This window comes from Haliotis asinina, chromosome 10 (assembly GCF_037392515.1).
Source record: "Haliotis asinina isolate JCU_RB_2024 chromosome 10, JCU_Hal_asi_v2, whole genome shotgun sequence".
Taxonomy (NCBI): Eukaryota; Metazoa; Mollusca; class Gastropoda; order Lepetellida; family Haliotidae; genus Haliotis; species Haliotis asinina.
The window spans coordinates 48,601,753-48,733,087 of NC_090289.1; the positions used below are offsets into that span (position 1 = coordinate 48,601,753).

Consider the following 131,335-nt stretch of genomic DNA (forward strand, 5'->3'; position numbering starts at 1 on the left):
AAATCAGGATGTGTTTAGTGATGAAAACTGTGACATTCACCAGCACACACTCACCTTCATCTGGGAGTAGATCTTCCTCACCATGGACAAGTTCAGTGAGTTAAGGGCTTTAGGCCGATTTAAAATAACCACACGTTTATCTCCAACACTCTCAAATAGCACCTCATCAGTAGCACTTGAAAACATTTTCTGTAAGAAAATAGCATTATATTTACTTTGTCCTTCATTGCTTCAAATTCCTTTTCTTTTGTGATACATGTTTGTTCTGTGTCTGAAAAAGGATATTCTTGTACATATACTAGCATATAAATTATAACTGGCAGTTCAGTCAAAAATAACACTGAACACTTACAGTAAATAACGCTACTTCATTGTGAGTAATTAAGTGTGAAAAACGTATTGTTATTATAATCATAAGAATGACCTCATATCATGAACAAAGCATTCCTCTTTTGTGTGTCGATCACATAAATTTTATGTCTCAACAACAAAACTTCATTCTAAATCATATTTTTATTTGACACAATAACACATTGTATATGGAATGTTTACCTTCTGAGTCAAATACAGATTCTAGTACTTTTTGTTGGGTTAACATTCAAATCCACACTCTCAAAAGTTCTACACCTATTCTCCAGAACAAACAGTCAGCCATCTAACCTGAAACACACTCACCTCCATAATCTCTCATATTTATGGGTGAGACTGCATACATAGTTTATCAATTACCAGTGGTGGCTGTCTGTGGAACCAACTCCAAACAGAAGGAAAATGCCTGAGATATCGTTATCAAAAATATTCATCAAATACTTACCACGTGATTTAATATCACACGTAGTCGCCGTACAGATCTGAAAAAGTGAAAGACATGATCAAGATATTCAGGATTTCACACAAGAAATCACATACAACGTATACAATCTTAACAGTGTATCGTTGCAGTGTGACTGAGTGTGTTTCTTGTAGTATTTATGTGTGTACATGCACACGTGTCTGAGCATGTTGTGCACCAGATGCATAATGGTTCACAGTGACTTCGAATATTATGCCCTCATATATGAAAGCAAGTAACTGATACAATAAACAATAATCCACACTTTGTGATTATGCTGACACGGGATTACGCCAAGTCTCCTGGCATGACCATCGCTACGGAACAAAGTAAAATTTGGAACACCTATCATCCATTACCTCCAGCAGTGTTTGTCTACTAAGGACGTGTCAGTATTGTGTGCTTTACTGTTTGACTGTCAAGGTGAAGAAGGAACAGTTAACACTGAAACACTTACCCTCTGAACATGACTGGTGTTTCTGAAACACATAAAATCACAGAATAATCAGCCTTTAACCAAGACTATTGACAGAGTTATACAGCACTACATCTCAATATATGGCTTACTGTGTAACATCGCTTCACAACCCTAATATTACAATACATCGTATGTCATAAAATGGGAGAAAATACACGTCAATAATTATGGAACCTGTTCAACGTTTTTAATGATTTCATTGGACATGTATTTCCCTTTAGGGAAACAGTGTCATTACGACTATAGGTTTCTGCCTTACAGAATCAGATCTTTGATCAATATATTTTATGAGCAAGTGGTTCAAGGTTACTTCAGTCAAAGGTCACTTTCGAATATTGTGTAGTATTTTAGTGTGACATTTTATGACAATATCGCCATAATTTGTCTTTTTGCGTCCTTCAACCTTCAAATGCAAGTTTGATCGGCATCTATTTATAATATTATTACTATTTATAATCGGGAAACAGAATACAAAATATATTGCAGAATTCGTGAAAATTTTATATCGATATGATCAAGTCTACTAATACTGTTTGCGTTCGTCGGTCACGAAAACAGGTGACATTATTCACGAGTTGAATGCGTGTTCATCATCTGAGTTACTCTCACCACTTTTTCTTCAAATGAAATCCTGTGGGCCTGAAAAATACGACCAGCTAATGTTGGAATATTATAGCTATATAGTACACGAATCATCTGCGAATACTTGACTGGCAGTTGCACATCTTCATGCAGGCACTGAGACAGGCAAATTCACTAACAGACCGTGTACCTGGAATATAGTTAAAATGCTGTTGTCTACAGCTAATGACAACACCATATTTCCTAGCAATGAAAGTGATTTAACATTTCCAAGAACATATTTAGCATCAAAGCCCTTCTAATTAAACGGTAGCATACAATTTACATCAAAAGTCTACCAGTATGACCCGCGCCGGCAAAGAGAACTCTTCTCTGCTGGAGGACAGTATACTACAAAGACTCGGTTATCCATACCCTTTCACAACTGGTTATCAAAACCTTCTTCTCCCATCAGCTGAATGTTTTGATGTGTGCGTTTTTAAAGAATGAAAAACGTTACTAAAAGCATATACACCCGGCAGACTATTTCTACATCAGTACATGCATTTTACTTCTATTGCCAGTTTACAATAAATCATTTGTGAACACATAGGCCTCCAAATGAATTGAAGCGGACCTAATATCATATCGCCCTACGGTTACTGTAAGTATTGTATATCCGACACAGACTAATACTTTAATTTGTCTTGGTCTGTTTTGCACAGACAGTAACAGCGTAAGACAGAGCACATGCTCCAAGCATAATGTACATCGCCTGATATGATACAGTAAATCTCTTTTCATATACATGAAGGGTGAGTATGGTGTTGTTCCGCTTTTACAGAAGATCCAACTTTTCATTTCTGAAAGTATGTTAATCGGTTTCTCCCAGACACCGTTCTGGGATTCTCAGACAAGCAACGGCATCTTTGTAATTGTGTTCTTTTCGTAAAATTTAACGTTGCAAAGTAATAATGTCTATTTATAAGATTATGTACAGTGTTATTTTTCAATGTAGCAATGCAATGTAGCAATATAATTGTGAAAATATTACTAAACCCTGTAATGCACGTGCATTGCATTAGTACCTACTAATGCACACTTATATTATTGTCTAGTCCATAAATTTAATAGATGGTTGATAGAACGTATTGTCACTGTAGTTTCATGGACTTGTCACGAGTCCCTAATCATTCATAACTTACTGTGACTTTCTCTAAAATCCCACAGCGACATATGAATATTAAATAGCATATTACTAACTTATAGCTGAATAATATATACACATTTTTATGTTCGCGTGTGCGTATGTATGTGAATGCTGAATAGTGATGTGCAACGTTGTCATTTAACTGGGAAAGTAAGCTATTTAAAATTCTCACGTTGAGTTATGTAAGAGTCGTCTTACGATATATGGATAACAAATAGTGTATTATTAAGTTACAATAGAATAATATGCAATATTTATATTTTCTAGTTGATGTGTTTTGTGTGAGTGCTTTGTGTGAATGAGTTCCGACTGGCGTGTGAGAACCAGTGAGTGTGCGCATGCGTGCGTGCGTGTGTGTGTGAGTGTGTGCGTTTGATATTAAGTGAACATGTCACACTTGTGCACCGAAGACCTCATATCCTTTTCTGAAGTTCATGATTTTTTTCAGAAGGGCAAACTAGTCACTTGATTGACACAGAAAGAGTAATGCAAGAGTCGCCTGGAAGTCCGAAGACCATTCCACAGCCATCAGAGTTGACCTGATTCATCTGATTCGAGCCCGAACTTCATCTGTGAACAAGATATGCGTCAGTCTAGACTTCTGGGTCTCTAGAACTGCCATACGGATATTGATTTAGTGATCTCATAGTCTTCGAAAAGCGTCAAACATCAAGTACTCTTGCAAAGACTCACCTGCCTGAACTTAACGGGGCTTGCTAGAAAACCTTCCACGTCTGGATTTGTCTATAAGATTAAGATTGACCCATACGTCACCATGGGAATTTGACAAGATAAATAACTTCGGATCTTTAACAGCCTACATTCCTTTCTGTTAACCAATATCCCATCAAGTACAACCTCACCAAATCTTCGAGGTAAAACTTATTTTGCTCTTCCTTTGACTCTTACCGGAAGGAAACGTTGGTTGAGCTAGATAACAACGTCCACAGAAGAAGTAAAGCTTGAAAGGTTTCGCAGAGGCATGTTGATAACATATTCAAATTCTATGCATAAGATGCAAAACTATTGTCGATGATAAACCCATGTCTGAATTTCTACTTATTTGTTTAGATGAACAGTCGACATGCTCCAGTGCGCTTGAAGATCCGGGTTAGAATTAAACTTCAGTAACCCTTGCTTGTCATAAGTGTCGACTAACGGGAGGTCAGGCTCGCTAACACATCTTGACACATCTTATCGCATACCATTTGTGCAGAATGCTCATTGTGTTGATCACGCGTTTGTCTGGTCCAGACTCGATTATTTACAGAACGCCCCCATGTGGTTGGAATATTGCGGAGTGCGACGTTAAACAACAAAGAAACGAACACGCTCTTTAATTTCTGTTACGGGTGCCATTTGTAGTCCAGGATACGCTGACCTATAGGCGAACACCTGTTTGGGATTCATGCATGTAACTTCAAGATTCACGCAGCTTCCATGAGCACGGGAAAGGCTTTGTCACTCTTATGAAGTTTATCTTTATGTCATTTAGCAACACAACATAGATTCTTTGAAAACAATCTAAAGGTAAGACACTGAATTTATAAATACGAAGAATCAGAAATTGTTCAAATACCTGTTAGTTATTACAATCACTTCCTGTAATTGGATCTCCGACTTGACACATCTTGACTAGCATTTCGTCCTTGGGATAAAGTTGCCTCGTGAAAATGTGTATGTACCTATCTTCCAATAAGATACATAAAAATCAAATGCTGGACCCCCGAGGCAATATTGACTTTCGCAAATAGTGGAGTCTTTAGTTGGACTCCTTTCATACTATATGCGGGCTTTGGGAGAGACACAGAGCGGGGGTGGGGAGTGGGTGGGGGTTGTAGGGGGAGTGTAAGAGAGGGAGACACAGAGAGAGAGAGAGAGAGAGAGAGAGAGAGAGAGAGAGGCGGAGTGGAAGAGACAGAAGTGTTCCAGTTGATTATTAAAAGTACAGTCATTGCGTTGTTTATTTCTGTTCATTAATACAGTTACCCGACCTAAATAGGGTGGTAGGAAGGGCGTGATACTGATGTTGATAATGTGTGATAATGTATACGCGTACCAGTCTCGCGACAACAATCTGCAGACATGTTCAATTTGGATCTTAGATAGCAAGATATAAAGTCAGTTGAACGATGTAAACCAATCATCAAAAGACATCTAACAAGAAGTTGAACTTCGTAATACATTATTCTGATAACACACCCCTCCCAGCTCCTTCTTGGGATGTGATCCTCGACAGCTCCTTACAGCGGAGTTAAACAATACGGCGTTATCGCTACTTTATCTGCGGTGTCGAAACGGACTTTGAGAACTTCTGAACCCTGCTTGAGAGTTGAGCGACACTTACACGAAAGCCTAAGAACCGTCATTGTACACTGCCTTCCTCTTCGGGCGCTCTCCTGGATCAGTACTCAAACAGAAGAAATGTGCAATACTTTTACATTATTTTGTTTATTGTGCATCTCATCGATTCATATAGGTAAGTATATTTACAAACGTTTATTGCCTATCTCAAGATAATATCATGTGTATGAGGTCGAGACCTGGGATATCCACCCCCTACTTCAGCACAGTAGGCACAGATAACCGCCCCCATCGATCATGCACGTGAATTTGTCTACTAATGTATTTCATTTAATTTATTTTAAAATTATTTACTTAGTTACCATGGTCGTTGATTTAATCTTTGATATTTGTCGGTGTGTTTGCTTTTAAAATCTGGTAAAATCTGTATACTACAGTGTATAAATGTAAAAAATACGCTCTCTTGAAAGTTAAAATGTTTATCTTAAAAGGGAGTTTGCGATCGTTATTGAAGCTGAGATTAACGGTATTTACTGCGGCACTGTTGACCTCGACAACGCATTTGAACGAACCCAACCATAGCAATCGCAAAGAAACACTAGGAAAGTAAAATGATACGTGATTTTTCCTCTTTATTTAAGCAAAATCAAAACAGCTCTACTGAAAGTAATTCAGACACTTTTATAAAATACCACAAAAAGTGATTAATAAATTTCCTATCATTGGTGTTTCTAATGTGTCGGTAGCAGGGGCGGGCACAGCTTTTTGGGAAAAGGGGTGTGCACAGTTCATTTTCACCCGTTTTCACGAGAGTAGGACAAAACAAGAGGTATAGGCGCTGCACCTCTCACCCTCACCCCCCAGTACCCCACCCCTTCCCCCTCAGATCCGCCTATGGGCAGTAATGAGATTAGTATAGGAAACTTCTTGATCTTAAGATGTCATTCCCCAAAGATATTTATTCTGCGGACTTTCTAATTTTAAAACGTCAAAACTAGTGGATAATCAGTCTTATTTATCTGTTGAAACGGATTCGACCGTGCGTGAAAGACAAAACATCGGCGAAAGTAATACGAATGGATTATGGAAAATCCCCGGATTTTCCCGAACAGTGTGTGCATGTGTCTTCCTATCCAAAAACATAACATTCGCTTCATTACGGACGGTGGTGAACCAGACTGAGTAAAGCGTTCCCTCGTCATGGAGGCTCCTGGTTCGATTCTCTACGTGGGTAAATGTAGAAAGTCCATGTGTCCCCTACTGCTGGGATTTTGCTAAAAGCGTCATAAAACTATATTCACTCATTCGTATCATCATTTGGAAACATGCGTTATAATTTAAGTGTTATCAAACATATTAGGACGTCAGTGTTTAATTTCAAGGAATAAGTGACAGGTGGTTTCATCACGACTATTACTATGGCTGGAGAATATATAACTGTATATTTATAAATACAGAATGTCACCGGCAAGCCTGACCATTAGGTCACGTCAGTTGAAAGACCACTTACATTTCTTGTAACGTGAGAAGCTGCCACTTAATAGCTGCCACTGCCAACTATTTAAGTAGGGTCCATACACATTTCGTCAAGTCAGTTGCCATTGTTTAGCTGCATGATCAACAATGCGTAATGGTAACCTTGTAGCCATTTTAGAAGTGACAAAATAATTATTTAAAGAACATCATCTTAAAATAGTCTGTAGGTATTTAAAAACACTTTGTTGAGTGTGGTGTTGGAGTGACAAGTTACATTTTCTGGTCTAAATATGTGTTGTGACACTTAGCATTAACTGCAAACTGGCGTCGGGGAATGATATGCTCTTAACGTACCACTATGACGCCCAGCATCCCATTTATATATTAAAAGCTCTCACACAACTTATGAATACGTCATTAGACATGCACAACACACGCACGTCAAAAAACAGCTACTGATCCGCACTAAACATTGATCACATCCCGAGTGAGTACTTTCTTACGGCGCTTTTAGCTAAAAATCCAACGATACAACGGCGAGGGACACCAGAAGCAAGAATTACGCATTGTACCCACGTGGAATATTTTGCAAAATCTACTTTGAACAATTGACAAATATAGGTGGCGACATTTCCGTTTAGAATAGCATCACACATACCCAAAACACAACGTACACAATACACATCATGTAACATACAAGTAACAACCCTGTCTAAACCTTCAGAGATGAAACACAAGTGGAAATCTGTTTAATATTTTCTATATTTCAAATCTCTTCTGTTGCTTTATAAACAGCTAAATTTGTTTTTAATCCCACTTCTTTCAGTATTTTGTTACACAGTGATGTTGTTAATCACTTCTCCAAAGTACACTGTACTATAGTGCCACGGTTTAAAGGCATGCTCATTCCTGGTAACGGTGAATGTAGGGCATTCTATACATAGAACATCCGTCAGTCGGCGGAAGTGCTGGTACGTGAGGTTCCCTGGAAGGCCTGTTGCCTGGTGATCACTACTGGACGCTGTCATACTTCCGGGGATTCAGAGTGCATGCAACATGGCACTACATTCCGAGTGTCACTCTAAAATCAGTTACACGGTCAGTGAATTACCCTTTTGCTCAATCAAAGTTAGGCAAAATGTTCGTAGTTTCGTACTGACTGTAGTTTCGTACACGGTCCGTTGGAAACAATAGGGCCATACGTATGCATTGAGAGCAAAGCAAGTGTATTTAATAACGGAACTTTATAAAGTCAGGAATACGATATGAAGAGTCACAGTAGTGTGAGGCCTGAGACCTGTTACAGTGAGCATTGTTACATGCATTTGTTCCTGGAGATTAACAGAGTGGTAAACCTTAGGCTCCTCATCGGTCACATCGAAGACATGTGTTCTATTCCCCACAAGGGTACAATGTGCGAAACCTGTTTCTTGTGTCCCCCGCCCTTACATTCCTTGAACATTGTTAAAGGCGGTATAAAACATAGGCTTGCAATACGACAGGCATCTTACAACTATCGAGATTTGTGTATTTTCAACGAAATGGATATTGCCGTTTTTATATTGCCAACAACCTTGATGGCGTTATTATCTAAAACCATGAACGTCACTGATCTATCACCGTAACCTAATCTATTGGCGCCAAGACACACGCATTCATGGACCGAGATGTCACTATGACATAACATACATACAATGCATGAATATACACCGGGTCAAGGGCGAGATCCCACACGGAGGAAGAACTTCGCCACGTGTGGGATAAACGAATTGTCGCTAGCTAGTGGTCATGTGACTGTCAAGGTTAAGGTGTTGATAGCTTACCGTCATCATATGACATTGGTTATCAATGACTCTCACGATAGCCAAAGTAATAAAATCATTTTTTTATCAATGACTGAGTGAGGGTTTTCTTTATCAGTTTTTTATCAGTGACTGGGTGAGTATGATTTTATGTCGCTTTTCGTAATATTCCAGCAACGTGTCGGTGGAGAAACCATTATTTTTTAATGAATTGGTTCACACAAGACATGTACATGTGTTTATAGATAACACTTATGGACCTTTTACACACTTATAACGCCCACATCAGTTTTTATTTTGGACCAAAGAAAATCCAATTTTTACGTCAGCTCACTCAATGTGTCACTAGCTCACTCGTGAATGCAATTCGGAGTGTGAATGGAATTCAGGTCCTCAAGTTGCCAGCTTCAATTCATGTCCAACATATACAAATGTGTCCTACTTAAATCGTTCATGTTTCATTACTCTGCCCATTGCCATGCCTACAAGTGAATTGTTCCTTCTGTTGAAGGCGACCTTAATTAACAACCTCGTTATTCCGTGTTCGGCGTATGCACGTAATACAGGACATCCGCCGCTCACAGCATATGGCCACTCTGTTCAACGATATGGTTATTGAGCATGGTGGCGTTCGACAAACATCTAATTAGGAAACAACTAACACAGTAAAATCCTTTGACACTTTGCATTCGACTTTGATGTCAAAGTCAGTCATGTGACTGTTCCCTTCACAGCCACCTTCTTGTAAACAGTATTGTTTATATAATCTAAAAAATAGACTGGCAGTTTTTTTTATCCAATATAACTGCCAGGAAAAGACGTGCACACGCCCATAGCTGACTGCAATAAACCCGAAATGGCTATCGTGATGGTGATGTAATAGACAGGGGGATCGCCGCTGTGTCTTTGACCTAATATTAAACGCGTGAAGATCGATGTTAGAATGGATTTTCAGCACCCCATGCTTGTCGTAAGAGATCGGGATCCGGTGGTCAGGTTTGCTGATTTGGTTTACACATGCCATCGTATCCCAAATGCTCATGCTGTTGATCCCTGAATTGTCTGGTCCCGACACAATTAGTCACTGTTTGACGCGTTCCGTGACTGTTTTCACCCAGTATGGTATTGAAGACGTGTATCATTGCTTGGTCAAATGTAAGGTCAATGTGTTCTTTAGCCGAGCAAATTTTACATCACTGGTACCTCTTTTATCCTTTACAATGAGACGATTACTGCTGGGAGTGTCAATATAATGTTCAAGAGACAAGTACGTATCCTCAGTACACAAGATTTGCCAATGCATATCCACGACATGTAGATATTTTTATACTTTAAGGATGTGCTAACACCAATTGTCCTCAAATTGAGTGAGCCTATTCTGTTCCACGGGTCTTAGTTCATTACAACACTAGTGGTTGGGGACCGGAAAGACTAAGCTGTCAGCATCATATTCCAGGAATATCACTATTGAAATGGCTTTACGCATTTTGGAATCGAACACGGGTCTTTCGGCGTGACACGCAAACGCTTTAATCTCTAGGCTTCCCCTCCGCCCCAGTTAAGTTAGTGCCTTGAAGTCTATGACAGAAATAACAGTAAGTCTATACCCATTTGATCATGTCTGATTATTTTTAAAACAATATTTCAAAGTTCTGTTCACCATGATAATTCGACATTTACATTGGGCCAAAAGCAGCTGTGTCCTTCGTGCAATACAGGCTAGACCACGTGGCATCTGCCGGACGGGAAGATCTAAACGTCAGACTGAGAAAATAAGACAGAGTCTAGCTTTGTGCGTGCAACCTTATCGTCTTAAGTTTACTTATCTCGGAACACATTCAAATCTGAAAACACAGAGAGGTGAATGAAACGCTCGATGATCTGTTATGCCACAAGTTCGTTAATATGGCATCAGTGTTATCGGGATGTTGTCTTAGTTTTGTTCGAAATCATGGGAGTACTAGAATTACAATACATGCGAGTCATTTTAGTTTCTATTCTGTGTCCCATGCATTGCTGTTAATTGTAGTAAACATGACTGATGTTTCGCCCTTGCTCTATTGACCGTTTTCTGCATCCTCCCTTTTTTCGACTTTCTCTAATCTCATTGGCTGCTTTCTGGAATACCGTTTCAGTGTTTGTATTCTGAGTAAATTTCATTGGTGGCTTTCTGTAACACGGACGTTAGCCACTGGCCGCTTCATTCAGGAACCATAATTTAATCAGTACACTTGATCCAGTTTTCATTAATTTGTTTAACATTCAGTGTTCCAGGTCATGCGTGAGCACATTTCGTTTTATTCCAGCAGTTCATTGAGTTCTGCTTTTGTGTTCTCTTTGGAGGCGTTTGATTTGACCCCTAGAGGTTCAGAATATGTTGACATCATCGGGATTCAAGACTGCAGTTGATCTACCCAAGTCTGGTTAAAATTCTAATTGCTTTAAAGTGAAACGTTATATTTCTGCATTGATTACGATATATTTTTGTGACTTGCTGTTTTCTAAAATATTGGTTCATATATCGGAAATTACTGTAATAAAGAAGTTGTATATCCATAGGAACTTCCCTGGATGTCATAAAAGAATGTCAATTATAAATTAATCGTTTACAGTTGATAAACATGATAATATAATCCTTGCAAGCCGATTCAAATTGCAATTCTTGGTGACATCTAATACCCAATATCAACATATCCTTAAAGCTGTTTTGTACCAGTCTCGTCTCCCAGAGAGACATACATTTTATTTCAAAAGTCACTACCCACATGTTCTAAAGGTTAGGATTACGCAGCAATTTAAATCTAATTGTTTACCCTCGCTCCCAGTAATATTCTAGCTATATGACGGCGGTCTGTAAATATGGGAATATAACGGTCACGTGATTGACACCATGAGCATCGACCATCGGAGTGTCTGCATCCTCACTTGAAACTATCCACATGAATTGTGTGCCTTTAGATGTGTGTGGAAATTAAATACTTGGAGTTATTCGAGGTTCGACAGATCCGTGACAAGAATACGCAAGGACAATCCTTTAGTTTTGACTCAACCATATGCTCGGTAAAACGGTATTTGATCTAAGTCGAGATCCTCCAGGTAAATGCTTTATGAGGTTGTGGGACTGTTTTTGCTGGCTTCGTTTGGTTAGGATTGTTTCTTCCTCTAGTCACTTGTGTTCTGTAAATCATGCAGGCCTTATAGAAAAGAAAGCTATATGGTTTGTCAATGTACTACTGACGACGTTGATTCTGTGAAATATGGCTGAGTAATCATATACATAATCGTTATGTGGTGTGGAGAAAATGGAGCAGAGAAATAGAGAGAGAGAGATGGATAGAGAGAGGTAGGTAAAGCTTCTATCATAGTATCCTTACAAATGAATGTTTTGTATGATGACAAAATACCAACCCTTACCTACTTAAGGCAACCCATATTTCTAATTTACGTTAAAGGATAAATTGTCCACAGAATGTAACTGTTATAGGAACTGATAAGACAATGGTTAGTATTTGGATCTTAAAATGTCATTCATTCATTCATTCACACAAGTTCGGCTGGGTTGCACTATCAGCATGTGTTGATAGTACGGCAAAATAAACCATGGTTACAGCTGATTATCAATGTGAAACATTGGGCTGAGGAGATTAGAGTGTTGAGGTTGGACAATCACGTTAAGGTCCTAGCCAGAAGTACACTCGAGGTTTCAGAGAAAAGTGGGGTTCAGCGAGTGTGTTCTATATTGCGGACTATCCTACTGTTAACACTCATCTTACCCGACTGTGCTATATACTTGTAAACACGGGAACCAGGCGGTGACAGCACCTGTTATCAACATATTCAGATAGTTTACCTTATAGTGTACCTGTTTGTTCTTTAACGCCAAACCCAGTAATGATCTTACTTTGCCACGGTTGTCTGTAATATACACAGAGAAAAAAGTTAAGCACCCCCCTAATTAAATAGTTATGACCATGCATTGAATAGCCCAAATAAACATGACATTTGTTGACACCAATCAACATTAGGTTTGCAATATATGGTCAGTGTTTTCGTGAAACCAGAGCGCCAGAACACAACAAACAATGCACGTACAACAAACTACCCATGCTTTTTCCGAAATGCAGTATGTTCGTGAAGGCGAAATTCACTATTTAATGGGCTTTTTCCAGACGGTTTGTCATTACCATAAACAATGGCACGTAGGAGGTTGTCTGAAGGCCAAAGATGGCAGATTATTGGTCTTCATGCTGCAGGAATGTCCTTTAAGGCGATTGGAAGACAAACAGGGTACCATTACACTGTGATCAGCAGACTCATTAGAAAGCATGCCCAGACTAATCAAGTTAAGGATCGTCAACGTTCGGGACGACCCACTGTGACGTCACATCGTGAAAACAGAGCACTGATACGGCTGGCGAGACGTTTGCCCTTTGCGACCAGTACAGTCCTGAAACGTCTTTGGCTTCCAAATCGCCAATTGAGCTCTAAGACTGTTAAGAACCGTTTGAGGGCTGCTGGATTGGCTTCGAGGAGGGTAATTAGACGTCCTCTGTTGACCAATGACCACAAACGACGGCGACTGATGTGGTGTCGAGCGAGGGAGAACTGGAACTTGAGGTCTTGGAGAAGGATCCATTGGTCTGATGAAAGTCGTTTCATGCTGCATCCCAAAGACGGTCGAATGCGGGTCTGGAGGCGTGGAAATACAGTCTATGCTCCTAGCAACATCCTACCAAATGTTCCTTTTGGGGAGGCTCTGTGATGGTTTGGGGATGCTTTTCACATGATTGCAAGTTGGACCTGCTGACTATACGGGGCAATTTGACAGGTGCGCGATACATCCAGGAAGTGCTGCAGCCACATGTCGTTCCTCATTTTGACAATCATACTCTTGCTTCCCGACCTGTATTTATGGACGACAACGCCAGACCCCATCGTTCCATCGCAGTGAACCATTTTATCCAACAGAATGCTGTGGATAGGTGTGACTGGCCCGCTATGAGTCCTGATCTCAACCCTATAGAGCACATTGGTCGTCATGTGCAAGCAAGAGAACCTCCGCCACAGAACTTGAATGAATTGGCGGCAGCACTGCATGAGGAATGGCAGAGAATACCCATGATTCAATTTCAGCGTCTTGTTAGGGGTATGCGACGAAGGGTTGGCGCTGTGATCCAGGCAATTGGAGGAAGTACCCGTTACTGACTGTAAATTGTTTTGGACACATTTTGTGAGCTCATGGACAAATGCCAACTTTTGCTTAACTTTTTTCTCTGTGTATAACTTGAGTCTGGACCAGAACACCCAGTGGATGATGTTACATGGTGACATGTAATGGCCGCCCTGATCGATAGATCCATTAAGTAGCCTTTAAACGACCATTAACACATGGGTGGGGTCTCTCTCTCTCTCTCTCTCTCTCTCTCTCTCTCTCTCTCTCTCTGGAGTGTGTGGATGGTGGTGGTGGTTGAGGGGTTGGTGGGTTGTGTGTATGTAATGTGTGAGTGTGTGTTACCTTTGAGCAGAAAAAAACTCTGGTTTCAAACTCAATGTTTCCTCCATGTAAATATTTGTTAAATGTTCTGAAATAAATCGTGTCGTCTTATTCAAGTCACATATGTTAATATCATGGTCACGTGTTTCTATATCATGCTTTGTTGACAGTGTCCGGTCAAGTGTTTCTATTGTTGACAGTGTCCGGTCACGTGTTTCTATATCATGCTTTGTTGACAGTGTCCGGTCACGTGTTTCTATATCATGCTTTGTTGACAGTGTCCGGTCACGTGTTTCTATATCATGCTTTGTTGACAGTGTCCGGTCACGTGTTTCTATATCATGCTTTGTTGACAGTGTCCGGTCACGTGTTTCTATATCATGCTTTGTTGACAGTGTCCGGTCACGTGTTTCTATATCATGCTTTGTTGACAGTGGTTAGTCAAGTATGTCAATAATTATCATACCCTGTTGACAGTTTCCGACAAAATGTGTCCATTTCCTACTTTGCTGACAGTGTGCAGTCACATGTGCCCATGTGATACCACGATGACATAACCCTGTCAAGTATGTCCACAACAAATTGTTTTGACATAGCCCAGTCAAATAAGTCCATATCAAGCCTTTTTGTCAGTGTCCATAGAATACATTGATGGCAGTGCCCGGTCCAGTGTGTCCATATCCTACTTTGTTGACAGTGTCCGTCTATCTTCTTGATAGTGTCCGGTCATGTATCTCAATATCATATGTTGACGGTGCCCTGTCCTGTCACATATGTCAATATCATGCTCTGTGACAGTGCCCACTCAAGTATGTCCATATCACATCTTGTTGACATAGTCCTGTCACTTACGTCAACATGATGTTCTATGACAGTGCCCACTGAAGTATGTCCATATCTTTTTTGCATAGCCCTGTCACTTATGTCAATATCATGCTCTATGACAATGCCCACTCAAGTATGTCCGTATCATATCTTGTTGACATAGTCCTGTCACTTATGATGTCAATATTATGTTCTGTGACAGTGACCAGTCAGGTATGCCCATATGGATGGATTGACCGCCCCCGAGGAGACAGCTGCTACAAGATCGTCATCAACAACATTAGGCACACATTTACAGGTGCCCGGAGTCGATGTCTGGCGCTACAGTCCAACATGTATAAACTGGACAATGTGCAAGAACGAGTGAGTCTTTACTGGGCATTGATATATGGATGGCGAGTTGTAGTCACCTAGCATTGTCATGTTAATCGGCATTATGTTCGTGGCGTTATATTTCATTGTAACTTTTGAAGAAAACGCGAGGACAAACCTACATCATTACCTCGGAAACAAGACAATGCCACTGAAAACCTTGAAAATGTGAAATATTAGCATAATTGCAAATTGATCGTTTGGTTAAAAAATCAATCTTGAACATATAATTTGTAAGGTTGCCCCACTGTCGTAATAGACAGCTCTGTTGCTGGCTACCCAAAGCTATCATGTGTTTGCTCAATACCTTAACGGTGTTTAAAGAGATTATCATGGTTGTTTTTGTCAGGACTGGTTAATGAAGACACTGCGAAATGCAACGACTGTATTTCCGGATGCGACTGACTGGTGGAGCGGGGTGTATAACAGGGGAGACGGAAAGGGGTGGTTGTGGGCGGCTGACGACACCCCCATAGACAAGTCACTCATGTGAGTCTAATATCTAACAGTGTGGGGCATGTTTTGCGTTATTGAACAGTGTTGATGGCCGAGTTGACCTAGGAATGATTGACTGTAGATTTTGACAGATGGACTGAGTCATATACATATTACTGGTCTTATATTAAAGTGAAGTTGGAGGATATACTATGGGCTGTTCAACATATACTTTTCGCACGTTGGTTTGACACCCTGCCTCAACATACTTAACATTATAATAATACAGATCCCGATGAAAACAGGTCTCCAGTCTTTTAAGGCTTGTTACAGTAGCAGCACGATGTGGCGTCGCTCACGTTATTAATCACTGGTTTGTCTGGCCCTGTATCGAGTGTTAATAGAATACATTGTACATGACGCAGCTGGTGTAAAAGTGCATATACTCGCTTAAGTCGATGCGATTGTTGTGCAGATTCCACGCAAGTGTTAATAATAACACTGTACTTTGTACTTTCAGACAATGGCAGGGAGGGACCGTTCCACCAAACGACGGCAGCAAACATTGCGCCACCCTAAACAGCCAGGGCTACAACTCCTCCAGCTGCTCGTCCTGGCTTCGAATAATTTGTGAGCGACAGAAGAGTGAGTATAGCCTGCATGAGTATAAGAATACGATCTAGTGACGTCTCAACGTGGAGACTCGGGAAAATGATGTAGTGTTGGAATGTAACGGTAGGCGTTCTACGGAGCCTCAGAAGATAAGGATCATACTCTGCACCTTTACTAAACAGGCTGACATTCGTCACCTCAAAATACATGTCACTCTCACTATAATGACCTAACAACGTCTGTATGGTATTGGGTGTATGGATTGCCATCATTTAGGTGCAGGTAGGTGACATCAATTTGTTGTTTCAGGCCATCCTTTGATGTGTAACTCAGGTGAAGGTTGTTGAGACACCGACTTGCTTAACGCCATCCCTTTGTGTGCACCTCAGATGAAGGTGGTTGATATCAATTTGTTGTTTCAGGCTATCCCTTGGAGTTTCATTCAGATGAAGGTAGTTGACATCATTTGTTGTTGCAGGCCACCCCTTGGTGTGCAACTCAGACGATGGTTGTTGAGACACCAACTTGTTGTAGCAGGCCATCCCTTGGTGCGTAACTCAGACGATGGTTGTTGAGCCATGAACTTGCTGTTGCAGGCCATCCTTTGTTGTGTAACTCAGACGATGGTTGTTGAGACACCAACTTGTTGTTGCAGGCCATCCTTTGGTGTGTAACTCAGATGATGGTTGGGAGTACAACAACGGCAGCTGCTATAAACTCTTTACGGAGAAGAGGAGTTGGAATGATGCAAGGTAAGATGCCATGGTATGAGGACAAATGGAGGGCTTAATGTCAGTAAGGAATCAACTATCACGAACATAGCAGTAATTGAGAACGTTCGGTTAAACATTGTTGCAGTGTTATACAATTCAAACAAAGTAGGGGATATTCCGTTTTGCTAGCATACCCGCAGCCAATACCAAATGGATATGAGAAAAATTCATATATATCCAAACAGCTTAAACATTTCCACAGAAATGGAATAAAGTGTCACATTTCCCGTATTTTCTCTTTATCGAGTGTTTTCGCCTTGACTTAATCATTTGTGTTTTAATCAACCTTGTAAAGCCAACATCCTCTACCTTTTAATGGTAATATTGCGATATAATACGGCATGCAGGCGAAATGAGGTGCACGCTCAACAGCAGACCATTATCATGACGTTGGTCTGTAAGTCATCTAGGCCCCAACACATCAGGTTGAGGAACTGTCTGCCATGAACCACCCATGCCCTTTATATGACGTCAAATGGAGAAATGTGTGATTAATCGAAATGTGATTTCCGTGTCAGAATGATGAACCTGACTAACTTGATCGGGTTTAAAAACATCTCATCTCATTTGTATAGGTCGATGTCAACAATTGGACTGCTTAGTCCAGGCTAGAATGCGGCGTGAAACAACCAAATAAAGACGATACCTATAATTGCTTCCGGTTTAACCCGTGACACGTTCATACTGTATTGATTTGAAAGGGAGATAATCCTTTATGTCGTTGATGATGATGTCGTAAAATTTATGGGACGTCTGATCGCTTTGCAAACATGCAAAATATGAAGTATTTGTATGTGGCTTCATTGGAACAATTTATTGAGTCGTACTTTATGCTTAAGAATTATGGTCTTGGATGGTCTGTGATCTTGAACTTCAAACCAGGACATTGTTTTAAATATTAATCATATCATTTTGTGGCGTGTTTGCAGTACCCACTGCCACTCATACAGCGCCCGACTGAGCAAGATTGAAGGGGATAACTCTCAGGGCTTTCTGTTAGACATGGCCAAAGAGCAAGGGATGGATTTGTGGATAGGCTTGAAATCAACCCAGAAACAGGTGCGTACAATCCGGGTGGAGGGATAACACAGTGGTTAAATCAATAGCTCTTCACGCCGTAGACCCAGGTCCGAGTTCCCACATTGATACAAGGTATTTCTCGTGTTTCTGTCCGTCATATTGAAAGAATATTCTATAAAGCAGCGTAAGACTATACTTGGTGTTTGAAATCGATGCATCTCTACAAGGAGGCGGTGGTGGCGGAAGTCACAATTCCGAAGATGGGTACAATATCTTGAGACTCGTGAAAATGTTGGAAAGCAGTTGCTTAAAAATACTCACCCATTCACTCGTTATATTCATTAGACATAATCCTAGATTGTGCGTATGAAAATATTTCGACACGTATTTTCCTTGATGGGTAGGGTAGTCAATTTGCCAATGATACTTAATCAATCGAATATGGGGTTATGCATTTAACTGCGGTGAAATATCCTACATGTAACTATACTTTGCTTCTTTCCATTTACAGAATAGAGTCAAGTGGAACTGGGATGGAGGGTCCCCTCTGGCCTCCTCCCTTTCATACTGGGCAAAAGATAACCCTGGGACAATAGCAAAGTGAGTACTTGTTTTGTTTCCAAGGTTATTGAACAGGACAGACTTTAAAGGCTTTGTTCTCTTCGTGGATCATTCCTGATGGCAAGGCTCCAGTAGGTAGCTGTAATTCCCTGACGTCGTGGATCATTCCTGATGGCAAGGCCCCAGTAGGTAGCTGTAATTCCTTGACGCCGTGGATCATTCCTGATGGCAAGGTTCCAGTAGGTAGCTGTAATTCCTTGACGCCGTGGATCATTCCTGATGGCAAGGCTCCAGTAGGTAGCTGTAATTCCCTGACGTCATGGATCATTCCTGATGGCAAGGCTCCAGTAGGTAGCTGTAATTCCCTGACGTCGTGGATCATTCCTGATGGCAAGGCTCCAGTAGGTAGCTGTAATTCCCTGACGCCGTGAATCATTCCTGATGGCAAGGCTCCAGTAGGTAGCTGTAATTCCCTGATGCCGTGAATTATTCCTGATGGCAAGGCTCCAGTAGGTAGCTGTAATTCCTTGACGCCGTGAATCATTCTTGATGGCAAGGTTCCAGTAGGTAGCTGTAATTCCTTGACGTCGTGGATCATTCTTGATGGCAAGGCTCCAGTAGGTAGCTGTAATTCCCTGACGCCGTGAATCATTCCTGATGGCAAGGCTCCAGTAGGTAGCTGTAATTCCCTGACGCCGTGAATCATTCCTGATGGCAAGGCTCCAGTAGGTAGCTGTAATTCCTTGACGCCGTGAATCATTCTTGATGGCAAGGTTCCAGTAGGTAGCTGTAATTCCTTGACGCCGTGAATCATTCTTGATGGCAAGGTTCCAGTAGGTAGCTGTAATTCCTTGACGCCGTGAATCATTCCTGATGGCAAGGCTCCAGTAGGTAGCTGTAATTCCCTGACGTCATGGATCATTCCTGATGGCAAGGCTCCAGTAGGTAGCTGTAATTCCCTGACGTCGTGGATCATTCCTGATGGCAAGGCTCCAGTAGGTAGCTGTAATTCCTTGACGCCGTGGATCATTCCTGATGGCAAGGCTCCAGTAGGTAGCTGTAATTCCCTGACGTCATGGATCATTCCTGATGGCAAGGCTCCAGTAGGTAGCTGTAATTCCCTGACGTCGTGGATCATTCCTGATGGCAAGGCTCCAGTAGGTAGCTGTAATTCCCTGACGTCATGGATCATTCCTGATTGCAAGGCTCCAGTAGGTAGCTGTAATTCCTTGACGCCGTGAATCATTCCTGATGGCAAGGCTCCAGTAGGTAGCTGTAATTCCTTGACGCCGTGGATCATTCCTGATGGCAAGGCTCCAGTAGGTAGCTGTAATTCCTTGACGCCGTGGATCATTCCTGATGGCAAGGCTCCAGTAGGTAGCTGTAATTCCCTGACGTCATGAATCATTCCTGATGGCAAGGCTCCAGTAGGTAGCTGTAATTCCTTGACGCCGTGAATCATTCCTGATGGCAAGGCTCCAGTAGGTAGCTGTAATTCCCTGACGTCATGGATCATTCCTGATTGCAAGGCTCCAGTAGGTAGCTGTAATTCCTTGACGCCGTGAATCATTCCTGATTGCAAGGCTCCAGTAGGTAGCTGTAATTCCCTGACGTCATGGATCATTCCTGATTGCAAGGCTCCAGTAGGTAGCTGTAATTCCTTGACGTCATGGATCATTCCTGATGGCAAGGCTCCAGTAGGTAGCTGTAATTCCTTGACGCCGTGAATCATTCCTGATGGCAAGGCTCCAGTAGGTAGCTGTAATTCCCTGACGTCATGGATCATTCCTGATTGCAAGGCTCCAGTAGGTAGCTGTAATTCCTTGACGCCGTGAATCATTCCTGATTGCAAGGCTCCAGTAGGTAGCTGTAATTCCCTGACGTCGTGGATCATTCCTGATGGCAAGGCTCCAGTAGGTAGCTGTAATTCCTTGACGTCGTGGATCATTCCTGATGGCAAGGCTCCAGTAGGTAGCTGTAATTCCTTGACGCCGTGGATCATTCCTGATTGCAAGGCTCCAGTAGGTAGCTGTAATTCCTTGACGCCGTGAATCATTCCTGATGGCAAGGCTCCAGTAGGTAGCTGTAATTCCCTGACGTCGTGGATCATTCCTGATGGCAAGGCTCCAGTAGGTAGCTGTAATTCCTTGACGTCGTGGATCATTCCTGATGGCAAGGCTCCAGTAGGTAGCTGTAATTCCTTGACGCCGTGGATCATTCCTGATGGCAAGGCTCCAGTAGGTAGCTGTAATTCCTTGACGCCGTGGATCATTCCTGATGGCAAGGCTCCAGTAGGTAGCTGTAATTCCTTGACGCCGTTTGTCGAACTGCATACTCTCTGTAACCAGCTTGCTTACATTCATTGCCAGTAGGGGCGGTGGGGTAGCTAGCCAAGTGGTTAAAGCGTTTGTTCTTCATGCCGAAGGCCCGGGTTTGATTCCCCAAGAGTGTGAAGCCCATTTCTGATGTCCTCCACCATGATATTGCTGAAATGTTGCTAAAAGCGGCGTATAATCCAGCTTACGCAACCCATTGCCACTTCATTAGATTACAGTAGACAAACAGCAATTCGCTATGTAAGCTATATTACACAAACACGGACATCCTAAATAATATTTATATTGCATTCATAAGACCACATCTTGAATATGCCTGTGAATTGTGGGATGGTTGTTCAATAGATTTAACCGATAAAATTGTAAAAGTTCACTTCAGGATATTTACTGGTTTACCAAAATATGCTAGTAGAGATAACCCTAATTCATAAAACAGGTTGGCAATTGTATAAAGAGAGCAAACAATGCCGTAAACTGTCTTTATGCTATAATATCTACTACAAAAATTCTCCACCCTACATTTGTGATCTTATGCCTCACTCTGTAGAATATTCGACAAATTATAATCTTGGAAAACTTCGTGGTCGTTTCCTGCCCTATTCCCGCACACGTTTCTACGATCAATAATTTTCCCATCATCTTCACAACTTTGTTATAATCTCCCCTTATATGTTAGAGAATCAGATTCTCTTGAAAGTTAATATAAGCACGCCTACGTCAAAAGCACCGGGTAATTCATTTGGTAATAGAAAAATCAATGTAATTCACACCCAGTTAAGGTATTCAAATAGTAGAATGATTAAAAGGTGGCCTACATAGGATGCGTCTTACTGAGAACCCAGAATGTAGTTGTAAGTTTACCTGCGAAAATTCTCATCATTATGTTATGGAATGTTCTTTGTATTCCAAAATCAGACGGGAAATATTTCAAAATATTAGCAAACTCCGTATCATTAAAGCACCAATAAACCAAATCAAATAAATCAAATGGCAGTGCAGATCTTACGGACAGTGACAATATTCAGATTTTTAAAGAAGTTACAAAATACATATCAATCTCCAAAAGGTTCAGTAACTGAATATAATGTAATTTATCTAAATAATTCTAACATTCAATGTATTTCTTTAATTTTAATGTCCTATTCTCCTTTTATGTATATCTTTCTATCCCTGTCCCCGAAACTATAGTTTGTTTCACACTGCATGCGAGCACTGTAAATAGGAGAGGGTTTCACTAAGTTGGAATAACTTGTACCCAATCCATTCTCATGAATAGATATGTTTAAAGCAAACTTAAACCCACGCACACATGCCTTTACACACACATACACACGCACGCACACCTACAACTAACAGCAATGTTTTGTTTCACAGGAATGACCGAAATTCTACCTGTGTGGTGCTGGACAACGCGAGGCGGAGAAAGCTGTCGTGGGTGGCCATTAACTGTGACCAATTAAATAGCTATGCTTGTCAGAAGCCCCAAGGTATATACATAGACAGTACAGATGACTATTGTGGTATGTGTGACTGTATGTATTACAAGTGTAAGTCAATACAGATGGTTGTAGTATATGTATTGCAGGTGTGAGTCGGTAGAGGTGGCTGCTGTAGTATGTGTGACTCTATGTATTACACATGTGAGTCAGTGCAGATGGCTACTGTGGGTTATGTGTTTGCATGTATTACATGTTTGTGTCAGTGCATGTGGAGACATATATTATATATGACTGTATATACTTCAGGTGTATGTCAGGACGGATGGCTACAACATCAAGACTATTGTTTTGCCTTCAACCCCCTATACAGTTTGACCTGGGCAAACGCTAAGAAATTCTGCAGTGATCAGGGGGCTTCTCTCCTCAGTCTCAAGAGGTTAGTGAGTCAGGAAAACAATCATTGTTTTTCAGCCGTTTAGAAATAACTCCGCGAAGAGGAGTATCAGGTGACAATCAACCCATTTATGCAAAACTTAAACTGAAGTGGGTGAGGAACCTTTGCCATCACCAACTTAGAAAGTCAGTGACATTCTTTTCACGACTAAAATATATAAACATATTTTTATGGGGCATGATGTTGTAAACCCTGAGGTAAAGAAAGCGTCTTTACATCTTTGTCCAACCCCACATGGTCAGGTCAATTATCTGTCTGCAATGCTTCCTGAGACCGAGTCAGTAATCGTTACAAGCCATTCAATGTTTCATTTTGAAATGTGTTATCAAAACGTTCCCTATCGACTCACAGTACAATAGGTGAGGTTGGTTACCCTAATGGTTAAGGCGCACGCTCGTCACCCCGAAGACCCGGGTTCGATTCCCGAAATGGGTACAATGACCGAAACCCATTTCCGGATTCCCTCGCCGTAATATTGCTGGGATGTTGCTGTTTAAAAGCGGCGAAAAACCATTCTCACTTACTCACTCACAGTACAATATATTCAGAAACGTGAACAATTACACTTTTTTTGTAAAATCTAGCTATATTTCAATGACTTTCGATAATATTTCTTTATGATGTGTTTTGCGGTATTTTATTTAATATCCTTGTCAAGAATAGTACCACGCAGTCGGCATCTGAGATTATTTATTTGACAAACAGAAATACTAGTGCTTACCTGAGAAGCATTCTCTCTCTAAGGTAGCAATTACTTCCCGTGTCAGTAATACGCATGTACCTTGAACTGCCAGTGTTAAACAAAATGACCGGATAATCTTGATATGTTTGGATGGGATTTTATATCTCCAAATCATTGGGCACTTGTCGGTGCTGTTATCACGTCAGTGTTGAAACTGAGAGGATGAAAGTGCTTAACAGTTCGCTATGTTGTACGTTTCAGCTCTTCTTACCAAACCTTTATACAGCTGTACCTCAAAGAACAAGTCGTCTCTGGAATCAACAGTATCTGGATCGGCGCAAGCGGTAGGACGAACAATTAGCACTAAAATGTGTTCCTGCTCGCAGCTGGATAAATACACAAAAACTGCAAAATAGTAAGAGCGTATGATATATAACGTATGTAAGCAATTATCACTTTGTTTATGTAATCGCATTCTGATTATACAGTGTTGGAACATATATTTGCAAAGCCTGTTACCGTGTTCTTAAAAGTGAAACCTTGTTTTCGTGAGAATGTCAACGTGTTCGTATGGTCGACGGGAATTACCTGAGAAATATACACGCAATACTTGACAAAGACGAAGGTACAGTTGGGTTCAAAAGTCTTTAGTTGTTTACACAAGACATGGCAACCAAGTATACATAAATAAGGTGAGAGAGTTCCAGCTCAACCCCAGGGCCTTTCCTGCGAGCGGCATAATCTTGCTCGCGGTCGTACATATACAAGCAGTCGGAATACCGGACTCGCCCATTTCAATACAGATGTGAGCACATCTATATATACATCTTTTAACAAGAATGGACAGGCAAAGACTCAGCAATGGACAGATAGAGAAACAATAGCACTTCCTTGTACAGTTAATGTGATGACAGACACAGCCAAGGAGGACCAATACAGGCCATAAATTTCAGTAACTAATGAAGTGACAAAGAGGAACAGGGTCGCTGACAAGACAATGGAGAATGGTAGTGATAAAGATTAAGAATGCAAATCAAATGAGTGTCTCATATGACTTGGCTACGTAGCTTTCGGTTTTTAGAAATATTTGGACAATGGCCTTCCTGAATGATACGTATTAGCAGTAATGAGATGGACGACAGGGTGATGTTTTGTCGGATGAAAGGGGTTTTGTGTTCTATGACAAGGTTATTTTGGTCTGTTTAATGATACGATGAGAATGTGTTTGATGAGAATTATGTTCCTAAATTACCGGTTCCTGTAATATTTGCCGATTAATTTTATGTCGTTGCATAAATAGGTACAAATTGTCTGTCGGTGCGTACATTTTGAAAATGCCATTCTGGAACAAAGCATCCGGTAGGAATGTTTGGGTTTCAGTCACTGTATGTAGTGTTTGATATAACAATGTCATGTAGAGGTTTTTTCAGCATCCCGCGATTCTTACAGATAACGGTAAACCCGGGGCATTCCAGTGGGTCGACGGGACGAGTATTGAGGTATATACCCACTGGGCTCCTGGGAACCCCGTCAACAAGGCAGGCACCCAGGACTGTGGCTACATCAACACAAGTACGACACATTGTTTCGCTTTCCAAATCCACTCTTTTACTAGAAAACTAGGTCTGAGTGAGTGAGTTACGCCCCTTTTAGCAATATTTCAGCAATATCACGGCGGAGGACACCAGAAAATGGGCTTCACACATTGTACTAGGTCTGAACCTCAAAAAGGACATAAATGGTACAAGAAGAAAACGTCAATGGCATATGTGTCAGAGAAACAACCAGATATACACAAAGTCTAATGTCGTCAAGCTAGTATATTTGTGTAATGACATATGTAGAGAATATGACAGTGGAATCAGGCGGATCCTGTCTCTCTTGGTCTCTTTTTTCGTTGTGCTATCCCCCTTTTTAGGCATTGATATATTTTTGGTAAGTTTTTTGACATCCATATTCGACGCGTGGCTTGTGAATAATGGGCGCCAACAGCATGCAGGAGAGGCAGCATGCGTGGCAAAAACTATTTGCTGACATTCAGTACTTTTCATTGCTAACACGTTTCAGTTCTTTATGTGTTTTTTTGGTTCAAGGGGACACAACTGGTGCATGGCAATCCTCGAGCGACTGCACACAGCTCAAGTCGTTCGTGTGTATGATTGCAGTGGACAAGCCCGTGTTGCAAATCACTACTCCCATTCGTAAGTATGAATTAGAATGTATCCAGTTTAAAGGGTTCGAAACTTCAGTAATAATGAATACGCCTATAACGAACTTTCGTATACAACGAACTGAGTGGTTTTATTCCGGCGACATGCTGTATGATATAGTCGAAATGCATAATGAAATACGGTTACGAACCGTTCATAATGTATGGCTAGAGGGGATAATGTGAATGACAACCCTGAAATTAATGTACAAAGTAAGTGACCACCCTCAACTCCCCAGTTGTCATGTACACAATCAATGAATCCCCTTCAGGACCATGTGTACAAAATTGATGACAGCCCCAACCTCCCCAGAACAAAATGAGTGACCACCTCTTAAAATCATTACTACCTAAATCATCACCTAGCCATAAATTGAAGGGTTCCTTATTACAACAAAAATCAGTTGTCAATCTGATTTCATTATACCCGAAGTCTCCTGCACTTGGTGGATTGTCGCCATAGTGAAGGAATACAGTCTTGGCCTAACGAACTAAACTTCTTCTGCTGATGATCACTGGATGGTCTGGTCTAGACTCGATTATTTACAGACCAACGCCATATTACTGAGTGCGGCGTAAAACTAAGCTTACCCCAGTTTTAATAAAACAGGCGTTGATTTGCAAGTTAAGATTCCGTGAGAGAGTTTGGTATCCAACTTGTAATCCCTTGGTAAGTAGTATGAAATTAATATTTGGGTGTATTTCCTAAAGGGCGTTTTGTGTAAAATTCGACTCTGCAGAAACCTTGAACCTCTAAATGATTGATGCCTTTCTGAAAACAACAGTAGCCATAGCGTATAGCCATAAATAAATCCACACTATCTAAAAGATCAGGCAAACACAGAAAAAAGAAAACAGATATTCTTCCTGCATGTTAAAACAATAGCTGTATTAATACCAGTTACTTTTGATTTTTCATAATCTATTCTATTCTCTGTCCAGCTACATTTGTTTGTGAAGACGGCTGGCGTGAATACGGCGGTAGCTGCTTTTACTTCAACAACAGCGATTCGACGTGGGTAGAGGCGAAGGACACGTGTGCTTCCCAGGCGGCGCACCTTGTGGTTATCCCCGACGGTGGAACTGATGCCTTTCTAAGTGGTCAGTTTAATATAGTGGCCTTGTGAACAGTAGCACTGTTCAGTAGCACAATAACAACGTGTCAAGTTGGAACCGAACGACAACCATGAAAGTGTTTTATATTACTGTACGCTACGTGTGTGTGTGTGTGTGTGTGTGTGTGTGTGTGTGTGTGTGTGTGTGTGTGTGTGTGTGTGTGTGTGTGTGTGTGTGTGTGTGTGTGTGTGTGTGTGTGTGTGTGTGTGTGTGTGTGTGTGTGGAATGGGGGAAAGCGGAGGGTGGGGGTGGGGGGCAGGTGAGGCGGGGGTGGGTGGGTTATGTGGTGAGGAGGATACTAAGACTAATATGAAAGAGTTAGTTTTTGTGTAAGATCTGTATGACTTTCTGGAACGTTTCCTTGCCATGTTCCAAGGTCACGTCTCCGGTGCGGACTACTGGATTGGTCTCCATGACAGAACCAAAGAAGGTGGCTGGGCGTGGGTTGATGATAAAACATCAGTGAGTACCAACAGTTTGTTACAGCGTTCTGTAAAGGCATTTGAAGTGGGCAGAATACATGATACGGCTTTGTGGACAACAACGTCTTTATAGTCTTCATACGACGTGTCTTGCTCCTTCGCATGGATGTATCCTCACCCGAACGTTGAAAGAGTCTTGAAACGTTGTATAAGTAATATATAGAAGTTTTTATCCCTAAAACGTTTCATGTATTCCTATTGCCCCTAACTCAACATTTAATGGGAAGATTAGATCTCAGTCTTGAATGATCGACACGTGTTGCGAGGCGGCTGTTTAATTCTTTTATGCAGCAAAAATACATATGCATGTAGGACAAAACACATGGAGTTTAGTTTTAAACATGAGATTCCTTACGCTTCAGTTCACCTACACACATTGGAACAAGAATGAACCTAACAACCTTGGCAACGAGAATTGTGTAGCTATTCTTGGTAATTGGGCGGACGAACAGAACGGCAAGTGGAATGACTATTCCTGTAGCAAGAGGTACAGCTTCATCTGCCAGAAAGCTGCTTGTAAGTACTAACCACTCCCATCTCTTCCTAACTGCAAGTGAAAGAATTGTCAGAACTTTCCGTTGCTAGGTTACATTTGCGCCAACCATTCTCAGTTCAGGATAATAAATGATCCTACTGGAAACAAATAAGCTTTTGTGAAGGTTGAATCTCAGTCTGCAGTTTGGTGTGAAGAAAATATAATGCATGCTCTTAGCATGATCCAAGTGCAAATAGTACTTCATTTCATACATGGTACCTGCATCCATCCATTCATCCAATCATCCAATCATCCATAATACTTACTTTTAAATTCTGTTCATATAAGTGACGTGATGTGAATATGGAGTCACATCTGCAATGGTGACGAAAGCTTGTTTTCTAATTTCAGCCAGCACTGGTGAGGTTGTCATGCTTAGTCTTGTTATTATAGCGAAGCTGGGTAATGATCTGTGCATGTAGACTCTCTTCAGTGTAATAGAGAAGACATTCTGACTCTCCACAGTATTCTCGCCATCCTGGCACCTTCGGATCTTCCTCAGTTCAGAGGTTGAAAACCTCCGTGTCCTCCGTTTGTTCTGGAAATGGCATGTCCTATAACACTGAACAAAAGAGCATTCATTTCAAACCACCCCGCAACTCCCAAACAAGTCTTGTCAAACAGATTAAGTAATATTCGGTGACAAAATCAGTATGCAAAACCATCAAATGCAAATCGAAATCCAAACGCAAGTATCATTTGTTACATTGAAAGGATATGATAATAATTATTTTTGGAGAATTTATAACTAAAACGTCATTGTGTAAACGGAAACTTTGGGATGAGCGTTATTCTATATTCCTAATTATCAAGTTGAAATGTTGATCTTTTGGCTCTTTGTTTTGAAAAATTCTATTTCTATTTTGTCTCTGTTTCTGACTATCAAAAGTGCTTCTTGTCTAAAATTGTTTATGATCTACCATTACAAAGTGTGTTACATTACCATACTTTAAGTATTCATAGTACTTTCACTCATGACGGCCAAGAGTATGTATACAGAGTTGCACTGTTAATTCAATGTCCATCTACGTTATAAATGGTGAGTATAGTCTAGTGTCTACAGCAACGTATGGTTATCCCAAGGAACTGCATATCTGATAATGTGGTCAAGTTGTGTGCCTGAAAAGTAATACTAATGTGTGTCTCCCCTTGGTGGAGACTGTTGCTCTTATTATCACTCACTGGATTGTCTGGTTCACACTATGTTTACAGACTACCTCATAGAGCTAGAATAATACTGGATGCGGATTTTAACGACAAATGTGTTCACTGAAAGCTGAATGTTGGTAACTTCTCCCGTTCGTATACCTGAAGTCAAATGTATTTGAAGGTATCTCTGAGCAACTTGGTATTAGGGAAATAGTTTTAAACGTATTCATGACATTTACTTACAGTAAATGATCCCAATCGGTCCACTCCGGCACCAACGCCTAAACGTGAGTATGGTGAAATGTTGATTGTAAAAATACATTTCCAAAAGAACATATTTTTAATATATTTGATATAATTACAGTAATTCCTTTATGTAATGAAATGTGGATTGTCTTCAACCATTGATTTGAGAAGTGTGTGCCAAAACGGTAGTAATCTAACTGTCGACTCTCTTTGAGGAAATATAAGCATGTGGGTATTGGAGATTGGGAAGGTATCCGAGATTAGTACACCAGTGATTAGATTGTCTGGTCCCGATTAAGAAAATCAGTGGTTGCATTGCCTGGTCCCGATTTAGATCAGACACTGGATTGTATCCTTACAGGATCAGTCTTTTACAGACCGTGTACAGCTAAGATTGACAGTACTGCGAATGTTTCTTAAAACTGAACCAAAAAAGTATTATGACATAACTATTCGTTATGGTAATAAATATCGATATCTCTTTAGAATAAAATACATCTTTCATCAAGCAAGAGTGCACGTGATGGTTTTCAACAGTGACAATTTTATTTTTAGCGGTATTCAGCAAGAAGTGCGGTGCATACTGGGAAGAGTCCTCTGTCTCTGACTACTGTTATCAGTTCAACACCGAGCTGTTGTCGTGGATGGATGCCAGAGATATGTGCATGCATCGTGGTGGTCAATTAGCAAGCATCACCAGCATCACGGAACAGTTCTACATAGCAGGTGATCATAGGGAGTAGCCGAGTTATTGAAGTGTTCGCTTGACCTGAGACCCAAGGTCCGTGTTCGAGTCCTCAAATGTGTATAATATGCACAGCTATCATCAATGTTTTCGTTAGAAATATGGCGTCGTTCATTGTCAAGCAATAGCTCTAATAACACGAAGTGGTCACTTATATCGGTACTTGAAGAGTTTTACAACCCGCGTTTATTCCCCGAATGTGTCTAACTCTTTATCAGTCTTTCCCTTAATATCTGACAATTGCTAGCTAGAAAATTTCCCACTAAGGTATTGATTCCATATTCGTTATTTCTCACCCCCGCTTAAATGAAAACACGATAAATGACCGAAATGTCGCACTTATATTTTTGTTTCTCTTTGGCGACATTGTGATTATGTCCCTTCTAGGTTTCCACACATCGCAACAAGGCTTTACATTAACTGTATGTTTTATGCACGTCTGTATTTATGGGAAATGAAAGTTTCAACATATTGTAAAATCTCACAAACCCACGCCGTTGTCATCTCTAATCCCTTTCACCCCCTTTCGGTAATCTTGCTGTTCACCATTTAAGCTTCTTTATTTGGTATGTACTCCCCCCTTTTACATAGCCCCTTGTAGTGATATCAAATACACAATAACAGTGTCACTGTTGACAGGCACCAATACACACAGTGGTCTTGATGACAGTCATTGTGAATCATGCTTACTGAAATTGGACGAATTTCAGGTCGCATCAAAAGCATGTCTATAATAGGACTATGGCTCGGCGCTAATGACCGTGACAGCGAGGGAGGATGGAAGTGGGATGATGATGCCCCCTTTGCTTACATGAACTGGGTGCCAGGTTAGTTCTCCGTTGTTTAGTCATTGATAACAGCTGAAGGGATCACTTCAATAGTTGGACATGGAATAAAAAGTTCAAATTCTTTCATTTTGTTTTGGGTGGTGGTGGGGGTGGTAGGATTGTGGGGTTGGGGCAACTTGGTTTTGGGGCTAAACTTTGTTTTCTACAAATTCATCGTCCCTAATTTCTGTTTTTATGTATAGAAAGCAATCAAATTAATAAAAATGACTTTGTAAGGATAATTCTACACTTACAAATTTATTGTTCAAAGCTGTCTTTAAATATATACGATTTTATTATGAGGTAGGTATATGAAGACTGCTTAACAACGGCACAAGAATGTTATCGAAACGTGGAACTAACGAAATGAAGATGTCGTTATCATAAAGGTTGTCTATATTGTACATTCCAACTTCAAAAATGATACCAAAGGAAGATTTTATTTATAAACATCATTCAAATTGTCCTTCTGACTTACTAACAATTAGGACAAAACACCAGCATGAGTGGTAAAACAGGCCACTTAACTAAGGAATTCACCTTTTCCGAAATACATTATATAAGGTTGGGATGGAATATGTTTCCAAACGTCGGTAACTGAAGGATTATGTCCCACGTGGAACTATTACACTGGTACCTTACAGACCTACCTCCACGGCTAATAGTTTACTGATACTACACAACATTACCAAAACGTTTACAAAGACATATATAGTGGAGACGTATGTGGGTCTTTTGCCCTCTTTGTAAACTGATCAAAGGCAATAGGGTTTGAGATTTACTTTTTATAGGCGAACCTAATGATTACGGCAACAGCGAGGACTGTGGATTCGTGGTTGTGTCCAATGCCAGATGGAACGACCTTAACTGCCAGAGAAGAAATGGATACATTTGTAAGAAGTTAGGTAAGTACTTCCCAGTGATGATCAGAGTGAGTGAGTGAGTTTAGTTTTACGCCGCATTCAGCAGTAGTCCAGCTGGCGGCGATCAGTAAATAATCGAGCCTGGACCAGAGAATCCAGTGATCAACAGCATGAAAATCGATCTGCGCGACTAGGAACCGATGACATGTGCCAACCAAGTCGGTGAGACCAATCACCCGATCCCGTTAGTCACCTCTTACGCCTTTTACAGGAAGCATGGACTGCTGAAGACCTATTCTACCCCGAACCTTCAGAACACCTATGGCATGACAATAGCTCGTCACGCCGAAGATCTCGGCTTGATTTCCCACATAAAGCATGAAGCCCATTTTTGTGCTTCCCGCTGTGATATTGCTGTAACATTGATAAAAGTGGTTCAAAGCTCATTATGTCACACCTGCGACACCTGCGACTTAAAGTTGTTTATTAACATGCTAACATCCGTAAAGAACAGTGACACTGTTTTTTATGTTGCATTTGTGTTTCAGGAAATGTTCAGGCCACAACTGCGCAGCCCACAACCTCGCCCATGACTCTGCCAGGTAGCGATCAATGGAAAATCGGTTCCAAGTTGTTGTTGCTGTTGTTGTTGTTGTTATGAAAAAAAACCTGAGTTTCTTCCTGATTCTTCATCGTTGTGCTTCGGCATCCCAGGAATACTGCTCCTTTGAACACCACAGATACAGCACAACTCGTTCCTTTATAAAATTTCAAAGAGCACCATACGACTCAAAGGGATTGTCTATAATTGTTGCAACATGCATGACCTCAGAAAAGCTATTCATTTCTGTATGCTTTACGTACTACAACAGAAACTCTCGAAGTCTGTAGAAAGGGTTTTGTTGCTTCATCAGCCATTACTCGTTTAAGCACCCTTCCTCATATAAAGATGCCCTGAATGTTGCAATTCTAGTTGTCTCTCCTCCGTAGCTGGCAAGTATTATGGGTGTCAGCCGGGATGGAAGCCCTACCTCAACTCCTGCTACCTCGTGGTCAAGACGGAAGTGACGTGGCAGGCAGCACGGACAGCCTGTCGAGCAGCTGGAGGAGACTTGACCAGTGTAGCAAGTAAAATAGAAAACCAGTTCATCAACAGCCAGATTCAGAAAGGTATCGCTACTGTACCCACAAAGCATGCTGTCCCTTCCTGCTCATGACTCGCGTCAATACTGCATCCATTTACTTTCTCAACGACTTCCAACGATCTCTAATGCAACAATAACATAACAAAGACCATCTTCAGTAGCATGTTTGTGTTGCTATTAGTAACCAGCAGATAATGTTAATAAATTCAAGGACATCAGTAAGAGTTAAATCATGATGGATGTTAGCAAGTTATTTCTGTAATGTGCAGCCAACATGTAATGATCAACGCGTCTTTTTGAAGTAATCGCATGTGCATAAGATTTAAGATTGTACTTAGGTTTTGTCGGCACCAGTATTGAGTGTTCCCATATAGCCAGTCAGCTACATTCCCCGTTACCCCTTCCCTCCATCCACCGCTGCTTCGGCCATACAATCCTAGAACCCTTCTCCAAGAATGTACAGCATGACTGAATATTACATTCTAAGTAAGTATTATTCTGCATGTGTGTGCAAACATGTCTTGCAGCCCTCGTCAAACGTATATGCGCATGGTTACTTGTGAATATCCGAGAGATATGAAATATTGAAGCCATGTTGTCCCCCCAGAACAATGCGTGAATGCGTATTCCAACAACACCAAGTGCGAGGTATGGGCTGAGAGTGGGGAGTGTCAGAAAAATCCAATATGGATGGCGGCCAACTGCAAAGACGCATGCGCACTGTGTGAGTTTGTGTGCGCTGATCGACACACTCTTGCTGAGTGCGCAGCATGGGCGGACATGGGCGAGTGCAAGAAGAACCCTGACTGGATGCACGTGCACTGCGCATTGTCATGTGGCCGCTGTGACCTGGGTGAGTGGCGGAAGTCGTCTTCGCGAAGTGCATGCTGGGTGTTGGCCATTCAAAAGTAAGAATATTTAGGTAATGCGTTCCCCATACATACGACTACAGATATATGGATTGATATTAACATTATTGAATTTAAACCCATACATAGTATGTGTACCTTCCCTCCTTGCTTTAAGTCCGCTTGTATCACACTTACCTCCCTTTGTACATAAATGTCCTCACGTGTCACAGCGTTGTCTCCCCTTAGCGAAAACAGTGTTCATGGCGTAAAACGCGTCGAATGTAGTAGTGTATGTTCTTCGTATCTCTAGAGGCTGCGTTAGGACAAAGGTGCCACAGGTACGTGTCGTACACGGCTGTAATACATGCTCCGTCTTAAATACGTTCATGACTATGTCTGATTCAAAGCAGGTGTAATTCACGATGGAGATTATAGGCCAGGAGGGTTTTGTTCCAGGTTTCAATGACGGAGTATGGATTGGTTTCAACGCCCTGAAGAACGTAAACTCTTTTGTGTGGACCAACGGTGACCCTAACCAATACACCAACTGGGCCAGGAATGAACCAAACAATTACCAGGGACATCAAGAGAACTGTGTCCTCATGTACAGTAATGTGAGTGTTTCAAGGGGCAAACAACTCTTCATGAATAGTTCTTTTCTCTGGCAGCTGACTTACAGCTTCGACGGCTGAGCGGTGTGTTGGCCAATAAATTGTTTTGCAGTATATTGCGATTCAGGTACCTGTATTGGAAAATTACATGTTTGACCGTAGGGTACACTAACTGTACATGTCGATCCTATATAAAAGTCCCTAAACATACGTATACGTGCCATGGTTCTGATAATTGCAACTTCAAAATTAGGTTGTATAGTCATGGGTTCTATTTTTTTCTATTTATTGCAATACAGTATGCAGTTTTGTCATTGAATAATGAAAGATAACATCTGTTGTGAATAAATGTCTGTGTAGATGTTAATTTAAACCATAAAGATAATCACAAAAAAATCATATATTTAGTTTACCCAATATACAGGTTCTCAGAAAAAAAATATTGCAATACGTATCGTTTGAAAAACGTATCGTGACATAACGGTATATGGTAGTACCGTTGAGTCCTACTGACAGTAAATATTCGATACCAGTACTTAGATACCGAAAAATATTTCCAATGAGCCATTTCATGTAGAAACAAAGCAGTCAGTGAATTGGGTATACGGAGCCTTGCAAGTCTACTGACAGAAGTAAAATATTCAAACAAATATCCAGTTGCTGAGCAATCTTAACTTAAGGAAACAGCCCAGAGACATCCTTCAGTTTGTAACGCTGCAGTAACAGGGCATAGAAATTAGTAATAGGTTTGCACTGGGTGTATTGAGTGTATTTATTTCCAGGCCTGTATTATAAACTAGCACAAACTGTTTTGCTATTTGTCTTGTGTTCAACTTAGTAATTATTTAGTTTATGTACCATATCGGCACCATGACTTGATCGCTTTAATTTGTTGTATGCTTTGATATATGGCGTTGACACAGGACGGCGATGTCACGCATGCGCTGTCAATATTTTAACACTTTTACTTCAGTTGTCAAATAAGAAAATGATCTCTTGGTTGTATACAGGGTGCACAATGGAACGACGATGCCTGTGACTCGAACCACGGTTATGTGTGTAAGGCACCAAAACAGGTGACGGCCGTCACCCAGCAGTCGCCATTTACTGTGGGCTGTACCAATGTCAAGGTTAGCGTCACTTCGATCATAAAATTATGTTATTTTTGGGTGATTACCTTCTAGCCCGGGACCCATTCCCGATGATAGTAAGTAAAAAGAACCTACAATTGACACCAGTTAAACATTTCCTAAATCTACAAATTACGACGCTTTCAGAACAGCGAGGGATATCAGCACTATTGCTACCAGTTCAACAACGTACCGTTAGCGTGGCAAGCAGCAGAGGACACATGCAAAACACGTGGAGGTCATCTAGCTACAATCAACTCCTAGTGAGTTCCTTTACATCACCAGCACGTAAACGTACAGTTCAAAATGTTCAAAGATTGTCCTCTTCAACGGCTTTTGGTACGCAATAGTGCTTCTCGCATCAGAAAAAATCATGACACGAGTTTCCCTTAAGATTTATGTTTGTAGCTCAGGGTATTTTGACATAAGGGACTCTGAGCCTTCTGAATGATGAGTTGGTTGGAATGAGTTGGTCATGTTCTTCACAATCCAAGCTTTCCGTCCTCTGCAACAGCCTCTAAATGCATTACGTTTGAAGACAAGTGGCTGGCATTGTTCCACAGGACAATATCTTGTTGTAGTTGTCTTCGGTCACAACTCCAAATGTAAACAATTCAACAAGGTGATATGTCTTGGTCTGGTCTAATATCAAGAAGCAGCTATCTCCTATGTTGTGTATAGCCTACAAAGCTCGTGTTCTATGTAGATATATCAACAATATTGTTTTTTCTAATGTGAAACATGCATTATGTTCTAATAACGTATGCCACCTGGTTCTCTGTTTTCATACCAAACATCCATTCTTTATGTCGTACTTAAGCTAAATTATTGGGGATATAGTCAATACAGAGAACAAGTGTCTGATTCTGAGTGAGTGAGTGAGTGGGTGAGTGAGTGAGTGAGTGATTCTGTACTCAGCAATATTCCAACTGTATGACAGTGGTCTGTACGTAATCGAGTCTTTGCCGGACAGTCCCGCAATTGTGGTTTTAGTTCAGTGAGCTGGAAATACAAACCTGATTAATAAATAATGAACATTGATGGGGCACTGAAAGTCAGTGATGACCCCCCCCCCCCCCCCCCCCCCCCAACCAACAACAATTAGCATGCCCAACTGTGATAGTAACACCTTCATCAATGAGTCTGCATAAGACACGTGTACAACATGACATGGAGATTCTGATTTGTTCAGTGACGTCCAGTCATTCATTGCATCCTTGCTGACTACCCGGGATGACGTGTACTGGATCGGCCTCACCGACGTCCCCCAGCCTGGCAACTACAGCTGGACGACTGGGGACAAACTGCTATACACGCCCTGGGACAAGAGTCATAACGGTGGGTTATGCTGGTGTTAATCCTTGGTCAGGTGTCTCGTTGTTTATCATGCAATCAGCGTTATTCCAGGGTTGTGAATGTTTCGTATGTGGACCAGATCGATATTGTTAGATGTGACCCACGCAGTATGAAGAAGACAGAATAGTAGGAAGACATTGAACCAATTACATATATATCTCACTGGCACAAGACACACCATTGAGTGATAGCACAGCCAAACTTCAATCTTTCGAAGTCGGTTGAGACGAATTCTCTGCTGTGTCGAACTCATAATCGATCTAGGCCGATTTTCTTATATTTATAATTAGTATTACACTGTAGTCTCGAACTTGATGTGTCGAATTGGAGGTTGTGTGGAACTCATTTCTCAGTCCCTGCCTATTTCCTCATACTTAAAATTAGTTTTACTTTGGTGTCTCAAACTACAACTGTTATGCATCATTTGTATCAAGAGTCACTCACATAGTTGTTACTTATCATGTAAATATTTGTACATTTAAAATAAGATTATATACATAAGAACAATTACCGAGTCAAATTCCATTACGAAATATGAATATGACGCTGGTTAAACACACAAAGTCAAGTTCGATATGTGGGAATCTCTAAATTAGCTGAGTGCAATAATGTTTAAACAGGTTCTGAAAGATCAACATGTGTGGCCATGAGGACCACTCAGCCAACTGGCCTATGGCAGAATTTTAAGTGCGACATGATTAAACCCTACATCTGCCAAATCCCACGCCAAGGGTTCACACCACCGCCGACAACCCTCGCTCCCACGACCTCTGTCCCGCTCCCGTGCGCCTCGGGGTGGAGTGGGTATCAGGCCTACTGCTACAAGGTAATTGATTTGACCCGGGTCTCCCACCCGGACACTCATAGGTAGAAGAATGATTTATTATTACCCATACGGACTGGGATACATAGGTGATTGTTTTTGTGATATTGGCATATGTGCTTTTCAATGATTCTCAACGTTGATTGGTACGCTTAGCAGAGAAGAAACATGATTGCTTGACGGTACTTCTTTTCATGATCCAAGGTCACTAACAAATGTTACCGTTTCATAAATTTTATGAGACATTCTACCTAATAAGTAGCAGTCGTTTTAAAAATGAATAACCCTGAAAAAAACGTTACATTGTCTATAAACAAGCCTGACCGCCATTAGGCTAATCCCGGTCTAGGTTGATTAAATACGATGAATGATAACAATTTTACAGGCATTGGATTCCTACAGATGGGTGGCTGGCCCTCTGCAACGGTTCAGTGTAACTGAGATGTAATATCCACAGATTAAAGAACGCATTCACCAGGGCAACAAAGCGGGACAGGGATATACATTCGGTTTATCTCTCTCCATCAGAATGATTAACTGCAACTGCAATTAGTACAGAGATTACGTTTTCAGGCGATTAAGTGGCAAGCGGATGACCTAAATGACAAATACGTTGATCCAATATGTTATGTTTTTATTCCTTTGTTCTTTGAAACATGTCTCTTTAGTTAGGACAATAACTGATGACATTTTGAATTTAATATGAAGTGATGAATGGTTAAGTATATATACTTGTGGAAGGTTGAAAAAACGCCCTAATGAATATTTCTAACGTTTTAGGTATCTTAACGTTTCACTTTTATCCTTAACATCACTTGGTGATGCATTTGATATCGTATAATTTCGAAGTTTATGTATTTGTTCTTTCACGGCAACACACTCAATGAAGCTTTGATGTTTCCATATGCAGTTATGAGTATAATTATGTTTCGCTTACAACGGCGGTTATTAGTGGTTACAAGTAGAGCGTGAGATGATCCCCTTGTTAGTCCTGCCTCTATACTGTCACCCTGTCTGTGATGGCCAAACCTAACTGTTATTCCTGTTCCAGGCGTTCAGGATGGGCTCGGCTCAGAGGAAGACGTGGTCGGAGGCGTTGGTGTACTGCCAGGGTCTGGGTGGGAGTCTCGTCAGCATCCACAGCAAGGACGAGGAGAACTTCCTCCTGACAAATCTCCTCAGGTACAGCACAGACTGTCATTACCCACCACCACAGCGGTATAAAAGCATACACATACCTCAACATATCTGCTACACTTGGTGATTTCTGTGCCTGGTACAAATGGTTAATGGTGCGTGCTGTTGATAATGTAAACCTATAAAATACCCTTTAAGCATGTTTGTTTGATGCTTCTCGTGAGCTAGCGCACGGTTGTGTGGCTATATACGACGGATCCCACGATAAGCCTACTTAGCTCGCTTGTATTGGTAAGAATACGAGTAGGCTTCCCTCTCCCTTTCCCCACGGTCCCTCAGAACCTACGAACAAGAAAAACGAGAACATTTAGAAGCAGTTCCTATTGAAGAAAGGCTGGCTCATTCCATAACTGAAAGAATTCTGTAGAAGGAGCTCGGCCATCAAAAACATAATTATTCCTTGAGCTGAATAAAGAACTTCATTGCTACAACTGATCACCTCTGAAAAAGGTATGAATGAACACCCCGACGTCCTCTCAACTGTGATAAAGACCTTGAAGTTGACTGAGCCTATTTTAAATTCTTCTCAAAGACGGAAGTCATGAATTTGGTAAAGTAGATTATTGGAATCTGGAACATTAGGGGAATTATTCTAAACTAGCCATTCGAAAATATATGTTTGTGGTAGTATGCATACGATTTCAAATCCTCTCTAAGAAACGATTGTGACACCAAGGTCATAACAAGTGTTTACTCATTTTTTACAGATGGTACTACAACGCCAACTTTTGGGTGGGTCTTAGTGACAGATCCAAGGAAAACAGTAAGTAGAGGTCAATCATGAATATCATAATGATATTCTCTTGACAACTACAGCCAGAGATGGTGTTTGTTTTGTTTATTCATGCAAAAGTCAAGATAACTGCAATCATTTCAAAAGCCAAGACAACACACTGCCAATCTCAAACGACGTTTTGAGAGTCCCATTTTGCGGTTACACGGTATTCCAACGTACACCAGTGCAGCACATCCTCTTCTTGGGATCTGTGATGTATTCAACCTGTGTCATCGACATGGCACTGCCATCGAGGCTGCAGGACATGTTGAAGGAGAATATCGGACCAAAACTCGTTGACTCGTTGAAGATTGAGACTGGACCAGCAAGGCTTGTATTTGTCCCTGTATTTTTACAATTATATGGAAGATAACGTAACGTTAAAAAACAGGCGTTAATTGTGGTTCAGGTTTGGTTCAAAGACGAAACGCTATTTCCCTCAAGCGCCGAGATGAAAGACAGCATGTCACTTGAAGTCGAACTGAAAGATTCGTGGGAAGTAGCGTAGTGGCATAGGAGCCACGTCATCCAGACAGTGATCTGTCTTGGTGGTGGTTCAGGGGAATCTGGCTGCACATTGGTACATCAGCGTAATTCTTACACCTCACCTTCTTTCGAAAATCAACTCACCGGAAGCACTGTTTCAATATGACAAATTTACACAACACTACGGATTTTCTTCAAAATTCAACAGTAATTCTTTTGCCGTGGTCTTCAAGACTCCCAGCTCGACAGAACATCTGCAGGAGGAGAACGTGCCAACGGACCAAACAATCTAGGAGTAGTCCACATGGCCTAGTCAGTGGACGTGTTCAACCTCAGTCTAAAATAACATTAAATGAAATATGAGCATAATAAAAAAAGCCATTTGATATAATGCTGTACAATTTCGATGCCTACAGTGGTAAAATGCTTGCACCCCTCTTCAAGTATCCACCTGTGCTTTTGCTGGATTATTGCTGTATACAGCATAAACATTATTCATTTGTCATGTCGTGCGTACAATGACATTCTGACGTACTGCAAATTGCAGGCTTTGTATGGACTGACGGCACCCCCTTTGACTACGCGAATTGGTACCTCGGCGAACCCAACAACTCCGGCGACAACGAGGACTGTGTGGAGTTCAATCAGGTCACCAAGCAGTGGAACGACAACAGCTGCTTTGTTGCCAAAGACTTCATCTGTGAGATCCCTCGTGGTACCACCGTCCCGACAACGACAATACAGACGACCACGCCAATGGGTATCGTACTAGTCATTTCTGATTGTATTCACTTGTCAACTGACCTGCAAAAGAATGTACACGCTCATGTTTGATAGTGACTGAAATAATACTGATAAAAATAAGGAGTAGTTATGAAGTTTTCTACGTTTTTCGCTAAAAGATTAAAGGCTAAAACTTTATCAGGCGACAAAGTACACTTTTTGTCAGACTTCCAACTGTATTAACCTCAACAGTGACTGCGCCATTCTCCTCTGCCCCTCGTTATCGGACATACCGTATGGCCCTTGGTATCGGACGTCACGATGCATGTCTGGGTTTTTCTGTTGTTTTTTATTTTCTCTGTGCATTAGATTTACCGTCGGTAAGTGTTGAATTTGGCATATTAGAAAGGAAATGCAGTTCACTCTAACCATGTAAAGTGTAACAAAGTACTCAGCCGTCTTTGTACTTTATTATAGTTCAGTGAGTGAGTGAGTTTAGTTTTATGCCCCATTCAGCAATATTCCAGCTATATGACGGCGGTCAGTAAATAGTCCAGTCTGGACCAAACAATCCAGTGACCAACAACATGAGCATCGATCTGCGCAATTGGGAATCGATGACAACTGTCAACCAAATCAGCGAGCCTGACCACCCGATCCCGTTAGTCGCCTCTTACGGCAAGCATAGTCGCCTTTTATGGCAAGCATGAGTTGCTGAAGGCCTATTTTACCCCGTCACCTTCACGGGTCTACTATAGTTCAGGGCAAAGGTGTACATAATCACAGTCACTATAAATGGGTGTATGTTGAATTTCTTCGATAAGGTGGCCCACCCCTGCACCAGTATTAGCACAGGTGTCTGGAAGCACTGTTATCCGGATTTGTGTACATCCAACCTCAGGATACAGTGTGACACATGATATAAGATGCTTATATTCGTGCCCCCTTAGTTGCATGTGCGGGTCCCGACAGCGGCTGGGAATACCACAACGGCAGCTGCTACTTCGTCTCACCTGCGTGGGGCGCAGACGCTAAAAAGACGTGGTATGAAGCCCGCAGATACTGCAACAGTAAGGGTGGGGACCTCGCCAGCATCCACGACATAGACGTCAACAACTTCCTTACCTCGCTGGTACGTTTATTTGGTGGTGTTGTCTCATGATGCATTTCACTGTAGAACTGGCGGCGTCAATGTCGACCATAACAGAACGCCGGGAGTGGAAAATGAAGAAAGCAAGTTACTGTTGTTTCAACGACTCACGTGTTTCTGTTGTTTCCAGATAACAAAGCGGTCGAACGGGATATACTGGATTGGCCTGAATCAGCTGGGAGGAGACAACTATGCGTATGTTCTGTAGCTCACCTCCCTCAGTTACTCGTCCCATGAATAAGTGACAAACTGTGACAATCTCAGAGGCTCTTTCGAAGAGTGGGACGTTTTCTGTTTATTGTGTTCTGAGTCAGTTGTCGGAAGCAGTGACTCCGTTTGTACTTCTCTGTCTTACTTGTTTGGGATCAGTAAATCTTTTCATTCTCTTTTTAACTTGTTTGAAACTTTTGTTTTCATTCTTGCTCTATCAGATATTTTGAGGCAGTAGATCTGTTTATTTCTTGCTTTACCAGATGTTCGGAATGATTCGTTCAGTATATTCCTCGCTTTGCCAGCTGTACAGGAAAAGTTAGTTTGTTTGACCCCTGTCTTGTTACCTGGTTGGCATGATTATTTCCTTGTGTTACTAGCTGGACGGATGGATCACCGTCGGACTTTGTGAAATGGAAGCCAGGCGAGCCGAATGATGCGTTTGGTGGTCAGCTGTGCGTGGACATATACGGAGGGACCACCGCAGGACCAGGTAAGGGGGTGTGGAATGAGTGCATTGTGTTTTACCCCATTGTCGAAGCTGCGTGTACATGAATGAAAAACCAGGTCGACTAATTGCTGGTAAATTGTCCACACAGTGTAGTTTCGAAAACGGCAAGGTTATACATTGCGAATTGTTCCTACCATGTTTCACAAAGTAATGGACACGTACGTTGAGATGTATTACAATATATGCATATTCACCATGTTAAAGTCAATTTGTGAAATGATTAAGAGGATCAACCATTTCGCCATTTGGCGTCATTTTGTGTAACAAAAATCAATATACCTCAGTCGTTTCCTGCAACTTCATTTCATCTATATGTGAAGTGGTCTGTAAGGTGAGGCTGCTCTAGACATGCAAATGTCAAACCAAGCAGGAGTAAATGCATCAACGCTAAACTGTAGTGCAATAGTTGCTGCCATGATAGTTAGTGACAATACGTGATGTTGAAATTGTGATCCACTCTTGTAGATTAACTTATTAATTGCAATTTCTTGAAATGACTGAAGTATATTGATTGTTACATGAAATGACGCGAAATGGCCGACCCCTCTAAGTCATTTCTCAAAATGACTGAATTGTTTAGTCAGTTCACGAAATGACTGATTTCACAATCTGTCGGTAGCATATTATACTAGTACTTGCAACAACACTATACGTACACATCTACACTATCTGCATGCATCTACATGTACTTTAACAAAATCTACATATGCATAGACGATGCCCACATGTACTTTCACTATATGTACACTTACGTACACTGTGTCCACATCTAATTATATAATTACACAATAGTCCCAAGTGATTTGACAGTCTCCATGGCGTAGTGGAATGAGCTTCTGGGTTGGTTGGAAAGTGAGTAATTCGATACAGACACAGAATATATTAAATGGGTCTGATTTGTTTTGGAGTTTTCAAAACTACACGCTGGTTAATTAAAATACGTTGATAAACCACACACGGGTATATCGTTATAAGTTATGTATGACACGTATGCATGCACATATATGTTATGCATGTGTATGTAGTATCTACATATACTGGCAACAGAGCTAAATATACCTACACCTTAGCTCAATAAGTCAACCGTCTAGTTACATATACCTACATACAGGGTTGTGGAACGACGACAACTGCATGGACAGCAATGGCTACATCTGCAAGAAATTCAACGGCACAACATCCACGGCAACACCGTCCCCAACCCCAACGCTGGTGGGAGGATGTCCAGCTGGCTTCTCACCTGTTGGTAAGAGCAGGTCCCATGGCCATAGAGCACTGTCACGTTTTGGACTCTTTCTCCCAGCATTTGTAAATTGGGAATATTTCCAGTCACATCACCCGTTTCCTATTTTCCATAATCAATACATTGTCAGCTTTGTAAACACACATTGCTGGATCAAAGAATCCAAACAAAGACTTGCGAAGGTTTCCTTTACGGCACGTGCCTTTCTTCGTTTTTGATTATTGCAAAGATGGTATACTGAATATCTTGCTTGTTGGTAACCTTGTGTGTGGTTTTAATTCATATGGATGAATATAAATGTCCTCATTTTGCCTTATATTACAGACAACAAGTGCTTCAGTATTGGCGGACGTACTACCGTTGACCAGAAAAACTGGACCGAGGCACGTGACCAATGTCGTAAAGTTGGAAAAAATTTCGACATTGCGAGTATTAACAGTTATATCGAACAAGGTGGGTCAGGATTGGTGCGATAAGGGTTTCATCCGTCTACATATGTACCGTTGAAAGAAGTATCGTAACATCTGCAAGATGAGATCTACTGAGCGGTAAGATAGCGTTATGAAGTTTGTGGCATGTTAAACATGTCGCAAAATGTACAAAAACCCGTACCTATCACTAAATATGCTCATGGTTTTCAGCTTCCTTACTGATGCTAATGAAAGAAGCTGGTATATCCGATTCTATATGGATTGGTCTGAACGACCAAAACACCAACGGCCATTATGTCTGGCAGGACAACTCCGAAGTGACGTACACCAACTGGAACAAAGGAGAACCCAGCGACCGCTACACGTACATGCATTACAACAGGGTGAGTGGGGGATGGCGAGCTTAACTCGCGTTTAAGTGGTCGTGCAGGTGCAAATGGTCAACTTGGGGGATTCCTGAGAAAGATTTGATCACAGAGAATCTAGGATACTCGAATATGGTTCCGGTCGTTAAGCGTTACTGCTGAAGCCCATGGAGAATGATGACAAAAGCTGAGACAGCAATTGATGCGTCTCTGCTTAACAAAATGTTTGTGGACAGAACTAGTAATGTGAATAATGGGTGTGGAATCCTTACTCACTCTGAACAATTAATAACATGAATGTTGAGTGTTTATTCCTACTCACAATGAACACTTACTAACGTGAATGTTGGTTGTGGATTCCTTAATCACATGAACAATTATTAACGTGAACGTTGAGTGTGGATTCCTTGATCACCATGAACAATTACTAACGTGAATGTTGAGTGTATATTCCTCCTGACCATGAACAATTACTAACGTGAATGTTGGGTGTGGATTCCTTAATCACATGAACAATTACTAACGTGAAAGTTCAGTGTGGATTCCTTCTCACCATGAACAATGCCTAACGCAAATGTTGAGTGTGGATTCCTTACTGTCCTTGCAGGAGGACTGTGTGTCAGTGTTGACCAACTCTGGAGCAGCACTAGGTCGCTGGAATGACGAAAGGTGCAGCGAGAAGAAGGGATTCGTCTGTCAAACTTATAAGAGTGAGTGTCATAGTCTGTGTTTTCTTGTATCTTTCTCGTGGTACTCGTTATGAAATTACCTCGAGAAATTATTGGGTCTAATTACTAAAGAACAACGTCATATTGCTGATGTATTGCTGTCTGTAGTATATTACATCATTCTATAACAGACACACATTAGCTTCAGTCTCTTTCTTAATGTATACGTGGCGTTTTACCCAGAATCCTTCTTCGGCCATTGTTTCTCATGTTAATGTTATTGTTATGTATAAATACTCCTTGTTATCATGAAACTGCATCGCATCAAAACTAAACGTTTAGAGCACTCTGAGTCCACAACTATCAGATCCATGACGTATTTGTCTCCCTAGGTACCGCCTACACCACCACTGCGCCGTCGCTGACAACTTGCAAACCTGGATACCAACACTACGGCACGAGTTGCTACCGTGTTGTGACGTCAGCCGCAGCATGGCAGGCAGCGCAGACGACATGTCAGGCCGATCAAGGGAACCTCGTGTCTATCACCGACTTGTATGAACAGTCATTTGTTGACACGATAGCTCACGTCAACAATGTAGCTGGAGGCTTTTGGATTGGACTTTCTGATAAAAAGGTATATCCCTCAATTACGTTCAACTTGCAGAATGTATGCCAGTTTCGATATTTCTTCAATTTTTGATCATTTCGATCTCTTGCTAATTTAGTATTCATTACTTTACAGGTGAGAATATCTTTTTTGTTATTTCCAGTCAGGATTTAGATATTGTTTGCCACTTTGCTACATTTTAAACTGTGTGAACATTGGTTGTTACCAAAAAGGAAGGACATGCATTACGTTGTGTCGAGAATGATTTAAGTGGCCCATATTCATAATTTCCCTAGCTTTTGTACCTTTGGTCCCTGGCAATTGATATACCTATCGTTGGTAAAGGGACCGTTTATAATTAGTGACTGGTAGGGGTTCGGGGTTAAGATGATGAGTGTAAGGAGGCAGGGGCTCACTCATTCTGTTCTATAGAGTTTGGATGGGAGTCGCTTACTTCGTAAACAACTTTCAGGAGGATCATTTGCATTGTTCATGCCTCCCATAATAATCACCACCACCCTCCTATTGAACAATAATGAGCAGTCCCAAATCGAGACGCAACATTTCTGTAGATAGAAATAGACAGAAATCCGTATGTCGAACAATAGTTATTACGAACAACTGTAGGTTACAGCAAATCACATCATTAGAAGGGTGCTTGCCATACAATATACTCTTTATTGCTTAATCCGTCTGCACCTCCGAGTCTCTTTATGATAAATAACTCCATTCAACCTAAATCAAAAGAGTGCAAATGAAAACATTCTAGCTCGAACAGTTTATGTGAAAGAGATTTAATTGTGTTCAATGACTTGACTTTGTAATTAAACCAGTTGTATATCATACATGTAGTTTACCTTCCTTAGTATTTGTCCGTTATTGGTCTTTGATGCCCTCCCATCTAAGTATATGTCTTCATCCGCAGACCCCTGGTATCTACGGATGGTATGACGGTTGGCCTGTCTTGTTTACCCGATGGGGTAAGGACGAACCCACTCGGAACGCCAACGAGGGATGTGTGGCTCAACAAGGCCTGACGTGGAATGATACACTCTGTGCCCAAAGTCTACCTTTCATCTGCGAAATAAGTTCAAGTAAGGGAGAATAACCGCATATTTCCTGAAACTATTCAATGTCAGAAAGAGAGTTTTATGGGCGTCAACTTCTTCATTACGAGGAACGCAGCACTTCAGAGTATATACTTACTCCTTTAACAAGCAGAGAGCTCCATAAACCCTCTTCCTAATGTGCCGCTTCTAAATGCTATTCAAACAATATTCAAAAACTTTCTGAAATATATCCCTTCTATAAAGTTCAGTGTTTTATCATGATGATGCTTTATCATAACGCAGTATCTATGGCAGTGGGTATTTTGGAAACATCTGTTTACCATCACTTCAGATCTCCTGTGGTCAGGTTTAAACTTGAAATATACTGCACCGTGACATATATGTTATGAATAATGTGTACCTCTTCTTTGGAACAGATTTCATGTCACTTCATTTCATTTCTGCCATTTGCCTTCATTTCTTTCCAAAGGAGTTTCCTTTGTATCATACACTTCCCGACACTTCTATGTTTCGTGGCTAAAACCGACACAAACAGGCCCCGTTATTTGGTGTTGAATTATTTGATACAAATATCAAAGATATGCTGTGGACCGTACATTTGCGCTGTTGTTGACCGTTTTCAAGGGACGCTTTGATTACCTGACCTTGCCATTTCCTTATCAAATGCAATTTTCGAGTACATTGTTTTTTGCGGTGTAACCAGCCATGATATTCCTCTGTAATAACAAAGATTTTCAGTGGTGTTCAATGATTTGGAATACCCATGATCGACGTACTATGTTGTTTATGTTTCAAACGTTACTGGACTATTTCCATTATATAAGTCCATTGTCAACCTCTCTGTCACCTGCAGCGACACCACCACCGACCTCACCCGTTCCCCCAGGCTTCTGTCCAGACAAATCGTGGACGCCACACGGCGACTTCTGCTACTTTGCTGCTCCTACTGAGCGGAAGTCGTGGCCCGATGCCAACTTTCTGTGCCAAGAGATGGGGATGGAGCTCATCAGTATACACAGTCAGGAAGAACTGGACTTTGTCAAAACCCTGCTTGAAGCAAGCAAGCCGGCGTCCTCGAGCTACTCATTCAGCTACTTCAACAGACCCAATGTTTGGATTGGCCTTCAAAAATCCAGAAATGGTAAGCAAAATGGATAAAGAAGCGTTACCCAGTGTGTTTGTGTGTGTTGCGGGGTGGGGGGGATTTCGGGAGTTAGGGGATAAACCCACTGTGTTTGAAGATCAGACATGCTGTACTGAAATGATGGCGACTAAATTCGATTGGAACCGAACGTGCAGCGTGGGGTTTCAATTGTAATATTTAGTCGCCATCAGTTCAGTATAGCATGTCCCTGATTTTCAAACACAGTAGGTTTATCTCCATTCTACCATGACCCATTTAAAATCGAACTTCCTCGCTCTGCGGAAGACACTGCGTGATCCGGCAAAGGATGAGAGGCCAGTTAATCTCATCTGTGAATGGAGTGGTTGGTGCCTTTCGTATTTTATAAACATTTCAACATAAAAAAATATTCTGTCTAAAGAAAACAAACAACTGTTTATTCAATGCAATAATGTAATGCCTAAGAGCTTGTTTTTATCATCCCAACGATTGAAACCATCCTAATGATTTGTTTGCCGTGATACTCTACCACCTTGGTTACACAATAATGGAATCGTCTGACCTACTTATTTTCATGAAAGTGGAGTTACGCAATAGTTAGAAATGGCGGACGAGACAGTGTTTACATTTTGCGAAAGTTTTAAATTTGTCGTGAAAGTGGAAAATACTTGACTGGATGTCGAATCAGAACCCCCCAGAATCGAAGAATAGATCCTTTTGTGATACACCTACGATCTGTATCTCATCAAAAACTGTTGATTTTTACGCTCGGCGAGTGTTGATTTTCCTTTCATGTACGTGCCTCCACCCCGGCAGGCGGCAAAAGAGTGACAGCGCCGTGTTGTCAAAATGTGTGTACATGCGACTAATTTGGGATTTCTGGAAACTTTGTATTCATCATGGATTGATATATTCATGACAAACTTTTCTCAAAGTCTACGAACATAACAGTGAATGCCTTGCGGGGAAGATGGTAGAGCAGAACTCCGGTGGTTCAATTTTTTACGTACAGATGTTATTGTGACATGATAGAGTATGAGTAGCATAAATCTGGTGTTTCGCCAGAACCGTTATCTTCCCATTCTAAATTGAACGAAATATTCCATATTCGAGATAGGTAAATGTTTACTAACGTTTTGCTGCACAATTTTGTATAGATAGGGGTGTATTTTGGCAAGGCATTCTGATTTATAAATGTGTTAGATATTGTGTATGTTGATGGCTGTGTATTGTCATTGAATGATTTTATGATAGAGGGTAATATGATAGTGAAATTCCCATAGAATTGTGGAGGAAATATAATATAATTGTACTTTTTTAGTTTGAATAAATGTTTTTACATCACTGTCACATCAGTGTGTTTCCGTCGCATTTCCATCATCAGTCTGTTGTGTTCATATCAGCCATGTTGGTGGTCAAGCTGAAGTAGTGCGGCAATCTTGTATATACATGCGTAGTGAAGCGCCGTGAAATCAGACGCATGTTCAATCCAAAAATTTCGAACTGCATAGATCTATGTGGTAAATTCCTGAGTCAGCGTCAAAATCCATGGAGTTGTTGTTATGACCCGCCATCATTGTGGTCAAATGGAAGTAGTTCTCACAATAAGACTTGTTAATACGCGGTGAAATGGCCTAAAATCAAATGGCGTCAATCCAGAATTGATGCCGTCTGATTTTTCTGAACAACCAATCAGAATCCAGTATTTTCTTGAGTCATGGTAGAAATGCTTTTTAATGGCATTTGATAATATTTCATGCGCTCATTCAGGAGCAGATGTTCATCACTAGAGAGCAAGTATATAAGCTCTGCGCTTGGTATAACGCATTAACTATTTCCAGGAGGGTTTCGGTGGAGTGACGGGACGCCAGTCAATTTTTTCAAGTGGGCGTCCGGGGAACCCTCAGACGTGAACGGGACGAACAAGGAAAACTGTGTGGAATACTATCGCACCACCTACGTCTGGAACGACGTCGCCTGCCTCAACGCCAGATCGTATATTTGCAAAACCAAAAAAAGTAAGACATGTCTCAATGATGACCCTTTGATAATAATAAACAATAATAATGGCGATTTGTCATGCGCGATAATCCAAACACTAGTTCATGCTCAAAGCGCAGGGGGGAAGAGAGAGCGAGTCCGTTATATATAGACGAGAAAAGATAAGTTTTCAGCTTTGATTTGATTTTGCAACAGTCTGTTGCAATAATCAAGTCTGGAGGAAATCCGACAACTGATTAGAATCTCTTTACATTCCTTTGGGATGTACAACCGGATGTTCCTAACCAAATGATTTTAGTGCGATTTTCAAGTCTGGAAATCGCTGCTTCTTAATGATTACTTTAAGGAACTCCTTACCTGTTTAATAAGCTGGTTTGTTAGGTACTTAAGGAAGAACTCATCGAAATCCAAAGGGTCATATTAACGAGATGCCGCTATACACTAGTTTCTCCAGTGACTTGTTCTAAACCTTCTTTTGACGTTCTATTTATCAGAGTCGAATTCACTTCTCTACATAAAATTAATTGTTTGTCGTGCTTAATAGGTTAATATACTACATATTGTCCATGTCTTGTATGACAATACATCTTACAGAGCACTACAATAAATTTGTGAAAAAAGACACTTTTACTGATGAATTAAGTCTATTTCACGAACATTGGTTGATAAATTCTGACACTGATGGATAACATTCGCCTTAAGGCATCGATCTGTTTGAAGCTACCTTTCATCTGATTCCATCTAGTAAGATAGCATATCAATGCATTGTGTGGATTTACAGCCTTTTTATTATTTGGTTACCCTCCAACTTCTCAATGTCCATCAAGCAACATGTATGACACATACCATACGTTGTAATGATACCCTTCAAACTTTAAATGCCCACCAAACATCCGATGACACACAATTATTTAGAAACGTTTACAATTTTATGAACGACACGTGTTCCGGAAAAAGGCAAGCATATCCTGCTCAATCAGTAGAAGCTACTGCTTACACTCACAGTCATATCTTTGTAGTAGGGTAACCTACTAAGACGCAGCATTATGACATAGTGAGTGAAAGTCATAGTCGATGTAATCTGTTCATCTTCTGAAACTATACTTGAGATGCTGAATCAGAGAGTTTGAAGTCTTAAGAGTTTTTGCCTTACCAAAGACTGGAATACGAGAGCTTTGGGTTTTCTATGGATGTAATAGAAGCTGATATACATGGTGTCAGATTCTCAGGTTTCCCAATATATACTACAATATGGGAAAGTGGATGGTCGTGCAAATTTACACTTGTCAAAGGACAACAATAATACGTGACCTGCATTACTAGTTGCAAAAATTCCATGTCCTGTTGATGTCATGGTAACAGTTCGCTGACTTCGTGTGCAGGCAATTGGGAGCCTTCCTCTAGGAATACGGGTTAGAATCCCTCGTGGAACTCAACGCAAGAATCGGTACTTTACTGAAAAAGTGATATCCGAAAAATGTAACATACTTTTCTACAATTATAAGTTAACGGTGATTCTTGTTTGCTTTTGTATTTTTACAGCTATTCCTTCCACGACCACCGTCTCAACCACTACGACAACAACCACTACGACTACACCAGTAACTACAAAGCTAGTCACATTTAGACCCAAATTTAACCCTACTACTTCAACACAGACCACCTGGACTATACCCCCCAGGGTACCCAAGCAAGAGAAGCTCCACTCAGGTATTGTCAAATAGAGATCTTCTGTATATGATTGATTGAATTTATTTCTCTGATTGTTGTTTTACACCGCACCCAGCAATATTCCAGTTATATGACAGCAGTCTGTAGATAATCGAGTCACACAATCCAGTGATCAACATCATGAGCATCGATCTAAGTCATTGGGATACGATGACATGTGTCAACGCTCCAGACCATCCGATCCCCTTAGCTGCCTGGTCACTGAAGACCAATTCTAAGGGAGATCTTTCTGGGTTTCTGCAGATGATGCCTTCATACAACGAGACACTTACTGAACGTATTGTTTGAAACAAATTCTCTGTCCACAGAAAAAAAACAACTTTGTCCTCTCGAATAATTAACCCGTTGCATTTATATCATAAAAGCATTCACTTACGACTCCCCACCCTGTTCTAGGCGCGTCCCCGGGGCTCACTGCCGGTCAGATATCTGGCATATTGATCGGAGTAGCCAGTTTCCTCATCATCATCATAGTCATCATCATTGTTTGGCGGCGACGATATGCACCTCCGCCCTCCTCACCACCGTCTGGGTTTGACAACGCCCTCTTCTGCAAGGATACAGAAAATGTGTCGATGTCTAACGGCACAAACAAGAATAGTGTATATGTGAGTGGAGTGCCGACAGCAGAATGCTGACAGGGACGGTAGACACTTTGTTATTTCAAGCATACGACATCGTGCTGGTCGATAAATATTTCAGGAATCAAGGAAAGGTACTGGCAAACAAGGATAAGTTGACAATTGACCCGTATTAGCATGTATGAGTGCCGCCCACTGACGCTCGCCATTGTGAGTGACGGGGCTGCAGGTTGTCCGCGATCGCATCAACGCTACACCGGTCTTTTATGAGCAAGGCGTGTGCAACTAAGCGCTCAAACAATTTCATCGTCATGTACTGCAAATGCACTAGCCTACATCTGCTGTATCTTTCACAACCCAAATAGGTTTGTTCATTGACATGCCCCGCCGACTTCTCGAAAACAACTTATCCTTGTTTGCCAGGAGATTCGCAAGGTATGACCTGAGACGGTTGATAGTCATTACATCGATCCCTCTTCATGCTGCCATGGAGATGGAAATCTATGAAACAACGCATATGTACAGTTAATTCCTTATTTTATTTGAGGCCCACAAGGTAAGATAGGACAAATGTTATGGTGATCATTTTACGAACGCTTCTGCTGGACACTGGGGCCGACGTTCATTTCCCAAAAACGTACTGGCATGCGAATGAGTGATTACTAATGCCTTAACGCTGTTTTACCAATATTAACGTCACGGGGTTGGGAATATCTGGGTTTGCACATTGTACCTTTGTATGGAATCGAAACAGGTGCGATGAGAGAACGCCTTAATCACTTGCCTACACCACGGCCCCTTATGGCGGCTGTTTCTTACGAAAACTAGATTTATTATTAAATACGGCAATGGCGTCATGCTACCTTTCTCTGTATAGATAAAATTAAACATGAAAATTAGGGGTGTTAAAAAGAACGGCATTTGTCAATATAAGTAAACAGGGGCATTGCTGTTTACATTTATGTGTTATTGGCAACCAACATAACTGGCATATCTGTTTGTCTTTGGCAATTATCTGTCATATAGTCATACTATGCTTTGTATTCATCCATGTCTAAGTCAACTAACCGGAAAATCGGGAAAACGATAATGTGAGAAAGGTATAACAGGTCGTGTTTGCGGATACGCGACTACTTTTTGAAGGCATTTATGACAATGGAACATTATTGTTCTTTTTTTCCACCTTCCATTTCTACCCGAATCATATCTTCATGAAATCATCATAATCTCTTTGAATGTCAGTTATAGACCCAAGCTCATGGGGTATTTCCTGTATTGTTCCTTTAGTAGTGATAGGGTTAGACTTACTTGATCCAAATTCATCGCCCAGAAGCAAACATGTTCGTGTTTGTAATAGACGAACTGACACCCAGGCACTCTGACTGTTATATTCTGATACTCTGACGATTCCCAATTGCATAATGCCTTGGTGGCACCAGTGATTATATATTGGTTGGGATTTCGTCTTTCGCTACGTTTTGTGGTGCGCTTTCTCCTTTCAAAGCAATATTATATACGGTATTTTATATTGAAATGCATTGTATGTCTTATAGCTGTAACCGAAGTACTAGCAGGCTATCAATAGATACGCTTGTTTACATATTAATTGGAACTGTATGCAATATCTCTCAACATTTTGAATAAAAAAAACAAAACAATTTCAACAGTGATGTATAACGTGCTGCTAAAGAGGTTACGGACCATCAAGTTCTTTCATACAAATTTAGTTACCATGTTATGTGAATGTCTAACTCCCAAAAGTATCATAAAATGAACGGCCGGATTAGAAGCAGGTGTATCCAATTAGTCTTCGTTCAAATGTTAGAGTGACCCTAATTTATATATGATTTTACATCAGCCCCTATTGCATGGCTCATACTCTTTGCATATAACTGAAGTGTTATTACAGTTGGGTGAATGAAAGATCATGGTAAAAGCGAAAGTGTAAATACCGAATGAATGTGAACATCTTCCGATGACTTCCCCGAAGGACCTATTCACCATACCCGTCTGTGTTTGTGTGTGAAGTGACATTTGTGCATGAAGGAGTTATCAGTTATAATATTTGGAATTTCTTGCATAATTTGCATGAAACAAGAAACACGAACATTAGTTGCCATGTGAGTAGGGAAGCCTCTCATAAGGGAGATAACTCTTGCTAACCACAAGAGTCATTGTCCAGTACTTCTCCAGATACACAATCGTTACTATTTTAGCATTTTGAATGTTTAGTTCAGAACTTTAATAGTTTCTTAGCATTGTACATAGCATTCAGTTTACTATTAACATTCCTCATGTACATTTATTTCCTGGAGCTTTGTTACTTTCTTATTAAAGAAGTGGATTTTTTTATCGTGTGTTCGTTTCTTTCTTTCAATGTTACCAGTATTCCAGCTCTATGAAGGAAGGAGGTCTGTAAATATGCGTGTCTAGTCCAGACAGTTTCAAAACTGACGTCGTGGGCATGATTCGATGCAGATGGTATAGGATGAACATGGTAACAGAACCCGGCCACCCGATCGCCTCTGACATGTACATGATGCCGAAGATCAGTTATAACTGGGCGAGAAAATGGTATTTATTGAATGTTAGAGAGACTCAGTCATGTATCGTCTTATATTGCTTCAGTGTAATAGTATGGGAGTAGATTTATTGTATATAGTTTTTTTTAATTATAGTTTCCGCTGCCTGAATGAATTATTATTAGGCCATATATTTACACACCATAGAGTCAACAAATGACAAACCATGGCATACAACCGCAGTGAAACCGCTTTATCCTTATAAACCCCGGACACTGACACGCATCCGGCAACCGTCGTCCATTTTGCCACAATATGTTCTTACCCTTTGAAAACATTCTCTCTGTGAAAAACAAGAACGCTGGTACGAGTTTGAAGCGAAGCAGAAAACATTCGCTAAAACGCAAATAACACGGCGGCCGTCCGAAAACTTCTGTATCGTACATTTCTTCAAAACGTGAAAAACGCAATTGTTGAACTTTGGTCCTGATTCACGTGCATGATTGTAGTATATACCGATGTTGGACAGAGCAAGCATTGGCCTACTCTCACCGAAAATACACCAGGAATATACCCAGACGTAAGCAAGCGTAGCGAGACTGGGTCATCGGTATGGCCAATATGGAGGCTTCACGTCATCTGGCAAGAACCTTCAAGTGGATTCACGTTACCATCAGAAAATTGATAAACCGTCACAGCAAACAAGCCAGACCAAAGACCGCTCAAGATTGATAAGACCAAGTCACGACACCGACCAAAGACCGCTGCATCCGGTAGATCCATTTCCGGAAAACTTTCGCGAAAACGTCAACTGCGGCGACAGCACTAGGGGAAGTCATCAGCAGACGAACAGTCCGTAGACGAGTTGGTATGTCTGCAGCTGGTATACGGGCCTATCGCCCCCTCCATGAAATAGCTTTGACCCGTCTACACCGTCAACGCAGACTGCCATGGACTCGAACTTGGCGTCAGTGGCAGCGACGTCAGAAAGTGCTCTTTTCAGATGAAAGTACGTCAAGTCGGATTAGAAGCGATGGCAGAGTTCAAAGTGTTCGATGTAGAAGTTCAACTCGTCACATGGATTCTTTATCGATATATGTTTGGTAACCACCCGCTTTTCACACACATGAACAAAAACGCAATTGCTGCTGCTGCTGCTGCTCCTCCTCCTCCTCCTCCTCCTCCTCCTACTACTACTACTGCTACTGCTACTGCTACTACTACTACTACATATGGCCGACTACTAGTAACGTTAGCAGTAGTAGTTGTAGCAGCAGCAAGTAGTAGTAGTAGTAGTAGTAGTAGTAGGACCCGTGAAGACATGAAGATCCCGGTTAGAATTTATCTTCAGCACCCATTAATGTCTGGTCCAGGTGTTGCTTACATACCGCCACAACAAAAAAATACACAACTCATGAACAAAATTGTTCACAACAAAAAAAAAACTGATCTGGAAATGTCAGTATTTGAAATGTCTAGCGATCTCCAATGCATTTTTGTTCTTCTCATATTTCAACTTTCCATCACTAGTGAAAATAATCGACAACAGTGTTTTGTACACGTGCAGCTTGACCATTCAAGTCAGGTAATGTGGATAAAGCAGTCCCGGATGTCAAATGAGCCATCAGTTGAGGGATTTATGCGACACTTCTATTGCAAGGACCAAATGTCTAGTGAGGTTGGTACCGATGGTTTGCAGTTATGGGAGCTCTCATGATTCAAGTCATTTACTGATTTCCCTCTCCTTTTAGCCAGACCGTGTCTTGAACAGAACATTTACTGGGTCCGCCGGTGATAAGAGAACGCTAATATTTAACTAAAACCTGGGGTCATCGCCATTTGAGTTTTTTCATAGACACATGCGGGGCGTTGTGTGAAGCCTATTTCTGATGTCCACCACCTTGATATTGCTGGAATTTGCTTAGACTGGCGTAAAACAATACTCACTCACTGGTCAACTAGTCGTACACATCTATTACTAATTCCAATTTCCAATGACCGCGAAATGGATTTGTTGCTTTTATGAGCATGTAACGACTCTGAGCGGTCGTACGTGAAGTTTTGATATTGGATTTCAAACGAAATAATCTTTGGCGATGATGATGTCATGACTTCCTATCCCCAAAGCTCCATTCTGTATCGCTTGTACACCATCCAGTCCTCTTATCGTCCGAATCATGCACTGTGAGTTGCGTTGCATTTTATTTTATAGAGATTCTTTTATAGTGTTCCTTGCCAAAGATAAAACTTTTTCCATTTTCTGAAGCATGGGATGAGCACGAAAGGAGGATGTCATCCACTACCGGAGTGTATCAATCATTGGATGTTCTTCAAAGATAATCAAGTTTTGGATACCCTTGGATATTGCTTTGTATAGCAAGGTTGTTTGCCAAGAGGAGTGAACGTTACAAATGCCCAATATTCCAGCAACCCCAGATTTTCGATATCCACTTTACATATGTCCACATTCCGACATCCCGTTAGTCGCCTTTAACAACAAGCATTGGGTTCTTGAAGATACATTCTATCTAAGAGAGTGCTAGCAGCAACAGTAACATTCGAGGTAAAATGCTTTTAAAATGGTTATAGGTGGGATTTTTACATTTGACGCGCTACCGAAAAAATCATGTCCGATTTAATTATTAATTTTGATCGTGGGTTCGAATCCCGGTTGGTACTGATTATGTTTCCCGGTTTTTCAGCTACATACACCAGTTGCTTCTTGGTTCTTGTTTCCACGTAAGTGTTCAGCCACGAGACGACCGTCACAAGCTTGCATCTCGTTACAGCAACATTTTGTTTACACACCGTGATATAACTGAAAATACAGGAGCTAGTATTGCTGAAAATAATACGTTCTGGGAAAGGGAATTTATCTGGCTTTGTTTCAGTGTGAATCGCGGCTGTATTTTCCAGAATTTACCACCCAGAATTCTCCCATAATCGAGAGTGGGGTGTTTGACAACTTTGTGCGCGTTACATCCCTTTCCTTCTTTACATGTGTATGGATATGGACCCAGGACGTATTATTTTCAGCAATACAAAAGCATGTGACTGAAAAACTCTTGATACAGAAGATAGCCAAACATACTCGCTCAGTACCCGTGAAGATCTTCAGTAAACCATTCTTGTTGAAATAAGAGACTAAGGTGATCGGATTGTCAGGGTCGCTGACTTGGTTGGCACATGTTATCGTACCCTAAGTGCATAGATCGATGCTCATGCTGCTGATCACTGGATTCTCTGGTCCAGGCTAGATTGTTTACTGTTCAGCTAGAGTATTGCTGAGTGCAGCGTTATAGAACAAGGAAACAAGCAGGAAAATACTCACTTTATCATAAATTATAGTTTCTCACAGAACCAGTCATAGTATGCATTAAAATATTATTTACTGCCTAATAAGAAACACAAAAAATCCAATGACTATATATTTTATTTCAACAAGCGTAGAGAACAATACTATTTGTACAAACATATATCACATTTGAATTCACAACCGTGGAAATTCTACAGTGTTAAAAACAATAACAGCATCTGCTGTCAGAAACAAATACCGCCCACGTGACTTCCTACACGTCACGTGTAACACGCAGTCTACCTGATTGACGTAACGATCTGAGAGCACACGGTAGCAGCGAGGCGAGTCTCTGACGGCGGGGTATAATAAGGCAACGGACCTGATGGTGCACTGCCACCGCGAGGACTTGAACCAATATGAAGTGGTGGGGGTTAACGTTGCGTAACATTTACATAGCGTACAATTACATAGCGTATGTACGTACGTAAGTACGTACGTGCGCGTGAACACTGGGTTACCATTCCTATATTTATACATAGTATAATGAATATGCGTCGATCCAGTCGTTGTTCTCTCCCTTTAAGCAGACAGGGAAATTATGTTTTAACGTGGTTGGTTTGTGGTTGGCTGGAATCAAACAACCGATCTTCGGCTCTGAAAAATTCTCACAAAACCATGGAGGTGGTCAGAACGGAGGGACACAACCCTGTGGTACTGGCAAGTGTATATAGACTGAAACGGTTAGCTGTACATGTATTAGCTACACTGCTATAAGGGCGGCTAGTTTCATTACAAGCGAAACAACAAGCAGGGAGAGCTTGGATTATGAAAATGAGATCGTGTCCAGCATGGTTACGATGTCTATGCTTCGGAAATGACATTGTTGTATGTATATATCATATAGGTTTTCCGGTATTATTAGAAGATGTTTTAAAGCGTCTGAAGCCCTCGTAACCTATATTCAGTGTAGGCTGTGTGATGAACATTTTAGTAGTTATTACATGAATCGAGTTGTTTCCTAGGTAGTCAAACATATAATTTATTATAGAGAAGATCCATGTACATTGTGTGTTCAACCTAATGCAAGAGAATGCTGAATAAGATATCTGTGCTAAAATAAGAGGAAAACGTTAGGTGTACAGTGTTATGAAGAATGTATTGTACAAACAAAATCTTTCTATACAATATCTGAATTATCACCAATGAGCCCTGTTATACTCATGGCGCATAGTTTCTTGGAAACACAGTTGATACAGCATCTGAATTATTAGTTGTTAGCTTCCTTATATTAATATATGCATGAGTATAATATGGTAAGACAATAAAAATCGGAGTAAATAGTATGAACTGTTTGGTGCTGGGTGTATTGTGCTATAGTTTTTGTAAGTATATTTTGGTATATAGTGTTACACCTAACCAGGTGAATATCGCACAGAAGAAAGTCTTACGCGACTTACAGCAATGTTACAGCAATATCACCGCGGTAGACACCAGAAATGGGCTTCACACATGGTGCCCATGTTGGGAATCGAACCCGGCTCTTAGAGTTGACAAGCAGGCGCCTTAATCATGTGGCTACCCCACCACCCTTATTGATTCAAGCTCTGAGAGCTATGTCGTGCTTACTCCACCAAGAAACACTACCACCGAGATGGTTAACAAACTCTCCAGTTCTGGTAGTGATCGCGGATGGGACATAAAAAGGAAACTTCATTTAGACGTCTAAATGCAAAAAGCGAAAAATAAGAACAACCGTCTTAGCTTATATCTGATATGAAAATAAAAATCCTCATTATGCACAATGAAGTCAAGGAAACCTGACTGAATCGAACTAATGTATCTTTAAGAGCACACTGAATATGAATTCTAAAACACCACATTCTGGTATGGTTTTACAAATTCGCATGGTTTTGTAACACACCATGCAAGATGTCAAGAAACGGTTGGTTTACATACGATTCATGAAACAATATGTACATCACTTATACAACAATCAAACAATATCATGATCTATGTCTATACCGAACTAATATAGGAAGGCTATATTTGCTATGAACAATACGATATGTATGAAAGTCGTGGAAACATCCTGTTGCATAAACGAAGTCCTTCTGAACACAAGTACAATACTAAGTATGACACAGTTATCTCCCTTTACAAATATAGGGTTCAAGTTGGGCGTTAACACCACGGTGTTGCCACTGAAGATCTCGATGTCAGGAACACCATACCTTAATAATTATTCGTTTGCGTTTTGGTTTCTTTGACCTTTGTAACACATGGGGCGTATCTACCCATATATATCACCACTGTACGATTCACATAGGACCCATGAACCGGTCTTGCAGTTGACGTGTGTGTCATTAGCAAGACAAATGCTCTTTGTTTACATTCACAGTGTCATAATATCAAGTTAGGGACTAATAATTATCATTTACGAAAACAAAAGTTTTGAACTAGGTGTGTGAAATGACATCTTGCAGCTAGTAACACCACCCATGGGGCATGTCTGGCTTTAGAGTTCCACCAAAACTAAAGCCTTTCCGTTTTCATTTTCAGCTATCGTTATCCACATCCTCATCCATCTGCTTCACCCGTGGTGTCTCACTCTTGGTCCTTGAAGAGCAGGTGTCCAGAGAAGGTGGAGTACATGTAACCGTGGATGTAGGAGGCCCGCGACAACAGCACCAGCCACACCTGGTCCCCGCGGGACAAGTTCAAGATGGCGGAGTTGGAGGCTGACGCCCAGTAGGGAATGCTTTCAGCCCAAACCGTCGCCACCATTTCCCCTTTCTTCATAAGATTTACGGCTGCCTGTTGAGACATGAAATGAGGCGTGTTGGATGAAGTAACAATAGCTGTTTGTTTACATCCACGTTACATCACGTGTTCATACGTCCAAAATGTTCACCCATCGTGGTTTACAAAATAACTCAATTAATTTCTGACTGTACTTTTGAAGGTCTAATAAACAAACCAGTTTAGTTTTGGTAATTCCTGGTATTTTTTATCAAATCAAAAGACCTTTATTCCTCGTGACAAACGTAAAGAAAAAACTTCATTCTTTGATCCACGTCACAGTTGTCTCATAACGTGATGTACGTAGATATAATTACATCTCTATCATTAAAGAATAAGGCAATCTGTCGATATTGAAATCAAATGTCAAGTGTACTGACAAAACAATGTGCGAAATGCTTGACTTTCATATTGATAACCGATATTTCAGATAAGGAGTGGGCATCGGTAAGGATGCGAATTCTCAGATATTTATGACGGATTAGCAAATATCCATAACGTGAATTTGACCTAGAGGTTGATAACTTCATTCGGCAACTTGGTGTGTGATCGATGATCTTATGCTTGAGACTGTTACCAACATGATACTGCCCTATGGCGTATATACCTTTGGCTGATCACAGTGAAATAACAGGCCTTAGGGTTGGTTTTGTTTTGTAAGATGATAAACAGATAACAGTGTATAATGGACATATTCAACTTTTAACAGATGTTAATTCGTTAGGTTGTGTAGTAGAGCCACTACTCACTGTGTCTTTGGGCATATCTAAGCAGCGACAACAGTGGCCTTCTGTCCGTGTGTCTATCGAACTGTCTGTCCTCATCTGTCCGAGACTGTTGTTACTCACCCTCTGCCTCCCCTGAGCGGCGACGACGATGTTGAACATGTAAGTGCCGTTGTAGGGGGCGGTGTAGCGGCCGGATTTGGTGTCGAAGTCCCCACCCACGTTGGTTATGATTTTGTCGAAGAGCAGATCACTGTTCTGTTTCACCGGGCCACGGTTGTTCTTCAGGCCGACGAAGAACGCTGTTCGCCCAGGCACTGGGGCATCCTTACCTGAAACATTATTGAAACATTATTGAAACATTATTGAAACATTATGGAAATAGTATTGAAATCTCTATCACATAAACGTGCCACGTGTGTCATAAACGTCAACCCACATGGATTCTGTCATGGCAGTTTAACAGAGTAAGGCCAACATTTTGATTTCTCAACACCGTGGCGTGGAGTAAGATCTTATTTGGAAACAACCTGCTGCTATGTATGTCTTACTCATTTAATCAATTTCAAGTATTGATATTACTGTTGAGTTTCCATCAACGTTCGAGTGTTACTCATACATTAGGCTGCAACTCACAAGTGTTACTCCGTGTATTTGTGTTACTGGCATAGAGAACTTCATGATTTGTGTGTAAATCATAGAACACAGCTCAAAGTCGGCCTGTTACCTATAGATCTAGCTTCAACTCGGTGGTTCTCGCAGCTGTTACTCTAGGTATGTTAGTATCTGTACCTTCCAGTATCCTAAGATTTTGTATAAAATGCTTCGATGTCGATTCGTTACACGTAGAACATGCTTCAATGTCGGTCCGTTACACATAGAACATGCTTCAATGTCGGTCCGTTACACATACAACATGCTTTAATGTCGGTCCGTTACACATAAAACATGCTTCAATGTCGGTCCGTTACACGTAAAACATGCTTCAATGTCGGTCCGTTACACGCAGAACATGCTTCAATGTCGGTCCGTTACTCTCTGAACGTACTTCAATGTTCGTTTTGCACAAAATTTGTGTGCCACATGCTTTGCTTCAATATTCAGGTGACAAGGGACAATTTTATTCTGCGATAAGTCTTCATGGCCAAAAGCACATGAAAGTGCATTTATATATTTTACGAGTGCCAGTAGTATATGGTAGGTAGGTATATTTTCAAATATATGGACAGGTTTTGTGTATGTTCGGGTCTGTTAGACATCAACAGTTGGAACAATTTAACCATCGTAGGATATGTAAAATAATATGGAGTGAAAAGTTGATCTCACTTTCTGTCTCTCTCTGTCTCTCTCTGTCTCTCTCTCTCCCTCCATCTCTCTCTCTCTCTCTCTCTCTCTCTCTCTCTCTCTCACTTTACATATCTTTAGTTTTTGTCACTGTCACTGTCTATCCTTACAGCGTGTCGAAAAGGTACGCAAAATAGATCATAACTGCCAAAATCCTGGGATATCCAAACATAAGAAAAGTTCATCCAGAACAATAGCATACGAACCCCGAATTTACTTTACCGTTACTATCATACAGCTTCAGCATTTCGTAACACGCTTTATCATTACGACCTGGTTGCATACATAGAAGCCTACACTAATACCCCAAACAGTGACTGAAGTAACTTATACAAACTTGATATCTTCCAGCATCGATCGCCCAATACAACACGAGAAGAAGTAAATTTAGAAATACTAAGTATTCAAATACCTTTTACAAAATCAACTTTGAACTTTCACCATGTCCCCTGTAGAGGTGAAACCCCTTATTTCCGAGCCATATAATAATAATAGTGGCGTTATTTCGGTATCACATATTTTCTGAACTGCGTCAAATGGGAATGAAAGATAAAGTATGATTAACTTATAAAATGGGAACAAAGCCTTCCTGGATTGAACTGAAAGAGTTTCACAAGCCTTACATAAAAATTATCTTGAAGAAAATACAATATACCATGTTGGTAACCCGTAACTATTTTAATCTCTTTACTCGAGTAAGGCCACCTCTCTACACTCTTTAAACACCCACCATTTCTCAATACCAGTATATTTGATTTATCTAAGTAAAGCTCTAAACTCCACTTTAAGCAATATTTATGTACGAAAACTAATTTTTGTTGTAGTCCATTCACTGAATTGTCTACCAACACTATGTCGTCAGCAAAGTACAACAAGAGAATATCTTCAATTTCTTCAGTGACAAAAATACCTCGACTTAAACTTCTATTTAACTCTATTGCTTGCCTAGTAGTTAATGAAGAGATTAAAAAAACAGGGCTTAGCATACAGCCTTGACTAAGGTCGCAAGATGTTGAAAACGAATCAGTTTTACCTTTTAATTACTATACAATATCCGTTACTCAAAATGACGTTTTTCATGCATTAGTGTTACCGAAAGGGCTTCAATGTTGGTGGTTTTTTCGCAAAACTTGATTTCATGTTGGTTTTATTCACGAATAGTGCTGAAATTTGTTATTGGTAATGATAGTATTCTGTTGCAAAATTTCGAGTGTCACTTTGAGAACCTTCTTCTTCGTTGTGTGTTACTTGTAGAATTAGGTTATTGGTTAGGTGTATTTATTCGTTGTGGCCTTCCAAAAACTTGTCCCAATGTATTATTCATATACCCTGTTTTAATTTTCGAGTGTCACGCATAGAACTACCTACGATGTTTGTGTTTTGAAACATCCTGCATCAGTTTTTCTATTACTCAGATGCCCCGCCGTGTTTATATTTAACCTATTGAACTGGCAATTGCGGGATAGACTGGCAACACATACCTGTGCCATCGGAACCCTGAACTGATGTGTTTGAACAGTTGTTATGAAACTCGATACTACTACTCTACACGCATTCTTCTGTTGACGCGTTTGAGTGGCATATTTTAGAAGTTGAAAGTCAAATAGAATAAGTGTATATGGATGACAACTTCTTTAATACTAGAACACGACGTTTCGATGCAGGTTCTTGTATCGTTTTCAAGTGTAAATGATACAGGGAGAGAACAGGCGATATATAACCCTCTGGTGCTTGAACAGGTTTTATTAAACTCTAAAATGGTACCTTATACACGTTTTTCTCTAGTGCTTGAAGAGTTGTTATGAAACTCTATAACGGTACTCTACACGCGCCTTTCCCTGGTGCTTGAACAGGTTTTATAAAACTCTATAATGGTACCCTATACACGTTTTTCTCTAGTGTTTGAACAGGTGTTATGAAACTCTATAGCGGTACTCTACACACGCCTTTCCCTGGTCCTTGAAGAGTTGTTACTCATTTCTGTAATGGTACTCTACATGTGTCTTTTTCTGGTGCTGAACACAGTTGTTACCAAACTCTGTAATGCTACTCTACACGTGTCATTCCAAGTGCATTCTACCGGACAGTTATAGCTCGGTTGGGTTTACAGACTGCCGATTTCTTGCTCACAGTATCTCATTACTCAAACCTATCATACTTGAAAAGTCTCAGGTGGCCAGATGCTGCTTGTATTGATTCTCCTGTGTATCTGTATACCGACTCTGCAGACCAGTACTGTATGAAGACTATCAGACATCAGCTCTCTTCCAGGCATGCACAGCTAGGGCAAGAGACAGAGAACTGAGATGTCTTATCGTCATGTAGCATTAAACCCTTAATATCACGTTAACCGATCTACATATGTTAATGTGATTTCAGCCGATTGAAATATGGTACACATGGAATGATATGTACACAGAGAGTGGTATACACTCTACGAATGATGCCAACACAGAATGTTGTACACACCGACATTCAAGTGTATCTCATATCACATCATATCATGTATCATATCACAACATACCATACCATATTCTTATCGTATCGTATCTTCATTGAAGTCCTTAATGACATATGCTTCTGTGCATGAACCGACTTTACGCCACCAATGTCTGATAACAGAATGAAACACAAAGTGCGTGCATGCCATTTCATAACTGTGCCTTGAGTCTCTCGAAAAAATGTTTATATCACCAATCAATAATATCCCCGGTTTGTATCTGTTTTATCGATAAAACTGGATTACAATTATCAACCCATTGTTGCAAATAATCGACCGTGGAGAAGTGCAAGCACAAAATCGTTATCTTTAAAACGTTCAATCTGTCTTCAAAAGAGTCATAAGTTAATCGTTCGGTAAATTGAGTGAAAGGACGGTTCAGTAAGGACACTGTTGACACACTGCTGTGATGACGGGCAGTTACATATTACCAATTTGATTTACACACGCAAATGCCGTCTGAAAACCAGTCAGAGAAACGTGTCTCTGATGGAACATGTCCTTGTGATCTGGTCACAGAGACCAGATATCCTACTCGTTGTACCAACCAGACTTGAACATGTCTCTGGGTACCGAAATAGAACATTAAGCAACCATTAATATATATCGGGTTTTTTTCTATCGACAAGAACTCAGGACATTTTCACATTTCGTATGAATCAAATACATTAAGTTTACGAAAAGACTCCTTAAGAGTATGGCTTCTGTGATATGTAGCTTCCATTTTCGTCCTTTACATGGCATTTGAATATACATGCCCCAGAGCATTGGCCTTGTAACTGACTAGATTAGACCGCCTGCCAGGGCTAGACTACCCCTTCCCTTGAACGCAGAGTTTGAAGTAAGTGTCAGAGTAGACGGTAGAACTGATGCAATGTAAGTGCAGGAAAGTCGGGACTACACTGTTACGTGTACGTATCTTAATTGATTCCCGACGTAACAGCATTTACGAACAACGACTACGAGCAATGATGAAGCACTTGCAATCTACCACACACTGCGAACAGACTTGTTATAGACACGTTGCATTTAAGTACGATTTGAATAGTGCTCTAAAGTTAAGAATAAATGCTTTAAAGACTCATTGGATTATTGCAATTAGACGTCTTTAAGTAACAGCCCAAGCATTGTTCGATATAAGAGCCTTGCCGCCATATTAACGCTCTATCTATTGGGAATATCCCTGTGTCGTCAGCCTGTCGCACGTAAGCGCCTTTTTAGCTGAATGTTTTCTGGAAATGTTTCATGCCACCCATTAAGTAATCGATGAATTTGATCCCAGGTTTCCGGTACAATTTGCCGGCTTCTTCTTTCCAAATAGCTATCATGAAGATATTGGCTCCGTCACGTGATATCCTGAGGAAGCAATTTCATTGGTTCTTCCTGACACACCCAACTAAGCCAGATTAATGTCTTAGCGTATCTTACTTCAATGTACTTCAAGAGCGGCAGAATTGTTGTAGAGACCCGCAGTACGACATGAGTCTACTGATTCAGAGGGGAGGTGGTAAACATAGTAGTAGTAGTAGTAGTAGTAGTAGTAGTAGTAGTAGTAGTAGTAGTAGTAGTAGTAGTAGTAGTAGTAGTAGTAGTAAACCTAAATCGGACATATGTATAAATTTGGTAACTTTCCTCCTATAACTCTTTAATTTTGCCCGTTGAGAATGTAGTGGGTATAACTAAGGCAGGCACTTGACCTTCTGGAGTAACAGCCAAGGGGTGCCGGGATTGAACTTGTCATGAACTCTCGAAGACAAAGCAAAAAAGACCAGTTCCATAATAATAAATAGTAATGCAGCGCAGGTCGAAGCGTTTAAATCAAACCACTGACCAGTGATGTAGTCGTGTCGAATAATACATCATAGACTGAGCGAAAATAACAAAACTCCAACAAGAAGTTTAAATTACAAAAGCGGCAAAACTTTTTTCCACAATCATTGAAACTCCATTAATTATTGTAGGTTTTAGACACATCACGAACATGTAATAATCAACCCCTGTCAGAAAGCGATGATACCATGCGATGAGGTCTTCTCATGCTGTTCCACAAAGGAAGCAAACATCATGAACACATTCAAAGGCAAGTAGACGTTCACCTACGGCTATGGAAGCGTATGTAACGTGACAAAACAGGGAACTGCATTGGATATACTGTCTGTGACTGATAAGTCAAATTTGGTAATGACTCAACTAAAACGTTATGAAAGCCAGACCAAGCAACCTATGAGCGATAGCAAGAGTTCATATGAAGCCTTAGATGAGTTCCAGGTATGAGCATGTTGGGTAATATTTCGAGTATCAGTGTATGTTGTGAAACACAGATGCCAAAGGCGGAATCTGTTGGAACATTGGTCGACAAAGGCGGACTCTGCTGGAACATTGGTCGACATGGAAAAAGTGACAGACTCTGGAGACCCCTGTTATAGAGTCTTTTGGGCACTTTCATGTCAGCGTCAATCTTGCACAGATCTGCAATAAATATCAGTGCCACAGGTCTTTTTCTGCCCAGGATCCACTTGCACAAAGCAATCTTCAGCCTATGTTGAAGAATGGGAGTTACAGTCGTTGTAACGCTAAGATCGCTTCGTGCAGCCCGGTTGGTAAATCTGTGATGAGGACTGGATATAAATGAGCAATATCAGATTATGGATATAACTGAATTTTAAGCTGATCAATTCGTAAAACTGCTTTTCAGTTTCAGGTGAAGGTCTGACTCGAATACACGTCGAAACAAATAAGCAAGGAGGCTGGACCTGTCACTGTAGCGGCGTTCCCTGAAAGCGTCGTTTATGACATCACGTAAACTGTCTATAATAATGGGCTTTGGATCCAAGGCAATCCTAACCAGGTCATTGCCAGTGAAGGGATATTGTTCCCTTGGGCCATTGAGTAATGTTTCTGATGTCGATGTACACTGGATTATCGTGCTTAATCATAATTAACATTAGTGTCAGCAGCGTCAGTAAACGTGGTGGAAATTATAAACAAGGCTGCATGCCAATGTATTCATTTAAATTGGGAATGTTTGGCCGATGTAAATGGAATGTTCCGAACTCAATAACGTTCTGTCTGAGGGTGCATTTCTGAGCTGTAACTGGGAGTATTCTTGCTTTCAGGCTACCATTTCTGTGCTCCGAGAAATATTTAAATGCACAAATGAAGCACATGATTTTTTTTGCGAATGCAAATGGTTGGAAGGGAGATAACTCTAAAAACGTTTTTCTTGTTTCGTTTGCTAAATCTAGCGATGGCTACGAAAACATTTGCCTCGCATTCCAACAAATAAATTTTGAGAAAACTTTCAAATATGGTCCGTGTAGTCCCTGTGAATATTGAGAATGGGAAATCAACATTGAGGTTTTCGATATGATAAAGAGTTTGTTAACTGGTCCCTCGGGGCCCTTGGGTTGATGTACCCTCGATGTTTGTTTATGTTCCACTCGCCCTTCGGGCTCAACGAACATAAACATCGTGGGTACCTCAACCCATAGGCCCCGAGGGACCAGTGACCAACGTATGGGAGCAGGACAATTCCCACCCGGACAAATGCCACCCGGACAATTCCCATCTAGGGCAATTCCCACCTAGGACAATTCCCACCCTGTTATTTTCACTATAATTCCCACCATACCACATGAAGTTTTTACTTTGTGCAATATTCACTTTGTTAAAATATAAACTGGATGAAATTTTAAGATCAAATGCTTATAAAACCAGTGTATTTGAGCTTGGGTGCTACTGTTGTACAATATACATATTCTGAGACGGTGCCAAAAGAAGACCTATTTATTAAAATAACATTGAGAAATGTGTATTGTGAGCAAGTGCTTGGCAGATCAAATGTTGTGTAGAGTATGTTATGTCGTAGAGATGTGCCAAGAATGTTTATTTCAGGAGGTATCGGTATGTTAGACACAAGGATCTGAAGAATGGAGTTGTCAGCTACCACAGTAAGCTGAGACGGAATGGACAGTGCACTGTGTCCATCAAGGTTCTCGACGACCAGTGTGTTGGTGTCCAGCATGAACACACACACGCGCCTGACCAGACCTTATCAGAAGTATGTTTTATTGTATACACACACACGTAAGTGATACAAATTGATAAATAAAATACATACATCTTGCCCACAATATTAGAGTGTAGTGAACTTGAGTTCACGCTACATGCAAACATGGCAATATCGTGCAAACAAGGCAAAAACATTAAAAGTTACAATAACCTTATGTATGTCACAAGATAGTGCTTCCTTACAGACAAAAATGCTACCGTTTGTTATGTATTAAAAAGGATCAGTAAAACTGATACTAAAGCATGTCAAGAAGAAGGTAATAGTTCATGTTTGTTTTATATGGAATGCTGTTATATGGTACATATGTTAGAATTAATAAATGTTGAAACTGAACTATGTTCTTCATGTTACCTTTAGTTTGGGTGGGAATTGTCCTAGGTGGGAATTGTCCTAGGTGGGAATTGCCCGGGTGGCAATTGTCCGGCTGGCAATTGTCCGGCTGGCATTTGTCCGGGTAGCATTTGTCCGGGTGGCATTAATCCGGGTGGCATTTGTCCGGGTGGTATTTGTCCGGGTGGGTATTTGCCCGGGTGGCAATTGTACGGCTGGCATTTGTCCGGCTGGCAATTGTCCGGCTGGCAATTGTCCTAGACCCCAACGTATAATGTTCTAGCAGAACATTTTTGCAGCATTTAGAAAATATTTACTTGAAGTTGTGAACAGGTGTACCCCTCAGGTGTACACACAGTTTTTGACCATGAACATTGTAGTCTCATTTCCGGTGTAACCGATTCCATGACATGATCTGTATGCTATAGCATCTTTAATGATAAGAGAATTGAATACAATCATTATTTCAAACCCATTTTCCAAAATGTTCAAATTATTGACTTTGAAAAGAGTGTAAAGGTTTTTTTTTTATATTTTTGTTGAGTTTAGTTTTGCCTACGTTGTAGCATAATGGTATTGAATGACATTTACAAAACATTCCAATACCATTTCAAATAGTTAGGAAACATTTTTGTAACGTTACGAAAACGTTTTGACGAGAATATTTTTAAAACTGTTGTAAAATCTCATAAAAATGTTTCGAGAATGTTATGTGAGAATGGATTACTGACAGTAATAAGTTACGTTACTTGGTAAAGTAAGATTGATAAGCCAGTGTTGAAAAGTCGAGAAAGTTGTGTTAAAAGTAAGTTCGTTTGAAAACACAACGGATCATTTACAAGACACTTTTGGGCGATATCCCTCATTTTTCAAACACACATTTTTGGGTTTCTTTCCACAGTTGTTATTATAGAGCTCATTTGTGTTGTCTGTGAGCTCTGAACAGAGAAGAAGGTATCGCTGGAATTGATATATGAAAAACAAAACCACAGGAGTTGTGGACAAAGTGTGTTGTTTGGGAAATGCCATCGACAAAAACGCAGACTGTATGTAGCAACCGGTTTAATTTCAGCAACTGCCAACTCTTTGGCATTTTATCTGGTGTTTGTATCACAAAAACGCGTGGATAGCCGCTTGATCACATTTTTATATACACTATCTCGTGATGCAGATATGAATGGGGCTGTTGAATATACTGATATGTAATGTGGGCGGAGGGAGTGGTTAAGATGGGAATTTTCCGATTAGTCAGACAGATCAACCGCAGGTTATTGGTTATTGGTTCTTTATGGACCTTAAGTTTGATTTAAGAGGAATGATTCCAGAACATGTCACTAATTTCTATGAATATATACACCTTCAAGGGTCATGTTTAGATTACTATCGTTGTTTACCCTGAATATGTAAAATACATATGGCCTTCTAGTACTTCGGCGCCTAGACATGACGTCACTGTGTCTCAAAGAGTTAGTGGCAATGTTCTGACATCCACATCACTTGCAATGTCAGCAACGTCCAAACTCAAAGGGCGTTGTCTAGTAGAAACATGTTACGTGCGTCAACGTCAAAAGAGAGTGGTCAAGTAAAGAACATTGCAAGTTCATCAAAGCCCAAACAACGTGGTCTAGCATAGGATGAAGATGCAACAACAACCTTGCTTACTATCTGGTAAGAACTTCACCGTGAGGATATCCTGGATGATCCTAAAGTGAGCAATGAGAACATATACAAAACTACTGAATCTGAAATGGAAGAAAGTGGCTATGAGAAGAGCACCGGGCAATGTAAGACAAGGATGCACTCACCCAGGCGCAGCTACCGTCTTTGTAAAAATATGTTACACAGGTTAAAAAGGAGTGGCTCAGGTCGTGCCCAATGCAAGTATGTCGACAAGCCTAATGAAATACTGGGTGAAAAAACAGCATCTTCACCGCTAAAGGTGATTGATACACTCACACGAAGAACACCTCAAGCTTTGGACCTTGAGTCTGAAGACGGAAAAGAAGACAGTGGTGACATTAAAGATGATTGTTACGAACCCATCGTGGTTGATGCTAACAATACCGAAACGAAATGATGTTGTTGGAAATCGGGAGGAACATGATGATGAGACTGAAGATGATGGACAACACAATGATAATGAAAGGAGATATGAGAGACGTCCTGAAGATGACGAACAAAGTAATGAAGGACGCGCTGACACGGCTGAAGAAACCAACGTAGAAGATCCATCATTCAGGACACGACAGACGCGGTAAAGCCACCAAATGTTAAAAAAGCAAGCAAGAGTCGGCTCGAGATAGCTCTTTACTCTGTTATGTCCGAATTCTCTTCGACCAATGAGACCATCGAGGCGAAGTACATGGACATTGAGGAGCTGAAGCTGGAGACAGAACAACATCGTATTGCCATGGGGAGAGCTAGAATGGAGATGGAGGAACGTCAACGGAGAAAAGACCGCCAACGTCACTTTAATATGATGCAGATGAATTTGCGGTGTGTGGGTTAGAGGCAAGGCTCTGTAAGCCAGCAGATTAACACAAATCAGCAACCCACCATAACCAGACCAGCAACCTCAATGTGTCAAGACCCCGATTCATCATTCACAAGTGTTGCTACTGGTACATACTACGATCTATAAACATGTAGCAGACCTTTTCATTTGTCACTGTTTATGAACAAACGCGAAGCCTAGACAACGCCAGAGACCTTTCAGTCGACCAAAAGCATTTTCGATTGTCATTCTCGCACGACTTAGTCTGTGATTTAATTGCTTTTGTTTATGTGAAAGCATACCTCTGTAAGAAAATGGTTTGAGAAGCCATGAGGATATCTACTGGAAGAGACACCCCCTTGTCGGTGGGCATAATGTTCCCTGACCACTGTGGAAATAAAGAAGATTCTTCACCTGGATAAAGGATCAATGCGGTAATGCATCATGGACCCGACCAGGCCACCCGATGTTTATGTGTCTGAACACATATTTGTGATCACATACTCCTTGAAGTATGAGTGAGTACCACCCTTTTCTATTTAGGTAGTCCCCGTGAGACTCATGTTGACTAATGATGGGATTGTGACAGCCGTCTATTGCTCCCGCACAGTTTGGGAAATTCCACTTTTTCTCGAAACCTTGAATGACGTCTCGGAGATCTTCATTCTCAGGGAAAACCACATACTCGTCAAACAGAACATCAAAGACCGTTGGTAGAGTTCCGACTGCTCTGTACTCAGTGGTTGAGGCAAGCCAATAGAAACAACTAGCAACCATTTTTCTAGTATCCAATGGAAGACGCACATAGTTTTCCTTTGGTTTGAGACACTCTGCCACTTTGTTATGAACTTAGTGAAATACATCTTTAGTTATCCTAAAATTGTCATATGGATGTTTCTCGTCGATTCAATCGTGTCGTCCCACCAGGACGATTGCCTATCTTTCTTCCAAACCGACATGTCACGGTATAATCCACAAATTAATGTAGATGCGAGCTGGTAGGGAATTTTTCTGCTATGTTGTCTTCGATATCCGTGCAATCTCTCCATTACAACGTCAAACATATGACTGAATCTTTCATGAAAACTTTAAATGAAATAATGTTTACACACCCTATTTACGTTCCTTGCTTAACTGTCATGCGAACGCATAACATATTTACATGTGCACATGTGTGTTTCTATGTATGGAAATGTACCAACATATGTAAATCATATGCATGCAAACAGGGTAGAAGAGTATTTTCGTTACGATCTCCACGCACACACTTGGAATCTTTAATGTTATGATTACACCGTATTCAATTAGACTACCGACGTAGAAACTCTTTAATAAGAATCGTCACACAAAAAACTTTTCTGATTCATATGTATTTATCTTTGGCTTCTATCTTATTTAAATATCTTTGAACATGCACCAAGGTGTGTTGACAATAAATAAAAGAGACAAAACCCTTCTATATCTGTACTTTACAATTCAGACAAAGACATGTGTTTCAGAATCACTTTCAAAACGTGATAATACCAGTTGTTTGTGAAAAGGCGAGAGTGTTCTGCCCCATCGGTAACACCACTCACAAACAAATGCAAAGGCAACCCAATAGTTTCACCTGAAAACACATACACACCTGGTAAGGCACGAAGTAAGGATGAGAATCAGGAATATAGTAACTGCAAACAAAACAAAATCACTCGTCTAACCGAAATATACATTAGGTTGAGCCAACTATCGGGCTTTTTACATAACTAAATATAACTGAATGGACATTAACAGAATGGGCGGGGCTTGTGTTGGATCATTATGTTGACGAATGTCACTGATTTCCTATCGTTGTGGTACTGTAACAGTTTTTCTTGTGTTAATAGTTTGAAAAAGCAGTCCGATTAGTTATAAGTCTTGGAAGCTTTATAACTAAAAAATCCCAATGCGTTGTTTGCTGTGTGTTTAAACGCGGATTTACATAGAGTGCAAACCAGTTTCTATATTTATATATGCTAGTCCATCTAAAAGTAATGCTGACGCAATCACTGGTACTTTCGTTGACTTAAACGTCACGATGAAATCATTTTGAATCCTCTCGTGTAGTTGCCTGTAAAGTGGTTTCTTTCGACCGTGCAAATCCAGCAAAACCTTTCAGGCCAAACGATATTTTTGTTTGGTATTTATAAAAGATGTTTCGAGGTTTTATACCGGCAGCTTCCTGTTGGCAGCATCATCACGATCAGGGCAGAATGACACACGACCAGCCAAGTCACATAACCCTGACACCGGTTCCATGCCGTCGCCTCATAAAAGAAGCATAGCCTGGTACTGGCTGCCAAACAGTTATTGACATATTTTAGCGGTCTTTATAAGATTACTGTGTCGTTGGTTAAAGTAATGAAACATAATTAATTATGATACTTAATTAGCTGTCCATGTGTCCAGCCCGTTCACTTTCTTTTTATGTAACGCAACTGTAAACATGACAACCACTTCTATAATTATTATAAATACCTGGTATTCCCGGTAATCCTGGCACTCCTGGTTCTCCAGGGTCCCCCTTAGCTCCAGGTTTCCCCGAAGGTCCCTTGGGGCCCTTGATGGGGAGGCTGAGGGGTATGAGCCGCTCCCCCTTGCAGGCGATCTCCAACTCGCACTGCCCGTCCACTTCGTTCTCCAGTGCGGCTGCATCTTTCACGGGACCCCCACGGTTCCGGTTCCGGTTTCTCGGGATCCGCTTACAACTCGCGACACTGGATAGAACGATGATAATCAGAATGGCGGTGGTTGGAGCCTTCATCCTGGAAACAAGAACACAAAAATCATTTAGATTTTCATTGAACGAATCAAATTTGTTTTACGACGGTGAAGTCCGTTTGTGACTGTATGATGTACATGATCTGTTTTTGTCACAAATTGATAGTCAGGTGTGTAGGCTTGTATTAACCAGTATTTCAGTTCATGTATTTGTTTTGACGTCCGCTGAATGACTTCACATATTGATGGAAAACACTTTTCCAGGCTCGAGTTCGTCACGTGATATTCAAAACAATAGTCGACCTCAGCTAACGCGACACGTGATAGAAGAGTGGTGTTAATCAGTAGCAACAACATCAGAGTACACAGTCTGAGTGAGTGAGGGAGTGAGTGAGTATGGTTTTACGCAGGTTTCGCCAGTATCAGTACACCAGAAATGGGCTTCACACATAGTACCCACATGAGGAATCAAACCTGTGACGAGTGGAAGCTCTACCCACAAGACTATCCCACCGCTCGTCATCAGTACTCATATATGTGTACAATATACAATATGCTACAAATGCTCTGGTCAGGTTTGCAAATAGGACTGTCCTTTTTCATTGAGGAAGTAACTAGGGTATTGTTATTTGTCCAGGCAATATCCAAGTGGGCTAGCTGAACTATTTTTGCTCTCCGGGCATCAACACACATGAAAACGGTGAATAATAAAAAGGTTCATCCTTTATGCAACCACTCTTTTTTTCATTGATTTTTTCACATGATTTCACCCTTATTTTCCAAATCTGTTTCTTCACACATTAGAATCTTTTGACGTTTCATATTCTTTAAACATTATCTCCGTTTATAATAATTGAACTGCGGTAAATGACTTTACGTTGTAAACTAATGCAAATAGTGTCGTGCAGACTTCTTCTACAATGACCCTCCCGGATAGACCAGCACATAGGGCACGGCGGGGAGATATCCATGTTTGTACAGACACTGCTGTTTGCAGTACGTTTTGAAAACATGCAATGTCACGTACAAGCTGAATGTTGCCATCGGCCCCTGAGGAGGTGAAAAGGTTGCATAATAGAACCTCCCCGAGAAACGAGAATTTAGGAGCCTATAGAAAAGCTACTTATAACCCTTGAAAAACATCCTTACGCTTGGCATAAACAAATCACAACGCAGCATCGCTGACTGAATAACATGATGCTGTTAAGGTTTGGGGATTTACTTCATTTAACCTAGAAAAACATTTATGTATGTAATTGGGGTTTGGATATGCCATTTTCTGACCTTTCAAGCTGAGCAAGACACATATCGAACATATTCCATTATTCGAGCTATATGACGGCGCCTGTGTGGGTGTGGATATAGGGTTATTTAAGAGTATCACTCATGCTATGTGTGTGCTGTAAGTATACAGCATAGTCTCGACAATAAAGTGATTACGAACTTGAGCAGCGATCTGATGAACGACGACACATGTCAACCACGTTGAAGCCCATCACCCGATTTCGTTAGTCGCCTCTTTCAAACATGGGTTGGTGAAGACCAGCTCTAATCCGAATCTTCACGGATAGTTGCTAAATCGCACAGAGGAAGGAAAATGCAATATAGGCCGCTTATAACTCAATAAGGAAATATAAAACAACAATATCAGGATATTGCCAGGCTGATGACACACCAGATTCGTTAGACGCGAACGGCAAACTAGAGGTGAATATCGTTTTACACAGATATTCAGGGACGACACCAGGTGATTGAGCAAAAGACTAAGCATGCCCTAACGGCACCAGGTGCAAATATGCGCACACGTGTATGTAGCCCGATGTATTACACCGGTACTAATGTCAGGTGGCATACAGCCAAACCAAACAAATCAAGTGATAGACCTGAAAATTCGAAAATTTGGTAATGCTACTTTTGAAATACCAGAAATAGGTTTTACATAGTGTACCCATGTGGGGAATCGAACTCTACTGAATACCCCTTTAGATATTATACTATATGCCATATTTAATATCGACCAGTCGATCCATCTGCGCCGGAAACACAATCAGTTTTAAAATACTAATTGGCAACAATAAAACAATAACATAAACAATTCACATTACGTGTCCACTTCGGACCATGTGTCGCTAGGTCATCGGGTTCAGCGGTCCTGATCAATTAATTATCAATACTTACAATGGAGATACGTTAGGTCGACCACCACTTACCGATTTACGACGGATTGTCCTGCAGAATCTATAATAAGCTATTAACTAAAATATATTTGACCACCTTTATGTTGCCATGACCCGTACATTTGTATTGATTGGGTCATGTGTGATGGCAATGGTAACCCCGTCAATCTGGACGGTCTTGTTTTCATCCCAAATATTTCGGATGGTGGTTTGTCCTGACTACAGAGATTTTATGGCGACATATATACTGAACAGCAAAAGAAACGCAACGTTTTTTTGTTTGTTTTGTTTTGTTTTGTTTTGTCAGGTTTTAAACTTGAAGACATGAACACGAACCTTTATGAATTTAATAATTGATTAATTTTTTTTTAAGATTGCGTTTCTTTTGCTGTATAGTATATAATGTTAGTTATATATTCGTTATTAACGTCACAGATATGCGTTGTTAAATGCCAGCATCAACTAGCTTAAATGTAACTGACCTGTACTTATAGATCAAAGCGGAGTGCAGTGGAGCGCAGCACTTCGGCATGAAAGTTGGTTATCTCACATTTGTTACACATGCCAATTGTTACACGCTCTGGTATTGGCAGTTGTTACAGCCAGGTTGGGTGTTAATTACTGCTATACCTACAACAATAATGGACTCAATAAAGTGCTCAGTAGAAGCAGTTTAATTATGAGGAGGATCGAAGGAATAAGGGCAAACAATATTGATGGGTTTTTTTTCACTCAAGAAATGTTGGATTAAAGATGTTTGTATAGCATTTAACATCTACCTTTTTATCTTGAGATGATAAAAATCAATTATACTGAGAAAATACATAATTTACTATGCATGGCAGGGGATGGCCCTTGCACGTTAACCATGGCTAGCATGCAAAGAGTAAAGTATGTTACATCGCAGCGAGGCAAATCACGAGTTCTTTTTTAAGGATTCCTGTATAAGTCCAAATACCACAGACATGTCAGCACTGGTAATGCATTGTCAAGACCTGCCTGGGCAGATATCATTTACATGGACGGTACTTTCCCGTCTTGTTCTGTGCCTTAAATTCAATTACAATATCACTATAGTCATATACATGTACATATATGTATTCGACCATATAAAACAGTTTCAGGATTGAAAGCAATTCAAGTATCTGTTTAGTCAATATCTAAATCACCAGTGATATGCTTATCTACACAATAATGGTCCCACGATATATTAGTCTTACCACTGAAATCACCTACTAAACAGACACCTTCAGAGAGAGGCTGGAAGTGTAATACCGATTGTTCAATTTCATAAAATGCGTCATTATTAAAGTATCCTTCTGTTAGAAGATAAACAAAACCAACACACATGGCATCTTCGCTACTACAAGGACACTGGCTATTTCTATCCAGAGGACATATTCGATACTGAGATCTATATGGGATCAGGTTTATATCGTTCATGCTCGAGGTGGCACTCTGCTACACCCTTTGAGTACGCACTGCTTCCGGACAGATAGATGACAACTAACAGAAGATTTGCTGACTCAGACTTCGGCGCAGCTCCTCCTAACAGAAAGCGAGTAACTGACTTGGAAAACAGAATCCAAAGACTGAAGGGACAGTTTCACCAGGCTACCAGGACACCACTTGATTTCCTTGACGTCATCGGACTTTGATTAAGCTTGGCTGAAACTCTTGTTATGTGAAATCTATGTACTAAGTTTAATCAGTTTGAAAGCAAATGTATATAAAATGAAATAAAACTGTATGTAGTGCTAATCAATTGTGTTGCGTTCTCTTTCAATGTCTGTAACAAGCAGAGACTATCCCATTCTGCACTGACAGGTAGTAGGTGTGTGGAGATGTCTGTGACCTTATGTGTATTGGTGTGTGTAACAACTGGCATGTGTATCAGGTGGGAGACGCAGTGAGTGAGTGAATGAATGTAGTTTTAAGCCGCTTTCATCACTATTACAGCAATAACAGAGCGAGGATACCAGAAATTGGTTTCACAGATGTGGAGAATTGAACCCGGGTTCTCAACGTAAAGATCGGTCTCTTTAACCATAAGACCCTTACCGAAACAGGAAGTTGACGAAAGGTTTCGGGACCACGTCAGTCCTAAACTTCGGATAAGTCGAAGCATAGGACTTCGATTTATTGATACATCACCTTTTGCCAAGTATATTTCAAAAGCAGTAACTCCCAGTCAAAGATCACAAATTTCTTCGGGCGGTGATTATATTGAGATTGGCTCGTAATTGTTAATAGATATTGTCGTATAATGACAGCGTGGTTGTCGTTGTTTTGATATGGCCAATAATGACCTTGATGGCAATGACAACGGTGTCAGTTAACGAGCACTTTATGCGTTCTGTTTTTCCACCGTCTACTAGCATCTCATTAATGGCACCACGCTGACATTGACGACTTGCACTTCGGTTGTATTTCACCTGTAATGATGTCATTGGATCTGCCCGTAAACTGCCTTTATCTAATGAAGCACGCTTGATACTGACAGTATTGACAGAAATTGGGAGCGTTTTCTATGTCTTCGCGGGCATTTATTGTAGTAGAAGAAAGGCTGGTTGGGTGAGGTGAAATGAGGTTTAACATTGCGTTCAAAGATATCGAACGAATGTTAAAACGCGTGTGTGCGTGTGTACGTGTGTGTTTCCGTTCGTGCGTTCGTGCGTGCGTGTATGTGTTTTCAGTGCTGGCCCAGTAGGTAACCTAGCAGCAGTCACACAATGAATACTCTATTCAAGAACACATTGTATCCTAACTCCGAGAGGGAGAGGGAGAGAGAGAGAGAGAGAGAGAGAGAGAGAGAGAGAGAGAGAGAGAGAGAGAGAGATTGAGGAGTGGATAGTAAGAGTGTGAAGCAGATAAACAGACAGTGAGAGGGGCAGGTGGATACAGAAATTTAGGTAAATGGAACGAGATAGAACGAGATTTAGAGACTGTTAGATAAACAGAGGATGTATAAAGAGAGAGAGAGGAAGAAAAAAGGAGTAAATAGAGGGGACGATTAGAGTGGTAGATAGATAGAGGGGTACATAGACACAGAGGGAGGTGTATATATTTGACAATCACTTTCAAATGTCCTTAAATTAGTTCTGTACACTGGTGTGACCCATGAATCGTAACAATGGATCCAAATCATATTAAATGGTTTGCCAGATGTCTTCAGGTGATAAGGTGAAGGATAGTAGTTTGGCACTGACTTCGTTTCATGCTGACGTCGGCAACGTAAATGTCAGACTTTGTTCAGGAATCAGCTTTGGTTATGCTTGTCGTTGAAAACTCAGTCTCTCAAAGACACATGATTCAGTATTTTTCATCGATGTATACATTTAATGAAACGCGTAAAAACTATCGCCACAAAGCCATATCTCCAGTACCTGTCATTCTAAGGCCATATATGAAAATACTTTTGCTTCTCATTACCGCCCGACCCAAAAATTCATCTCGACCCTGATATAATATACATTTTTACACTAGAGTAAATGCAACTTTGACTCTCAAAATACGCATGGATTCTTCACCATTGTCAAGGAGGGGTATGGGACAAAAAAATGTACAATATTATCGGTCAGCCAAACCCATACATTCTTGGAAGGTTATGAGAAACGAGAATATTTTTTATCTGGCCTAATCTGATCATATAAACATGTGTGTTTAAGGATAATTAAACAATACCAGTGCCTACGAAAGGTGAGCGCATCCTGCTCCCCCACAGCACCCACCACCACAAGCACACGCACATGTTCAGCGAACACAGGCGACAACATTCTTAACAAGTGAAATTGAGGAACTGCATTACATATCCAATAACTGGCACTCTAGAGATGGAGATGAAGCAGTACGAGGTCAATGGTATATTTTCAAATCTGGAACTGGGCCCACACTCAAATCGTGATTGGCCCGATTTAATTTTATATGGAACTTTGTCACGAACGCTTTTTGAAGGGAGATATTTATGAGTGAATATATAACTAACTGATGTTTGTGTCAATACAGTAGCATCATTTACAGCTAGCATTGCCTTGGCATTTCTGAATTGATAAAATGTATAATACTTCATGTCTTATGATTCATAGCAAGACAAAAAAACATAAAATTAAGTCAAATGCCAAACGTGAGGCAAGGAAGCATACAAAGTTTATCCAGTACATATGCTTTTGTTTCATAACAAAATGTTAAATCTGAGAAAATATCCGAAAATAGGTATACATGAATCGTCTTTCAAAGTGTTCCTAACATCCTTTAGACTGACTGGTTCCATGCCAATCCAAGGCTTCGTTTGGGTTAAAACATTCAATGCGTATAGTGTTCCAAAGTAACATTCAAGCTCTAGATTGACTGGTTCAGTGTTCCTAACATCTGTTAGGCTGACTGGTTCAGTGCCAGTCCAAGACTTCATTTGGGTTAAAACATTCAACGCGTTTAGACAGTGTTCCAAAGTTACATCCAACCTCTGTTACTGAAGTCAACGATAACAGAATATTTTGAGCTCCTATTGCATGCGGGTAGTCCCTGATACTTGTGTCAGTGTCTTAGTCGACATTATCGTCAGCTATGATTCAACGTCAATTTCATATAGCTGTCATGTAAGTGATGAGAGAGTATGATTTAACTCTTCTCCTTCTGGTCATTGGGTAACCCTTGTCATTGTATGCAAGTGACAGTTACAGAGTCTTCAGAGGTTGCTGTGGCACCTGCAGCCTCCTGTAACACTGGGGCTGATGACAGGTCAACGTACTGACACTGTGGACTAAGTACACAGATGTGGGACGAGGTCAGATTGTGGCCATGACTCAATGAGATCCAGAGCATCGGATGTCCCAGTCGAGGTTCGAATTGTAGCCATGGCTCAGTAACATCCACTGGGCCACAGTCCCGGGTCCAAATTGTAGCAGCAGTGAGTCAATGAGATCCAGAGGGTCACATGTCCTAACCTATATCCAGATTGTAACCATAAGTCAATAAAATCCAAAAGGTCGCATGTACCAGTTCCAATGTAGCAATGCGTCAATGCCATCCACCGGGTCACATGTCTTCGACCAGGCCCAGCCAGATTATAGTCACGAGACAATGAGGTTCACAGGGCCGCATGTCCTAGTCTAGGTCCAGATTGCAGTCATGAGTCAATGAGATCCAGAGGGTCACATCTCCTAGCCTAGGTCCAGATTAATCCCGTGAGTCAATGAGACGCAAGGGGCCGCATGTCCCAGGTCCGGATTGTAGCCATGAGTCAATGAGATCCAAAGGGCCGCATGTCCCAGGTCCAGATTGTAGCCATGAGGCAATGTGACCCAAAGGGCCGCATGTCCCAGGTCCAGATTGTAGCCATGAGTCAATGTGACCCAAAGGGCCGCATGTCCCAGGTCCAGATTGTAGCCATGAGTCAATGAGATCCAAAGGGCCGCATGTCCCAGGTCCAGATTGTAGCCATGAGTCAATGAGACCCAAAGGGCCGCATGTCCCAGGTCCAGATTGTAGCCATGAGTCAATGAGACCCAAAGGGCCGCATGTCCCAGGTCCAGATTGTAGCCATGAGTCAATGAGACCCAAAGGGCCGCATGTCCCAGGTCCAGATTGTAGTCATGAGTCAATGAGACCCAAAGGGCCGCATGTCCCAGGTCCAGATTGTAGCCATGAGTCAATGAGATCCAAAGGGCCGCATGTCCCAGGTCCAGATTGTAGCCACGAGTCAATGAGACCCAAAGGGCCGCATGTCCCAGGTCCAGATTGTAGCCATGAGTCAATGAGACCCAAAGGGCCGCATGTCCCAGGTCCAGATTGTAGCCACGAGTCAATGAGATCCAAAGGGCCGCATGTCCTAGGTCCAGATTGTAGCCATGAGTCAATGAGACCCAAAGGGCCGCATGTCCCAGGTCCAGATTGTAGCCATGAGTCAATGAGACCCAAAGGGCTACATGTCCCAGGTCCAGATTGTAGCCATGAGTCAATGAGATCCATAAGGAGGCGTGACGTAGACCAGGTCAAGATTATAGCCATCAGATGCAGCCCCAGGTCATGATGCATCCTCTGCAGCGTCTATATGCACAGGTCTTGGCACGAGATCCAGGGTGTCACATGCCCTAGACCAGGTCCTGATTGTCCTGAGATGCTGCTAACACCACGACAGATCCATCTACTATTATGGGTTAGATAGTCTAGTGTGATCCTATACTATCAGGACTGGGCTGGGTAAATGTATCAAATAATGCCAAACAGGACCCAAATGCTCTGTCCCTAATGCGAGTGGTATGATTGTGAGCTACAATACCTGATTCCCTAATTGAGATTTTGGATTTGTGAGGGTTTGTCGGTTCGTAGTTCAATCACGTGCCGGCTTTCTGTCTAACTTACTCACTCAGTCGCAGGAACCGGAAGTCAAGAAAGAATCTGAATTAGATCAGCGGGTCCTTCTATCAGCCGTCTCGTGGTTCCTAATTTTATACTTGCATCAGTGATGCCGGTTATGGGACTTCTCTCCTTTGGTCGCCAAATCACATCCTGCATGTCACGAAGGTGTAGGTCTGTACTTGTGTGTTCACTCACAAACACGATGCCAGTTTCCATCATCTGATGCAACATGAATTCGTTCAGTAACCAGTTCAATGAGCTGAGTAAGCGATTTTAACCTAATAGTTTTCAGGTTTGTAGCTTACGTGAGCTCAAGTGTCACCAAGTGTTTTGAAGGTTGTACATTACATGATTTCAGGGCACATACATGGACTTCACCTTGTGTACAATCATGATTTCTAAGGACTTGTAAAGGAATTTCAAGTGGCACACAATAGGATGTCAAGGGCACTTTATGTTATGTTCTCTCATGTTGAACAGAAGCGACAGAGGCCAAACTGACGGACAATTGCCTCACATTTATCTAACTCAAACACAAACGAACAAACAGTCGATGTTTTATGTGGCACGCTCCAACTGGCCACTGGCTAAACTATGGAAAACAGATTGGACTATGGAAGATTTCGAGGCCCAATCAGGCTTTTTCATGTTTTCAAGCTGTTTGGGTTTGTACGCAAGACTAAACAGTTTTCTAACTTCTCCTTTCTCCGTTCTTTCTGATAATGAAAAAGATTGTTTTTTTTCTCTTAAAAGTAATATTTGATGTATAGCATCATTTTAAGACAAATTTTGTCTTAAATGGCTTTCTTAGCTTCAGGGCACAACTTCAAAGGTCTTTGCCAATCAATTAATCGTTGATAGGGAGCTGGCGTTATTCAAGGAGTCCTCTAGAATGCCTTGGGGGCAAGATGAAATTAAGCCAATGTTCGTAAAATCAGATTTCCAACATCAAAAATCTGCTGCCGTAATCGTTGACTTTTTACGGAGTCCTGTACAGTGCATTTGCCATCAATATTCGATCTGTATTGAGTGGGGCACACATAACGAAACTTCAGCTTTTACATTATTGTTCTGCGATAGAAGCTGCAGGGAAGATCGGTTTCCACTTCTATCTATTACGATCTCTTTCAGTAGCCACAAAAACACATTATTGCCAATCACTGACGCTCTCGATCTACCGACCCCGTATTGCTGCAATTAAGTGATTTTCTGTCGTATCCGCTCGGCCGCCCTTTGGATCTCATTAGCAGTGTATATTATCACATGACTGTAAAGTGATCCATCTGGCCCCATAATGAATGCCATGACTGACTGATGGTCGTAGATCACCGTCTTCCTGAAACACGCCAGTGTTCACAAACACTGAACGCATGTACGTGTGACTTTTATTGGCTTCGCACTAAGATCGTTTAAGGGAGACTTTTTCAAGGAAAAAAACAATAACGGGTCATATAGTCTTGGGGTTTGACACTGGCTTTGCAAATTCAGGATTGTGGTGTTCGAGTCACTGGATTTAATGACTCGGATGTCCTTTAGAACCGTGGTCTTAACGTTATAGAAGGAATTTCAAGGGGTTAAGATCGGTTAAAATGAAGAGTGAACAAGTTCAAATGATGTATCTCTGGGCATTGTGTTTCTTTGTTTTGCAAACGAACTGATAAAATTTATCCACGCTCTTTGAACCTTCTTTGTAAGTAAAGCAAGGAAAGGATTCAAACATATTCCCGATAATTCAGTTTGATGTTGTTCCATACACGATATTTGCATTAATTACGTGGTCACTTACATATGCTACTTATAGTAGTAACTGATTATATAAGGCATCATATGTATCACCCAGTTCGTGTGATGATATGAAATGTGCGTGCCTGGCAACGTTGTGAATAAGAAGGTAATCGTAATATACACTGGTTTACCTACCTACTAATAGCTGAACCAGTAGTTGATATTACAGCATTGACTTACTTGGCTACTAATACCCACGCTAGCTGATAACACCGTAAATTTTCAAACTAGTGTATGCTTCAGATAACAGGTGCTGATACCTGTTATCAAATATCCAACCAAGGCGTTAACGTATAAAGGGCAATTTAGAGATTGATAAGGGGGCCTCGTTGCTTACCTTCAACTCGGAATTCTACAACACAGATCAGACAATAGATGGAGATAAACATCAGATACACACAGACAGAGAAAGGCAGACAAACAGTCCGAGAGGGAAGTGTATTTAGCAATAAAAAATAGTTTGCCTAAAAAGTATAATAAAGTCACATTTGGAAGGTGCTCCTGCCGATAAAGGAAGATGTATTTAGAATCTCGTTCCTTACTGCAAATGCTTCGATATACTTCAGTATTAATGCATGACATATATCAGCTGGCTGGTTAGTTACAAAAGAAAACACCTGTGTGCACTGGTCCTATGTTGATCGGATATTTCTGTATAATATATTGTAAAAGCTCACAAACAATAAAACAACATGTTTGAAGCCTTTTCATCTATGGATGGAGTTCAAGACACCAGTTACATGACGTTGTATTCCGATTTCATTGCAACTGGTCATTACGTCACCATCGCATATACTTTCTAAATTAGATTTCGTTCACAGTACGTATTTTCCAAGTTGTTCTAGTTGTCACCAACAAGATAGAGATCCTCCACAAAGCATGTTCAATTAGAAACGCACAACTGTAAATGCCAAACAGTTTCGAGGAAGAGACGATTTGCACCGGCGTAAGTCGTCTGTGATAGTTCATCAAGCAGGATTAAGCATTGAGCACTTTAAGCTCCTACGCGTAATTCAGCAAATCCCCAACTGATCACCATTGGCCTGTGGTGTCAGTGTCTGTAGCAGTGATCTTTCGGCGCATCAGTGTCGCGGGAACAATTACCTATCGGCGTTGACATACTACGGCTGTTTTAGATACACTGAGGGAAGTGACAGGAACTTTCAGTGAACCCAGCGACAAGGTGTCACTTCTCTTGGGGCTATTCACTCTGATCAGTCGGAATTTCATGTCCTTTTTTACCAGAAACGTAATGTCACGGCATGGTACATATGTGTTCACGGCAGCTAATTCAGGCGTGATTGTGTCCCGAAAGCTTTCTTCATATGAAGCGTGTGAAACGTGAATAGGCATGTGATATATATAGCTGAAAAGATCTCCACCATGTCCTCCAAACTACAGTTTGAGATTTTCAGAACAAACTGGAAATTTCATTGCGTCTCTATGTTACTGGGTAAATAATGTCATGTGGATAAACTGGGTTTGCGGTATTCTCGTAACCCAGAAAGACGTGACTCAATTTAGGTAAAGTATATATGTTTAATAATGTAACACTAAATCCAGCCCCAGTCCATGAATGTTGTTACGTATTACAGTGGAATCAAGGCATACATTAAAGTCTACTAGAAAACCGTTCAAAGCAAGCAGAATGCAAGGCCACATCTTACAGGTGCAGTTGATCATCCCATTCGCCTAGAGGCAGTAGTGACTATCTTGGCTCACAAGGAGTCAAACGTCAATCCAAAAGAACAGGTTTTTGACAATATGAGTACCTGGAAACACCACGGGGGTCATCAAGTACAAACTCTATGCGTTGGAACAAGCCGTCCGTTAAGAATGGAACTCAAATCCTCAACGTCAACGTCTGATGCAGTTAGTGAGAAGGAGGGTCAGGGGTGCTATTGTAGTTTTAGGAAATTACACCAGGTATAGGCATTATGATCGGTTATTGACATTAATGGGATTTTTGGAGGATTGTATGCCAGAATCTTGAACGCTACCCCACTTGTTAACGTCATATGATCATAAACTGTTTAGCTACCAGCACGACAAAACATATCAATGTTTGCTTCCTGCAGGATTCCGTTCCTTTGCGATTCAATTCTTCAGTGATGACCCATTGTCCACAGAGTACGATAAACTGGATTTAGATAGATTCCTGTAATGTTAAGAAATTGATACTATGGATAATATAGAGAGCGATACTTTTCTCCATACGTATATATTGGTCGGTGAGCTCCTAGTTACATACCTATACTACAATATATTTCCTTAGGGAAAGTTCTCAACAACCATGCCAGATAAGATGACAAAAGAAATTCACCCTCAACTCTCTTTAGACTGCAGTAGAGAATATGAAGATGTTTACCGCTCGTTGAAAGCCACTTGTGCAGATCACTTTAGTTCATGCTTTTAAAGGAATGTAAGGACCTTCTTTGTGCTTGGTAATGAAGAATAATGAGAGTGTGTTTTAGTGTGAGAGAGGAGAGTGTGTTTTACACAGAGAGTAAGTATGCAGGGCACTTCAACACGTTATAGATGTTAATGGCGGTTATGACTATTTACTCATCGCACCTTCAATTATAAAGAATTTTCAGTATTTCTTAATTCATATTCCATGGGAATCCAATTCCAACAAATCTAGTTCTTGTGACGTAGGAACAACTAACAAACAATCGGCGGCACCAAAGGATCGAAACGCTGAAACGCCAAGAAATCCACTAATGGTGCTTAAGACGTTTCTGTCGTATTTCTTTTATCGATTGACATACGGCGATCAGTGTAGTGTGTATAAAATTAGACACAATCATACTACTCACCGTTAATGACGAATACTAAGAAGAATTGTTCGAATGCTGTTTCCGGTTAACTGCTTTAATCAACAAATACATTGCATAGGTCTCTTTGGAATAATTTAAACAACATGGATTGCCCATTAGATATAAACACTATGTTCTGGGACACAAGCCTTCAAAAATATCTAACATGTATTGCTTGAAATACTTGAAACGACTGCATTCTGGCTTCAAACTTCCTGCATTGAGACAAGTAGTTATGGTGGGCAAAGGAATCAATTAGTTTTTTGAAGCAAATTTGATAAAAGCGTTGACGGGCTTTGTTTGAATATATGGCAAGTAAACCACTATATTGACTTCTGGGGGTAATTGAGCGAAGTCATGACGACAGACCACCTTTTAAAACTTACTTATTGACCTTTTATTGATTATGTGTCCTCTTGGAATACCGTCGATATTACAAAAGTGTCTCAGTATAGAGGATAATGAACAACAACACCATGAAAGAAATGCGAAACAAAAATAGTATGTGCTCAGTTAAGTTTTGCTCTACGTGTGTTTAAGAAATGAAACTTTTCCCATCGGGGGTTCTGAAGCCATTAATCAGAACTGAGGGCTTTTAGAGCCACAATTTCCATCCGGGTATCGTCCTGTATGACGTCATTCCGCTTCCGGTCATGACATAGAGTCTTTCGTAGGTACAATAAAGCTAAGATGAAAGAGATGCACGGGCTATAGTTTCCCTTTAGCAATGAAATAGGGGCTACTCAAGGAAGACTTTTACAAGTGAACAGATCAAAGTGTTTTATTGTCCTTTTCTGGGAATTTACTCTGATAATAAAAGTCAAGGCTTTATCACTGGATCATCGGAGACCATTATAATTTCACTCTCCATTAGGTAGTCGTTTGAAATGTATCTGAAGAGAGCGATGCTTTGAATTTCACCTCTATTGATTGTGTACGATTGAGTGTTTCCAAATGTCAAACATCAATGAAGTTCTAACAATTACATTTTCTTCGTAAGAATGTATAATTGTATCATGGGTATAATAGTAATATGTTTGACATGTAGGCGAATCCTAATACAAGTATTATGGTTACCCTTTTAAAAGTCATACGATCAACGACTCCATCGTGCTATCATGATCATGTATTGCTGGTAATTGTAGTGTTGGTAATGTAACAAGGTGCAGACATATGGCGTGTTATAGGGCATAATGCTAACCTAAATCTGATAATCGAGGCAAATTATATGTATAATGATAATTCAAATGTGTTTGAAATGAAGCTAAATGTGTATTTTAAAACCTAGTGAAAACTACAAAAGTCTATGTATGCTGCCCAAATTAAAATGTGTAAGACAATAGTCTGTACTATTTTTGTCTAGGGGACCTTTAATTCAAAGAGCTATCGCGCTACAGATCTCAGTAGATATGTTCATGTATGGAAAGACATAGCTCCCTAGTGATGTTACAGCTACCAGTTAAACGTGGGAGTCTTAACCAAATTACAACTACCACGAAGGTACGAGGGCTGGTCAAAAAGTTCTAAGATTACATAACTTCTAGACTGATGACACCTAGTAATTTCAGGAGTGCTGTTGCACAGTGTTCTTCATCAGCACTTCCAGTTATTTTTTCTCAAATAGATCAACAAGCAACAGGTCCTTGAAGCATACTGGGGTATGCGCACAGGTAGACCGATGTCCAACAAAACTCTTAAGATTAGTCGGTGTCACCAGTCTAGAAGTTATGTAGGCTTAGAACGATTTGAATACCCCTCGTAGGTCCACCTTGGCTTCCTTTAACATAAGGTCATCTACTAGAAATATTCCAAAGTATGCTGTTGCAGTGAAAGTACAACTGGTTGTAATGGTTTATACATTGTATCACATTTGGGTAACATTTACCTATTACAAAGAAAGAAATACGACCTGATATTTGAAAATACATGACTAGCCACATGGTCAAGGAAATCGAGTCCTCGAAACACTGTTAAAGCAGGTGCTAAAACAAAGCTTAAACGTCAATCGCAAGTACAGCAACGTGAGTTTCACTTTCAGCTACCTTCCACGATGGTGGACAGTCTTTCGCACTGTGGCCTAAACCTAATGAATGAAACAGCACGTGATTATTGGGTGATTCCTGCAATGAACAATCTCCGATAAAATCTCTGCCCCAGCATTATGTCCAGATAGCAAATCTGGACAGAATGAACCAGTCTAAGATATGTGATTCGGGGAGACTTGCAGCAATATATGTCAGTTGGATTTAGATGCTTATTCCATGTACGAGTACTACTCTATGACCGCCACTGCCAGTGAAACTGTAACAGCACCGATCACACCGAATGTCAGCCCACGTGTCGAACACAAAGCGGTTGAAATGCCCTAGTGCACCTTTATAAGAAAACCATTATGTTTATAGCCTTTATCGTTCAGTAACAATAATGTACTTGGTTTTTCTTTTTCATCAGAGTGATAGCATTATTCGTCATCAACACTAATCCCATTTTAAATTGTTAATTACTCTGAAAGTGGACAAAATATTGCATAATGTAAAGTCAGTAAAGAGTAGCAAATGTCTCCAAATTCAAATGGTTACTTATGCCATTAGAAATCTAAAACCTATACATTACCGAGAGTAATCAGTCATCATTTTAAAAACACATTCCACCCTGCATAACTGGCAAATACGCAGTGACTACCAGATAAAAAATCAGTCATGACGCAAAGAGGAACTTTCGAAATGACATGAGCGTGTTTCTGATGCGTCGGAACTGACTTAAACCTTTCGCAAACAGAACTTTATGGAAATTATCAAAACAAAACCCTCACATGTCAACTACCGTCCCATTTGGACAAGATATAAACAACTTACTTCAGAGAGTGCAGACACCTCTGAGGTGATAGCAGACGATTTGAAGTAAAGCAGACGACACTTCAAGCCAGTAAGCAGAAGAGCGTTCCCATGTCTGCAGACATCTCGACTGCTGTCCACGTGGTGCTGTTGCTCGGGTCTACATCAATATCGTCTCTCCGTCAATAACACCCGGTACTATTCAGTTTACAGAGGCGCGACTTTTACAGATATGAATGAGGCTAGAAATGAATTTTCCGCGCTGTTTTGTCCTCCGTCGATTTCTCGAATCTGATTTGAAAGTGATTTTCCACGGCGTGCTTCTATAGATGCTAATTGGCCCAGAACCAATATTTTCCTCAGAAAGAGACCCACGAGATGTGATGCGTTTTTCTTGTCTCGTCTCTTGGCCATAGATCAGCGGCTTAACTGCCATAGAAAACAAATCGCCTACTCTAATAAAACCTCTATGAAACCAACTCTACGTATTTATTTCAAATAAACAAAATTCCAAGATGGTGTTCTTTTCCAGTTTGCGCGTGGTCGGGCTAACCCTTGGAACAATCCTCTCTGTGTGTGCAATTCATTTAAGTATCAACTTCCGGTAGCGCACACTCGTGTCAATATGCGCGCCTTGACCAAGCCGAAAGGTAATCGACTAGATAAGCGGTAGGATTTATGTCAATATCTGTCGGCATTCCCTGCCTAATTTGTCCATAAAGGGCCCATGATCCAGTTAGAATCTCGACCAAACATTTGGGAGGCGATGTTTAGAAAACCGCTCTAAATAACATATTTGTGTCAGGACGCACATATTATACCCAAGGTGATCTCAAGAAATTAGTTTACACCAAACATGCAAACTGAATCACACTTTTACAATCACCCTTAGATAAAAATCTTCAAACAGAGAAGATTCTCGGAAAATATTGAAACTGGCTAGAACATACAATCCGGTATGAGCTAGACCCCAAGTCGTTTCTTTCAGGAACGTGACATCATTGGCACAAGCACCAAGCACACTATCACTGTAACCGGAATCGATCGACGTCTTCAGGAATCACCTCGTAGGAAAACCCCGCGACATGTGCGATCATTTGAATACAACATGACGCTCCTTTGTCACAGGAAAATTGTGTCTTTCGAGATTCAAGTAATTATATATAACGTTGACCAATCCGCTTGAAACCACTTCATCATGACAAAAACAGGGGTTGTCAACAGGTTTGTCATACAAATAGGCACATGGAATCTGGAACTATTTGCACTGGGTGACTATGACAAAAGAGGCACTTCCTGATCATGTCAGGGATCAAAGTGGTATCTACTTTGGAGGAGAAATACTTGATCCTTTGAGATGAAGTGTAGTTTGTTTAACTCTGAGTCTAAATCGGATGCAGGTGATAGGACATGACGGGTCTGCACATGTCGTAAACAACATGTGTCGTCACTGATTATGTGATGTATTTATAGGATTTTCACGTTTTGCTTCTAATGCACAGAAATATGTTTCGCAGATAATTGCCACCGGTTATACCTGGTTGACGTTGTGTACTTTCATCAGCTACCCCTATATATGTGTACATAAAATATTCCAGCCGATTATATATATCAAGACTCATCGGTCGAGTAAAATGAAGGTGACGCTCAAAAAATGAAGAATGCATAGATACACAGCTGAAGCCTGTTTCCGTTGTAGTTGAAAGAAGTCTTGCACATGTACAGCCAAAATGGTACATTCTTCTTTTTGCCAATTATCATGTTTGTACCAAGTCGTGACGGAACTCAACACTCGCTGTCACTGAATGGAGTGTTTGTCTTCCTAGAAGTGCGGGGTATGGTATTTGGTAAGACAGGTTGATTAACTTCATGTGAAACGGCTCGGAGTTGTCAATGTTACCAACCCGTGGACACCAAGAGTTAACTATTCTCACGGTATGCGACAACACTGAGATTCGGCCGTGTTTTTTGTAAGAATCCAGGGAACCTTGCTGGCGGAAGGATGTATCTTGAGAGTCGAACTGTAAACCCTTTGGCATTATGGGTGAATGTGTGAGTGTGGATGCAGCTGAGATAGTGAGATCAGTCAAACATTCACTGAGATGCTGAAGCTTTTTACAAGAACAGCCATTCTCTACTGATTTCAACCAACTGATTTCAACTCTGGTATCCCAGAGATGAAAGCGTTGGCTCGTCACGCCGAAGACCTGGGTTCGTTCCCCACATGAGCACAATGTGTGAAGCCCATTTCTGGTGTCTTTCGCCATGATATTGCTGGAATAGAGCTAAAAGCGGCTCAAGCAATAACTTTCTTTTAGGGGTTTAAGTTTAGCGCCGCACTCAACAATATTTCAGGTATATGGAGGTAGTGTGTAAATAATCGAGCCTGGACCAGACACACATGTGTCAACCAAGACAGCGACCTGACGATCCAGTTGGTCGCCTCTTACGACAGGCATGGGTTACTGAAGGCCACATGTAACCCTGATGTTCATGGTAAACCAACGCTCCATGGCAAGTAAACGATTATTATACCTTTTATGTTCTGTTCTACAACAGGCCCGCCCATTTCGTTGTTCATCAAGAATTAATCTAACAAGAAATTCCTGTACGTTTATTGAATCACCTTTACCTTGATACATTGCCACTTAATAACCTTAAGAGCGAAGATTCACCATCTAAAGCCTATGCCTCTCACTCACTCACCTCATTATTCCTTCAGTCAATTTACATCACAAGAGACATTAAGGTGCTGCATAAAATGTATCAATATACCTAGATGAAACATTTTTTACGAGCCTGTTTATAGAACGAAGCACCAATGATACAAGCCATGGCGTTACGACAGCTACCAATGTCAAGCACACATCAGAAGGTTCCCGGTGATCTGGTTAACGTTCAGCCATCGTGCCCACAGGCAGGTCATGATGGGGTAATATTGTCTGCGGTGGCTTTGCTCTCCTCAGAATTGGTTTATGGTAGCTACACACGTTATATGACCTTCAAGAGAATATTTCCTGTCACTGTGTCAGCTTCGTCAACGTAGATATATTGCCACTGTTAATCTCACAGGAGACCAAATTGTAGTGTTACTTTCAGAGTGATGGTGCTATGCACTCTGTTCATTTAGGATTTTCGTGTCTGAGAATATGTCGCACATATGTTGTTTGTGAAACTGCTATATTGTTTTCTCCAGGTGTAGATTTTATAGAAATATTATGGGCCTCGCGGGACTGGTTCTTAAGTCAAAGACAGGTCTTTGTCTCTGAAATCGAGATGTTTTGCAAAGAATAATCGCATTTATGTTTGATGAAATTCTTAAAAGTAGAATCTTTCCCCATCTATGTCGACAATGACCTGAGCGGCATGAATATAGTACATGGGGGTTACGAGAGGAAGAAGTTATGTTATATACTCATAAATCACTTCGTATACATAAAGACACGAATTTCTCTTCCGTGAACTGAATGTTCTGACACTGGTTGGTGAATCCGTGTATGGATGTTCCATGGCACTATGGTCAAAGAAGGTGGTAGCCGGGTGGATGTCTGTGTGACGTCCTGGTGGTAACCGAGAATCAGCAGTACAGATGGTAGCCTAGGGGATGTATGTGTGACGTACTAGTCTTAGTGGTAGGATGTCAGTGTGGCATACAGGTAGTAGCCGGGTGGGTGTCTGTGTGACGTACTAGTTGTAGCTGGGTGGATGTTAGTCTGACGTATTGGCGTAGCCGGGTGGATATCTGTGTGAGGGACTCATGGTAGCCAGGTGGATGGCTGTATGGCGTACTAGTTGTAACCGGGTTGATGAATGTGCGACCTGCAGGTGGTAGCCGGGTGCATGTCAGTGTGACGTACTGAGGGTAGTTAGGTGGATCTCTGTGTGACGTACTCATGGTAGCCAGGTGGATGCCAGTGTGACTTGTTTGTGGTAGTTGGGTTGATGTCCTCCTGAGCTCATACCCCTAAATCGAAATTTATTGGAAATATTTCACACATTAATTCTTCATGAATAATAGATGGCACTTAACCCTGGGTCAATACCTCTCTGAAATATGTGGCATTAATCTTCGGCTATTGATCCCAACATGCAATAACTATTATACTAGCTCGAGCGGAATTATGTCACACCGACGAGTATTTTTAGAGACAGAATCTTTGATTTAGTCATTAGTGTCGGCAATAAGTACTCGATCACTATCAATGTCGCTAGTTCGTAGTATAATCAGCGAAACAACCCCATCATTAGGCTCCATACGCTCAGTTTAATAGACGCTTTATCTTTTCTACCTCGTTAAATGGGAGGCATTAACTTGAAATGAAACAAATAATATGTCCTTTCTTTCATATAATTTTGTGTCACTTCGAGAAGAAAGAAGTAAACTTTTGCTCCTATTTTCGATTTCATTCTACGTGAGATTTAACAGAAATAAACTCTTGAAACATAGATCGCGAAGGATCCAATTTTGGTTGAAGTGATATTACTTTCGTGCCTTTTGCAATGATCGGATGTACTTCCGATAATGAATAAGTGAATGAGTGAGTTAAACTTTGTTTTACGCTGCACTCAGCAATATTTCAGTTATATGACGGCGGTCTATAAATAATCAAGTCTGGACCAGACATTCCAGTGATCAACATCATGAACATCGATCTATGCAGTTGGGATACGATGCCATGTGTCAACCAAGTAAGAGAGATTGACCACCTGATCCCGTTAGTCGCATCTGACAAGCATTGCTGATGGCCTCTTATACCCCGGACCTTCACGGGTCGCAGGTACTTGTGTACAAACAGGAAGATACCAGGACGCACCAATATCAATGTTTCTTGAAGATGCTGTTTTGAACCGTTTCGACGTTTCACTAATTTATCTTGTTTACTATTCCAATGTTACTAATTTAATTTACAATTTATTGTTTTGGGTCTTTTTAAAGCATTGCATAATAACCTTAAAAGAACATTAGGCAACAGACATTGTCAAAAATTATCGTAATACTAAATGAAGAAGAAGAAGAAAACCTGTTAAGATTTGCACTGCCTTTCTCCATGTAACAGGTCGTATATCTTGTCATTGTCTTCACCGTACCAGACCCTGCCCCGTCTCAGTAGTCCTCTCTTAAAATCTACTTCCCCTCGCCAATTGATTTTCTAAATTTCATTGTCTTTGATAAGCCTGAGGCACGATGCTTCCATTAATTGACAAAGACGGTGAACTTATTGCCTCCTAATGTCAGTTGTTTGATTGGCTTATCGATCGTTCACTTCACCACTCACAATAATCGGGAACTATTTACAAGGCGGAGGCATAATTTGCTGTTTACTGTTTTGTGATACAGTCTCGGTGTATGATTTTTAGCACGCACAGGAACGCGTAGGACTATTTTGGTGACAGGCCTCCCAGTGGGGTATCGGTCTAATAATGGGGTTGACATATTTACTGTTGTACAAGGGACATACTGATTGACTCCTGCCAAGTTTATGAACTGTAGCTAATGCACTTTCTCCCTGACGTCAATGTTTCTAGACCAAATATCATATATTTATCGACATAAAACAACTATCCGCCATAAGGCTTGGCCTAGTTAGGTTCTCCACCAACATGAGGGCGCCATTAGAAGTAACAGCAGAGGCAGTAGTACAAGCACAATAGTTGTTGTGGTAGTAATTGTTGCAGTAGTAGTAGAAGTTGTAGTAGTCGTTGTAGCTGTTGTTGTTTCTGTTGCTGTTTCTGTTGCTGTTGTTGCTGTTGCTGTTGTTTTTTATGTTGTATAAGTAGTAGTTTGTCCAAGGGAAGTTCATTATCTCATGCTCTATTTTCCAGCCTATTATTTGTATTCCACTCCATTTCTTCCACTACTCCAAACATTTCACAATATTGTGTCCCAAAAGTAGGGAGGATCGATCGTTACGTTTCCTAGATACATATGCGTAAATGCCACTCTTAAAACAGGAAGATTTTATAGACAATGTACGTTTTTATGATATAAGAACGTTCTTGATCAATATCAATAATTTATTATAATTTTTTTAACAATGGAGCATGCTTATTTGTTCATGGATCTTACAGATTCCACTCGAAATATGGGGAAAACTTCAACCAGTTCCTACTTTGAGTATAGGGTTTGCCATTCTTTCATGATATCATGTTTTATGCATTAGAGGTGCATATAGTCGTCAACGGCTCATTGGGCTTCTTTACATAAACGTGACGTCACGGTGTGTTGTCAGTGTCGAGTGAGGCTCTACACACGTTATTATAGGCAGTTTAACGCTTGTAGGAGAATAGGATATCACCTGTGGCACATTAAGATAGGTGTTCATGATCAACCTTAATGGATATAGCCCGATGACATTCTTTGACGTACACGCGACCTCATGGTATACTAACGTGCCACGCCCGTGCCTCGTTGTTAGGGTTCGCCATGTTTCATCTAGATAAAACTGTAGAACTGTGCAACTGTAGAACTGTACAACTTAAAAAGAATGTCCTTACAACAGAAACTGTCTGAGGTGTCTGCTTCCCAGTATTCGAGAAAAGGACATTAGGATACAATCGAGATAAAAAAAAACATCCCATACCCTGTCACCGATTTTTCAAGCATGATTTAATGGTCAAATAGTGTATTTTCATTGTGCTATTTATTCCTTTCAATCTCGTTTTATGATTCATTAGTTTCCTTGTTTTATGACCAATAATCCCTTGTGGTATGATTTAAACATTCCGTAAGTCTTGCATGTCGGTGTTAGTTGAATTTAGAAACAGAACATGACAAGTACTGAATAAAGAGAGAATTTAATACGATTGTGTCGCAATAAAGCTCAGTCATTTGAACTCTTGATTAAATAAAACGACTTTATAAAACTCGATTGCTTTCTGCTTTGATCGATCCGCGTACGAAATTACAATCGGATTGATAAAGATAATCTCATTTCAATCCAAACTGATGCATGGAGCATTTGTTAGCTATCAACGATCGATGTAGAGAGTGTTGCAATCAGCAATGACGAATGTAAGATGAAAAAGGGGGAAATATTGCTCCAGCGCACGCGACGTCACATTGAGTGGTTGTAATGGGGATAACAAGGTAGAAAGCTGTGCCTGTAAAACAGACATCCATTGCTGCACATGGCCTCCATGTCCAGGCGTGTGGCTCTTATTCTACCTATGGCTGATATTTCTCAATTTCGGCAAACGAATATATAGACCTAAAATCAAACCGACCCTAAAACAGAAAGTGCTTTTAGGGTGGCGGAATTTTCTGATTTTCTCGGAGATTTGTCAACATCCTCCTGAATGTCACCTAGATTTTGAAGTCTACGACCAGAGTCGTACTACGTAAAGTAACTTGATGAAGAACCTGGTTCAAGCACCTGCTACTATGTCCCTCAGAAAGTAACTCAGGCTAATGATACAAGTCACAATAAATATTACACTGCATATTATGTATTAATATTACTGGAAACGCTGCTTATACATATCTCCGAAATGTGCCCCGTGGTGCAAGTTTGACATATGTCAACCTGCATCTTGGAGGGTGCGATGTCAAATTTCAATTACCTACTAAAGATGAATAAAACAGTATTACGATAACTGTACCAGGACACTTGATATAAAGATTTGTTTCTGTTAGCAGGTGAATAATGTCTAGTGTTTTCGGCTGAAGATTCAACGTTCAGATATAGTCATAATTCCTTCTTTAAAACTCATGGAAAGATGAACATTCCAGCGTGGGGACTTGCATACTAAATACATACTTTCACTAGACAAGGTGGTCTATTCATAAATCCTAATGTCACGCAACACACAAGGACCGTAATTACGAAAAGACACATATCATAACGTATCACAGGGTTATCTCCCCTTTCAACCCCGATTATACATCTATGGGTAGCTGCACGATCCATACAATTCACGTTCGGGACGAGACCAGGCGAGACCACTCCAGACTGGTTACTCATGAACTGATGTACGGTAAGAAAATGGGTAACATAGTAAAGATTGTATAAGTTCAATAAATGATGAACACTGGCGAAGTCCTAACAAAATTTACACCAGAACGCAGCTGGTCACATGGACCACATTTTTTTTCATATCTTTTTTTCAGAAACCTGATGGATGGTCCTGATGTATTTCATCTGCATAAGGTTTGCAACTGGTTCCCCCACATTAGTGGAAAAATCTATCTTCGATGTAGCAATATGTATACACATAACACACAGCGAGTGTTTTAAGTGAGTCTAAACTTTCGTTGGGAAGTGTACCTGATGTAAAGTATTATTTTAATCGGCGCTCCAAAACATGCATTTTTGTTCCCCTTAAATCCCATTAGCTTGCAGACCATCCCACATTCCTCTGAAATATACAAGTATTCCCCTGCATATATTTATAAAGTCCATGTTATTTAGTCAATGGTATAACAACAACTGCCCACCAATATGCTAGCTACCCGTCATTGTTATATAACGTTAATGCTGATCTCCAGCCACAATAACGACTAGACCACCTATCACGGCTTTGGTATTACGCCTTCGGGGATTAAGAAACGACCTTCATCAATCCATGATTGATGCTCTGTCCACTACACCACTGAGATAGTCACTAATAATACTAAGACAATGTCCAACATAAATACCGTATGGAATCAGATAACATGCGTATTTTATGTACTTGTAGCTAAAGGACTTTAGATTCTACAAGATTCTTCAAATCCTGAATGTGAGCATCACGCAATTTAAGATCTTGTTTAAGATCAGTAAAACAATGTTTTATAATAGACAGATTTCGAATGATGATACTAGGCTCGTGTTTCTGGTTAGAATACAACTCACTTGACACGTTTCTTCAACTGGAAATTAATAGTGAGGAGCCGTAAAAAAAGTTAATACCCCTGATTGAAATTGCACTTGTAAATACGCAGTGGTCCTTGACAGCAATGTGAATTCTCTTCCCTAGCAGATGTAATTGGCTTTTCCTTACCACTGTTAAAAACTGACTTGCCTCTCGCTTCAGGTCTGGGTTTTATAATTCCCAGGTTTTATCATAGCTGTGATCGATGTAAAAGCGGCAACCTTTGAATCGTATATGACAGCATGTCACCTGAAGCTTTTATAATGTCATTAAAAGTGAATTTTCTGCAATTACAACATTTGGGTTAAGGACCAGAAAGACTCGGCAGTGTCGTTTAATTTCATTATGCCCTAACAAATCTTTTGCTTTACAAGAAACACACTTTTGTCAAATAATACCCAACTTCAATTATGCCAGAAGTCTTTTAGCCCATTTTTAGACTTTTTTTCTTTTTTCCACCTCAACAAGATGAAATGAAGTTAATCAACAGTGATGAACATTCTTTATAAATCTTCCTGACTTCGTAATACTTCTCTAATGGGAAAGATATTTTTACTCCCCTCGCTTTCATACATTCAACACATGAGCTGGTGAGTGAGACACGTCTGATCACATATCTTTACGGAGAGTTTTTATTGCAAAACTTTTTAGAAATCTGATTGAATCTTCTTGTAGAGTGCAATAGGCAGCAGTTTTAAAGACCAGTGTTACCGATGCGAACACAGAATTCGCAAGTCACTTCAAAAGTCGAGACCTTACAGAAAATCGGAAATTACGTTCGCCGTCAACGGCGACGACCAGCGTTGCAAAAGCAACGTGTAGTGTGATGACTCTTTTCGAGAAACACTAAAGGGCCATGTAAGATGTAGATAATGCTGTAGTGAAGGTTACATGGCATGTGATCCCTAAACTACAGCGACATTGGAGAAAGCACTTAAAGGGGAGTATGTTGCAGTCGTTCTTCATGAAGAAGAAACTGCCTCGGAACGTTGTGGGTAAAGAATGCGAAAAGGTGAATATTGGTCCTTTGCAGCCAGGAAGGGTACGCCTTTCTTTTAGAATCAGATCTGGGCGGTGGGGTACCATAGAGGTTAAAGCGTTCACTCGTCACGCCAAGGACCCGGGTTTGATTCCCCACATGGGTTCTATGTGTGAAGCCCATTTCTAGTGTCCCCCGTCATGATGTTGCTGGAATATTGCTAAAAGCGGTGTAAACCATGCTCCCTCACTCCGTTTAGATTCAGATAGAATGAGACTCCTGATATCCAACCAATTCATATTTGCAAAAAAAAAAAAAAAAAGAAAAATTTATACCACCTACACCGCAAATGATCCGCCAATAACGAACAACAACATTTGGTATCACATGTTGTCTTCATATGGGAATTGAACCCGCACCTTCGCCGACATTAGCATATCGCTAGGCCTCTCCGCCAACCCGTTCTCAATGTGAACTTAGATGGTATATATGAAATTATGTGTGACTTCATGTCATATATTTTTGTGAATTGTATATAGCATCATCAGCGTAGGAACGTTAATGTTGCAAACAGGTTTGTAAGCATCTGGGTCCTAAATAGACAAATCTTGATGCATAAGATAACGGGTCTCTCATTACGTGAACCATATTGAATTTTTATCCACACACTGTCGTTCTGGGTCCATTATAGAGCAGAGAATGAGAGCGTACACGACATAAGGCTTTCATTTAAGTCACATACTATCGTCACGAGGAAATCATTGCGTGATGATGCCAACATAGCTGACTGTAAGCTCAAGCTGATGCCTCGTCAATCGTACCATCATCAACCCCAACAAACATGACGAAGGGGAAATTGGCTTTATTTATTTTCTTTGTCTAATACAGTTACGTCGAAGGGTTCTGAATCAAGGTTCTTACATGTATGAAGTGTGTGCATATTGTCGGCGTGTCGCAATATCAATGGACTCAATATTATTATAATAATGTGTCTACAGTATTAATACTGCACTTGTGATGTGATGGACTGGGTGCATGGCTTGAAGTGCAGTGTGGTTCGGAGTGCCGTGGGGATCAGTGGTCATGCAACGGGTGGGGTAGTGAGTGAATGAGAATGGTTTCTCTTTTAGCAATATTTTTGTTCAACATCGGGGCGGAGAATTCTAGATTCCAAATTCAAGAATAGAGCCTCAGTCATCAGAGAGATGAGCGGACGCTTTAAACATTCGGCTACCAAATCGTTTTGTAATGGAGCGAATAGTCTGTTTCACAGTCCATGTCCCGTGTTACTTTCCTTGCAGACTAGCCCTCCCTGCAATGGCAGAAATGAATAAAGCAAGTCTAGATTTCAACTAAGTGGGACTCTTTTTCAATGTAAATGAGTATAATTATTACTACCATGACAATTATATATACATGTATTCAGGGACTAAGTGGCGTCTATAAAACGAGGTGAGAACTCTTGGCTTGGTGGATGTGGTAAGGATGTTTTATAAGACTGATTCTCCTCTCGTCTCTGACAGCGTCCTTGGTCCCCGTGATCATCTTCAAGAGCTATCAATGTTACCTAACGAAGCAATATTATTTTAGTCATGTTGACATTTAAACAGATGTCAGAGACATTTGGCTACATGAAGTAAATTACATGAAGAGCTAGAAAATCAATTACGTAAAGAAAAGGCAAGATATGAACATTTACGAACAATCTACGGGAGCCGCATTCCGATAATGGAACGTTCGATAGTGCAAGTAGCCTTGGAGCTTTTCAAGAGGCCATTTTCATCATTGCAACAACATGCGTATGGGAAAACATGGTTTCTGTACAACCAACGAGAATATCAGCTGGAATATCTTTTCAGAATATGGGAATCAGCAGTATTTGGATCAGAGCTCATACGATGCCATTTCTATCCAGAATCCACACAAAACACATTTCCAAGAACCATTGTGAATATAAGTGACAAAAGCCTTTTCACATTTATAGGATATAACTGCTAAAAGCAGGGAGGGTCGATTGTACGAATCGGGATCATGAGCTCGAGCCACATGTCTGTGAACTGTTATCAGAGAGCGATGATGCCAAACGATAACACAAACACTTGCAAAGGCATGGCAGTTGTTCACAAATAACTGACTGACTGGGTTTGGTTTTACGTCGCTAGAAAACATTCCAGAAACACCACGGCGGGTGACACCAGAAAAGGCTTTCACAACTGTATGCATATTGGGATTCGAACCCGAGTCTTCGATATTACAACTAAATAAATAAAATGTCAGTCTTGGCAGTGATGGGACAAATTTGGAAGTATCTTTACCGTGTCCACCATTAAACGTTTTCAGAGACATTGCTTCGGAAGTAATTTCAATCAAACTTTCTCCAAACATTCATGATGAAGTCGTAGATTAAACGCCAACAATTTTGCTTCCCTCTCACAATCTTCATAATCAATAGCAGTGTAAAAATACAAGGAATTGCATAAGATAATATTGCCTCACGTGACCCGCCAAGGTTTACACTGTCATGATAGACAATTAATTTTTAGAAATATGAGACATCTCGGTCTTATTGCCCTGCATATCTGCTTGTCCTGTCTGTACAAACATGGCCATGTTGGCAGTGTTGGACTGTCAACAAGCACTTCATATATCACTCGGCAATCAGCATCAGTCCCCCAGAGAGGAATCAGTTCATCATATCTGACCACGTGGTTGTTTGTCCCCGTAATAGGGTAATCACAGCTGACCGTAGATCATCGGCCGCTCCCGACGTCAAGTGTTTGGCAAGGCCATGCAAAATCTCTCATGGAGAACTAGTACGGGTGAGATAGACTGAGGTCATTGAAAATATGATTATGACAGAAACAGAAAAAGCCATTTAATCTGAAAAGAAAGACAGTGGTTGGGGATTTGGACTTGTCAGAAAGTCTAGACTTCCTTCTTTCAGTGGGTAAATATTCATAAAGACATATGGCTCAGGGACTTTGGGATAAACTGTAAGTGAGGTGATATAGGTGTACAAAATGTTTGTGTGTTTATGTGTTTGATGCGCGCGCGCATAAAATTGTCCAGTGTTGTTTTTCCTGTGCTTGTCCATTGAGCAAACAAACAGGAAGCATTTTAACATAGACATACCTTTCAAAAGCGCTGTATCCTGAGTTCATCAGTTATTGTTTTAACTCTTAAAGCTTCAAGAAAGGAAATACAAATGTAATCTATTAACGTTGTTTGGTATGAAGCGACCACAGACAGGAAAGGTACCTCGCTCCACGCAAACACTGTCCCAACTCCACCACTCAGCGATCACATGAATGAGCGTACCATATGGATGTAACGGCGCTTTGACCAACTCTGCTCCGTTTCATTGTATGAAAGCTAAAAGTAGGAAAGGGTGACCTTTGGACAAACCCACAAATTACAAAACAAGTTTATAATAATAGACCAGATATCAAAAATCAAAGCGAACCCGTGGATATATGATGCAGTCTGCCCCGTAGCAAGGAAATATAATAGCGTCCAACTCTAGTCTGGAAGAACTGGGCAAGTCTCTCCTCTCTCGGTCCCAATATTAAGACTGGCTCCTCTTCAATTTCATCACTACCTTTTTGTAGATACATATATTTCAGATCAGAGATTTTTCTGAGACTGAACAGAAACAAATCTTCACTCCAAAGATATGCTATTTAGATAAAATTTGTTTCTGGTATGTGCGAAATAAGGATCTTGATCATTTGCGATGCTTACAGGGAAATATAGGAAAATATTGCAGCGACACACACCTCACGAATAGGATATGTGGTTCTATATACTGTGGATATATGTATATACTATGACATTGATATTTCAGGTTTTCCTTTGAAGATACTACACAACCCAGTAACCTTTTTTTAAATTGCGCCACATTCCGTATAGTGTTGTACATGTTGTATACAATGGTTGTTGAGGTTACGTCTGATATAAGTATTACATAGTCACCATATCCATAATATATATACAGTGTTATATTTGATATATCACAAAGTACACGCCTTATCGTAACAGCATTAACATCAGATGAGTCATGCTGTAAATAACATCATGTATGACATATCATATTGTCTATATCTCAATATCTGACTCCTGTATATTGCATCACCTCCTACATATCTTGTATATTGCATTACTTCTGATCTATCATGTTCTACAAATGATAATGCATCACAGCCAGCATATGTTATATATTACAAACACATCTGACATATTATGTTGTTAATAGCCCCACCTGTAACATGTCATGTTGTATAGTGCAAAAACACAGTCCAGCAAATTGATATTTGACGAGTTTAACGTGGTATTTAACCAGACCATATATGTACCATCACATCTGATGTGATTGTTGAAGGTGTTTGACGCACTATGTGTTAACGTAAACGTCTCCACATTCGTGGATATAGACAACCCATAAGATATGCAATCAGCATCTACAACCATAATTAAAGTAAATCTGTATTAATAGCGTAAAAATGCTGAGAAGTATTAAAACAACATTCATTTGGTACAAAGATAATTAAAACAGTCGCAATCTAAGCGTGTTTCACAGAGATGTAATGGACGAAGAGAAGGGAGATTTTATCCTTTAACTACGCTCGGTAAGTAGTCAATAAAAACACAGCTCCTTACATCCTAATCAACGCCAACTCCCTGGAGGGCTCAGGTGACGCTGCGATGACCTTTTTTCACTTCCCCGAGTTTGCAAAGAATACTTTCTTTCTACTCCTATGTGGCAGGATGACAAATGGCATCGATTATTGTCTCCCTTCCTTACAAAAGATGTTACAATTCAACAATAAAGTCTCCCCCGCTCCTCCAGATCTACCCCCTTCCCCGGTCACAAGATGCTACATGTTAACAGCGCTCCCCCATCTGCCTACTCCCAGTATCACTAGATTACATCCCTCCTGTTTACATCCCTCCAGCTGATCTTTCCCCGCCGTTCAAACCCTCTCCCTTGTCACTTGATGCTACTTTTCTGTTTACAACCCCTACCCCTGACAACCTCCACCCACCCCAACCGAGTCTACCCCGTATCCCCCTGTAACTTGATGCTATTTTTCTGTTAACTCCTCCCCTGACGACCTCCCCCTACCCCCACCGAGTCTACCCCGTGTTCCCCTGTCACTTGATATTATCTTTCTGTTGAAAACCCCTACCCTGACGACCTCCCCCCAACCCCATTGTGTCTACCCCGTGTCCCCCTGTCCCTTGATGCTATCTTTCTGATTACAACCCCTTCCCCTGACAACCTCTCCAAACCCCAATTGATTGTCCCCCGTCAATTGATGCTATCATTCTGTTGATAAACCCCACCCTGGGAACCTCCCCTCACTCCCACCGAGTCTACCTCGCGTCCCCTGTCGCTTGATGATACCTCTGTGTTTACAACCTCTGCTCTTACAACCTCAGTAGATACTATCGATCAGTTTGCACCCCTAGTCATACCCCTGTGACCAAGGTGCTGTCAATGGGTCTAAGCCTCTCCCTTACCGTCGCACTGTCCATACTGCTAAGACCCATCCCTCTATTCTTCCGTCCTTTAAACCACCTTTTACGAACACCCCACCACCACCACCACCACCACCACCCCCTCCCCCAGTAAAGTGTTTGTAGTCACTGCAAGTTTGTACAGTAATTTGTCTGTCGTCCAAGCCAGAGGTATTATTGAGGACGAACGTGCAAGACATGCTAGAGGGTACATGCAGCTAGTCTAAGGCTCTGAACGAGTCTGATGCATCAAATGGATGTCTGTGGAGTAGGCTGGTAAGGGATGAAGCCGTCACAGTACAGACAGAAGGAAGTGTTTGAACCAAAATATTCGATTGTGTCCCTTAATTAGTTTGACGTGTCTTTCGTAGACAAACTGGTGTCTCAAAGTGAAGGTATTATCCCCTCCTAGGGCAGTTCCGGTTATGTAATACATGACGTATGGCCAGCCTGCGCTTAAGCGCATCCGTTACCTGGACCCATTTATCCATTTCTTTTCTTATCTATTTATTACTTTTACCTATAATCTCGTATGTTCGAGTTGATCAAGTGATGCCATATGCATGTGTTTGCAACACAGTTCAGCTATCTTGTTAATAGGAACTCACTATGTTGAATCATCCGAATCCAAAATGTTCCAGATTATTTGATCAATATTGCCAAAATATAATGATAATAAAAAACGACATTAAACACGGCCTTATGCTGCGCGGTGGGCCTTGGCAAGAAGGACATATTCCCCTGAACCAAGCATACATCTTCTTTCTTCCAGGGCTAACCTTCAAAAGCTGGTTAAGGACCCACAAGTAGCCTCCTAGACTAATGCTTAGAGTCTAAATATATTTAATTTTGATAGTAACAAACTGACCAATACTATAAACATTGAAAACTTAAGGAACCCGTGGGAAACAGGAGCTTCAGAACCTGTGGTAATCTAGACTTGTTTCATTTATGGCTTTAAACTTGCAGAGAGGGCTTGGCAGTAGGGAAAATAATGTGGTTCAGGGACCGTGAGATAGACCAGTAGTCTCCCAACCGTATTGGAGATAGGACTTGTCCCACCGAGAGGCACAGTGGCCGTCTGTAAACAACACTTTCAGAATGAACAAAAGCAGCACAAACTAGCAGCATGGGTACAAAGCCTTTGATATGTACGCTTATCTGACAGGGCAGGATATTCGACTCAAAGATTTTGATATTTCTTTCGATTCGATTCATCTTCGTTAATGCTGGTTTCTGTTTATCCCTTGTGTATTTTGTTCACGTCATTTCTGATTGAAAATCGGAGGTATATTGCTAAAACTGTTCCCCACAATCAGGTCCTATACTATGCTTTGCATAACATCAACTGATGAAAAGATATCAAAAGATGTCTCCTGTTCTAAACTTATGTAATATTAGACTTGGGTAAATTATGACAGCTATATCAAATCAGTACAGTATCAGTTTGTTTAAAGGAGGCTTTCTGCACGACTGCAGCATGAGCTTAGGTGCAATGTGTTGAGGAAAAGAGCAACTCTGCTGAATCCTGCCCATAGAAGTAAGCGCCTGGCATGAAAAGTGAAACAGAAGGCTTCATCTTTGCTGCTCAGGATCAGTAACGTCGTACACGTAACCGTCACTGTGCGATTTTACCTCAAGATGTAAATTCTGCAACAACAGATGTGACTGTCTAACACACTGTGCGTGGATGCCAGCGTTGGTACGGACATTGCATTTTAAACAGACACTGACGCGGAGTGTTCTTATTACACAATGTCTACGTTTGTGGGTTTGACTCTGGGTCCATCCATTGTACAACTCAGATTATATGCAGAGGGTGTCGTGGAAATGACAACCATAAAGCTCTTTGGAATATTCCAGTATATAGCTTCAGACACATACAAGCTAACAAAACTGATCCTAGATAAATTGAATGATATTATTCATATCATTTAACTTTGTCTCTTCTAACAATGATATGATTGACACGATTCAGGGAAAACATAGCAAATATATGACCTCTTCATTGATTCGCTTACATCCCATTGGTAGCTCCCGATTTCTTTACACAAATTACGAATGTGCCCGGGTTCAGTACAGTCTTTCTGACACTCCATGGTACCGTTGAGCACAGCAAACTTAGCACTACAACTATCTAGTCTATGGTACGTTATGAGAGTTACGACTATGCTTAATTTCAAGAACTGAGACATTCTAGACAGCATATTTTTTTCTAATTTATTCTGAGGGTCTGGGATATAGCCATGGTTTCATCGTGCATGTCAGATTGGGCCAGTGCAAAACCAGTTGGCCTACGGCACGTAGGTTAGCCCATTTCGTGTAACACAATCTGCTTTGCAACTACGCCGATAATGAACCTTGGTCTATCGCCCATATAATGACAGTTGGGTGCTGCTTGATAGATCTAAAATGTTTTTAATCACAGTTCACTCACTCACTCACTCACTCAGGACATCAAATCAATGATACAAGACATATTCAGTTATATTAAGTCGATCTTTCTCATCACGGTTCATGGAAATCTATGCAGTATTATTGATTACCTGTCAGAGATTATTTAATGATCTTGCCACTCTTGCAATCAAATTGTGGGCTTGTAAAGAGTGTCAGTGTTTCGCGGGGGGCGTTTCCATACGCACAATGTCATCGTGACAGCGACTCGTCAAACATTCAATATTTACGATTGAAATCTACCCTGAGTTCATCAATGACACCTTATAGAACAATGCAACATAAACAGAGGTCTGCCGAAGGCATTACTGGGTGAAACAATCTATTAGAGAATACCGAATCAGATGAAAATGAAGGCTTTCGTTTGGTTTAGTCGTTGTTCTACGCCGCACTCACCAATTTTCCAACTATATGACAGCGGTCTGGAACAGTAATCAACAAGATGATCTGCACAGTTGATGCACGCTGACATGTGTCAAGTAAGCCTGACCAACGTTACGGGTTACTGAAGACCAATTCCAGCCCGAATCGTCACGGGTGTAAGATGAAGGCAGTAACTAGCGACAGTTAGGTTTGCATGTGATGCCCTATGTGGTACAACCACGGACCAAGGATTATAATCGGGGTCAGTGTGTGCTGAGAGACCTTTAAGACGACGTAAGTTGTTGATACCCTGCCTGGAAACGTTTCGGCATTAACGGGATAACACACAAACAAGCTGTCGGCTCGGAGTCGGAATGAGCATTCTTTGTAAACACTGTAACAGGGCAATCCACTGGACTGGCACTATAAAATCCAGGGATGCATTCACTGACTTTTGCATGCACGTATCTGTGCACGTATTACGTTCCCAGAGATGACTTTTACAAATGTGTAGCAGGAATGAATGATGATTATCTGTTCATATTTCTTCTTACAATAGTGTCTGCAATATTCAATTACAAAAACAAGAACAAAAAAATGTATACTTTCTATTTCCCCTCAGTATGGACATGTTTATTTATATCTCAGTAGTTACATAGACACTGTATGTTCACCATCAGTTAATCAACCGTCACCGACTACCTATTTCGCTATGCTCATGATGGTTTTTTTCACTACTTCAATGTAATGCAAGGACACACTGCAACAAAGCTCAACTCCAGTTTTCGGCTATTTTGTGTTCCTGAGACAGTTGGTTCTGTTCACCTCATACATTCATCAAATTTAAAACTCTGAGAACACACATGCAGTGGAAAAGACCTCTGCTATATGACAGCCTCTATACCAAACAGAACGACTGACGCGTCTTCACTTCACTTCACTTTTTTCACATTTCAAGTGTGTACAGTTGATTCAAATATCAAGGATACACTCAATATGCTGAAAATAGACTAAACTTTTCTGTCGAGTGTTCTTCCTACATTTTTTCATTAAGACAGCAAGATGGAGAAGAAGATTGCAGTGTTGGTGTCAACAAATGTACGGCGGTAAAAATAATTTATCAGTATTCACTTTATATAAATAAGAAACAGTGACAAGCTTGACTTTGCCTGCATAACAGCAGTCAGGGGTTTCTTACTACCAGACTTTCAACTGCTTATAGCATCAGGTCTTCGAATGGTCTTTGTTTGGCATGCATCTTTGTTGTCTTATATTATTGGTGTTCTTACATGTACATATATATGCTCTCTGCCACATAGCTTTCCTTCACCTGATGAAAGGGTAAGGAATGAAATACTCCTAAACGTTGTGTTCTTCATAATGAAGAGTTGGTATCCATGAGAACTCTCTTCGTTATGCTTATAACATACCTGTATAAAAATAACGAATTCTTGTCACTATTCGGTATACTTCCTTAATTAGTCACCGACCTGATTTCAGAATCGAGTTCTGGAGGTACCGATTTTGTGGGATGACCTTTGCGTTTCGGTTTGGAATATCTTGTTACGCATCGTCCTATCTTTCCCATGGTTATAACCTTCATAAGGTATTGCTACACCTTACTCTCACCTTTCTGATGAAATCTTTGTGCAAGGGAGCAGACACCTTGGATGCTCATAGTCTTGAGCCATTCATTAATATTTGTCCATCCTATTTCAGAACACAGCTTTATAAACATAATGACTTCAACAAACAATAATGCCTGTTTTATATGATGTTGGGAAAATAAGAGATTCTGATGTATGTAAGCTCTTATATCTATGAATATATTTTGGGATAGTGATCTCTTACTATTACTGTCTGTGTATCCATGTATGCCTGTTACTCCCACTAGAATCGGTGAGGACAGATGGTCGAAGCTTCTCAATCTGGGGCGTCGACGGTTTCATGTTAGTCACCGGAACTAGAAATGAAAGTCACTATTGGAACTTTGTCCCTTTGTCTAACCACATTTCCCGCAGCTACTGCTTTAGAAGTTTCAAAAGGGTGTTTCTTGAATATTCATCTTGTTGTATTACAACATCGACTCTCTTAGCAAAGCATTTACATTATGTCAAGGTAGTTCTAAGAAGAACCATCAGTGACCAATCATATGTCCAATGCAGCTGCCTATTTTGACCAACCCATTCACGCGACAATTTGCATCATCAGAATTAAATAATGATTCATAAATATATGTCCATGACAGAGGTAGAGCCGTTCAAAGCTTTCGTCACAGCTTTCTGACGATTATGGAAATAACCATTTACTTTCTGTCAATGAAAATGTGCTTTGCATAACTCTACATATGTCCAGTGCAAATACGTCATCACCGATAATAATAAGGGAAGAGCATGCTCCTATCAGCACCAGATGACCCATGTTTGATTCCCTGCCTGTATATATCAGACTTCCATGATGCGCTTCAACCTCATCAGTAGGTACGAATCAGACACTATTACATTCGCCGTGAATTGCTAACGTCTCATTTGTTGAGGTTGTTAGATCACATGTCTACCTGCCCGTGTAACAAGGCAATGAGAGGGATATTGTCTCGCAGACAGCTTTTGTGTTTGTTCTTATTACTTTCCCCTTGACGAACATAACACGCAGAAGATCAAAGAGTCACTTAAAGCCAATAAGGACCATACTGGTTGTCTCTGCACACTTAACTATATGGAAAAGCAGCCTCGCGTGTGAAGAGAGTAACGGGTAGGTGGAGATTGTCACTCTACTGCCGGTGCGCCCCAGGAATAGAGAAGGATAGCAAAATCGGTGATATAGGTTTAAGGACCATTCCTTTCTTCACCCCTGAGGTAAAGAGGGATGCATATGGTGATGGTAGAGGAAATAGGGGTGTAAAGTAGAGAACATTCACTAGGAACACAGGTTGCTTTACCTTTGATAGGTATGGACATATGGTGATGTTGATGGTAGGGTTGTGAGATAAAAAATCTCCACAAACTACGGTATTTTCTTTACCCCTCGGTAAGTCTGGACATATGGTGATGGGGTGTAAGATAAAGGATATCCATGCACATCTTTGTACGTTTCATCTCAGAGGTACAGAAGATCACAGGTGTGTTGGGGTATAAAACAGCAAATATCAACACTGCCAGCTGTATCTCTGAGGCAGAGTGAACACAACCGAAATGGGGTGTACGGGAGCGAATACCATTGTCAGTCTCCCCCCGAGGTTGAGATGGACGGCACATGTGTAATAGGGTCTCAGGCAGAGACTCTCCTGTATCAGGAGTGTCAGTGTCATTCAAAGGTTCTGATGGGCGTCGCGTGAGTAGTGGGGTGTAAGGTAGGGAACATCCACTACCAACAAAGTCGGTTTCTCCTTGTGGTACAGAACAGCCCAGTAACAGGAAAAGGAAGCTTGCGACCGGCATCTCTCAGTCCAGAAACCACAAACATATTCTTTAAATAAGCCTATTAGAACAAGCCGTGAGCCGAGGCGTTCTCCGACAAACAGTATCGAGACAGCGTCATCAGATTAGACAATTACTGCTGCACGGTGCACATTGGTTTGTTTGACGAGCCAAGTTAAAAGAAAGAGTTAAAGGATCTAAGGCAATGATATTTGTTTAACCCTGCTTCCTTTGAGGATACACGGCAAGGCACACTTCTAGATTCGCACCATTGAAGCAGCTTTGATACACAAGTAGTCCGAGGAATGACTCAGGAACAGAATGTCACGTGTTTGTCATGACTGTCGACAAATCAGCTACAAGAAATGAACGTTAGGCGAACACAAGTCCGTGAATGCTCGTTCGTTCACCAAACAAACACCAACGGTGGAACATTGTTAGCACGGCAGACTAGGGATCAATGTGCAGTCAGATTTCAGTCTCTGCTCCTTGTGGTTTGTTTGTTGTTTCACGTTGCGACCAACATCATTCCAACAACGTGGCGGCGGTCTATAAATAGTTAATTCTTAACCAGAAAATCCAGTGATCAACAGCATGTGCGTCGATCTAAGCAACTGGGGTACGATGACGTGTCAACCAAGTGAGGGAACCTGACCATCCGATGCTGTCAGTCGCCTCTTACGCCAAGAATGAGTTACTGTAGACCATGGCTTGGATTTTCGAAGCTTTCTTAGCGCTAAGAAAGTCGTAAAGTGCCATACATTAGCATTAACTTACGACGATCTTAGCGGTAAGATAGATTCGAAAATCTAGGACCAGTTCTAGCCCGGGTCTTCACGTGCTTCACCCTGGGGAAGTATACTACTGAAAGTGAAGCTGCGTCGCAATCATATCTTCATTTCGTGATCACATATTACTAGGTACTCATTCACTGCAGAGAGAACACACTGGTGTATGTGTCGGTCGATGCCATTTGCCTACAGTGACACCTGTGTATTACATTCAGAGCAGAGTGGAAGCCTAGAAATTATGGGGTCTCATGGTTCGTCTATACTTTATTTACAAAATATTGTGAATAAACTGGATTATTAATAGTAACTCATATGAAATGTTTTTAGTGAACTAAACGCTTGTTTCTAAAAAGGACTCCCCCCCCCTCCTCCACACACACACACACACACACATACACACACACACACACACACACACACACACACACACACACACACACTCACACAATAAACTACAACGAACTAGCTTGTTTTGAGTTTGTCACATGTCAAATATGGTATCATTAATAGCCCTAGGCTCACAACGGTGTAACAATCTCCCGAATGAATTGACGCGTACAAGGATGAAAAGATGCATCAAAGAAATGCATAACCGAAATTAACTCGGCCAGGGGAGATGTATATCATACCTTCCCACAGGGCACCTAACATGTCGCAGATTCAGAGTGTACTATAGGGCGTCTACACAGACAGCAGCGGAAGGTCAGTGGTTCGATCCCCTGATTGTGTTATACCAAAAGACGATAAGCATGACACTTGTTGTTACCCCACTTAAGGTTGGTTGGTGTGTTGTTTAAATCCGCAATGAGCAGTATTCCAACTATACGGCGGCAGCCCGTAAATAATGAAGTCTGGACCTAACATTCCAGTGATCAGCAGCATGAGCATCAATCTAATCAACTAGGATACGATGATATGTGTCAACCACGTCAACGCACCTGACAACCCGATCCTGTTAGTTGCCACTTATGACAGCATGGGTTACTGAAGATCAATTCTTCACTGGTATCTGCGTTTAAGGAATAGAAAGGTCAGCTCGAAGTATATTTGTTTCAATTGATTCACCCTGTTTCAGTGGACAGTTGCTATAAAATCAGCATTTACTGTGCTTAAAATCGTCATTCATTTAATGTCAGCTGGCTGTATAAAACCGGCAATCTCGAATCAGGTGAGGTAATTCTGAGCCACATTCATCTCCACACCACCCCATCTACCTGTACCCCAAATACCGACATATTTTAAAAACCGTTTTTGTTCCTGACTTACAGACATCAAGCATTTTTTTAGGATAGGGATGTGCAATGAAATCGATCGTGAATCAATAGTATGGCTGTCGCAGTTTCTCTTTCATTTATGTATTACCCTGTGACATTTCAGCGAACACCTGTAATGAGCTTATCTACATAGCAGCAACTGAAACACTGACAAGTAATTCAATACCATGGCACGGAGACTCGGCCTGATCTTACTGGTAAGAAAATTATTCTGTTCCTTATAACAGATGAATTTCTAAAGATCAAACAATAACTCAAATACTCAGTTTTATCTATGATGTTAGTTGATATAATGTGTAAGACCAATTGTCGATATTATTGACTTTAATTTCCCTTATCACCAAACTACTAAAGGATATAAAAGAGAAGTCTCTCATTGATACGTAGACTCGGAACTCTGGAAATGGAAGAACTGAAGGAGTGTGAGAAGGTATCTTTTTTGGATTCAGTTTCAGATGAAAGCGACATACAAAATACTTACAAATCAAAAGAAAGTGAATCATAATTATTTTATCAAAGTGACGATTATAGGTGTTCGCCAAAAGTTTAGCACAACCGGCGCCACCGATGGCACCTGTCATCAAACACATGCAAAGGAAACTTGGTCGTTTACATTGTAAAAACCATAAACGCATGCTACCTATCAAAATAAGGAACTGCACCAACATTTGTGTCCGCGGTCCGTCAAATTTGGACACGTCCTCCATATGACAACATAACAAATTTGAATGTTCTTCTGAGATATGGAATCTTGTAATCTTCTCAGAACACGTTCCTAAGAGCTGAAACCCTCACCACATACCTGCAGATATATCTGTATGACATCTACAGACGTTAATTGACACCTTGCAGCTGTTTATGTGATTAAAGCATGGAAAATAATCGATGAAACATGCTCAGTTTTCGCATCAGATTACATTATCCTCTGATGCACTTACATATTTAGTCTTCTGCCACTGATGTATTTGAGCTCAGCTAGATTCCGTCTGTAAAGAACACATTCTGGAGTCCTAATGCTGCTTCATATAAAAGACTTCTTACAGATCTACATTCTCTGCCCGAATTAAGAAACAATCTGAGGATGGTTCATAAAAAATAGAAAGGCTGAATCCCTCCAGCGAAATTCTCAACATTAGATACTTCAGTGAGATGAGCTTCCGATTTCTTGTAAAATGAGGCTGTTGCGAGACACCCTTTGAGGCAAACACTCTGTAATATAATCGGATGTATGTGTCTAAATGTACATGCCCAGAGCATTACTGCTGTATGTGATGGGTGTTGGTGAACGGGAAAGAAAATATATCTGCCTTTAGTTTTGTGTTGTATTCTTAAACATAGTTCAAACGTATTACAGTTCAAGATGACTTTTAGTGCAGTTAGTGCTTTTTTTTTTTTGTGACACAAATTTCAACACAAGCATCAAAGTCAGAAAAACGCCAGTGACGTATCCAGAGAGTGTGGTCGACTGTATTCTTTGCGAGTATACTGAAGGTCGTGAATGATAAGCCGTGCTGCGTCTCATCAGACAAACTCGTTTCGTTTTATTAACCTCCTGGGAATACCATGTTGTGAGATAAGTGGTTGGTTTGAAGAAACGTAAATATACCGTAAACGCCCTGAAACATTGCGATATCGCGTTCACATATTGGCAGATCTCGATTATAATCATTCCGTATTGTGCTAAATTTTCTTGAATGTAAGACGACAAAAAGTTGTTGAAGGCCCCAGTCGGCAAGACATTTTATATAGCACATCAGTCTGGAAGTAGATACTACTGAATATTGGCCGATAGCGTGGGCATATATCTGCGGAGCTACATTTGGTAGGATCACACACTGAAACCTCCTGGTCAGCGAGAGTGGTGTCTTGTGAAGAACATGGAAGATACTGGCCATTTAATCCACCGGAACCACCGGAGTTCATAGATGATGATGATGATGATGATGATGATGATGATGATGATGATGATGATGATGATGATGATGATGCAGTATATTAAATCTTTGTGCAACCATACTACTACAAAACGAATAGTAAGAGTTGATCGTTTGCTCGAATTTGTTTCCGGGAGTACACTGAACGAGCCCCAAAAATTTCCGATAATAATGTCTCCAAGCAGGTATCTAAACTTGTTGATTATGACTGACATAGCTGTAGTATCAACGCTAGCATGAAGACAAATGTTTCATTGGTTGTACTTGGTAAGCAGCATCTACAGAAGCGATTCCTTGCTTCAGGATCAACTACAACAACTTCACATGGCGTCACATCAAGGGCATAACACGAAGACACTATTCAAATTAAGCATAATTTTAGCCAATACAGATCTAGTTCTGATCGTGTTTAGCCATTTCCAGAAAACTATTAGTGAACAGAGCATAACGCGATCAGACGTATGGAATTATCAAAACTATACGAATCTGTTTAGTACATTAGGAATCTGTTTAGTACATTAGTGGAGATGTCTTTAAGACATTGAAGGACTCGCCTCCCACCGTGACAACCGTTTGATGTACGCCTGACATGAGAGGAGACAGCGCGTTAACACAATGTATGTTTCCGGTTTGCTCTCATTTACACAACGACTTATCAAATTACGATGTCTCTCGATACATTCTATTATAGATGTATCTGTCGCCATTGTCGTGATCCATCATTGACAAAACAAAGATGGGGAAACGTACAGTGTTCTTGCTGCATCCAGTCAAGTAGCGGGTATTAGCAAATGAATTCATATATAATTAAATAAATGTTAGAGTTGAAACAACTATTACGCTAATATTTGTATAGCGCCAATATCCAACTCAACTTCTCAAAGGCGTTTTGATTTGCCTAGATCATTGGATGTCAATCGCAAACGGCACATTGTATTATCAATACCAACTACCTGGGCACTTTGCAAGTCTTAAATCATTAGGTACAGTGAGTTAATGAAGCCTTTCCCATCCGTACAAGATACCCATGCATAGCAGGACTGCCACATTAGTCACAAAGTCAAGTTAGTCATAGTCAGAGTCCATTCCAAAATAGTCACATTTTACTACTGACTGATATATTCACATGGCAACAACACTGTTTCATCTATACTGCAGTGAGATTATGTTAAGGAACGTGTACTTGGAATTGTTACGTGTAGATGTGCACGTATTTGAAGAAATATACACATGGGCAACTCTAGGTTGAGACAAAGGATTGCTTGGAACACGTATGTTTTTTATTTGTGCAAAGTAGTCAAAATATGTATTCTTTGCCATTTTGATTAACTAAGGAAACGAAGTTGATGCAAAACATAGGTTGTCCCGTGGGGTTAAAGAACTGTTGAAGATCTTCAAGAGATGTTACTGGGAAAGTAACAGCTAAAAGAAGAAGGTTTTGGGATTGAGAAAGTTTCATGTTATAGTTTCAGTTTCATTAATTCAAATGCAGACTCACTTACAGTTTGGCGTCATCACAGACTTTCACAATATATAATATGTTTCATAGTGAAATGTTCAAAAGCTATTTCAAACCTCATTAATGCTGGCATTCTTCTAATCCTGCGTCATAAAGACAACACAGTCAAATTCCATCTTCTGTTTTTATCATCTGGTTCCAGACAAATGTATCTAACGGCTAGACACGTTATAGTGACATGATCAAAAAGCTATTTCAAACATCATTAATGCTGGCATTCTGTACTGCTAATCCTAAGTTACAAAACAATACAGTAATACTCCATCCTCTGTTTTTATCATTTGGTTCAAGACAAATGTATCACGGCCAGAGACGTTATTACAAAGACTACCACATAAAGAAGCAACTTTTGAACACATATATAACAATCGTAATCATAGAAAAACCTTTATGATTGCCGTTGTCATAGCTACATAAATGAAATGTAAAGACACAACCCGATAGTTCACCCTTTTTCAAACTGGTGTACATCGGTAATGGGAACTTAAAATAATTAGACATTTACTAACTCGTATGTACAGAACTCTTAATGTATGATGGCATAAGGACTTTATTGTGTTTAAAAGGAAAGGGACATTCAAAAGGCGTGATGTCCCTTTTCAATCACATGGTTGTCGTTGATAGAAATATAATAAATAAAGGTAAGATGTTTTTAAACCTTAAAGCTATATAATTAGACGCATTTGCATACCATCTTTTCCCATTAGTTTAGACACAAGGTATTGATGCCATTATTGACTTTGATCAGAAGGACAAGTACCATTCGTAGTTTAACAGTATATTGATTCTTCGGCATGCAAGACATTTCTCTTCCTCTGTGCCATTCAACTACTTTAAGAAAAGGGGTAGTTTGGGTTTTAAGCATTTAGCTTAAAAGGTTATATGTTTCCACCTATCTGTCTGGTCACATTACTTTTGTCGTGAGGCAATTCATCTTACCTGTACGTCTTATCTGGGCTTCTATCTTGGCAAGGAGGGAAGTAAGTCAGCTTTCGTCTTCAGTGTGACTCAAGTAAATATCCAATAACGCACAGGAATGTTGCTACTTTATACGGTCTATTATTATTATATGTGATGACTCACATCTATGTGACCAATAAAGTAGCACGGAGACCAGTCATTTGAAAATCTAAAACTGGCACCGTTTGAATGGAATTGACTCCGCTATTGCGCAATGTGGATTCTTCTGTCAGAGGGTCTTGGCTCTCTGCATATCAGAGGTCATTGGGCATATTCGTTATACTTACCTCTACAGGAATAGTAGTAGCGGTAGTAGCAGTTGTGGCAGAGGTAGATGTGGTAGTAGCAGCAGCAGCAGCAGTAGTAGTAGTGGTAGTAGTAGTAGTAGTAGTAGTAGTAGTAATAGTAGTAGCGGTCCTTAAGTAGGTGTGCTAGTAGTAGCAGCAGCAGCAGCAGCAGCAGCAGTAGTAGTAGTAGTAGTAGTAGTAGTAGTAGTAGTAGTAGTAGTAGTAGTAGTAGTAGTAGTAGTTTGAATAGTTCTATTAGGAATATATTCCTGCACTGGTATCAGTTTAGATTTTAGAAGAGAAAGTATTTAGTTCGTTTTGGAGATTCACCGAATCATACTATTGATCAGCAAATACAGTTTTATCACTTTTTTAACGTTCTGTTATCTTTATCAAAAGTATGACCAGTCAGACGTGTAGCATTGGTTAGTATGCAGCGTCGATTTAACCCCTACATTCCCCGCAAGAACATTGTTAGTTTGTCTGGCCTGGTGTTGTCATCCTAGAATGCATCGCCTGACATAAACATGTAACCATCATTGGCATGTTTTCTTCTTTTAGATAAGTTTATCTTAAGTTATTTGTCAATGTTAGTGTTTTTTCAAACAGGTTAAGACCTCAATTTACATACATACATACATACATACATACATACATACATACATACATACATACATACATACATACATACATACATACATACATACATACATACATACATACATACATACATACATACATAGTGAAGTTCATATATCTAAAATTTTACAATACTTTACACCTGAGGCTATTTTCACACCCCATGTAAAAAGAGTGTATAAATGTACAGTGTATAGAAAACTTGTATTGGTTTCATCAGAACCTGACTACGCCTTGAGAAAGAAGAGAGAGCGCAGAGTCAACTTCAGCTGACTGTCTCTATGTGTGGTACACAGTTTGTGAAAGTCACCTACCTGAGTTGTGGTCACAATAGCCAGGGCACAACACTTGACTGTAATCCTCAGATGACGAGCACTAGTCCAATATTGTGGAGGGAGATCATTAAAACTTTCAAAGAACGTTGTTTGTGTGACCTTAGGCGGTTAACTGTGAGTGAGCACAGCCATCAACCTCTCGTCTCAGTATCGATTCCTTCCCGCCATTTCCTCTGCTGTATTGTCGTCTGCCACCAGTCGCCATCTTGGCGCAGGCGTCATCAGCAGCCTGAGTGCGCGCTTAAGATTGCTACACAAGGCACGGACCTGGTCGAGATTATACAGTCGTAATATCGATGAAGTTCCTAACACAAATTTTGATTTTTACTTTTATAGTTCATTCAAATCAAAGACAAACTGTCTATCATTCCTTCTTCGTGAACTCAGTCTTTCATATGAATAAGTTGAGGACCGCAAATCAGTTTGTATTTGATGACTGGGATAAAGTTTGAGCAACTATTGAACATCTATTCAGAACATACGACCCCATTCAATGTTTTTTCTATAGCAGTACCGGATGACTTATTCCTAATTCAGAAATAATTGACTTGGATTTCGATCAATACAAATGCATCAACAGTGGTTTTTAGTGTTTGAAACATTGCCTATTTTGTAGCTCACATCTATCTGATTCCTATAATCCTCACCTCCTCGTGTTCCCCGGGTCTGTTTACATCCAGAATCTGCAGTGCTTTATCAGTGAGTATAAAAACACATCTAGTATTGTCTACAATGTATCGGAAACTATTCCAGAAGGAAGCCCTGTCCAGGAAAGACTCTAAAGGAGGACATCCATGCTAACGTTGTGGACCGGACTACAGGGTCATGTCTCGCACCGCGCCGCAACTGACAATAATTAGATTAACGATCACTTCCCTTACATATTTGACTTCTGTTATCGTCTTCATATCCAATACCGATTATCACTGATGTGTAAACTTATTCATAACACAGGCTATGTTCTGATTGCCAGTCATGGTTTAAAGTACACGCTGTTGGTATATGAGATTAATGTTCATGACAGGGTGTACAGAGACTTGCTGCTTGTTTCGTTTGGGTATACACAGAGGAACGGTACCAGATATAGGGGTTCACATGTAACACTAATTTCTGTTCTTTTTAACCGCAGTAAAACTCATTTCGTCTAAAATATAGAGGGAGAGGCCGGAGCAATGTCCAGTTCGTTATATCCGTCAGATTCATATAAGTGTAATCGTTTCGCTGCTTGCATATATAATCAATATAATGCTCTAACAGAGACAGCTGATTACAGAAATGTTAAGAAGACAGAGCTGATGTATGTATTCAATGATTTTGAAGTGCAATTTTGGCAGTTAGAACAACTATATATTTTGAGTGGTGTACCTTGAAACTGCAAAACATAACTTTATCTAAAATTACGCAGCAGCGGTAAATCACATGTTCATCACATGAGAGGTAATGCTGTCTGTAAATTAATTTATCTTACATCCTAGGAAAAGCCACCAGCCGTGTTTCAGGTACTCCAAAGACAGACGACAGTATTTCCAGCGCTTCTGGCCTCAATCTGCAACCGGAAATCGTCTGCGCCTGTCTGATTGCATCGGCAGAAGATAACTGACTGTGGTGCCATGTGCATCGTCCAGTTTTGACAGAGAGCAGACTGTATCAAGTCAGATCGTTGCTTCAAGCCAAGCATCTCAGTATCTCGGTTCCCGTCTTTTTCCATTGACGTCGAATTACGAAATTATCCCAGTGTACGGAACCAAGGCCATGGTTCAAGTAAAGAGTAATGAACAACCAATTGAATTTACATCTTGTAATTCTTTATGATTCATTTGAATCTGTCGAACCAAAGACTCGTTATCGACGTGAAGATGATTTGCCACAAACACGATAATTTCTTTTCGAAATCGAATCACAGTGATGGTTGTAGGTACCCATGGCCATGAATACACTGTATTCGAACTGTAAAAGGTAGGACAAGGGTACTATTTCGCCCTCAGTGTTGAAATAGAAGGAACATTCTGAAACGGTTTCTTGTAATTACCAAGTTCGTCCACGGGCACTTTTAAGATCTTCATTACAATCAATTTCATGAGGTGGGTTAAATTGATGAGGACCTGTTTGTACTTAATTTTTTCTTCCTCTTTAAAATTGATTTAGAGCGTCATATTTAATATACACGTGTTCATTCTATAATATGGATAGAAAAACTCTTCGTGAAACCTCTAAAATCAGATATTTCAGCACTTTACAGCCTTTATACATTACTGTTATTATCCAAGTAGATGAAAGTTTTACAGTGAACACAACAACTCGTTTTACGATCATTTCTTTACGATTTCCTGATTTCAATGCATTCCAACTCGGTGCGAATATTCAATGCTGGATACAACAGATGCGCCAGAAAATCCGTGCCTGGAAGACTTACGATAATCTTCAATTTCATCAAAAGAGGACTTTCACGAATTGTGCACAGATAGTATTCGAGAGAAGTGAATTTAATACCTTGTTGATTTTCAAAAGAATATTGTTCTTCAGTCTCTGTAGCATCTATTAATGCTATATCATCATCATCAACAACAACAACAACAACATAGTATTTTTACATAGCGCACATATCCATGCAACTAGCACATACTCATGGCGCCTTCTTCCCTCGATCATTGGTGCCAATCTCAACGGCACATCGTCCTATCAATGTCAACTCCTCATACAAAGCTTGCAGCCACTAGGCGCTCCATACTGTTGCGGCTTTCACATCCAGAAGTAGTACCCATTCACAGATAGGGTTACTGGGACACAGTCACAGTACTTTGTCCAAGTTTACTGCACGTTGCAGTGCCCACACCTAGGCGTTTGCACATATTCATGAGGCCACCATCTGGTCATTTAGCAACGGATTCGTGGGTTCTTTTAAATCCACGCACAACGTTTGTGTGCTGTATACTAAGTTGTGTGACCTTAGTTGTGAGTGACAACACTCGAAGAGTCTGCACCCAAATAGTGACTTCAAGGGTTTTACACAAGGTCACAGGTTGGCTCGATCCCAGCACGTCAAACTCGCTTGATCACTAGCTGGAGTCTAAGACACCCCACCCATCATACCATCACGTATGATTTTAAGGATTTGAATCAAACTTGGTGGTACTACCATTCTTTCTGGGAATTTACTTCTGTATTTAGGAAATCTGTTCACAGTGACAGACGAAGTATGGCTTCTTCACTGTGTTTGCTTACACTTTAATACTACCTTTATTTCGGACACGATGGCAACGAACTAGCGAGAAAAAACTCCCTACCAATTGCTCTATATATTAGCCGAAATGTGTAGATGGGCCTACAGTTATAACAATATGTCTGAATTCTTTGTTTAGGACACATCAGATGAAATGATATGCTTGCTGTGATTATTCCTACTTGGCAGTAGTTTAATATAGTAAGAGCAAGCGCCAGTCACTGACATTTTAGGGACTTCCACTAACATTTTCTCCATAACCTGCCTGGACAGTTGACTAACACTGACTCAGATGATTCGTTCGTGTTGTTGAGGTCAACTGCATGAGTGGCATAATTTTGAATGTCTCGAGTTTTCATTTATAGCACGATGTGAGGAGTCGCATAACTATAGTTAGTTAACATTTTGGATACCCCTGTAAGACTTAATGACATTCACCGTGGATTGACTGATCAAATTTCAAATGGCGGCGCGTCAGAAATTTGCAGCAGATCGAATGTTTAATGTCAACATCAATGTATATATAGTCACAGAAACATATTTCCTCCTGTGGCAACTGGTCAGAATGATAGGTCAGTTCAAATAGAGTACTGGCGGTTCTTTCCACTGACAGAACATTCCCCAGCCTAGTTGAAGTGTTTGCTCGTCCAGTAGAAAGACTCGAGGGCGACTCACCCACTCACACCAGTGTCGCAACCATAACATTTCCGCTCTATGATTCTAACCACGGACCTCCTGATCCGACATCAGACGCTTTGTCCACATGTCCAAAGAGGTTAAGAGGTTAAGAGGTAAGGATGACATATGTGGGGTGAGCTCACACCTTCCCAAAAACACAGTTGCGACAAAACTGACAGGTGAGATTCCTTGGACCTTAACAGATATGTTAACACAGCAATTCAGAAAAGAATTGTGAAAATCAGTACCAAGACCATAAACGATTAATGACGAATTTATCAAGTGTCTTGTAGTCAACAAGCTCTTTAACGTGTGAATGAATGTCGAGTAACTGACATCAATGTCTTGAAAACGAATCCGGAATCTGTCAAGTTATTCTTCCCGTACTTTACCGTCCTGAAACTTCTCGCAAACGAGCAAGGGAGGTAACTGTTATCCAACTTCCTGTTAAAACATGGTTTCAACAGCAATCGATATTTTCAGTCACTTGCTGCCACTAACTATCATTGTAAAGAAATCCAGAATAATCTCTGTACCGACACATAACATACGGGACTTCTCTTTATGTGCATAATCATCGCGTGAACACAACAGAAACGTGTACCAGTCTGAATCATTTTGCGCAAAAGATTTTTACAAAGGTCCATCATCTAAACTCGGAGATCAAACTTGATTTGTTTTTAGTTTCAATCAATGATCATATCTTAAAAGAACTCAAAAGGACCACTAGTTTTAGTTTGTTATAATAGCAGCTTTATGGTAGACGTGCGGGGGACATTTCGAAATTTGATGCATCCGTGTCAGAACTGATGCCGATGCAATCATTTATTTTGACGTGAAGTAAACGTACCCGAATTATTTCAGGTGAATTTTTTACTTGGCATGTGTTTATGACGGGTGGCCCTGGTGGGGCATCATGCCCTCCCCTTTTCTTGAAAACCTGGTATCATCACATAGTGATTCACAAATCCTCTTTTCATTATCATACATTCTGTTGTTTTATGAGCTGAGTGAAAACTCCTTTATACATCGAATTACCTCTGACGATTCTTTTCATAAACGCCATTGCCCATCTCCCCTACACTATGTCATATGCAGATCATCTGGGTCCAGATACGGAGACCATTCGTAACGTTACGACCTGTCCTAACTCTATAGTTTACAATAGACTTAGAATGTCGTAGAGTAACGAACTCTTGGTGGATCGGGACTCAGTTGGGCTGATGATTTATCGAACGTTCAGATTTGCTGTGTTTCAGAGACATTAGGTCAACAGATTTGCCGACTGTAATTATTCCTGCTTTGCAGTAGTTTAATGTAGAGCAGGTGTCAGTCACTAAATGGCACATTGAAGCAATCGTCATAACTTCACATATAAGAAAACTAATCTTGGATAAAAGGCGTACTGTTTTTTGTTGGCAAAACGCCTTCAGCAACTCTCAAACTCCAGTACCCTGGTCTGGTTCAATATGTTATTAACATACGCTCGCAGTAGTCATTTCCTGCCTTAAGTAACGACTTAAGTGAGAAAAGGTAGATCGATCTGGCTGACTGTTATCAGTCCATGGATTTCCAGTATTAAACTCCTGTATTCCATGCCTCAGTGAGATGGCCAAGTACTGGCAGAGATTATATGTAGTTTGACCTACAGTCCTTGAACCACATTATTTTCTACACTGCCTAGTCCTCCCTGCCATGTTAAAGCACTAAACGAAACATGTCCATTTCCTCAGGTTCGCAATAGCACATCTCACTGGGGTCCCTTTTCAATCTGAATGGGTTTATTTGTCTATCACACTTATATATATTCAGAGGCTAAGCGTTAGTCTAGAGATTATGCTATCCTGACTGGCAGCACCCGACATTCACAAACTGTATAAAAAGTGCTACATGCCATGCAGCACAAACCAGACAATCAAGTGATGTACAAAACTTCAAGCCACGTGATAATATTACTATCGACATGGCATTCAACTTTTCCCAGGCACTCCATGGGTATATAAAAGAGAATGTGCATTTAAAACGTTACCAAGTGGCTAACAGGTATTGTCAACACTGAAAACTGTCGAGTGAATCGAGACAAAGAGAAATAGGTGTGAGTGAGTGAGTTTAGTTATATGTCACACTCACAAAATTCCAGCTATATAGAGGCGATCTGTAAATAAACGATTCTGGACATGACAGTCGTGATCAACAGCATGAGCATCAATCTAACAACTGGGATACAATGGCATATGTCATCCAAGTCAGCAAGCCTGACCAGCTGATCCCGTTAGTTACAACAAGCATGGGTTACTGAAGATCAGTTCTAACCAGGATCTTCACAGGTCCCAAACTTCCAGACACTTGATAGTGTTACTGGCCGCCGCACGACATTCAGCGTATCTCAACTCTCCATTCCTGCACAATACTTAAGTTATGGATTTAAAACGTTACCAAGTGACTAACAGGTATTGTTAACTCTAAAAACATAGATACGTGTGACGCTTTAATGAATTTGAGACAGCGAGATATAGGACATATCTAGTTCATTATAATACTTGTATAGGAGACAATCACATAGGTCGACTGTTTTGAAAGAAAGCCGTTTCGGGCACATCCAATATGAAAACGTACATTTACGATTTTTTATCAGGTGGAATAGGAATTTCCCGAAATTATGAAAAATCTTTGTAGTAGTTACGTAATCGTACCCAGTTCTTGCAATACTGTAACGGGAAATTACCCGTTTGTGACCAGTCTCGATAAAGCAAGGCATTAGATTCTGTAATGACACCTGATATTGGCGCAGTCACCTCTGCAGGTTTCAAAGTCAAAACTGAAACTGTTCAGTCAACTACCACCATGAGCTAGAAAATTCTTTGTTAAAAGTCTAAAATATCAGAGGTTGAGTAGTTGTCACTTCTGAAAATGCTGTTGTGTCGAATGGATCAAGGATATTTATCACAGTATATTTGCCTCGGATCAGCATTCCTGGCTAATGTTGTCGTTCAGGGACAGTCCGCGTTAAGATTACAAAAAGATATGGTGATGAATCCAAGACGGCCGATGTACAAATTATCTGCGCTTTTGTGGGACTTCAAGTCCATCACTGGCTTCTAATTCAATTTCATCTCGACTTGAAAAGTAGATTTTTACTGAGTCAACGCAAAATGAAATATTTTTTAAGGCCTTGTTCTTTGCGGGCCATACGCACTGAGGAGCCGAGGTTACTGAGTATGAAGAAGGTATTAACAAATAAAATGTTGACCAGTGTTTTATGAACAAACCGAGACGGAATAAACGATTGACAGTCTAGGTCGAATTATCACAGCAATAAACCATTTAAAAATATTATATTTCTTTCGGTTATAGAGAAACAGTGTAATTTGGTGTTGGCAGAGTGATGGTACAACACTGTGGTATACAACCGGAATATCGATGGTACAGTCACTGTCACCATATAGTACACATACGAGATAATAACATTGAATATGTGCGTGTGTATAAAAGAAGTATAAATGTTTTACGTTCATGGAAGCTCAGAAAACCATTGATGATTGTTTTGGCTCGGGCGATTATGCAGGTTTTGTCTGTTGTTTATCTTCAACATGTAAAATGACGTTATGGAAATGTATACCGGTCAAGATCGGGGTTAGAACTGATCTCGAACGAGCCATGCTCGATTGTACGAGGCGACTAGTGGTCTCGGGTGGGAAGCCTCGGGAGGTGATGTGTGAAGTGATTCAATGTTGTTGTATCCCAGTGGCATAGTGAGATGCCCATTATGTTGATCACTGGATTATTTAGTCCAGACTCGATTCTTTACTGGTCGCCATCACATAGCAGGAATATTATTCACAGCTACGTATAACGACATGCAAGAACAGTGTATTGTGTACAGAGTTTGTACTGCACGTAAAACATGATAGAAGTGTCTATCAGGATAGTAAAACGGTGGCATGGAAAACAGGGAACATGACAATGCTTGCTGCCGCACAACCAGTAAATAACTGGTATGGTGAGGCTCTCTTTCGTATTCAAGAAAATGAACCGTTAGCTGAAGCCGTGGCTTGAACTGATCGTTATGGGAAATTTTAAAACCTAGTCTCATGTCGTGTTACCTTTCTTTGCGACGGCGAAAAAGCTGCAACGTTGTTGATACGGCTTTAAGCAATATTCACCCAATCGCCGTTCTATTAACGAAATTCGTGGATCTAAACCCTCTACATAAGAAATCCCTGCTGAAAGCATGGTTGGTAGGAGGATTCTGACTATATCAAGCATGAGATAAGTTGGAGGGGAACTATTGATGAAAGTTGCCTACCAAACTCTGTCCGATGCCACTTCAACACATGTCATCGACGCGCTGTAACATTAATGACCGCGATAACTCAGATGTATTGACATCGCAGTTCACCGTTAGCGTACAACATATAATTCACTGACCAGAGCTTTCTTCAGAATCGTGAGTTTACCTATCTAACATAATCTTGTGATCATGATTCCTTTCGCCAGAAAACAACTACGTCTGCTTTGTCCCATTTTACAAAAATAGGGCTCCAATCCTTTGATTTTGCCTTCGGTATGCTTGATTCAGACAAGAGGCAAGAAAGTCCATCGGGCATGTTCATAAAAGATTTGTTTTTAATTTTTTTCGTGGTATGGTCGTAATTAATACGGCAAGAAATTATTTTATTGTCCCGACAATTGTAACTCATTGTGCGTGTGTTTTGGAGTTGTTGTTTTTTTGTTGTTGTTGTTTTGGGGTTGTTTTTTTTGTGTGTGTGTTTTGTTTTTTCGTTTGTTTGTTTTTCATTCTTCTTACATATTTGTCTTTTGACTGCAATGAGGGAGCCTTAGCTGACTGAAGCTAAACTTCATTGAGCAAGCGTGCACGGTATCACACATCATCTTGAGACGTATATGAATCGTGCTAATGATGTTGGAATCTTCTTTTTACAGATTGCATCAAGAATAAACCCTAGATTCTTGAGCTTTGGGATTTGAGCTATGGTAGTATTTCCTATTCCCCAAAACGGTTTGTCAAGTCTGGAAATTTTGCTTTTGAAAACTTTTACTTTACTGTTGTACTTTCACTAACTTTCAGTAGGGTTTTAGTCACCCATGTCTGTCATTGCAAGTATCAGAAAGAGAGTCCAGATATGGCAGAATTTCAGTAGTATGAAATGCGAACAGATTCGGTTTTCATTTGCATATTGATGTTGGTTAACTTTGTGCTTGTCTGCTACTCTCCCCAGTGGTGCAGTGTACGCAGAGAAAAGCACTGGTCCTAGCACAGAACCCTGAGGGACGCCACTCGTGAGATCAGCGGGCATTCATGTTTTGCTCTTTGAAAGAGCAGTGCCCTTGACTTTCAGATCATTCTCCATTTTTGACAGCAGTGTGTGATGGTCATTTGTGTCAAAGAACCAGTGCTTATATTTTGTTCCTTTATCTGTTTCTGTTAGAATGTCATTGGTGACATTTATTAGCGCTGTTTCAGTGGAATGGTATCGTCGATATTCAGATTTATTTATTTATTTATTTATTTATTTATTTATTTATTTATTTATTTATTTATTTATTTATTTATTTATTTATTTATTTATTTATTTATGCGTGTGTGATTTTTATTTTATTTTATTTTATAAAATAAAAACATAATTTCAAACATATCTGGTAGTATCACCAGATATATACCAGCAGATGCACAAATGTAGTTACAATTACCCAGTGTATTAAAATACAACAATATGTTTTTAAACACTGACGGTTTAATACTGTGTCAAAAACCCATCATGTGTTAACCCAGCACACATCTTCCTGACATCGATTTTATCAACCGAATTAAAGATACAAAGCGTATACTTGACGAGCATCTTTTTATGGAGACAGTCACTTAAATACATTAACATTCAACAAAATTCGATTTGCCAGGCGTAGAGTGCCAACCCCTTGGGGGCCTGCCTTGATAGTCCTGGAATTGACTAGAAATGAGATATCAATGATTACTCTAAGATTGAGGTCAATCACTGTCGTACTTGGCGCCTGCAAGGCAATGGGTGATTTTACGTTCGTTTCATCATAAAGCGACAGCTCTCTGACCATGGAAAAATCAGACACTGACTGAGGTGTTTTATAAACAGGTTTTGAACCATATATTCCAACAATTAGGTAATGATAGTGCTCTAAATGGTCATGGTACGCCTTCTGAGTTACGTATTGATCGTTATGAATGACCGATCTACGTCCAATGACGTTACCAGTGACCTAGTTTCTTTGGTTTCACCTCCATTAATGGAGACGAAAGTGAATTTCGAAAGCTTTTTAATAATGATGAAAGCTTTCAACGTGCGGTCTTTAATGATTACTCGATCGCAGCTCGTAATATATCATCTGTTTTATTTTCATTTACTTGTTCATAACCCATAGCCAGTGTTCGCAAGGTGCACCTAGTATAGCACGCTTTTATCAAACCTGTTTCACGAATTGTAATGTTTATGCTGATTTTTTGTAATATATATTCGGTAAGTATTTTTCTTCATCTGATTACTGATAAAGGCAGTTTGACACACATTTTACTGACGCTTCTCGAAGTCTTATGACGTGTTGTTTGGTTGGCAAATCGAAATAAAAAATAAAAAGTATATTTTCGTCTAGATTATTATCATGCATGTGATAAAGAAATATTCCGTTAATTGCTTGGATTACCA

The 131,335-nt window shown here is 40.6% G+C and overlaps 3 protein-coding genes across 7 annotated transcripts in view; 1 reads left to right on the forward strand and 2 right to left on the reverse strand.

Moving 5' to 3' along the window:
* The window catches only part of LOC137254682 (3-hydroxyisobutyryl-CoA hydrolase, mitochondrial-like), an 11,466-nt gene extending 9,174 nt beyond the window's left edge, over positions 1 to 2,292 (reverse strand). Inside the window, exons 1-5 of one of the 4 annotated variants that reach the window (XM_067792535.1) lie at positions 2,211 to 2,269; positions 1,920 to 1,949; positions 1,290 to 1,311; positions 815 to 851; positions 55 to 189 (exon numbers count right to left, since the gene is read on the reverse strand). In XM_067792535.1, coding sequence (XP_067648636.1) covers positions 55 to 189; positions 815 to 851; positions 1,290 to 1,300 — 183 coding nt within the window. In that variant the 5' untranslated portion in view covers positions 1,301 to 1,311; positions 1,920 to 1,949; positions 2,211 to 2,269. Of the gene's footprint in view, positions 1 to 54; positions 190 to 814; positions 852 to 1,289; positions 1,312 to 1,919; positions 1,950 to 2,210 lie in introns of all 4 variants that reach the window. The other 3 variants (XM_067792532.1, XM_067792534.1, XM_067792533.1) reach the window with 3 other exon arrangements.
* Positions 2,293 to 5,394: 3,102 nt separating this feature from the next.
* LOC137298479 (macrophage mannose receptor 1-like) lies at positions 5,395 to 54,979 on the forward strand. Its single transcript, XM_067830762.1, has 42 exons — positions 5,395 to 5,560; positions 15,185 to 15,345; positions 15,704 to 15,843; positions 16,310 to 16,434; positions 17,057 to 17,153; positions 18,104 to 18,233; positions 18,706 to 18,794; positions 22,466 to 22,578; positions 22,837 to 22,966; positions 23,928 to 24,010; positions 25,116 to 25,238; positions 25,760 to 25,867; positions 26,818 to 26,976; positions 27,368 to 27,453; positions 27,836 to 27,989; positions 29,403 to 29,444; positions 29,959 to 30,129; positions 30,859 to 30,975; positions 31,767 to 31,880; positions 32,387 to 32,440; positions 32,829 to 33,008; positions 34,291 to 34,448; positions 35,456 to 35,575; positions 35,723 to 35,838; positions 36,768 to 36,913; positions 37,552 to 37,757; positions 38,806 to 38,936; positions 39,659 to 39,714; positions 40,760 to 40,972; positions 41,886 to 42,067; positions 42,216 to 42,280; positions 42,676 to 42,788; positions 43,918 to 44,052; positions 44,374 to 44,502; positions 44,691 to 44,863; positions 45,453 to 45,555; positions 45,906 to 46,150; positions 47,049 to 47,217; positions 48,047 to 48,334; positions 50,158 to 50,334; positions 51,860 to 52,027; positions 52,445 to 54,979. Exons 1-42 carry the CDS (start codon positions 5,506 to 5,508, stop codon positions 52,684 to 52,686), a joined length of 5,766 nt encoding a protein of 1,921 aa, XP_067686863.1. The 5' UTR covers positions 5,395 to 5,505; the 3' UTR covers positions 52,687 to 54,979.
* A 3,593-nt stretch (positions 54,980 to 58,572) lies between these two features.
* Positions 58,573 to 120,829, reverse strand: LOC137298227 (C1q-related factor-like). 2 transcript variants are annotated; one of them, XM_067830397.1, is made up of 4 exons: positions 120,722 to 120,829; positions 75,210 to 75,496; positions 62,097 to 62,305; positions 58,573 to 61,263 (listed from the first exon to the last, which is right to left on the reverse strand). In XM_067830397.1, the coding sequence occupies exons 2-4, from the start codon at positions 75,493 to 75,495 to the stop codon at positions 61,054 to 61,056; spliced, it is 705 nt and encodes a 234-aa protein (XP_067686498.1). In that variant the 5' UTR covers position 75,496; positions 120,722 to 120,829; the 3' UTR covers positions 58,573 to 61,053. The 2 variants fall into 2 exon arrangements, with proteins under 2 accessions (XP_067686498.1, XP_067686499.1); XM_067830398.1 differs by lacking the exon at positions 120,722 to 120,829 and adding an exon at positions 119,461 to 119,506.
* Between the last annotated feature and the right edge of the window lie 10,506 nt (positions 120,830 to 131,335).

Excerpts from the sequence above, each read along its gene's own strand:
- LOC137298479 (XM_067830762.1), top strand. The coding sequence starts at position 5,506 with ATGTGCAATACTTTTACATTATTTTGTTTATTGTGCATCTCATCGATT. Across the intron at positions 36,914-37,551 it reads CTGGGACAAGAGTCATAACG|GTTCTGAAAGATCAACATGT; the intron begins GTGGGTTATGCT and ends ATGTTTAAACAG. Across the intron at positions 45,556-45,905 it reads CGTCTGTCAAACTTATAAGA|GTACCGCCTACACCACCACT; the intron begins GTGAGTGTCATA and ends TTGTCTCCCTAG.
- LOC137298227 (XM_067830397.1), bottom strand. The coding sequence starts at position 75,495 with ATGAAGGCTCCAACCACCGCCATTCTGATTATCATCGTTCTATCCAGT. Across the intron at positions 62,306-75,209 it reads AGGATTACCGGGAATACCAG|GTAAGGATGCCCCAGTGCCT; the intron begins GTATTTATAATA and ends ATAATGTTTCAG. Across the intron at positions 61,264-62,096 it reads CCGCTCAGGGGAGGCAGAGG|GCAGCCGTAAATCTTATGAA; the intron begins GTGAGTAACAAC and ends ATGTCTCAACAG.